The following is a 144,179-nucleotide window of genomic DNA, read 5'->3' as shown; positions in this document are numbered from 1 at the left end:
CATTCTTTTCGAAGTTTGAACAATGAGAACCAGTAAACAAAGGCCAGCATAATTTGAAGGCAAATGCAGATCAGAGGTGTTTGACTTAACTGTCATTTATAGTCAGGCTGAAAATAACTTAAATTTGTTTCCAGTACAGTTGTCTCTCTTACTTTGCCTTAACCCACTAAATTAACCAACCTTCGCTGATTTAACCATTCTGCACCGATTGTTTCATCCACTTTCTTACTGGTAAACTCTACTGATGACTATCACCTCTGATTTACTGTTAAAATCTTTGAATAGCATTGTGACGGTGATTTACTTGTGAATTCAAATAGACCTCAAGAATAACCCATTATTCTTAATTGATTTATAATTATTAATATATTGATCATTCAGCTTGTCATTTTGTGAAATGTTTTATACTTTATTACCCTTCGATTAAACTTACTCATTTTGTGGTCATTTTTCCTGTTTTGTTGTCGTCAGTGTCATGCCAGAACTTTGTATCGAAGCGATTTGCTGGAATATCATCCACACAGTTTCTTCCCTCAAGAAGGACTTTACAGAAGTTATCAATGCCTTCTTCTGGAATATAAAGAAAAAATTTTTACTTAATTACCATTTTGTAATTGATGAGCCAGGATATAATTGCTCATCCTTAGTTGCCTTTGAGGAGGTGGTGGTGAGCTACCTTCTTGAATCACCGCAGTTCTTCATGTGTGGGTAGACTCAAAATGAGTCATTGTTTGAATAGTGAGTGAGGGTGTGACATTGTACAGGGAAGGAGCCATTTGAAAACCACAAATTACATAATCATGAGTTATTGTTTGAAGTAGGAAGTGAGAGAGAGGCAGACTTCCTACGGGCAGAAGCCATTTGAAAACATCCAGTCTCATCAGGAGCGATTCTTGTCAGAGGCAATAAATTAAACAGAGGTATAAGCGGAGCGGGCATTGTTGGATCAGCCGTTGGGTGCATAGCCCAAAGTTAGGTTGACTCTACAGGCTTTGATGAGAAAGGGTGTAAACATAGAAACATAGAAAATAGGTGCAGGAGTAGTCCATTTGGCCCTTCGAGCCTGCACTGCCATTCAGTATGATCATGGCTGATCATCCAACTCAGAACCCTGTACCTGCTTTCTCTCCATACCCCCTGATCCCTTTAGCCACAAGGGCCATATCTAACTTCCTCTTAAATATAGCCAATGAACCGGCCTGTGGCAGAGAATTCCACAGATTCACCACTCTCTGTGTGAAGAAGTTTTTCCTCATTTCGGTCCTAAAAGGCTTCCTTAAACTGTGACCCCTCATTCTGGACTTCCCCGACATCGGAAACAATCTTCCTGCATTTACCCTGTCCAATTCTTTTAAAATTTTATACATTTCAATAAGATCCGCCCTCAATCTTCTAAATTCCAGTGAGTATAAGCCTAGTCGATCCAATCTTTCTTCATATGAAAGTACTGCCATCCCAGGAATCAATCTGGTGAATCTTCTCTGTACTCCCTCTATGGCAAGAATGTCTTTCCTCAGATTAGAGGACCAAAACTGCACACAATATTCTAGGTGCTGTAGAACTCCCGGCTCCTGTATTCAAATACTTCTACTATGAATGCCAACGTACCATTTGCCTTTTTCACCGCCTGCTGTACCTGCATGCCCACCTTCAATGACTGGCGTATAATGATGTCCAGGTCTCCTTGCATCTCCCCTTTTCCTAATCGGCCACTGTTCAGATAATAATCTGTTTTCCTATTCTTGCAACCAAAGTGGATAACCTCACATTTATCCACATTAAATTGCATCTGCCATGAATTTGGCCACTTACCTAACCTATCCAAGTCACCCTGCATCCTCTGAGCATCCTCCTCACAGCTAACACCGCTGCCCAGCTTCGTGTCATCCGCAAACTTGGAGATGCTGCATTTAAATCCCTCGTCTAAATTATTAATATATATTGTAAACAACTGGGGTCCCAGCACTGAGCCTTGTGGTACCCCACAAGTCACTGCCTGACATTCTGAAAAGGTCCCGTTTACTCCCACTCTTTGCTTCCTGCCTGCCAACCAATTCTCTGTCCACATCAATACCATACCCCCAATACCATGTGATTTAAGTTTGCACACTAATCTACTGTGTGGGACTTTGTCAAAAGCCTTTGAAAATCTAAATATACCACATCCACTGGCTCTCTCCTATCCACTCTACTAGTTACACCTTCAAAAAATTCTATAAGATTCGTCAGACATGATTTTCCTTTCACAATTCCATGCTGACTTTGTCCGATGATTTCACCTCTTCCCAAATGTGCTGTTATCACATCTTTGATAACTGACTTTAGCATTTTCCCCACCACCGATGTCAGACTAACCGGTCTATAATTCCCCTGTTTCTCTCTCCCTCCTTTTTTAAAAAGTGGGGTTACATTAGCCACCCTTCAATCCTCAGGAACTAATCCAGGATCTAAGGAGTTTTGAAAAATTATCACTAATGCATCCACTATTTCTTTGGCTACTTCCTTAAGCACTCTGGGATGCAGACCATCTGGCCTTGGGGATTTATCTGCCTTTCATCCCTTCAATTTACCTAACACCACTTCCCTACTAACATGTATTTCCCTCAGTTCTTCCATCTCACTCTCCCCTTGGTTCCTTACTATTTCCAGAAGATTATTTATGTCCTCCTTAGTGAAGACAGAACCAAAGTAGTTATTCAATTGGTCTACCATGTCTTTGTTCCCTATGATCAATTCACCTGTTTCTGACTGTAAAGGACCTACATTTGTCTTGACCAATCGTTTTCTTTTCATGTATCTATAAAAGCTTTTACAGTCAGTTTTTATGTTCTTGCCAGCTTTCTCTCATAATCTTTTTTCCCCTTTCCTAGTTAAGCCCCTTGTCCTCCTCCGCTGGTCTCTGAATTTCTCCCAGTCCTCAGGAGTGCCGCTTTTTTTGCTAATTTATATGTTTCTTCTGGACTTGATATCCCCAATTTCCCTTGTCAGCCATGGGTGCACTACCTTCCCTGGTTTATTCTTTTGCCAAACTGGGATGAACAATTGTTATAGTTCATCCATGTGATCTTTAAATGCTTGCTATTGCATATCCACTGTCAACCCTGTAAGTATCATTTGCCAGTCTATCTTAGCTAATTCACATCTCATACCTTCAAAGTTACCCTTCTTTAAGTTCAGAACCTTTGTTTCTGAATTAACTATGTCACTCTCCATCTTAATGAAGAATTCCACCATATTATGGTCACTCTTACCCAAGGGGCTTCGCACGAGAAGATTGCTAACTAAACCTTCCTCATTGCTCAATACCCAATCTAAAATGGCCTGCTCTTTAGTTGGTTCCTCGACATGTTGGTTCAGAAAACCATCCTGCATACATTCCAAGAAATCCTCTTCCTCAGCACCCTTACCAATTTGGTTCACCCAATCTATATGTAGATTGAAGTCACCCATTATAACTACTGTTCCTTTATTGCACACATTTCTAATTTCCTGTTTAATGCCATCCCCAACCTCACTGCTACTGTTAGGTGGCCTGTACACAACTCCCACCAGCGTTTTCTTATTGATATTGAGGAAAATAGTGTTACTGGACTTTTGAATAAAGAATATTTAAAGTCTGGATTGGTTTTAGAAGTAGTAACCATGCTGAAGGGTCAGTGGTCTGGTAACAAAATGCCTGTGAATCAGTTACAGTTTGCTTTAAATTTAAAGATAAACAACTTGGTGATGTTGTTCAAGTATGTGATTTGGAGAGGCAGAACTTGAAGTGTTGTTTTGACCAAGACGGTTCATCTGCAGGTATAAACTGGAAATTAAAGATCCCGAAGATAAAATTAATGACCAGCTTAAAATTAATGAGCGGTGTGGAAGTTCAGCACATGGGCTTAGTTTGGAAAACATTGGTGATACGCTAGCACCTGTGAAGGGGGTCTGTGAAGGCCTAATCTGGGCTTGTGAGCCAGCCAACCACGTGAGAGTTAAGTGGAAAAGCGGCAAGTGTTGACCAAATGCCACTTTGAATAACAGGATCTGGTTTTGCAGGAATTTGACTTTTTTTAGACAAAGTTTGTGAAAGATAAAGACAATATCATAGTAGATTGACTGCAGTATTTGCACAAACTTCTGTAACGTACTACATTATAATCACACATGTATTGGTTCACACTTCATAATATACACCTAAGCTAAGAATTAATTTCACTGTAGAAAAAGAATTACTGGCACTTATCCTGGCATTACAGCATTTTGAGGTGTGCATTTGTCCAGCACAGAAACCATTGATAGTTTATATTGATCACAACTCCTTGGTACTTTTGACTAACATGAAGAATAAAAATAAATGGTTATTAAGTTGGAGTCTGTTGTTATAAGAATTTGATATTAGAATGCAACATGTAAAGGGAACTGACAATGTAATTGCTGATTGTTTATCCAGGTGTTAATTTGAAAGTATATCTGTGTGACTCTGGTAGTTAATAACCACTTCTGTATTATATTAGTTTCACCTGGTGAAAATTCCTTGAATGGTGGGGGTGTTATGTGTGTGCTGAACAAACCAGATGGAAATGGGGTCCAGAGCTGACCCGACCTCCCCCCCCCCCCCCCCCCCGCCCGGGAACTATGCTGCTACTGAGAGAGAAAGAGAGATGAAGAACAGAGGTAGAGGCATCTGCTACGGATAAGAGAGAGAGAGAGAGACAAATGATTTATGTATTATGGCTTCTTCACTGATTATTTACTTTTTGCTACCTCTTTGCTCATTAATATTCTTGCTGAGACAGCAGGGAGTGGACTAGTTTGATGGACATATTGAGTTGATGGATGGCTGATACCCCGTCAGTGGGGATAAAAGACTGATCTGGGGAGACACCCTCAGACACACCAGTGTACACTGAAAGAGTGTTGTGCACCCACAGGAAGGTGGGGGCCTAGAGGATCGGTTCAGGAGAATCGGTCTGGAGCCCGATGGATGAAGGCAGACCGGTGGGGACTTGATTGTGTGTGTCCGCCCTTGCCTGGGTGACGAGTCCATCACTGAAGAACGGTCTAGCCTGGAATGGAGGGGTCATAACCAAATGACCACATCAGTACAATGGAACAAGAAATCTACAAAAGGTTTGCCTGCTGTAGCTGCTCACATCTTGCTCGCTCTCTCTCTCTCCAACCTTGCAACAAAACAACAGCTACCTCAGAACGAAGTGAACTGAACTCTATATCCTCTTATGACAATTCATTTACCCCTAGACTTTGATAGAGCTTGTTTTTTACTGCTGAGTATTATTCCTATACTTCTGTTTTTATTATTGCTAACCTGTTTTATATGTATATTGGCATTTTTGATACTGTATTGTTTAGTTTACTAAGAAACACCTTTAGATACAGTACCACCAGACTCCAACATATGCTTCCATTTCTGCTGGTCTGTTAACACAGTTACGGGGTACATAGCATTCAGCCCAGTCATTCCAATCTTTCAACGTATGACAGTCCTGCCATCTTGGGAATTAACCTCATGAACCTACGCTGCACTTCCTCAATACCAAGAATATCCTTCCTCAAATTTGGAGACCAAAACTGCACACAATTTAATTGTAGTACCTCAATGCACTGATGTGATGAAATGATCTGTATGGATGGTATGCTAAATGACGATTTCCTCTGTACCTCAGTACACAAGACAATAACGAACCAATTACATTACAGAAATTACTCAGTCACCACTACTCCTTGCAACTACGCACTGATTATGATGTATTTTAATATAATGTCCAATACAGAACTTAGCCATTGAGTGCATGTCACTTTTGGCCACTGTTTCTTTGCAAATTGACAAAATCATTGCATCAGTTCATAGGAGATCATGATATTATTCAAAGAGGAGGGAGAATTGGTCTTGATATCTCATACTTCTGAATCTTCCTACCTGGCACATTATAGCCATCAGAACTCAATATTGAATTAATCAATTTCAGATAACTGGCTATTTCAGTCTTGTATCAGCATTCACCCTTCCCTCTCTCCTCTCTATGATCTTTTAAATTTATTTGCCCCCTCTGATTTCCACTTCATTAAACAGACCTTTATGCATATTATACACAAATTACTCAGTCATCACTATTCTTATCCTTGTAATTGCACACTGAATTTGATGTATTTTAATATAATATCCCATAGGATGGTAGCTGTTTACAATATACATTAATGATTTAGATGATGGGATTAAAAGTAACATTAGCAAATTTGCTGATGACACAAAGCTGGGTGGCAGTGTGAAATGTCAGGAGGATGTTATGAGAATGCAGGGTGACTTGGACAGGTTGGGTGACTGGGCAGATGCATGGCAGATGCAGTTTCATCTGGATAAATGTGAGGTTATCCACTTTAGTGGTAAGAACAGGAAGGCAGATTACTATCTGAATGGTGTCAAGTTAGGAAAAGGGGAAGTACAACAAGATCTAGGTGTCCTTGTTCATCAGTCACTGAAAGTAAGCATGCAGGTACAGCAGGCAGTGAAGAAAGCTATTGGCACATTGGCCTTCATAACAAGGGGAGTTGAGTATAGGAGCAAAGAGGTCATTCTGCAGTTGTACAGGGCCCTGGTGAGACCACACATAGAGTATTGTGTTCAGTTTTGGTCTCCAAATTTGAGGAAAGACATCCTTGCTATTGAGGGAGTGCAGTGTAGGTTCACGAGATTGATTCCCAGGATGGCAGTACTGTCATATGTTGAAAGATTGGAGCAACTGGGCTTGTATAGACTGGAATTTAGAAAGATGAGAGGGGATCTGACTGAAACATATAAGATTATTAAGGGTTTGGACATGTTAGAGTCAGGAAATGTGTTCCCAATGTTGGGGGAGTCCAGAACCAGAGGCCACAGTTTAAGAATAAGGGGTAGGCCGTTTTGAATAGAGTTGAGGAAAAACGTTTTCACCCAGAGAGTTGTGGATCTATGGAATGCTGTGCCTCAGAAGGCAGTGGAAGCCAATTCTCTGGATGCTTTCAAGAAAGAGTTAGATAGTGCTCTTAAAGATAGTGGAGTCAAGGGATCTGGGGAGAAGGCAGGAACAGGGTTCTGATTGTGGATGATCAGCCATGATCACATTGAATGGCGGTGCTGGCTCAAAGTGCTGAATGGCCTACCCCTGCACCTATTGTCTATTGTAACGGAGGCCTCCTATTACAAGGGAATACCAATAACAGAATAGAGAAAATAGTGCTCTGTTGTTATTACTCCCATCGCAGAGAAGGTAGAAGAGCCTGAAGACACACATTCAACGATTCAGGAACAGCTTTTATCCCTTTGCCATTCAATTTCCAAATGGGCATTCAACACATATACACTATATCACTACTTTGGTTTTACTTTTACTTATACACAACTTATTTATTATAACTATTATATATCTATTTATTGCATTGTACTGCTGCCACGAAAACAACAGATTTCACAACCTATGCCGGTAATATTAGACTTGATTCTCATTCTGATTCTGAGTAGCAAAATCCAGGATTTAGACACAACCACAGTGAAGGAAATGTGATATCTTTGCATGTCAATAAGGCATGAACTAAGAGTAAATCATTTGGATGATGGTATTCCTCTTCACTTACTGCCCTTGGTGGTTGAGGATACTGATTTGGGAGGAGCTATTGGAGTTGACTGGGTGGGCAACTTTGTAGATGGTTCTTACTGCAGACACTCTGTGCCAGTGATACAGGGAGAGGATGGTGGGCTGATAGATGTTTCATCAGGGCTCCTAATGTAGCATGACAACATTTTTATAGTTCTAACATAACTTCCCAATTTTCATGTTCTATGCCACAACCAATTAAAGCAAAATGCCTTTCACTCTCTTTACTATCACACCTCCTGTGTTGTAAATTTCAGGGAAATAAGCACCCCAGGATTCATCAATGCTCCAAAAGGTTCTGCTCTTTACTGTATACTTTCCTCTTACATTTGACCTCACAAATCACAACACCTCATATTTGGCCGGATTAGCCTTTATCCACCATTTCTCAGCCCAAATATCCAATGGATCATGTATACGCTGCTCTATACTTTGAAAGCTCTTCTCACTCTCCACAGCTCTGCAGTTTTATTATAGTATTTCATTTATAATATTTAAGCACTTATTATAATGTTGTAGTAATAGATATATTCACTCTAGTGGACGTGATGGGAATAACTAGATGGAAACAGGTATCAGTTGGCAAGAAATAAGCATAAACTATCCAGTAACAAGCAGACTTGCCTTTACATGTATAATTTAGATTGTTCTATGTCCACTGGATTATATGGGAGCCCCCTGTGGGAGAGGGGACCACATCTGAATAGGTGCACGGAAACTGATGTTGAGGACTCCAACTTCAAAACCCAAGCAAATAGAGGTGGTGAACTTGTTAAGTCTGAATCAGGGCCTCTGGTGTCTGAATGGACCAGACATAGTAGCAAAGTTTGTAGTAAACTGTGTGCATGTTATTGTAAGATTTCCAAGTGAAGTGTGGAAACTAGAGTTTGTGGAAATTCAGGCACCAAGTTGTGACAATGTCAAATACAGGATCTTTTGGCACCTTGGCTAATTATTCACTTTCTTCCATTCACAAGCCAATCCCCTCATAGGACATTGATTTGGCATCTGAAGTGTTGGAGTCAGGATACACAACATGATTGTCACCTACAGTTGTTCACTGTAACCAGTCCGATGAATTAGACATGCTAAGATGCCAAGTGAAATACATTATAGGGGTTGTTCTCCACATCCCACACCTGCTGTGGAATAAGTCCTTTGCCCAATAGCAAGTGCATGATAATAGACGATAGAAACAGCGAGTATTGATAGTGCTTCGCAATATCCAAACCAAGCTCTAATATTCAGTGAAGAGCCAAGGGGTATTAAGACAAACAGATGTCATCAGGGAGGGCATCTCTGGGCCTGCTCAGAAGAGATAATAAATATGGTTGAACCTAGTTTAAGCATTCATGGGTTTAAGCATTCTAACAGGAGTAATCTTGCAAATTAAAGATTAGCACCAGGGTTGCAATTGTTCTATCACAGGGAAAATGCCACATTATCACATTGGTTAAATGGTGTCATAAGAATGGCCAGGAATGAAATAATTTGGGGCCTCAGGAGCCCTATCACCATGGGGTTCAAGGAATCAACAATACCAATGGCAGGAAATTTTACTGTACAGCAGAATGATTCAGGTAGGTCTTTGAGGAGATTTATCGGGACTGAGCTGTCACAAACTCCACACCTCCATGCAGGTTAGAGAGCACTGCAGAAGGAAGGTGGGAAGGTGGTCCTCGAATGCTTTGAGAACACAACAACAATTCATAAGCATGGCACTGAAGGAGATTATATTCTCAAAAAAAAAGAATTGATGAAAAAGGTGTGGATTTGGGGACTGAATGATCATGTGCATCTGTGGAATATTATTATTATTTTTTACGTTTTTAGAGACACAACATGGAACAGGCCCTTCCAGACCACTGAGACACACCACCCACCAACCCATCAATTAACCCTAGCCTAATCATAGGACAACTTACAATGACCAGTTAACCTAATTAACCTATTAACTGGTATGTCCTTGAGTTGTGGGAGGAAACCAGAGCATTCAAAGTACGTCACATGCATTAGGGAAGAACATGAAAACTTTCTTCTAGAGGACCCTAGGACTGAACTCTGAAATCCAATGTCCCGAGATATAATAGCTTTGCTTTAGTGTATCACATGCAGTAGTCACTGTGGAGTAAGCAAATATTCTTGTCTACATTTTTCCTATTTCAGTGGAATAGAAAACAATATAAAAAGCTGAAGTCCTTGATAATTGTCAGGCAGCTGGGAGGTAAGTAAAGCCATTGCTCCCAGGAGGAGCATTAGGTGGTGTTATTTAGTATTGCTCCCTCAGGTGGGACCAAGGGCCAATAGACAGAGACTGAAGAAGGAATCCCTAGAAATGATGAGAAAATGGCTGAGGTTTGTAATATAGTCAACATAATTACCTTCCTTACAGCAAAGGGAAAATGAGAAATTAAGCCAAGATAGTCATGAAAGTGGAGCGAAGTTTAGATGGCACTAAACAGCAACTCCTTTGCTTGCGCCTTTGGAAACAGCTCGATTACTATCTTTAATAAATTTATTTTCTCTTTCAGGGTTCTTTTGAAGTCCCTGACCGGGAGTTACATGCTGACTTCAGGTCTTTGCGGGAATGGGGCCCAGTCTTGGGGTTTCAAGACTGGCTGTTGTTTGGCATGCCAACGGTTCAGCCTGAAAGTCCGTCTCGGAATTGGAAGCCTAAGATCTCAGGGCACTGGAGACTGGCAGATCGAAGATTGGTGACACAACAGGAGACCCATGTGTTGTCGGAGGAGTCAGAAACTCTACTGCTGTGTACCCAAAGACCCAGGATCTTTGAGAACAGACCTTGGACAAAGTGATGTAATGGGCTTTTAACATTGTAAACCAGTAAGTTGTTATGTCCCCCTAGGGAGAGAGAGCACCTGTGGTATCTCAAATGCTATGTGAAATGCTAAGTCTTTGGGCTAACTGTAGGTCTGTGTCTTTGCTTTTGCTTTGCTCATGCTTGAGTGCTCTGTGGCGGTGCTGATGATTGCTTTTATTTTTGCCAGTGGGGGAGGGGGAATTGCTGCCCACTCCCACTTATGTGCGGGAGGGAGGGGAGCTGGGGGGGGCGGACTTCAGGGTTCTTACATTTAACTGTCGTTCATTCTTTGGGGCACTTCTCTATTTTTGTGGATGTTTCTGAAAAAAATGAATTTCAGGATGTAAATTGTATATGTGTCTCTGACATTAAATCGGCTGTTGGAACTTTTGAACCTTTGAACAATGTAACTTGAAGGCAACATTAGTATAATAATTAGACAAGCAAAGGGATGTGTGTTTAATGTTTCAGTAATATATGTTATATTGGAAACATATTGTTTGATTAAACATTCTTCGTTGTTTATTTTGGAATCAGTTCCTTTTGATCTCTTTTGATAAGGTCCTATTTGAATTAATGAAAGAAAAAATTGTCGTTTTTACTAACATTTTAAACTGGTATTTGTCACAATATGTAGTGTTTGACTCCAATTATTGGTGCCAATAAAGTATAACAGTTACAAAACAGTTTATCACCTTTTCATTTTCCATTGGCTAACTGTTCACAAATGACACATGTGCTATGACTGTGTATCTTTTAGTTGGCCCTTTGGTCATCTGAGGAATTTTCCTTACTCAATATAAAAGTGTCAGACTCTGCAAAAAATCACCATCTTGTCTTTGTCTTTTCCTGAGTATCAGTTTTATGTGCTCTGTATCTATTCCTTTGTTCAATCTTAAAATAAACAATCACAAACCAATAAGTTTTCACTTATTCTTGTACTCCTAAAAGAACCTGTTCATCAAAAAGATCCCACACTTACATAATGCATTGCTGGTTATCTGTGAAAGTACATAAATGGCATAAGTCATCAGACCACCATGTGATACATTCAGATCTTACTTAAAGTAAAAACAAGATTAGATTTGAATTCCCAGCTCTCTTGTTTTCTTTTCATTGGATTATATGATTTGGAGTTACAAAACATAACAATTGTGATGATGTATTTTTCAAATGAACTTGAGATGGTTACCTGCATGTTGAAGTGCAGCAACAGTTTAGAAATTAAAAGATACACAGCAAGAAATGCTCAAGTTTTTAAAAAGTGCAGCATGTGCTCTTCAGAAAAGGAGACAAGCATGGCTGAGGTTTAAAAAAAGGCAAGAAATGGAAGAATTCACTGGGTCATAAACAGTGATAATAATTATTTTAAAAAGAACAGAAATAGCTGGCTATATTCCTGCCATCTTCCTTTGATTACACACAGGTAACTGATATTATATATGGAGTGAATTGGACAGTATTTTAAAGTACCTGAAATAGCCAGTCAGAAAGGTGTCAATTTTGCCTAGTGCATTGGATTAAAGACATACAGTTTGCTTAGAAATTTGACTACTCCAACCAAACCAGATGAAATGAGCTTTGCTGTTATCATGAAAGTAATTTAGCAACATTTAGGACCAAATGCTTTAGGTTTCTTAAGTGGAATCAAAAGGAGGGAAGTCCATTTCAGCATATGTGGCTGAATTGATTGTCGCAGCATTGTCAGTTAAGTGATGGGCTTTATGAAACACTGAGAGATCATTCTGTTTTGTGGAATCCTACAAGAAAGCAATCAAAAATGGCTCCCAGCTAAAGCACAGCTTACACTTTAAAGAACAGTTGAAATTGCTGTATCAATGGAAACAGAAGACAAAAACACATTTGAGTTGTATTCAGGAATGAAAGTGAACATAAATAATATTAGAACATTGAAACAGAAATCTGCCTGGCTCAACAAATTTTATTAACATTGTCACAGTGGCTCACATACACAGACTAATGCAGGTTTAAAAGTGAAACTCTCAGAAAATGCAACAAAGTAGGTCACATACAAAGAGTATGTCAGGCAGACAAAAATAAATGGACTGCACAGAGAAAAGAAAAAGATAAAATGTCAAGTCACAGTATCAAAAAGAAACTGTATGTAGTTAATGAAAAATCTGATAATTCAAAGATTGAAAGTACTTTTATTATTTAAGTATGTATGCACTATACAGCTCTGAGATTTGTCTTGCCCACAGACAGTCATGAAACAAAGAACAACCATGGAGCCAACTCATTCAAAGAAAGACATTAAACATCAATCACCTCACACCACACATGCAAAAAAATGCACAAAATTCACTGAAAAGTGGTGACAAAAAGTGTGACTGGAAATAGAACTAGAAACTAGAACACATTATAAACCTGAATTCGAGTCCAACTACACAATCCCTGTTGATTATACCTTGATCTGGACTCAACTGCCGAGAGCATCGAGCAAAAGAGAGAGATCACTTGAAACTGAAGACCTACCCTAAGGATCAGTGAGTGAGTGAGAATGAGAGACACCCACGCCAGCATCAGTAAGCAACAGGTTGGTAGACGGTGCTGAATGTTTGCTAATGTTCCGCACCCACCTTGATGACTTCAGTCTTCCTCGGTACTTTAATTAGCAGGAGATGGAGTCAATCATGAGTCCATGCCCCGTCTCCACGCTTTCTGGCCTCCATACTGCATGCTTTGCTTTCAGCCTTGAGGAGCGCTCTCAGGGACAGCAAAACACCAGATCATCTGATCGGCCCCAAATCACATTGCCAGAATGTCGACAACAGGCTGTAACAGTAGCAGAACCATAACTGAAATAAAAAGATGTAAAAGAAGTGAAAGGAGTTCATGAACATGACACAAGACTGCGTAGCCTTGAGATTTACTATGTGTAAATTAGCAATAGACAAGAAATATGGCTTACACCAGAAGTGAATGTTAAATTAATTAAAATAAAATTGGACACTGGTTCAGCTGTTTCAGTCATTCTACAAAATGAGTTTGAATAGCATTTCAAAGTTATTACAAATGTTTGTAAATTGAAGTAGGCAGATGTCCAAATAAGATCTTATACTGGACAATAGGTAACTTCATAAGACCATAAGACCAGAGAGGAAGGAGCAGAATTCGGCCACTTAGCCTATAGGAAACATCCTCTCCACATCCACTCTAACAAGGCATTTCAGCATTCAAAAAAGATGAATGCAGGACTAAAGGTGTTATATTTGAATGTGCAGTGCATACAAAATAAGGTCAAAGAACTTGTAGCACAGTTACTGATTGGCAATTATGGTATTGTAGGCATCACTGAATCATGACTCAAAGAAGATAATAGCTGGGAGCTTAATATCCAAAGATACAGATTGCATCGAAAGGATAGACAGGAAGGCAGGGGTGGTGTCATGGCTTTGTTGGTAGAAAATGAAATTAAATCATTAGAAAGAGGAGACATTGAGTTAGAACGTGTTGTATCGTTGTGGATAGAGCTAAGGAACTGCAAGGGTAAAAAGACCCTGATAGAAGTTAAACAGATCCTTAAACAACAGTAAGGGTATGGTCTGCAATTTACAATTGGAGATTGAACATGCTTACCAAAGGGGCAATGTTACAATAGGCATCTGGGATTTCAATATACAGGTAGATTGGGAAAATCAGGTTGGTGTGGGATTCCAAGAGGGGGACCTTATAAACTTTTTCTGACATCTGTATCTGTCCTTGCAATTCTTTTCTGAGGATTTCACCATGTTCTTCATACATGCTTCTTATTCATTTCCATTATTTCATTTTGTTCCTTCTTTCTCAAACATCTTCAATCCTTCACTCTCTGGAGAAAAACAAAGGCTAATTTTTTGTTCCCATTTTTTTTATTCAGGGCATCTTATTGGTTAATAAGACAAATCCCATTGGCTAATACAAATAAGCCTAACTCACTAATCAACTGAAGAAAACGAAATACTTGATTATATAATGTAATTAAAGGAACACTTTATTTTCATACAAATTTGCACCAAGAAAATCTGCTATTTACCTACTTTTACAGATAACTTGCAATGCATTATGTAAACTGCAAAGAAAGCTTAATCAAACTATATACTGATTTATTTTTGGACAATTGTTTTATGTCTTTTGAGCAATTATCCAACAAATATAACGCCTAGCTTTCATTTTTTTAGATATTTACAGATTAGACATTTTTTAAGTTCTGTACTCCCTACGTTTCCAAATTTTGTGCCTTCAGATGTTTTGGAGAGTTTATTTGAATTAGACCCTTTTCAAAAAGGGCTTATTTCAAAACTTTATAATATAATTATGAAGATACATTCAGAACCCCTTTATAAGACCAAAAAGGATTGGGAAAGAGAGCTTAACCTTATTATTTCTAGTGAGAATTGGGATAGAATTCTTCAGTTAGTTAATACATCATTGATATGTGCCAAACATTCATTAATACAATTTAAGGTCGTACAGAGGGCCCATATGTCCAAGGATAAATTAGCTCATTTTTACTCTCATATTAGTCCTATTTGTGATAGATGTCAATCTGAAATTGCGTCTTTAACTCATATGTTTTGGTCTTGTCCATTTTTGGAAAAATATTGGAAAGATATTTTTGATATTATTTCTGCCATTTTGAATATTGATTTACAACCTCATCCTATTACCATAATTTTTGGTTTACCAATGTTAGACTCACTGCATTTATCTTTTTCTGCCCATCGAATGATTGCATTTCTAACTCTGATGGCTAGAAGATCTATATTGTTGAATTGGAAGGAAGTTAACCCTCCCAATGTATTTAATTGGTTCTCTCAAACTATGTTAGGTTTAAATTTAGAAAAAAATAGAAGTGGTGTTTTTGAGACTTCTATTAAATTTGAAAAGTTATGTAGACCATTTATTCAACATTTTCATACGATGTAATATGACCCTCATCCAAGTTCATTTGATTTCCCAGCTTTAAGCTTATGTATGTTGAGAGGACCAGAAGTGATGGCATTGATGAATATTTATTCTTGTGAGATATTATAAACAGCCCCCTTTTTTTCTCTCTTTTTTTTGTTTCTTTTTTCTTCTATATTAGTGATTAGTTATTAGATTAGTAGATTAGCTAGTTTTGCATTATTATTTTTTTTCTTTCTTTTTTCTGTTTTTTTTATATCATCTATTATGAAATATTTAGACTTACCATGTTCATACATATATTGTATTGCTTATGTCTTGGTAAACTCATTTATATTGTAACTATTGTTTATGTTTTTTTCATATGTAATGGAATTTGTATGTTTGCAATTTCTTTATCAATATATCATTTGTATTTTGTCCATATTACTAATAATAATAAAAAGATTTAGAAAGGAAACTATATACTTAAAATATTACTCAACTATTACTTAAACGACGCTCCTCTCTGCTTAGCCATAAAATCCAATTCAATATACTGTTGTAGTGTTCTTGCAGAGGTGTAAAAACTCTGAAATAAACACCAAGTATAAACCGGTCAATGAGGCGCGATCCCAGTAAGATTAACCATTTACTGTTCACTCTTCCACATTAACGTATGGTGAAAACTGTTGATAAAACAATACAAAATATGTACAGTCAAAACCTACTTACGCCATCGACTGGCTTTAAATACACTTCAACACAAACTATCCGCAACTCTTTAAATAACAACATAAACTATCAACCGTCATTACTTTTAACAGAATCAGTGTTAACATTTTTACTTCAACATATCAATTATCTTATGAACTTATGGCGTTGCTTTTCTGATGTTTCTAGTGCATAGAAAGAAAACTTTTCTCGCGTTGATCCTTCACAGACAACCCTCTCCTTCCCGTTTCTCCAAACCGGTATTTTCCCACAAGACGTGGCGAAACTGGGTGTGACATCATCGCATGCCGCGATATATCACAGACCACGAATTTACTTTCAACAAACTTAACTTTAACTAGAAAATGATTACAAATGAATTACTAAAGCGAAAATATAATAAACTAAATGAATGCCTTAAGGCAACACACTCCCCGCCTGACCTTCGTAAGGTCACTATGAACATAATACAAAACTTCAGTCTCTAAATCAGTTCTTAAGTAGAAGTAGAACGACTTCTGCAACTGGCCTTTGGTAAGTTTTCACAACACCTTGGTCAGAAGTTTTCAACTCAACCTTCCTGACATGTCCATCCCTACTAGGGAATGTGGCAGTGATTCTGGCCATGTGAATGAGGAACGCAAGTCTTCTCACTAAAGAATTCAAAGTGGAGAACCGCTGAAAGCGTTCATTAATACGTATTGATTCTTCGAGGTAGGTGACTCCTGTTTGTATTTGCGGCCGAATTTCCGAGTCTCTTTCGGGTTCGATCAGCTCAAATGTCTTGCTCACTTGAGTTTTTTCTGTTGGTGGCTGATGCAGAAAGGGGGGTCCGGTGAACCAGGATGTCTGAGCCAGGCGGGATGCAGGTAAGGATCTCGATGTGTGGTCTGCAGGGTTATCCTCGGTACGTACATAATGCCATTGTTCAAGCTTTGATGACAGGCAGATACGTTGAACTCTATTATGAAAGTACACATAGAAACGTTTTGATTCATTATAAATATAACCAAGCAATACTTTGCTATCTGTGTAGAACTTGATACCGTCCAGCTTTAGGTCTAGCTCATCCTGGATAAGATCCGCCATTTCCACAGCCAGGACAGCTGTGCACAGTTCAAGCCTTGGAGTTGTCGGCTCGGACTGAGGAGTGAGCTTTGCCTTACCGGTTACAAATCCTACTTCAACTTCACCATCCTTCCCAACTACTTTCAAGTAAGCCACAGCACCGATGGCCTTGGTAGACTCATCCGAAAAAACACACAATTCTGTGTGCACTGCCTCGGTGAGTGAGGTCACAGTGTACCTACGTGGGATATGAAGCTGTTTTAGATCTTGAAGTGAATCTCTCCAAGCCTCCCATTTGCTTAGCTTGTCTTCTGGTAGGGGAGTATCTCAGTTGGAGAGCCCAGAGGTAAGTTCTCTGAGAAGGACTCTTCCCTGGATCATAACTGGCGCCAGTAGACCCAAGGGATTGAAAACACTGTTGACAGTGGAGAGAACTCCACGGCGGATGAATGGCTTGATCATGGTCAGCACGGAGAACATGAATGTGTCAGTCATAATCTCCCAAAGTAGGCCAAAACTCCTTTGTGTAGGTATGGTTTCTCCATCTAGATCTAGATAATTGCTGGAGCACAGTCATCGTGTGGAAAGGCCTCCATTACCGCCTGACAGTTTGATGCGAACTTGTGCTGATGGAGCAAGTTTATTACCATGCTCAGTTTGAGCGAAGACTGACTGTCCCAGCATCTTGTCAGTTACTTTACATTTGTTAAAGCCTTGTCGTGCTTCCTTGATACACATGAAACTTGTGCAGGGTTGAAAAATTGAATGGCGGCTGCTCTCTAGCACATTGGTCTTGAATGTGTTAATTGTCGGTTTGTGTACATTGCCAAGGCACACCTCTCCTATCACCACCCAGCCCACATCCAGGCGTTGGGCAAAGGGGGCGTCCTGTGGTCCATTGACCTGCTGCCTAACATTGTGCACCTGGAGAATGTCTAGTAGCAGGAGTATTTCTGCTTTTGGATCCAGTTCTGGGATGTGCTTGGCGATGTGGTGGAGATGTGGCTGGTGTAGCACCGCACTTGGCGTTGGGATCTCGGTGTGGTTATTCAAAATTTAATTGCACTCCAAGAGTGGAGGGAGACAGATGACAACTTTACTATCCAGGGACTCGAGCTGGAAGCCTTCTGCCTTCCTTCCATAAGTTTCTACGCTGCCTGAGCAAGTTCTAAGGTAGTATGGGAACTGATTACTCTCAATGTTGAACAAGTCAAAGAACTCTGGTCTGACTAGTGAACAATTGCTCTGGTCATCCAGAATTACATAGGCTTTGATGGCCTTGTCTTTGGCTCCCTTTGGGTACACCTTAGTGAGGCAGATCTTTGAACAAGAATGGCTTGACTGACCTTGACCGCAAACTTCTGTGCAGCTCGAGCTGACAATGGTTGTCCTGGAGTGAGCCTCTCCCTCCCCGCCATCCTCTTGTGGGGGTGAGGGAGCGTTGTCGGTTTGCGGTAACAGGTCGGGATGCATGGCCCCATCGTGATTAGTGCTATTACATTCCGGGCATTTCACAGAGATCGTACATTCTCTAGCAAGGTGAGAGGTAGAGGAACAGCATTTAAAACAACAACACACACAAAATGCTGGTGGAACACAGCAGGCCAGGCAGCATCTATACGGAGAAACGCTGTCGACGTTTCGACCCTTCGGTCTCGGCCCGAAACGTCAACGTCAACGTCAACAGTCAACAGCCCAAATGGAAGATTGTCCACAATTGGTCTAATTCTATATGAAGTATCTAAATATGACAGGCCAGTTAAATAACCATCTTCTTTAGCACCTTCAATCTCCATGAGAAGATCTCCGAGCTCTCTTAGCTTAGTGTGGTCTTTGGCAGACCCCTTAGAAAATTTTTCCAGGCGTTGAAATAGTGCCGTTTCAATAATTTCAGGGGCCGCATAGCACTCCTGAAGTCTCTCCCATGCTTTGCGTAAGGCTGGTTTGGGGTTGTTACACTGAACGTATGTGTCTCACCTGTTCGCATGATTCTTTTCCCAGCCATTTTGTCATAAGATCCAACTCTTGGGTTGCTCCGAGCTGGACTCCGTGGATTGCGTTGGCGAATGAGGAGTACCATGCACGGTCATTTTCAGACTTATCATCAAACTGGTATAGTCCTGAAGTGACGAGATCTCGTTGTGCTAAATACTGTGCCATGGGTTCAACTGCAAGTGGCATGCTGGCTGGGGGAATATGTCGTCAGGTATATGACTGAGGGTGTACATTTGTTATGGGATTTGCTGTTCTGAATTCAGCCTTTGCCTCTTCTCTTGCCAAAGCTGTTAAGTTTGGTGTCGAGAAGTATTTGTCATCAGCCTTTTCATTCTTGAATTCATCACGGAGTTGCAAGGGTAAATTGTCTTCCTAGGATGGATGTGATGCAATTGGGCCTCTCATGAGGTGGGACAATAGCATAAAAGTATGGAGAGGAAGAACGGATCATCAAATCCATTTGAGATCAGATGTAGTTGCTAGTGCATTCCAATCTGGTCCTTTCTGAAGTAGATTTTACTTCTTCCAGAACATGCATTTCTTTGGCATTTTCTAATATCTCTGCTTCCACCCTGGCAGCTTCGGCTTCTCAGTGTAGTGTCAGCACTTCTAACTCTGACTCTATCCTTAACGTTTCCAACTGGTTTTTGGCTTCTCTGGCAGCCGCTTCCTTTTGGTTTTTGGCTTCTCTGGCAGCCGCTTCCATTTTCAATTATGCTCTCTGTTCAGCATATGATGCTCGGACCTTAGCGGCTTCTGCTTTAGCTCTTGCATGGGCAGTCTTACTTGTTGATGCCCTACTGCTCCTGGCGCTGGATGGCAATGACTTGATGGTGGATTGTGATGACATTGTGGCACTTGAAACACCTGGTAATGCCGCCTTTTCACTGTAGTGTTCTTGCACAGGTGTAAAATCTCTGAACTAAACACCAAGTATAAAGAGGTCAATGAGGCGCGATCCCAGTAAGATTAACCGTTTACTGTTCACTCTTCCACATTAACATATGGTGAAAATTGTTGATAAAACAATACAAAATATATATAGGCAGAACCTACTTATGCCATACTTTAAATACACTTCAACACAAACTATCCACAACTCTTTAAATAACAAAGAACATAAACTATCAACCGTCATTACTTTTAACACAAGCAGTATTAACATTTTTACTTCAACCTATCGATTACCTTATGAACTTACGGTATGGCTTCTCTGATGTTTCTAGTGTGTAGAAAGAAAACTTTTCTTGCGCTGATCCTTCACACACAACCCCCTCCTTCCCATTTCTCCAAACCGGTATTTTCCCACAAGACGCGGCGAAACCGGGTGTGACGTCATCGCATGCCGCAATATATCACAGACAATGAATTTACTTTCAACAACCTTAACTTTAACTAGAAAATGATTACAAACAAATTACTAAAGCGAAAATATAATAAACTAAATGAATGCCTTAAGGCAACACAACTGTAGAATGCATCATGCAGACACACACACACACACACACACACACACACACCAGTCTCATATCCTAGAGGTTAATTCTTACAAGATAAGCCACTGCAAGTATTTATTCAAATAATTGTCTCTGCTAAAAGCCAGCCATATGTGTAACAAACTTAGCTGCAAACTGGTTTCCATACTCAAAAGCCTGATATTAACCCTTTATCTATCAAAATCTTCAACTCTCAAATTTTTCCTCCACTATCTCCCCTTTAAACATAAATATCAGAATTCGCAAATGGGGGCCTCATAACCCGGGACAGGGGTCTCACTTTTAAACATTCTTCTTCATTACACTGTGGGTCATAATCATCGGGGTTAACCAGAGTGTACAAAGAAATTGGTTAAACGGGGTAGGGTTGCACATATGAGTTGAGTCGACAAAACACATACTATTATTGCATGGACAATAATTCCGTAATGTAAGAACATACCCCACCAACCATCAAAGATGTTCTGGGAGTGCTATAGTTATGGAATTCTTCTTTGGTCATATGCATCTTTTCTATGCTTCACTGGATATGTTCAGCCAGGTGGGTTACATTTTCAAATTCATCAGGAAAAGAGGTACAACATTCCTGTCCTGGAATGGTACACACTCCTCCTTTCTCAGCTATGATGAAATCTAAGGCTATTCTGTTTTGCAGAGCCACAGTTCATGCGGCTACTACTTCAGTGGTTAAGACTTTTATCTACCTCTAGAGATGAGGTAGTTCCATTAGCTAATTTCTCAATGGCTGAGACCATACTAATCAGATCCCATGTTGTTTCCCCTGTCCAATAATAAGGGAAGGCTATCATCCAGAACCTTCCCATACTCGTAATCACCCTTTTATTTTACAAGAGGGTAAGCGGGGCTAGGTCAGAAGAGTTACACACTTTAGGTATCACAAATCCAGGTTGACAACACCCGGAGCAGTTAAAAAGTAGCAGGGGTATGCTCAATCCCCACATATCCAGCCTGTGCCATTTAGTAAACATGGAGATCTTTCAGAAGTGCTATGAAAATTGAGATTGATAGGCTCCGTGCCAATGCTTTAGTTTCCCTGTGAAATTAGTTTCTCTATCACTATTACATTTACAGAAAATTTCAAATTAGCAAATAATTTTCCACATCGGTATTTAAACTACTCTCCTAGTATCACATTTAGGCTGTCATGGTCCATTCCACGAAGTCCGCATTCCAGTTCACAGTCCGGTCCACAATTCCTTATTCCAGGTTTTCTGGTTTTCCCTTGTTCTGTTGGGTGCTCTAATTGAGGCACCTGATTCTCATTTTGGGCTGGCTGCATAAATAGCTCCTGGGTTCAGCATCATTTGCTTGAAGTGGTAGAGTGGGGATGCAGATTTTCAGTAGAAAAAAAAACTCACTGTATTTTTCACTAGGAAAAGAATTGAGGTAGGGAAGAAGTTAAGGATGTATGGGATCAAATTAGAATGGGTTGGATCATTTAAATTTCTGGGAGTTATATTTGATTCATGATTAACATGGGCAGACCATATCAGGAAAGTTGAGGAGAAATGTAAAAAAGTAATAAATGTGGTGAGATGCTTGACTGGTAGGGAATGGGGAGCAAGTTCAGCATTGAAGAGAATGTATATGGTTTTAGTAAGATCTGAGTTGGATTATGGAAGTGTAGCATATGGATCAGCAGCTAGATCTCTTATCAGGAAACTGGATGTGATTCAGGCTTAGGTTTTGAGAGTGTACAGTGGGGCTTTTAAAACATCACCAGTATCAGCCCTGCAGGTAGAAATGGCAGTAATGCCTTTGAAATTAAGAAGGATGCAATTGATGGCAAAATACTGGGCTAATTTGCAGGGGCACAATGATTCTCAACCTACTAAAGGAGTCTTGCAGGTGTCCTGGGAAAATGAGAGGCTTCAGAGGGAAAACTTTAGTCGGGTAGGGAATGATATTGCTAGATCATGTGGAGTGTTTGATCTAAGGATATGCCCTTCAATAGTTTAGCTGGTTGTAGCTCCATGGAAGCTTGTATGGCCTGATGTAGACTGGCATTTGTTAGAGGTAAAAAGGAAAGGAAAATGTAAAACTGATTTGGTAAGTGCATTTAACTATCATGTGATGGAAAAGTATAGTGATTATTCTCAGGTCTATACAGATGATGCTAAAGAACCTGAAACAGGAGTGATAGGATTTGGGATGGCTATACCAGCAAAAACAATTGTAATCAGCAGAAGAACATCTGTTAAGTTAGCAGTGTATACAGTGGAGATGATGGCAGTGTTGGTTGTGTTGTGTTGGGTGGAGAAAGCTAGACTTGTCAAAGTGTTGATATGATCAGATTCATCTTCAATTCTAGCAAGTTTAAGGTCTTCTCACTCAAACAGCTGGCAAGATGTACTTCATGAAGTCCTTCAGTCAGTCACAAGAGTTCAGGGAGGTTAGGGAGGTCAGGTTAAATTTCTATGGGTTCCAGCTCATGTAGGGGTGAAGGGGAATGACAAGGTGGATGAGTTGGCAAAGAGGGTGTTAAAGAAAGAAAATATAGAAATGCACATTAGTATCAGTAAAGCAGAGGTTAAGTGTGTAATCTGGGAAAAAATCAACCAAATGTGGTAAGAAAGATGGGACAGGGAGGGGAAAGGGAGGCATTTATATCAAATACAAAAGTGTTGCAGGTACTAGGGTAGGTAGTAGATAGAGAAGAGAGGAAATTGTGTGGACTAGGTTAAAGTTGGGGCACTGTGCACTAAACCAAACACTGAAATTGACAGGGAAACACCAGACAGGACTGTGTGAGGAATTTCAGGAAGAGGAGTCAGTAGAACATGTAGTTCTGAGTTGCAGGAAGTATGGGATACAGAGAGAGATGATGAGAATTAATCTAAGGGAATTGGGGGTGCAGGAATTCACATTAAAAGGGTTGCTGGGCATGGGTGAGAGAGCACAGGTTAGGGTATTTTTAGCTTTCTTAAGAGGTACAGGGATTTTTATAGGATATGATGGATAAACAGGAATAGGGAACTAGGATGGCCAAAGATGGGAGGATAAAGTGTAGGTTAGGGTATGTGTGTGATTGGGTGAAGGGATTTTTATATGTAAGTCTATCACACACTCTGGAGCAGAAGGTGGTAGTAATGCACCATATAGCTGGGTGCCAACCGCAGAGAGACAGCTTCATTTGCTGGACTGTTCCCTCCCCACTGAACCCTTTGCCTGCAACCTTGCCTCTATTGCTGTCAAGTTCAACTGCTGGAGCAAGACTGGACCTTGCTGTGTCTAGATAAGGAACTGTCTATTGTTGTTTGGAATTGTCTTTGTGTCCTTGCCTTTGCTAGGTAGGTCTGGCTGTTTGCTGCTACCTTGTGTTAGGAACTGTCTCTCTGTTCTGTGTACGAGTCCTGGCCTTATGTCCTCCTCCCTAGGAGGGTTCCTGACTCTATGTAGAGCCCTATCCCCAAGTCCTGTTCCTCAGGAGCAAGGCATGTCCAGTGCTGTTGCCATGTCATGTCCTCGCCTAGTTCTGAGGTCTGAGCCCAAGTCAAGACCCAAGTTCTGGTTCCTTGTCCAGTCCGTGGCGTGGAGTCCAAGCCCAGGCTCCTCGTTCCCAGTTCCTTGCCCTGGTCCTGTTTTCCCAGCCAAAGTCCTAGCCCAAGTCTGTTCCTGTCCCAGCTTCTAGTCTGTATCCTGTCCCATCCCCAACTCTTGTCCAGTCCAGTTCCTAGTACTTCAGTGTCTGTGTCTTGTATTTGGGTCTACTCCCAGCGCCCACCTTATGACATAGGTGTATGAAATGCTTCTACCTATTTTGAAAACGTTTTCACAATAACTAACAGATACTGATACTACTAGTTATAACCCCCTCTTCTCCCCCCCCCCCACACACTTTTCCTCGTACATGCACAGAGTCTATTTGCAGATTCATAAATGGTGTCTCGTGGTGGGCAAATAGTCAAATTTGGCGGGAGACTTCCCTCGATTGTTTCTTTGGCAAATATCTTAAGTTCTAACCAACTTTTCTACTGGTACTGCTAGCCCTGGCGCAAACAACTGTTTGTGTTACCCTTCTTTTTCCTACATGTCCTTGGCTGTTGCGCTGTTCTACCAAGGGCATGTAAGAGGCTACAAGGACAGACGGGACGTCCGTCAGGGTGCAGCCGCAGCCCATTATTTTCACGGGTGCAGTTTTTATTTTTCCATATGTGTTGCTGCACTAGCCGCTTTTTGTGCTGTTAACAAAGATTCAAAGGCAGTAACTTTAGATAGTTTGTAGGAAGCACGTAGAAACCATCACTACTGTACTCCCGGGGAGCTGGCTGCTGTTTTGGCCGCTGCATCAGCGTCAGCGTTACCTTGTGCATTTGGGTCTGAGCTGTCTGAATGGGGCTTCACACTTCATCACAGCAGCCTGTTGGGGCAATGGAATGGTCTGCTGTAAATTCTTTATTAATTGGGCGTGCTGTAAAGGTCTCCCGGAAGAGGTCTCCCTCTATTGCCCCGGGGTACCGAAATCACAAAAGCATATCGTGAATCTGTATAGATATTCACAGTGTTGCCCTGTTCGCCTTGATGCTGTCAAGTGTCGTGTAGCCGCGGAATTGAGGAGTAGCATTATCGGGAGGAGTGAATACTGTGCAGGAATTGTTCAATATTACAGGCGTTGCCTTTTAACCATCACTGCCGTTGCCGCCACAGCTCTTAGGCAAACCACGCATTACCGAGTGGTGAAATATGCCACCGGACTCTTTGAGCCACCATGTTCCTGAGTCAGCAAATCCCTCCTTTTCATTAGAAGGTAACCGGAACGATTTAGAGTAGTCTGGAATGCCCAGGGCCTTCAGAGCATCTTGTGGCTGTTCCAATTCGGGTTTCAGTTGGATTTGAGATGGTGCATCCTGTAGTGTAACTGTCCATTAATACAGCATCAAAGGCTCTGTATTCCGGAGCCCAGTGTCAGTAATTTGTCATTCCAAGGAATGCAAACATCTACTTCTTATTTTCTGGTCCAGGAGACTGTGCGATTGCGGCCACGCGTTCAGGCCCAAGTCTTCTGGTGCTTTGTTGCACAATATAGACGAAATGGGTAACAGTTGCATGGCGAAACTATAGCTTGGTGTCCATAGGCTCGGTGTCCATCGGTTCACAGGTGGTTTGGCAGTGTCACAGTCTTTACGGCAATCTGCCAGTGTCTTGTAGGCCAGCAGTAGATCGTTAGCTTCAATGACACTAATGCCTGGCAACTATAATGTACTCAACTTGTCTCGTACGGCAGCTGCATAAACCAGTGGACTCTCGGTGTATACCCCTGAGGCAACCTCGTCCAGGTATATTGCTGTCAGTTATACGTAAAGGCGAACCCATATTGACTATCCCCGTACAGAAGGATCAAGAAGGCGGCGGAGCAGACGTCCATCACTGTGTACCATCGAGGTTCGGATGGTATTGAGGCTGAAATTTGTGCCCGGTGCAACAGGGGAAATGGGCTGTACTATCTGATTGACAGCCTTCGAATCCTGCACAAACCGCCATTCGGCCGGTCTGTTCGGTGTCGGGGATTGGCAATATGGGTTATTGCAAGGGATTTGCGCCGTGCGTAATACTCCTTGTTGTAAGAGTCTTGATAACTGGTTTAATAGCATTAACAGCGTCAGGAGATAAACGGTATTGACGAATGATGAGGATTCTCACATTTCTCTAGTGACTCGGCGGTGTGCCGTAAGGCAACTAAACCCATACGATTCTTACGCGATGTCCATGGGGACGGGTCTACGTCTCTTTAGTGGAAGATCATACTGGAGAGGAGGGAGTGTGTTATCACGTTTAAAAAAAACAGGGATCCTGTAACGGTTTACTACTGTCGCTCCAGAATCCGAACTAAGATAAATTATGCCTGTGGAAAGGAGTGCTGGGTTCCCTCCCTTAATCGTTTTACCATCGGACCCAGGTCTCTAGGTTTGACGTGAGTTTTATTCCCAAAGACACATGATGTGCGGAATACTCTCCTTCTATGAGAAAAAAACGGAGAAGGTTATAATCGTAGTTCAGGGTTAAAATATATTCGACCCATGGACAGTGTGCTTTGATAAACCCCTGAGAGAGTCGTGGCTTGTCGATATTCATTATGAAACCGAAAGACTACGATCCAGTAACAAGTCTTAAATTGCAATTAATCTCATCAAGAAGTTTCCTATCTAGTTTCAGTTACGATTAAGACTTACCGTGTCCCTTTCCGGGAAATTCCCCTCTAACTGCAACTACAAACATATAAGGGTGGACGATTCGTTTCGGGCTTCAGCTTGCTAAAGCATTGCGTGAAGCTGAATAACTTTGGTTTTAGGCTTCAGAGGTGCAGTGGGTCCTGGCATTTAAGTTGCACAAGGCTTTTCGACCTAACAACTTGACGGGTGAGTATTGAGCTACCGCAAATGACTATTTTACTGTGTGTTCTCCCAGTTCAACATTTACAGGTTCGGATAGGGCTCTATCATGGGGATTCCCGCTATCCCCACAGTCTTAACACTCTTCTCTCCTTCTATGGAAAAAAACGGAGAAGGTTATAATCGTAGTTCAGGGTTAAAAAAGATTCGACCCATGGACTGTATGCTTTGATAAACCCCTGCGAGAGTCGTGGCTTGTCGATATTTATTATGAAACCGAAAGACTACGATTCAATGTAATTTTAGTAACAATTCTTAAATTGCAAATAATCTCATCAAGAAGTTTCCTGTCCAGACGTCGAAACGTCGACGGCGCTTCTCTCTATAGATGCTGCCTGGACCTGCTGTGTTCCACCAGCATTTTGTGTGTGTTCATATTTCGGCTATTGAGTCTTCTCGGAGTGTATTAGAAAGGCTGATTATTGCTGCTTGAATTGCCCACTGCTGGTGGCCCCACTACTGCTGATTCTGAGAAAAGGGTACGTGAGGCTAACGGGGCCCCTCTCTCTCCTTCTGTCCTGTCTTCTTTGCAATCTCCCTGTCTTCAATCTCCTCCAATCGTGTACGACACTCGCATGCCCAGTATCCTTTTTTCCCCACAATGTCTACGTACATCCTGACTTTTACCCCTCTATTTTCCCTTCTACCTTCGTCGCCACCCTTTCAGTAGTTTCCCATATCAGCCCTTCCTCAATCCTGCTGCACACATCGTCCCTTTGCTTCTCCGCCCGAAACTTTGACAGCGCTTCTCCCTATAGATGCTGCCTGGCCTGCTGTGTTCCACCAGCATTTTGTGTGTGTTCATATTTCGGCTATTGGGTCTTCTAGGAGTGTATTAGAAAGGCTTCTCCAGTACTTTTCAACAATCCATAACGTTCCGTATTTACGAGGACAGCTATTATTTGATCCTATGTCCGATTCTGCCACTGCAGGTTAGCCAGTTTGAATGAATACGCCACCCCGGTCTCGGACAATTTAGAAACGTTTGCACAGCTGAACATCCATTTTGTTCCAGCGCTATCCAGCACAATTTACGCACGCATCTCTAAACCAGGAAATTAAATCTGTTCTGGGCTCACCCCTTTTCTGTTGGCACCTAGTGACCTCCCCAGAATCACTATGCTGTTTGGCTCCCGCTAAGATGATCTCTCTTGTCTGTTCTAACCATGTCGGCCTGCCAAAGCTGCCCGTTGCATGTTGGTCAGCGTGGATCTGTTGGGCGAAAAAGCCTTCTTCCATGCTGCTTGACTCTTCATATCTCATCTATCAGACAAACCTGCACTCAATATTCTGTAACCCGTATTCTTTCATTTAGGATTCTTAGCAGGCAGTATTTATGGTTGTTTACACACTACAAAAGGAATTTATCTCAGAAGTCTGGTCTTTGATGATTCATGTGTCAGAAAATTACTGTCTTCAACTAGAGTTTAACAAAGACATACCCCGGTAGTCCATTTAATTACTTTACGTGATCACAGAGAGCTGTTCCTTACAAGGTCTATGCCTCTGCCTAAGCAAGCATAAGCATTTTATACATAAGAGGACGTACAATTTAGCAGTTTGCAGAGGTCACAAGTTTCCGTTCAGCGTTGCTCGTTATCAGCCCCACATAAACACCCTACAACCACAAAAGCAAACGCCTAATCATGAGGCCTTCCAGGCAAAAATCAAAGGTTCATCATTAATCACAAGATCTGTTGTTTGTTAGCACAGGTAAAACAGACCCACTCTACTTCTTATCACACTATCCCAATGATTCTGTTAACCCTTAGACCTCGGGCTTAATTTTCTTCCCCGGTCCTCTTCTTCGGGGTGGGGGGGGGGGGGTGTATTTGATCTTTGCCTGATCTTTGCCGACTGTATCGTCCATCCTATTGGGTCTGTTACGTACCCCGTAACTGGGTGTCAGACCAGCAGAGAAAGAAGAATCTGTTGGAGTCTGGTGGTATCAAATTAAAGGTGTTTATTAATATAAATAAGCAAAATCATATCAATAATGTAAATATACATATAAAACAAGTTAGCAGTAATAAACCTAAAAGTGTAGGAATAATAATAATCAATAATAAACAATCTCTATTGATGCCTGGTGTAAATAAATTGTCATAGAAAAGTATAAAGCTCAGTTAAGTTCATGAGTGCAGAGGTAGTTATGGTTGTTGTATTGTAATCGTTGGAGAGAGAGAGAGAGTGAGCGAGTGAGATGTAACAGCTACAGCAGCCCAAACCTTCCTTTGCTGTCTTAATCCGTCGTATCGGGTGGTCATTCAGTTATGACCTCTCCGTCCTTCTGCTAGACCGTTCTTCTGTGGTGGACTCATCACTCTGGCATGAGTGGACATGCACACAAGCCCCCACCGGCCCTGCTTTCACACCAGTAGCCTTAATGACCGACCTCCTGGTTCGGTCTTCGAAGCCCTCACCTTTCTTGTGGGTTCCAACACTCAATCAGTGTCCACTGGCGTGTCTGGTGGGTATCTCTCTAGATCTGTCTTTTATCCCTACTCACGGGGTCTCAGCTATCCATCAATCCTGGATGACTGTGTCTATCAAATCAGGCCACTCCTTCAGTCCACTGAGGAATGTTATTGAGCAAACTATTGTCCTTGCAGCGAAACAGTAAATAATTCATAAAAGAGTCACAATACAGTTAATCAGCAATTTTCCCCTCTCTCTTATCTGTCGCAGATGTTCTTGCCTGTTTTCCGTCTCTCATTCTCATGGTCAACATAACAACAGTAATAGTTCGTGGTTCTCGGGAGGGGGGTTGGGAATGGTTAACCCTTCATCCCATTGTCCAACAGGTCTGTTCTTCACTCATAACAGGTCCCAAAGGGGTTTCACATAGTAAAAGGAGCCGACCCTCTGAAGGACTCACTATTTTTCATTCTGAGTCCTGAAGACATAGGAGCAGAATTAGGCCATTCAGCCCATCGACTCTGCTCTGCCAATCCATCATGGCTGATCCTGAATCACACTCAATCTCATACACTCCATACACTTGCCTTCTCACCATGTCCTTTGTTGCCCTGACACATCACAAAATGATTAAATATATGCAAGGACTTGACCCCCACTGTAGTCTATGGCAGGGCATTCCTCAGATCTACTCTCTGGCAAAAAAAATCCTCTTTACCTCTATTCTAAAGGGTTGCCCACAATTTTGAGGCTGTGCCCTCTAGTTCAGGATGCCCCCACCATAGGAAACATCCTATATAGTCCTTTCAACATTTGGATCCTTATACATTTTTCTGAATTCCAGTGAGTACAGAGCCAAAGCTGCCAAATGCTCATCGTATGTTAATGCCTTCATTCCAGGAATCATCCTTGTGAACTTCCTCTGGACTCTGTCCAATGACAACACATCTTTTCTGACAATACTCCAAGTATGGCCTGACTAGTGTCTTAAAAAGGCTCAGCATTATCTCCTTGCTTTTATATTCTATTCCCCTTGAAATAAATGTTAACATTGCATTTGCGTCCTTTACCGCAGTCTGTAAATTAACATTCTGGGAGCCTTGCATGAGGATTCTTAAGTCCCTTTGCATCACGGATGTTTGAACCTTCTCCCATTTAGATAATACTCTGCACTATTGTTCCTTTTACCAAAATGCATTATCATACTTTTCCCAACACTATTCCATCTGCAATGTTTTTGCCTATTCTAATTTCTCCAAGTCCTGCTGCAGTGGCATTGCTTCCTCAGCACCACCTACACCTCCCTCTATCATTCACAAACTGTGCCAGAAAGGCATCGATTCCATTATCTAAATCATTGACAAGCAATGTAAAAAGCAGTGGTCTCAATACTGATCCCTGAGGAACACCACTAGTCACTGGTAGCCAACCATAAAGGGCCCCCTTTTATTCCCACTCACTGCCTCCTGCCTGTCAGCTATTCCTTATCCATGTCAGTATACAGTGGCATGCAAAAGTTTTGGCACCCCAGTCAAAATTTCTCTCACAGTGAATAGCTAAGCGAGTACAAGATCACCTGATTTCCAAAAGGCATAAAGTTAAAGATGACACATTTCTTTAATATTTTAAGTAAGATTACCTTTTTTTTTATTTCCATCTTTTACAGTTTCAAAATAACAAAGGTAAAGGGCCCAAAGCAAAAGATTGGGCACCCTCCATGGTCAGTACTTATTAACACCCCCTTTGGCAAGAATCACAACTTTAAGAGTCTTTCAGTTCTTGTTTGGGGGATTTTTGCCCATTCTTCCTTGCAAAAGGCTTCTAGTTCTGTGAGATTCTTTGGCTGTCTTGCAGACACTGGTCTTTTGAGGTCTATCCACAGATTTTCAATGATGTTTAGGTCGGGGGATTAGGAAGGTCATGGCAAAACCTTCAGCTTGTGCCTCTTGAGGTAGTCCTCAAGGTTAGGATTGTGAGGTGTGTTTAGGATCATTATCCTGTTGTAGAAGTCATCCTCTTTTCATCTACAGCTTTTTTACAGATGGTGTGATGCTTGCTTCCAGAATTTGCAGGTATTTAATTGAATTCAATCTTCCCTCCACCAGTGAAATGTTCTCTGTGCCATTGGCTGCAACACAAGCCCAAAGAATTATCAATCCATCCCCGTGCTTAACAGTTGGAGAGGTGTTTATTTCATGAAATTCTGCACTCTCTTTTCTCCAAACATACTTTTGCTCATTGTGGCCATAAAATTCTATTTTGACTTTGTCAGTCCATAGGACTTGTTTCCAAAATGCATCAGACTTGTTTAAATGTTCCTTTGCAAACTTATGATGCTGAATTTTGTGGTGAGGATGTAGGAATGATGACTCTTCCATGAAGGTCATATTTGTGCAAGTGTTGCTGCACAGTAGAACAGTGCATCACCACTCCCGAGTCTGCTAAATCTTCCTGAAGATCTTTTGCAGTCAATGGGGGGGGGGGGGGGGCGGGTGTGTTGATTTGCCTTTCTAGCAATCCTACGAGCAGTTCTCTCGGAAACTTGCCTTGGTCTTCCAGACCTCAACTTGACCTCCACCACTCCTGTTAACTACAATTTCTTAATTACATTATGAACTGAGGAAACGACTATTTAAAAATGCTTTGCTATGTTCATGTAGCTTTCTGCTTTGTGGGCACCATTTATTTTAATTTTCAGAGTGCTAGGCTGCTGCTTAGAAGAGCCCATGGCTGCTGATTGTTGGGACAAGGTTTGAGGAGTTAGGGTATTTATAAAGCTTTAAAATTTGCATCACCTGGCCTTTCCTTTCTTTTCTAATATTTTTATTAGTTTCTACATAGAGTACAGAGTACAGGAAAGTGTATATAAGTCAAAAAGGATTTTTTAACTACTAATTACATTAAACCTGTTCATAATAACAATCTCATTGCCACGTATTCATGTAAGTAAATCAAAAGTTATATTGAAATATACTAATTTATTACAAAAAAATAATCTAACCCCTACCAAGACTGAAGTTGTTTATGAAGGAGAAAAGGTAAAATACCTTCTCATGTAATAAGAATTAATAATAGCCAACATTTGAGTTTAAACAATGAATTGAAGGTTTTGAAAATAATTCAGAAAACGTCCCCTCAATGTTTGGAAGTCTTGCCAAGATTCAGAAATTGAACAACAAATCTCTAAATCTAAATGTGACATAACGTTGCATGACCATTGAGCATGAGTAGCAGGAAAAGCATCCTTCCATTTAAATAAAAGCGCCCTCCTAGCTATAAGAGAGCTAAAGGCCAAAATATGTAAATCAGATGCCTTCAGCTTAATATCTTGTCCAGCAACAATACTGAATAGGGCCGTCAAAAGGTTAGGCTTAAAATTGACTTTAAAAAGTAAGGAAAAAGCTTGAAAAACTTACTTCCAATATTTTTCAAGATTCAGACAAGTCCAAAACATATGAATTAATGAAGCTTCTCCATTACTACATCTGTCACAGTAGGGAGATATATCCGAATAAAAATGAGATACTTATCCTTGGTCATATGAGCTCTATGTAACACCTTAAATTGTATGAGGGACTGCCAAGCGCATAGTGATGAAGTATTAACCAATTTAATAACTTCATTCCAAGCTTCCTCAGATATTGATGTCTGTAATTCTTGTTCCCAGAGATTCTTGTTTAAAGGAACATTTCTCATCTCCAGTAAAATAACATAAATATTAGATATAGAACCATTATGAAAAGCTGTCTAGTAAGTTCTTAACTGAGCTTATAGGAAATATGCATAATTGAGATCTTAAAGTCTCAGATTTGTAAATATCTAAAAAAAGTGAGTTTTGGTTAAGCTATATTTAGCTGAAAATTGCTCAAATGAAAAAAAAATTCCTCCAACAAAGATTCCAAAAACATTTAATGCCAGCCTGTCCCATTCGTTAAAAAATAAATCAGTCATGGAGGTTTTAAAAAAATTAGAATAAATGGGACTTGAAAGGGAAAATCTCAATAAACCAAAGTGTTTTCTAAATTGTATCCAGATCCTCAGAGTATGTTTAACTATTAAATTATCTGTTAGTTTACTTACAGATAAAGGAGGTGAGGATCCAAGAAGAGAAATAATAGAAAATTTATTGATGGAATTAGCTTCTAAAGAGCTATATAACTCTACAGAGAAACCATTTTATATATGCATACAGTTAATAATCTGAGACCCCTACATTCTCCCCCCACTGAATCAAGTCATGCCCTCATGACGTTCAGTTAATCCGCCAGCTCCTCCTGCAGAACACACAGCCCAATCCAAGTGAAGAAAGCAGTGGCATAACTCCCCAAAACAGTAGATATCACACCCTGTTCCCCAGGTGCCACATAGGCCAACCTATCTGGGGGTTGCCTACTTCTCTGAGACCTGCGCACTCCCTCTTCTGCTTCCTGCACCTCGGACAATACAGGAGACTCATGGGAAATAAGAGGTGAACCCTCCCGTGAGCAGTCGCCCAAACCTCTCTGCACCTCAGAACCCTCCATCTCTTGCTTGGGTCCCACATCCTCCTCCCCAATGCCCTGGGGTAACCCCAACTGCCCACCACTAGCCCTCCTTACCCCATCTAACCCAGAGGGAGAAGGGCCAGGAGCCACCTCCTCCGCCGTAACGGGGGCGTCAGCGAAAGGCAGCATGTACCAATCGTACGAGTCATCTTCCTCCAAGTCAGTATTCCTCACAGGGGTCTCCCAGTGTGGGCTCTTCATCCACCCTGCATGGACGCAGAGCCCTGGTAGTAGGTGCAGCCGGTATCTCAGGCTCCCGCTCTACCTGTGTATCTCACCCCGGGGGCAACAGGTGATTCTGATGGAGAATCTTGACAGGCCCCCTCCAATCCTCGGGCCTCACCAGGAAACTGGTAGATTTGTCATCTGACTCTCTACTACATAGGGCATGTCTGCCCAGTGTTCCGCCAGTCTGTGCTTCCCAGGTCGTCCCAAATTCCTTATAAGGACTTGATCTCCCGGCAGGAGTTGGGAGAACTTCACCTTCTGGTCATACCTCTTATTTCCCCGATTCTGCTTGGTGGCCACCTCCCTAGCCAGCTCATAAGCTCTTTGTAGTTCTTCCTTCATATCAGACATATACTTCAAGTAGGGCTTCAGCGATATTTCACCCACATTTGTCCCAAAACAGAGTTCAATGGGCAAACTTGCCTCACACCCAAACATCAAATAATAGGGCAAGTATCCAGTAGACTCATTTCGGGTACAGTTGTAATAGTGAACCAGATGCCCAATATGTTTACTCCAACAGCTCTTTTCGCTAATCTCTAGAGTTCCAAGCATGTCTAGCAGCATCCAATTGAACCTCTCCAGCTGGGCATCGCCCAGCGGATGATAGGGCGTAGTCCTCAATTTCTCAATTCCCAACATACCCAGTAGCTCATAGATGAGTTTACTCTCAAAGTCTCATCCTTAGTCACTATGTATCCACCAGGGAAAACCATAATGCACAAAATACTTCTCCCATAGCACTTTCACCACCGTAGTCACCCTTTTATCCTTGGGAGGAAATGCTTGAGCATTCCTGGTGCAGTGGTCTGTGATAAATAAGACATTTGCCATATTGCTTGCATTGGGTTCTATTGCCAAGAAATCCATACACACCAGGTCCAAAGGCCCCTCACTTTGCAAGTGTGACAACAGAGCAGCTTGCACAGGCAGTGTCTTACGGCGTATGCAGCGAATGCACGACTTGCAATACTCTTCCACCTCTGCCTTCATTCTGGGCCAGTAAAACCTGCCTTTGAGCAATCCATAGGTCTTCTCCACCCCCAAATGTCCAGAATCATCGTGCAGGGACTCCAACATAGTCTTCCGATACTTCTCAGGCAGTACCAGCTGCCAACACCGTGGTCGGTCCAGGGCGACGTCAGCCGATATAAGACTTGTTTCTTCAATTTCAACTGAGGCTATTCCCTCAATAACGGAGGCACTGAAGCATGTTTTGTTCCTCTCTGACCATGCCACATCCCCCTTCTCCACCATGCTCCAAACAGTGCCAATGCCTGGGTCATCTCGCTGAGCAGCTGCCACTTCCCCCGGACTTAGATCCGGCAACTGTTTATTCTTCAGCGCAGTCAGGTCACAGTAAACTGGTGGGGTAGGACATCATCAGAAGCCCCCAATGGGTCCCCTGCTCGCTCTGGCCTCCTCTTTTCTTAACCTTCATGGTGTTAGCAAACTGACACATGGCTTTCACCCCAGGGGCAGGAATCCTCTCCCACTCCTCGTCCTTCTCCTGTTCCCCATGCTCCCGACGTGACAAAGCATCCGCATCGACATTCTTACTTCCCGGCCGATACTTCAGGCTGAAATCATATACCGACAAAGCTGCCGACCACCGATGCCCTCTCCTGGCAGGCCCCCATGAGCCTCTGCACCACAAGGGTGTTGGTCCCAACCAGGACTAAAGCACCCCCTCCCCCCCCGGACTCAACTGGGTCCGGACAAACCAGCAGTAACGTCTCCAAAACTTCAGACACACCCACATCGGTTTCTGAAGATTCCAGTTTCACAGACAAATACCCGTCATATGGATAATCCCTAGCACTGAAGCCCCAAATCTCCAGTGCACAGAATGGGGTCAATGGCAAATGCTTAAGTACTGATTGTAAAACAAATGGTATAGTAGCGTGACCTGCGACCCGGTGTCAAGTATGGCTTTAGCAGAGATTCCCTCTATCCGTAGCGACACGCTACAACAGAGTCCCACTGATCCTTCCGGAATAGGGTCTTTTGTTTTTGGGGTTTCCTTGGTACATTGCTGGGAACTCGTTCCCTTAGAGACACCAGGCCATTCCCTCATTGGGTCTCCTCTATGTTTCCCGACACCTCTCCCTTCTTGGATACCCAGGCACTCACCCTCTTAGGAGCTTCCGGCCGCTCACATGACCGCTGAAAGTGGCTCTCCTCCCTGCAGTTATAATACACGCCCTGCCTCTCACAGTCTCTCCGGAAGTGTCCCTCTTTCCCACAGTTATAGCACACGCTACCAGCTGCCCTGCTTCTCGCAGACCTCCTGCCACTTGCAGCATCCTACGCTGTCTGTCCTCTGAGGGATGAAGCCCTCCCTACCAACCCCTCAGCCTTCAGCTCAGCCACCACCTCCTTTATCAGTTGCTGGGTGGAGCCAGCTCCTCTCCTGTCCCCACTGGGGGCTACAACTGAGGATCTCACCCTGCTGACAGAGTCCTCCCACAGTCTCAACGCGTGCTCATCCCCCCCCCCCACATCTCTGATCAGTTGAACGAACGCCAGAGGGGGGTGTGTTTTATAAGCGAACCTAACATAAGATATTGTATATTAAATGCCCAGTAATAAAACCTAAATTTAGGTAAGGCTAAACCTCTAGACTTTTTAGATTTTTGAATATGAACTGTCAGCCAAGGCCTTCTCATGGCTCCTTCTGGCTCTCCTAATTTCTTTCTTAAGCTCCTTCCTGCTAGCCTTATAATCTTCTAGGTCGCTATCATTACCTAGTTTTTTGAACAGTTCACAAGCTCTTCATTTTCTTCTTGACTAGATTTATAACAGCCTTTGTACACCATGGTTCCTGTACTCTCCCCAATAGCCTTAGCAAACTTCCCCACCAGGATATTGGTCCCTTTAGGATTCAAGTGCAACCCGTCCTTTTTGTACAGGTCACTCCTGCTCCAAAAGAGGTCCCAATGATCCAGAAATCTGAATCCCTGACCCCTGCTCCAATCCCTCAGCCATGCATTTACCTCCACCTCACTTTATCCTTACACTCACTGTCACCTGGCACAGGCAGCAATCCCAAGATGACTACCTTAGTGGTCCTGCTTCTCAACTTCCTTCCTGACTCCATGTAATCTGCTTTCAGGACTTCCTCCCTTTTCCTGCCTATGTCATTGGTACCAATAAGTACCACAACCTCTAGCTGTTCTCCTTCGCACTTCAGGATATCATGGACGCGATCAGAGACATCCTGGACCTGGCACCTTATTATCTAGAATTCCTCATTGGTTTGCCAACCAAATACCAAATACCGTGTTCACTATTTCATTCTCTATCGAGTCTTGTCCCCTCTTCCTAATACCTTCTTGTTCCTTACCCAAACTCAGGGACTGGTCACCGGACAGTCTGTGACGACTCCCTTTCTCTGATCCCTTTCTCTTGACTCCTTTCTTTAAAAGCAGCCTCACGGGTCAGCACCCTGGTCCCATCTTGACTTCTATCTTACGAACAAGTCTCAGGGATGGGTTTGCTGGAATCTCATAACATAGGAATCCAATACTCATCACCTAATTTGTCAGAGAAAACTACTGTTGCCAATTAAATGCAAACAAAGATTTAGACCCCGTTACTCAGTTTAATTATTTTATTATATGATCATGTAGAGACATTCCTTACAATGTTTTTTATACATCAGAGTACATTCAGTTTAGCAGTTTCCATTCAGCCCTGTTAGATGTCTGCAAATTTCCTGATGCAACCAAATTTTACACAGAATTAGACTTAAGGTCCTCACATACACACCCAGTTCCCCAGTTAACCACGGAAACAAGTCATTAATCATGTCTTCCAGGCAGAAGGTCAACAGTTCCTCATTAACCACAAGTTCCGTTGTTAATGTAACACCCTGGCTCAGATTTTTATTGCTATGCTGTAGGTATTTCATTTTAGCAGTTCTGTAAGAGCCAATCACAATGGTAGAATTGGGAGAAGATGCTAGAGAACGCTAGGCAGAGAGGTTTTGGTGACAACACTGTTGGGGATCAAGTTCTTTATGGCGAGAGCTGGGAGAAGTCAAGAGGGAAGATGGCTGAGGATGCCATCCCTGTTGCACAAGGTGCTTTGTGCAGATGAATAGCTACAAGGAGGAAGGACCAGTACTCCCATGGGGGAGCCTGTTTGTTCAAGATGAATTTTGAGTGACATTTGGAAGGTGGTGTGTGCTTTCATACAGTCTTTGGGTCCAGCGTATGAGTTAAAGACTACTTCAAGATGGGCACCAACTTATGTGCACCTTTGGACTGGCTTAACTGTAATGGGCCCCTTTTATTTTTTTTTCTTTACTTTTTCCTACTAACTGTTTGATAAAGCTGAAATTTGTAAATATATTTTCTTTATAATTGTATGCAGCGTACATTGGTATTTCTTGCTGATGTGTAATTGCAAGTGGGCAGCATTTATATTGGTGAGACCCGACGTAGATTGGGTAACAGCTTTACTGAGCACCTATTCTCCATCCACCAGGACAAACAGGATTTCCCAGTGGCCACCCATTTTAATTCCAATTCCCATTCCCAGTCCAATATGTCAATCCATGGCCTCCTCTATTGATGCAATGAGGCCACACTCAGGTTGGAGGAAAAACACCTTATATTCAGTCAGGGTAACCTCCAACCTGACATGAACATCTCTTTCTGGAACTTCTGGTAATGCCGTCCCCCCTTCACCATTCTCTCACCATATCTCCTTGCCTGCCCATCACTTCCCTCTGGTACTCCTCCCCCTTTTTCTTTCTTTCCATGGCCTTTTGTCCTCTCCTATCAGATTCATCAGATTTCCCCCTTCTCCAGCCCTGTATCTTTCACAAATTAACTTCCCAGCTCTTTACTTCATCCCTCCCCCTCCCAGTTTCACCTATCATTTAGGTTTCTATCTGCTCCCCCCCCCCCTTGAAATCTACTCCTCATTTTTTTTCTCCAGTCCTGCTGAAGGGTCTCGGCCTGAAACATCAACTATACTTCTTTTCATAGATGCTGCCTCAACCTGCTGAGTTCCTCCAGCATTTGGTGTGTATTGCTAGCATTTACACATATTTGTTCAGATTGGGATGGGAGTGGTCGAAACATCTGATCTCTCCCATTCTGTTGGGACCCAAGTCATATCAACCCTAGATGTACAGAGTTCGACAAACGTGATTTACCCACTGCTGAGTCCATTGGCTTATTAGTGAGGGGCTAACCAGCTTGGTTTCTGGAGTTGCCCAGCAAAAAGGGATTTCATTAGTGAATGTATGTAGGCATGTGTTAGTCTTTATAGACCATGGATTTGTGCCTTGGAAAGTTTCCAAGGCGTAAGCCTGGGCAAGGTTTTTTTTAATGGAAGACCGGCAGTTGCTCAAGCTGCAAATCTCCCCTCTTCATGCCACCAATGTTGTCCAAGGGAAGGGCATTAGGCTGATACAGCTTGGCATTGGTGTCAGCACAGAACAATGTGTGGTTAAGTGCCTTGCCACACATGCAGCCTCAGCCAAGCCTCGAACTAGCGACCTTCAGATCACTAAACGAACACCTTAACCACTTGGCCACACGCCATCATTAGTAAATACAAGTAAGACTACCCCACTTCACTGCTTATCCCACTGTCCCCATGATTGTGTTAACACTTAGACCTCAGGCTTAATTTTCTTTGAAAATATGTGATTAAATTCTATGATGCTGAAAGAGATTGTTGTTCAAAGTATAGACAAGGAAACATGATGATTATCACTGAATCTGTCTATTATTAAACTTCTACCAATCAGGATGAAAAAGAAACTTGCATGGATAGATCAGAAAACTCATACATAGACTGTGAGTTGTCAGAATTCTGGCTTTGAACACAGAAAAAGCTATAACATATAAAAGAGAAAAGCACATTAATGGAAATTTAACTAAATTATTTAAGTCTGTTCCTACTTTTCAACAGGACATTGAGTTCTAACAAGATAAAATGAACATTAGAGCATCAATGGTTTTCATTCAAATTGTGATTGCCAGTGATTCATTAGATTAAAAAAAATCATGTTGTTTGAATTCAGAAACATCCCTTCAGTGTGATATATCCAGTTAGAGGTGTAGTGGGCATTTTCAGCAATATTGGGTGTGCAGTAAGTTACATATTCAGAACACTGTTTTAAGGTCATGTTTCTTATCATATTTTTGGTGCTGTTCATGACATCACATTTATGCAGATATTTATGATTTTTTATCACATTTGTGGCATTCAAAATATTGATACTTGAAGTGAAGTTAAATAGGTTTTTCTGATCAGTCCATACCACAAATGGTTATTTTGCCCCCTCCAGCCAGTGCCTCCATTCTTTCAATGCTAGTTTGAACGCCAGGAGTTCCCAATTTCCCATGTCGTAATTCCACTCGGCGGGGGACAGTCAGTGATAATAGAAGGCGCAGGGGCGAAGCTTTTCATCTGAACTTGATCGTTAGGACAGGACTGCTCCTATCCTGGAGTCAGAGGTGTCCACCTCGACGATGAATTGACGGGCTGGGTTTGGATGGACCAGGATGGGAGGGGTGGTGAAATGCCTCTTCAGGTCGGTGAACGCCGAGTCAGCTTCGGAGTCCCAACAGAAGGGGGAAGTAAACGAGGTAAGCTGGGTGAGGGGGGGCTGCCACTCGACTGTGGTCTCTGATAAATCAGTGGTAGAAGGTTGCAAACCCCAGGAATCGTTGAAGTTGTTTGCAGGTCATGGGCCTAAGCTATTCTTCCACAGTCTGGATCTTCTCGGGGTCTGCTCTCACCTGCCCGCTCTCAATGATATAACCCAGGAAGCTGACCGAAGGCGCGTGGAACTCACATTTCTCTGCCACAAATAATTGGTTTTCTCACAGTCTCTGGAGGACTTGATGGACATGGTGAATGTGTTCTTGGGGGATGCTATAAAATATCAGGATATCATCAAGGTAAACGAATATGAACCAATTAATAAAGTCCCTCAGTACAGCATTAATGAGGGCTTGAAAAACGACAGGAACATTGGTGAGGCCAAACGGCATGATCAAATATTCAAACTGGCCCAGAGGTGTATTAAAGGCTGTCTTCCACTCGTCTAAAACTGCCAAGATCTATGCACATCCACCCAACTTTTCACGTTTCCCAGTTAAAGCCAGTTTCCGTCAGCCTCTGGTGTCCCCTGGCTGAAACTCCCCCACCTACCCGTATCATCGACGACCATCCGAAGACTACTGGATGTCCACTGTAGGGGCAGGGGTTTCCAATACCTGGTAGATTGGGAAGGGTACGGTCCGGAAGAGCATTCCTGGGTCCCACGCTCCTTCATCCTAGACCCCTCCCTCATCCAGGACTTTCATCGGGACCATCCAGACAGGCCTGGAGGATCACCTGGAGACTCCCGTTAAAGGACAGGTACTGTCATGATCCCTTCTGGCAATCCACCACCTTGCTATTTACCTCAGGAATTGGGCCTCAATCCCCTCTGTTTAGTTTCCAATCATTCCCAGGTTCCACTAACTACACACACCTGCTTTCCATCAGAAAATGCAGGATAAAGACCCTGTGATCACAACAAAGAGCTGCCAGTTTGTTGGTCGACCCCGGTGTGACTAACCTCATTTCATGGTTCTTAGGACTGCCAGTTCTAAGTCTAGCATCGCTCCTGGATACTGACTCCACACTCGCTACATCAGGAACGCCTCCCGACTCTACCTACACGCCCATGTTCTGCACTTGGGTTTGTCCGCTGCCTCGCTCATATAACACACTCAGTGAAAAATCAGTGATCTTTGTTGGACAACTAAGGAGCAAATACCAACCTGGTGAAGCTGATAAGTGACAAAAGGTACATGTGACAGATGAAGCTAATGTGTCTCATTACCAATGGATGTGATGAAATCTCTGTGGTCTGTCCACCTTAGTCATGAATGTTAGTGGAAGTTCAACAACTGATGGGATCAGGGTCCAAGAACATCCAGACCTTCATCAATGTTGAGTATGCGTATGTTAGTGAGAAGACAGAATTATTTACATTCATGTTTGGCCAGAAGTAGCAAGTGCATGGTTAATTTCATTTCTCCTAAGATTTCTATATGTGTACCCACACTTACGGTCTATCTTTCACATGGAGCCCAGTCATCCTCTTCAATCCAGCTTAGACTGCGATGTCACTCTCGGGAAAACTCACACAGCTGTAAGTTACAGTGTACACTGGGAAGCAGTTTTAGTAAAAAAAGCTTCAGTGACTCAAAATATTTCCAGTACTTTATAGTTTTTACTTTACTTTAGTTATTGATGGATTTTGAAGTCATCAGAGGGCTGTTTTCTCTGTGGTGTGCAATCATTAATGGTTGATTTTATACTTGAAGATAACAACTCTTCTCTGGCCTTCTAGATGTACACAATTTTACTTGGATCCGTACAATTTCACTTGATTTTCTGTTCATAATCATATATTCTAAATCCCCCTCAATGGCTATCTTAATACTGCCTTGTAGCCTGAGCACTTTGTGTATGTTTCGTACCTCCGAAACATAAAAACTAATTGAATGGAAAACAAGAGAGCTGGGAAGGTGAGTCTACCTTCATTTTATAAGTGAGGCATGCACATATCACATGGTAGAGCGATGATGTATGCTATTTGCATGCTTTTGCAGATAACCTGCAATTGATTATGTAAACAACAAAGAAAGCTTAATCAAACAACATATTGGTGTAACCCCCTGGTCACCTCAGTCTCGCTCAGCTTGTTCTCATCTAGGGGGAGCAGCCTTTGGCCCCGCCAAACTGGATAATCGGCTTGTGTGAATGCTGTGTGATGTTCCAAACTTGCCAAACATCAGACAGGACACCATATGCAATTAAATGATCACAATTTATAAAGATTACTATAACTAAGTAAATAACGTTACAGTATATATGAAGGAAAAGAAATTAAAGAAAAGGCGCCAAACTTATTAAAGTCCAAACCACTTCATGCACAGCCGTTGGAGCTCAATTACCAAAGTCTTCTGGCCACCAGATATCCCGATCTCCTCTGAACTCCTCGACCCGCAGCTCAGGACCACCCGAAGTGGTCAACCAAGCACATCTATCCTCATCTCCTCTCCTCGGGGTACCTCCTGGCCTCAAAACCCCGCTTGGGGTCTGTTCCTCGCCAGTTTACAGCATCGAGTCCTGTCTCTCTCCCCCCTTGCACCGATCTCCCCAAAAGCCTGCCAACAATAGCTTACAGACTCAGAAGCAAGAACAACATTAATCCCAACTGGTTAACAAAGGAATACAATCCTCGTTATCAGTAAATTTTAACCCAAACAAGCTTCCAGCACTCTCTCACAACAAAGAAGCATTCCTACTTTTAACAAAACAAAGAAGCCATTTTGATTAACATACGCAGTAACAAAGAAATAGAAGAAACCCCCTTTACCTTAGCAATATTATTCAAATATCACTTAAATATAAAATGCACGACATCTTTTTAAAAATTTTTTATTGAATTTTCAAATAAGTTACAGAAAGAAAAAAAAATGTCAACCCTTCCCCCCTCCCCTTAACCCCTCCCTCCAAACATATCCCTATAGGAAAAAAAGGAAAGAAAGAAAGAAAGAAAGAAAGAAAGAAAGAAAGAAAGAAAGAAAGAAAGAAAGAAAGAAAGAAAGAAAGAAAGAAAGAAAGAAAGAAAGAAAGAAAGAAAGAAAGAAAGAAAGAAAGAAAGAAAGAAAGAAAGAAAGAAAGAAAGAAAGAAAGAAAGAAAGAAAGAAAGAAAGAAAGAAAGAAAGAAAGAAAGAAAGAAAGAATGATTGAATGAATGAATGCCTGGATATTGGAAGATCCCCCACATGCTCCATAGAGTTCATAATAGCTTTAATATGTATATTTAATTATTTCCCCAGGTAACCAGTAATTTTATCTTCAGAGCACCTATATATTTAATCCTATCTTTTGTAAATAACGGTGCCAAATTTTCAGAAATATTTCATATCTATTTCTTAAATTATAAGTATTTTTTTAAGTGGAATGCAGCTATAAATTTCATTCTTCCAACGATCTATACTTAAATATGAATCCAATTTCCAAGTAACTGCAGTAGACTTTTTGGCTACTGCCAAAGCAATTTTTATGAATTCTTTCTGAAATTTATTCAATTTGGATTTCGATTTTATCCCTTCACTATCGCCTAGTAAAAATAATGTTGGATTATGTGGAAGTTGTCTTCCAATAATTTGTTCCAGTAAAACTCTCAAATTTGTCCAAAAAGGTTGAATTTTAAAACAAGACCAAGTAGAGTGTAAAAAAGTACCAACTTTTTGATTACATCGAAAACATTGATCAGATAAATTTGAGTTTAATCTATTTATTTTTTGTGGTGTAATATATATTTGATGTAAAAAGTTATATTGTACTAATCTTAGTTGAACATTTATTGTATTTGTCATACTGTCAAGACATAATCTTGACCAACTTGTTTCATCAATTTTAATATTCAAATCAGTTTCCCATTTTTGTCTTGAGTTATGAATTCCTTGTTTAATTGCCTGTTTTTGAATCAAATTATACATACCAGAAATATTTTTTTAAATTTTTCCTTTATGAATTAAAGTTTCTATTTCATTAGGTTTCGGCAATAACATTGTTTGACCCAGTTTATCTCTTAAATAAGCCCTTAATTGGAAATAACAGAAAAGAGTGTTATTTGATATTTTATATTTATTCTTTAATTGGTCAAATGACATTAATATACCTCCTTCAGAACAGTCTCATATATACCTAATATACCTTTGTGAAACCAGTTATATAAAAGTTGATTATCCATTGTAAAAAGGATAAGTTTATTTTGAATTAAAGGTCTCTTTGCTAATAAAGATTTCTTTATCTCATCATCAACATTTATCTTATTCCATAAATCAATCAAATGTTTTAGTATAGGAGATTCTTTCTTTTCCCGTATCCATTTAGATTCCCATTTATATATAAAATCTTCTGGCATATATTTTCTCCTATTTTATCTTCATCAAAAAAAGTTGCAATAAATCTAAGTTGATTTACTTTGTAATAATTCTTAAAATTTGGTAATTGTAACCCTCCTAGGTCAAATTTCCATGTCAATTTTTCCAACGATATTCTTGACATCTTACCTTTCCAAAGGAATTTCCTCACACATTTATTTAACTCTTGAAAAAACTTCTGCAGTAATTGTATTGGTAGTGTTTGGAATAAATATTGTAATCTAGGGAATATATTCATTTTACAGCATTGACTCTACCTATTAATGTTATTGGTAACATCATCCATTTATGAAGATCCTCTTGAATTTTTTTCAATAATGGCAAATAATTTAGTTTATATAAATTCTTTATACCATTATCAACTCTTATACCTAAATACTTTATACCATTTATTGGCCATCTAAATTGAGTTATTAATCGACATTGACTATAATCTCCTTTAGTAAGGGATAAAATTTCACTTTTATCCCAATTTATTTTGTACCCTGATATTTTCCCATATTCTTCCAATCTAGAAGATAATTTATATAACAAATGCAATGGGTTAGTTAGATAAATCAGAACATCATCAGCAAATAAGTTAATCTTATATTCCTCCTGATTAACTCTGAAACCCATATCTGAGTCAGTTCTAATTAATTCAGCTAATGGTTCTATCGCCAACACAAATAAAGCAGGTGATAATGGACAACCTTGTCTAGTTGACCTTGTTAACTGAAATGATGTTGAAATGTGGCCATTTGTCACCACTTTAGCTTTGGGGTTAGTATTTAAGGTTTTAATCCATTTTATAAAAGATACTCCTAATCCATATTTTTCCAATACCTTAAATAAGAAATCCCATTCCAATCTATCAGATGCTTTTTCTGCATCCAACGCAACTGCCATACTCATTTCCTCCCTCTTTTGTGCCAAATGAATTATGCTAAGTAACCTAGTTACATTATTTGCCCATTGTCTATTTTTAATAAATCCTGTTTGGTCCATGTGTATTAATTTTGGTAAGTATTTAGATAATCTATTAGATAAAATCTTTGCTATTATTTTATAGTCTGTATTCAACAAAGAAATAGGTCTATTTGATGTTGGCTTTAAAAGATCTCTGTCTTTTTTTGGCAATACTATTGAAATAGCTGTCGAAATAGATTCTGGAAGTTTATGCAGTTTTTCCACTTGGTGTATTAGCTCCATAAAAGGAGGAATTAATAAATCTTTAAACTTATTGTAAAATTCAGGCAGAAAACCATCTTCTCCTGGAGATTTATTACTCTGAAGTGATCCTAGAGCTTCATCGACCTCTTTTAATGTAAAAGGCACATCTAATCCCTTCTGTTCTTCCGAATTCAATTTTGGGAGAGTTATTTGTGATAAAAACCTTTCTATCTCAACAATATCATTTTGTGATTCTGATTGATACAGTTCAGAATAAAAAAATTTTAAAGTTTCATTGATTTCTAAAGGTTTATAAGTAATTTTATTTACACTTGTTCTAAATGCATTTATCGTTTTGGAAGCATGGTCTGTTTTTAACTGCCAAGCAAGAATCTTGTGTGATCTTTCACCTAGTTCATAATATCTCTGTTTTGTTCTCATAATTGCTTTTTCTGTTCGGTATGTCTGAAGTGTATTATATTGTAGCTTCTTATTAACAAGTTGTCTTTGTTTTTCTTCTGTCATATATCTTTGAGATTCTTTTTCTAATTTTGAAATCTCTTTTTCCAATTGACCTATTTCTACCATATATTCCTTCTTAATTTTAGAAGTATAACTTATTATCTGGCCTCTCAAATATGCCTTCATCGCTTCCCATAATATAAATTTATCATCAACTGAATGTGAGTTTGTATCTAAAAAGAACTGAATCTGTTTTTTCATAAAATCACAAAAATCTTGATGTTTTAATAATATTGAATTAAATCTCCACCTGTAAATCGATTCCTCCTTATCCATCATTATCAGTGTCATTATCAAGGGGGAATGATCTGACAATATTCTTGCTTTATATTCCATATTTTTCACTCTGTCTTGAATATTCGCTGATAGTAGGAAAAAATCTATCCATGAATAAGTTTTATGTCTATTTGAATAAAATGAATAATCTCTTTCTCTTCTCCATATATCAATCAAATTTAAATCTTTCATCAATGTTAAAGTTAATTTTGCTACTTTTGGTTTTGTAACAACCTTTGTTGACCTATCTAAAACTGGGTCTAGACAAAAGTTAAAGTCTCCACCTATTAATATTTTATCTTGTGCATCAGCCAAATTCAAAAAAGCCTCTTGTATAAGTTTTATATCGTTTTCATTTCGTGCATAAATATTCATAAGAGTCCACCGTTCTGAAAAGACATGACAATGTATAATTACATATCTTCCCGCGGAATCAATTAATACATTTTGTATTTTAATTGGTAAAGTTTTGTTCACCAAAATTGCAACTCCCCTCGCTTTTGAATTAAATGAAGCTGCTATAACATTTCCGATCCAGTCTCTCTTTAATTTCTGATGTTCTATGTGTTTCTTATATAAAATTGCTGGAGTTGATTCTGGGACTACAGCAAGTGGCTCTGACAGCTTTGACCATCTTTCTGCTTTAACAATTGCCTTTGCTCTCCTCAACTGATTGATGTGTCTTCTTCAGATGCTATCAGATGCAATCTCCACTGTGTAGGAGAGTGGTCCAGTTCTGTCCTTAAGCTTTCAGTGCACTGTAATCTCTCACCAGAACTGCTTGTCCAGGAGTGTAACATCGAACCTCCTTGCTTGAGAAGCCCTCAATTTGTCTCTGCTCTTTGTCCTACATACTCCTTCATTTCCATAGATGTTGCCTGACCTACTGAGTTTCTCCAGGTTTGTGTGTGTATTGCTTTTTAAAACCCTGGTTGAAGAACAGTCTTTATTTTATTTAATATAGTTATGCTGTTGGACATTTTATTTTCTGTAGATGCTCTCCAAGTGCAAACATGTATGAAAATTAAGTGTTCCATTAGTTACATTATACAATTGAGTATTTCATTTCTTTCAGTTGATTAGTGAATTAGGCTTACTTGAATTTGCCAATGGTATTTGTCTTATTATTAACATTTTGGCAAATAATATGCCCTGGAAAAAAAAAAGCAGGAACGAAGGGTTAGCTATCTTTTTTTCTACAGAGAGTGTGAGATTGAAGAAGTTTTGAAAAAGGAGAAAGATGAAAGAATGGAGACAGTTAACAAACATAAGGGAAGAACACAGAAACTGCTCAGAAAACAAATTAGAAGGACAGATACAGATGTCAGAAAATCTTCTTGCCAACTTGGTTTCACAAAGAATGAGCAGATAACTTTTGGTTAACTATTCAGCACATGACCTTGGAGAAAGTACAACACCTTTTGGTCTTGGACAGAGCAGGGATATTTATTTGCGATTTGCTTGGACTGGTTTCTCAGTCTAGAACTCTTTCAGTACTGTGAGTAAATGAAGTGAAACAAACTGGATTGATTATGTAACATACACTCCAACTATAATTGCGAGTTACAGACTAATATACATCTGATGGGCCCTTGTATTTTGTTTGTTATATTTTAAATTATCTTGTCAATACCAATTTCGAACTAAGTTCATACCGGTGTGCATTGATGGTGTGACCACAGTAAGTAATGCTTGGTTTAATGAATTCTCACTTGTTGCATTGTGCTCTCAGCCCATAATCTTTTAATTGTTTTTACACTTAAAATGATATTAGTGTTAATCGTTGAGATTTTGGAGAAGTTCCTCATCATCCTTATTGGTAACAATGATGCCATCCAGGGAGCACTGAATGCCTGGGCAGCCTTGCAGCATCTGGTCCATAGCTTTTTGTCAGAGTGTAGTTGCAAATGCTACTCCAAAAATAAGTTTATTATAGTGATAAAGCTCTTTGTGAGTGTTAATGGTAAGAAATAATTTGGACTATTCCACCTCCATCAGTAGGAAGGCCTTAGCTAAATCCATTTTGCTGAAGTGTTTTCACCCAGAAAGATTTGCAAAGATATCCTCTTGTTACGAATTCCCGTAACTGGATCTACCAGCAAAGATAGAGAGGTCCATTGAAGTCTAATGGTACTATTTTTAAAAGTATTTATTAATAAAGGGCAAAAAAAGAAGATTAATGCAAACATACAGATAATATACGTCGTCAATAGTAAATCTAAGCGCGGGTATAATGATAACCGATAATAAATAACTCTATCGTTGTCTAGGGGTTACTGTATTGTCCAACGGAAAGATAAGTCACTATCAGTTCGTTCAAGCTGCAGCATTGTTGGGTTTAAAAGTGATGCGGTTTAAACTTGCCCCAAGTCTTTTAAGATGACAATCCGTTGAGTCAGGGGAGCGGGCTTCCCCGTTGTTAGCTAAAAGCTGTTTTCCGTGGTTCCAGCCACCAACTCCAGCCACGGAATCGAACGCACGTGGCTTCCTTCAGATGACTTCCTGCTGTTACGTGGTCGCTTAACGTTTCTTCTGGTGCATCCGAGGGGTTGTTCCTACAGCCCCTCTTTTATTCTGACTCGCAGGGTCGTAGATGTCAATCAAGTTGGGGGTGATGCAATCTCTCCCTCAACCAACCCACTTTGCCCGAGGGCATTCACGTAGCAGAGCATCTCAATCCACAAATCTGTTGCCAAGAGACAATGGCCATGTCCCGTAGCTTTACATCGCCGGAGAAACGAGCCAGCCTGCACATCTCTTTTCCCAACCCAACAAGTGATCTTGCGATTCTCACAAAGGAGGGGGCTATGGACGTAACACTCTATCCTGGCAGAAGGAATTGATCAACTTTCAGTACTGAGTTGATTATGACCTTAAAATCAACACAAATCCTGACAGACTTATTCTTCACTACTGAGATCGCTGGCATTGCCTATGGGCTCCATTCAATCTTAGAAAGGATTCCTTCTGCCTTCATCCGTAGGATGGTAGACGGATGGGATTTGCAAAAATTGAGTGTGGCATTTTTCTTTAACAGTATATTACCCTGGAATTTGAGTTTTCCAATGCCATCTGTGAACACTGCTGTGACATCATCCAGTACCTTTCTTAACTCATTTTCAGTGACTTTTTTGTTGTTGTATTTCATTGTTACAAATATCATTCCCACAGGAGTCATGACAAAATAGGCTGTAGTCAGAATGGTTTCCTCAAGGGAAAATCTTGCCTGAAAAATCTATTGGAAATTTTTGAAGAAATGTCAAGCAGCATAGTCAAGGACAATTAGTGGTTGTTGTGTACTTGGGCTTTCAAAAGACTTTTGACAAGGTGCCTGTCACAACCAGGGATTTGGCAGCACAGTAGATATGGCAATTGCACTTGTGAATATGCATGTGTCAGCTAATTATTACTTCATTGTTATAGTATTTAACTCAATTCATTCCATCCAAACTTGAACACAGCAACAGCTGCCTGCTTGTATTCCACCTTGCCCGAGAAATTGGACTGTTGAGCCAACTGGCTCTGAAGAGTAACCGTATTTATTTCATTCTTGGTTGTTCTTTTCAGCTGTAGTGTAGGCTTTTCCATTTGAGGGTTTTAGTTAACGGCCCTGTTTGGCCTTGCATTTATTGTTTTCTTTTCTCTTTAACACTATTCACATTAAAGTCTGTGAACTATCGACCTGTGTCAGTGTCTCTCACTCCGCACTTAGGGCATATCAGAACCCATTGACAGCAAGTCTCGACCACACAAAGATGCACCCAGCAAAGAGAGGGTATCTGACTTTGGCCATGAGATTCATTGGTCAGAATGATTCGTCGAGGCAACAATGTTCTGTTGGAATTCCTATGTAGAAACTGTTTCTGTCTCCATCATGACAGAAGTATCTTGCCAACTAATGGACCCAGCAAAGTATGAACAGTGACGTTTTGACATTGGTGGCTTGAGGATAGGGTGCCTTTATTCTGAGTGCATGTCCTGACTCTGCATTCTGAGAGTCCCGATTCTACATACCGAGCTTCTCTAGTCTGCATGAGTTTCTCCAGTATCCATTCCAAGCTTTTCAACTCTCAAGTATCCAGGTTCCCAGCTTTGTGGTCCCAAGACTCAGGTCTGTAGCTTTATGGTCCCGAGACTCAGGTCTGTAGCTTTATGGTCCTGTGACTCAGGTCTGTAGCTTTATGGTCCCATGACTCAGGTCTGTAGCTTTATGGTCCTGTGACTCAGGTCTGCATACAAATGAACGCTTCAAGCAAGCTTATCCATTGATTCAACAAATCATCATTCAAGTCAATAGTGTAAATTCTGGAACAGCCCGACTCCAAAAGCTGATCCCTGGCTGGACTGTGTAAATGCACAAGTAAGGTAACCCTATCAAGAGTATTTTTAACCTCTTGATGAAAGTCATGGTATAGACAGGGAAAATCAAACTTTCATGTAGCAAATTGAACAAATCCACAGAGAACCAGCTAGCTTTGTGATGAAAGGAACCTGTCTATGCTGTCTTGATCTGTAAAATTGAGAGTGTATCCTATTTGCCTCTGGAAACATTGTGAAAGATAAAACATTGTGAGCAAGAATTGAAAAGGTTGCTTCTCTAGGTTTCAAGGTTCACATTTTCATTTCATTTTAAAATCTTTTTTATTAATTATTACTGAAGATTGACAAAAAAGATACATTAAGTCAATATGTCATTATGTGCAATAAGGAATTAAATGATCATATAACTGATTAACAAAGCTAAGGAATATATGAATAATAATAAAAAAGTAAAGTGTTAAGAATATTTTTAATAAGAAAAAGAAGGAATAAAAGAACCCCTACTAACTTAAAAAAAAACAAAAACCCATTGGGAGCACAACTGCGGAGCTATACATCATACATGCTTACATAAAAGAAACATCAATCCGCCAACTCAAATCCACTTAAAGAAAAATCAGAAGGAAACAATATTCAATAACACAAATCAGATGATAGTAGCGGGTGAATGAGCCCCACCTTTTCTCAAAATCGAATCGAAGATCAAAAATTCGACTTCTGATTTTCTCCAAACTAAGACATAACCTCACCTGGGAAAACCATTGTATCAAAGTAGGAACGGAAGTATATTTCCATTTCAACAAAATAGCCCTTCTGGCCAATAATGTAACAAATGCAATTACATTTTGGTCTGATGGAGAAATACCATGAATATATTGAAGGATTATACCAAATAAAACTGTTAATTTATTAGGTTGTAAATTAATTTTTAAAGCTTTAGAAATTGTGGAGAAAATAGACTTCCAAAAATATTTCAATACATTTTCAAGGTTTCCCAAAAACTTTTCTCTATGTTCCCAAAGTTTTTATTTTTCCCGATTGTTTCCAAGGCTTATTCGATGTGCTTAGGGTTTCTCAATGTCCACCACATCTCGAGGACTTCCAAGCCTCCCTCCCAGCCCTGCCTGAAGTTTCTTAATCTCAGTCTGTTGGGGTTTCCAGGTCTCTCAGGATTTCCCCAGTCCAGACATCCCACCTCCCCCAGAAGTTCTGGGATTCTCCCGCATATTGATAGTGGCTTCCTGACGCCCGCAAATTATATACAATATCCTGGAAAACTGGAAATCGATTGTGTGTGTGTGTGTGTGTGTGTGTGTGTGTGATATATATGATTGGTCTCTCTTTATGCTAAGTAGACCTATCAGTTTTCTCTGTGGGCAGGCTTTACAGTCAACCTCTCTCTTCCATTGTCTATCAGTTCAGTTTAGTGTCCTAGTGTCCTGCTGCGCCATGGCAGAGTGTTCCAAAAAAAGAAAATATAAAACGTACTTCACCCCAGACTACACTAAAGTGTACCCCTGCCTAATAGGGGTCAAAAATAATGTTAGTGTTGCTTGCTGCACTGTTTGCAACAGTGACTTTTGTATTGCCCATGGTGGGTTAAATGACTGTAAAAGACATGTTGAGGCGAGTTTAACAGGTGTCATTCATTCATTAGCATAGTTAATGTTATTTAAACTAGCTGGCTAGCTGCTAAAGAGCTACTCTATTGATGTCTTATGTGATGAGGCCAAACTCCCTGTAGACTTGCTTAAAGTTGTAATAGAATTTAAAAAATGACTCCATGATAATATACTATAAGTACATATTTTAATGTCACATTTTCTGCATAAGACAATATAATAAGGATACACCTTATGTTTTTTTTGTTTCTTTTAGGGCCCACAACATATTAGGGAGGCTAAGTGCAGGGAAGGCTGCTCAGATAATTCACAGTTCTTTTCAGCAGAAACCCAAAATCTGATAGAGAAGGTCACTAGAGCGGAGGTGTCTTTAATTGTTGAGCATAACCTGCCATTCCAGGTGTGTAAGCACACAGGGAAGCTATTCAGGAAAATGTTTCCTGATTCAGAAATAGCAAAAAGCTATGCCTGCTTATCAACCAAGACAGCAGTTATTGTGAACATAGCAGATGCAAAAGAACAGCTCCACTTGGAATTCTTGGATTATGTCTCAACTAACCTTGAAGGACTGGCGCCAAACTACAAAAATTTGTCAGTTTATGAGTTCTGGGGGAGGCTGTCCAAAGTAAAATCTGTGAGCACAGGGCAGTTGAGATTCAAAGAGCTCTGCCAGTTGATGAAGCTGCTTTTGGTGCTGCCAAATATATATATATAGTTTCAATATGTGATCAAGTAAATTGCTGTGTTCTTTCATAATCAAATGTCCTGTATACATGCACCATTGGAGGTCGACTGGGGGGAGGGGTAATATGTGGTTGCAGGGGGCAGGGATGGTGGTGAAATGAGTTTTTGCAGGGTGGGATGTCTTCCAGTCTCTCAGTCTGCTGGGGTTCCTCAGGTCTCTCAGTCTCTCTGGTTCCCTAAGTCTTCCTGCCTCTCAAGTTCCCCAGGTCTCTCGAGTCATCCCTGGATCTCACGTTTTTAGGTCTTCCTGGGCCATCAGGTGTCAGCTATAGGGAGGGGGGTGGTCATGTGGTGACTTCTTCAGGCCTGTGTAGGGCATCAGAGAGTTTTGGACTCTAACGTTTTTAAGATTAATCGTTGCTCTAACAGTTATTAGTGGTTAATCGTTGCTCTAACAGTTATTAGTGGTTTAAGAGTTCCCTGTGTTTTTCTCGGGCAACTCGCTCTTTGTAACTTGCTCTTGTCCTGACGAAGGGTCTCGGCCCGAAACGTCGACAGCACTTCTCCCTATAGATGCTGCCTGGTCTGCTGTGTTCCACCAGCATTTTGTGTGTGGTGTTCTTTGTAATGCGGTTTCCTGGTGCTTTCTGTTTGTTCGTTAAGTTTATTTTGGTAGGCTCAGGGATTCTGTGTTAGTTTTAACTTGAAGCAGATGCTGGATTAGCTCCAATCGGAGGGTCCTCAGTTTGAGAATGATTCATTTCACGGCGTCACTTGGTCGAGGTACCTCTGCATAAGCTCTTGTTTCTGTCTCTACATAGAAGTCTTTGACTCCGATATTGGCAGTGCACACCATGGCACTTATCTACCAGCATCACTGAAGGATATCTTGGCCAAGTCCCTCATTTGGGACTTCCAGCAGCCACAGGTCTGTGGTGGATCAAGGGCTGCGGCTAGAGAGGGGGGCCCTGTCACAACCATGGGTTCGACAGTGCAATAAATAAGGCAATTGTGCTTGTGAATATGCACGTGTCAGTTAATTATTATTTCATTGTGATCGTATTTAACTCCGTTCATTCCATTGTATTTGTTGCGACTTGGACACAGCAACCTGCGCTGCCTGTTTGTGTTCCGCCTTGACTGAGAAATTGGACTATTTGGTCAACTGACTCTGAAGACTAGCAGTATTCATTTTATTCTTTGTTGTTTTCAGTTGCAGGGTAGGCTTCATTTTCCATTTGAGTTATAGTTGACGGCCCTGTTGGCCTTCTGTTTATTGTTTTATTTTCTCTTTAACACTGTTCACATTAAAGTCTGTGAACTATCAACCTGCTTCTGTGTCTCTTACAACCTGCTTCTGTGACACTTGGGCCATATCTGAACCACGGTGACATTGCCACACATGAGGCAGTTTAACAAGTTACAAGTCCATGGTGTTATAAGAAAGATTCTAGCATGGATAAAGCAGCGGCCGATTGGCAGGAGGCAAAGAGTGGGAATAAAGGGAGCCTATTCTGATTGGCTGTTGGTGACTGGTGGTGTTCCACAGGTGTCTGTGTTGGGACCAATTCTTTCTATATTGTGTCAATGGTTTGGATGAATGAATTGATGGCTTTGTTGCAAAGTTTGCAGAAGGTATGAAGGTAGCTGGAGAGGCAGGTAGTTTTGAGAAAGCAGAGAGCTACAGGACTCAGATAGATTTGGAGAATGGCCAAAGAAATGGTAATTGGAATACAGTTGTACTGGGGGCTCACCCACGACATGAACAAAATTGGAGCTTATTGATTGATTGATTGATCATCAGTCTGATTGGTTACTTCTTTTTTGATTGACTTGTGTGTGGAAACCAGCAGCAATGGATATTAATGAATTTTTGACATCGTCAACCCCTAAGACATTAGCGAATGCCAAAAAGAATGATTTGGTGGCTATTGCTAAAAAGCTGGGATTTGTTTTGATAAAATCATCTATGAAAACGGTAAAGATTCAGAGGAAAATAGCTGAGCACTATATTTCTTTGGGGAAGTTTGACAATGAGGTGTTAAGGTTGTTTTCTGAAAGTAAACCCAGTGATCTTGAGCTCCGGTACAAGTTGGAAAAACTAAGGATGGAGGCTGAGGAAAGATGAAAACAGCTCGAGGTTGAGCTAAGACCAAAGCAGCTTGAAACTGAGGAGGCAGAAAAACAGAGGGAGGAAGCAGACAGACAAAGACAATTTGAAGCTGAAGAAGCAGACAAACGAAGACAGTTTGAACTAGAGAAGATAGAGAAACTGCAACAAGGGGGTCTAGCATTTGACTCTGGTGATAAGCTTGTTGCCAGTCGGGAAGTTAAATTGGTCCCTCCATTTGATGAAGCTGAGGTTGATAAATACTTTCAGCATTTTGAGAAAGTAGCTCAGAGCCTAAAGTGGCCAAAAGTTGACTGGCCTCTCTTATTACAGAATGTAATTAAGGGTAAGGCTTATTAAGGGTAAGGCTTATTCTGCCCTGTCAGTTGATGATGCAGCTGATTATGAGACAGTACAAAAGACTGTGCTTAAAGCCTATGAGCTGGTTCCAGAAGCCTATAGGCAAAGGTTTGGGAATTTGAAGAAATCTGTGAACCAGACTCATGTGGAAATTGCTTATGAGAAGTCTATGTGTTTTGAACGATGGTGCATATCTAAAAATGTGGATGGTGATTTTGACATACTGAAAGAGTTGGTTTTAATTGAAGAATTTAAAAGGTGTGTCTATAATGAAATAAAGATATACTTAGATGAAAAGGATGCTACCACTTTGCAAGAATCTGCTAAGCTTGCAGATGAGTTTGCTCTAACCCACAAGTTTAAGTTTACCCAAGTAAGACCTTCCAAAAGAGTAGTATGGATAGTCAGGGTAAACCAGAAATTAAATCTGGGACTGGTGACAGAGGTAAGGATGAAGCAAAGCAATTAAAGGAGAAGCAGTCTGGTCCTACTTGTCACTATTGTAGGAAACCTGGTCATGTTATGGCAAATTGCTTCCTCCTAAATCAGAAGAAGGAAAAGGAGGCAGTTCCAGATGCCTGTATTCAGCGCTTTGAAACACCTGTGAACCCATGGGGTTCCAGACATTCTGATGAAGTTCTGTCAAAGGTTAAGATGTCTGGCATGGTTAGAAAACAATTCCTTCTTTTTATGTCAGATAAGTTTCTGTCAGTGAATGAAGGATCAACCCGTGAACCAGTGAAAATTCTTTGAGATACTGGGACTTCTCATTCGCTTTTGTTAGACAATGTTCTAAAGTTTAGTGATGAGACTGCCACTGGTGAGGTAAACCTTGTTAAAGGCATTGAAGGCAACGTTGTTTCTGTGCCTCTGCATAAAGTGATTTCGAAGTCAGTTAGTTTCAAGACCGGTTAAAATAGGACTACAAATCAGTTTACTGGTGGAAGGTGTTTCTTTGTTGTTAGGGAATGGCCTAGCAGGTGGCAAAGCTTTTCCTGCAGTGCAGCTGATGATTAAGCCAATCACTGATGATCCAAAGACAGATTCTGACACATATCCATCCTGCGCAGTAAGTCGAGCTATGGCCAATGCAAATGGTTCTGCTACCTATGGTAGCCCAAATTGGGATTCAGATTTTGATGACTTGTCAGAGACTTTCCTGCCTTCACTGTTTGAGCAGGATTCTTGTAGTAGGGCTGACCATAAAGATTTGTCTCTGTCTTGGAAGGAGTTTATAGTAGAACAGAGCAGAGACCCTGGGATTGCAGTTTTGAGAGAAAAAGCTCTCCCAGGTGATGAGATTCAGAAAGTGCCAATAGGTTACTATTTCAGGGATGGAGTGTTAATGAGGAAGTGGAGACTACCTGATATTCCTGCAAGTGAGGAGTGGGCAATTTTTCACCAGGTAGTAATTCCTCGTGTCTATAGGAATGAGATTTTAACTTTGGCCTATAATATGCCCTTGGGTGGCCATCTAGGTGTGAATAAAAGTGTGAAAAAAGTTTTGAAAAAATTCTTCTGGCCTGGTTTGAGGAAAGATGTTACGACATTTTACCAGACTTGTCACACTTGTCAGGTTGTGGATAAACCTAATCAGGTCACCCCAATGGCCCCACTACAGCCTATTCCAGCATTTTATGAACCCTTTTCTAAAGTTATTGTGGATTGTATTGGCCTATCGCCAAAGACTAAAGCTGGCCATCAGTATTTGCTAACTATCATGTGTACAGCATCTAGATTTCCAGAAGCAATACCTCTCAGGAATATAAAAACTAAAACTGTGTTGAAGGTTCTCAAAGTTCTTCACTTTATTTGGTCTGCCTAAAGAAATCTAATCTGATCAAGGAAGTAATTTTATGTCAGGATTGTTCCAGCAGGTAGTTTACGAACTGGGAGCCAAACAAGTTACGTCATCTGCGTCCCATCCAGAATCCCAAGAGGCCTCAGAATGATTTCATTCTACCCTCAAAACCATGATTAAGACATTCTGTATTGAAAATGAGAAGGATTGGGATGAGGGAGTATACTTGCTTTAATTTGCAGTAAGGAAGTCAGTGCAAGAGTCCCTAAGCTTTAGACCCTTTGAACTTGTGTTTGAACACCAGGTCCAAGGACCTTTGGCATTGTTAAAAGAGCAGTGGATTAAGAATGATGTGCATATTAATCTGTTAGACTATGTTTTAAAATTCAAGGACAGATTGAAACCAGCTTGCAACTTAGCAAGGGAAATTTTTAAATCAGCCCAGGGAAGAATGAGGACTTGGTATGATAAACAAGCTAAAAATGAGGTTATTCCAGGTGGGAGATAAAGTGCTTGTTTTGTTTCCCATGCAAATGAACCCTTTGCAAGCAAAATTCTATGGTCCTTATGAGATTGTGTCTAGAGTCAATGATGTAGATTATGTAGTCAAAATATAAGATAGACATAGGCCAACATAGCTTCGTCACATAAACATGCTTAAACCATAATATGAAAAACAAATGGCAGCTGTGACCATTGTTGTCAATAACAATGAGTCTGACCTCGCTGGGAACATAGTAGCTGATCCATCTCAGATTCATTTTAAACGAAACATTATTTCAGCCAGATTGATAAATTAGATTATTTTGTAAAATCTTGATGAGAAATTGGCTCATTTACAGCCACAGCAGTGGCAGCAGGTGAAGCAGTTGATCGTGAAGTTTAGGGATTTGTATCCTGATGTCCCTAAAAGAACCACAATAGCCTCACATGCTGTAGATGTCAGCAATGGCAAACCTATAAAGCAACATCCATATTGCATGAATATTGAGAAATGTAGACTTGCTGAACAAGAAATTGAGTATATGTTGTAAAATGGTATTATTAAGCATTGTACTCAGATAGGAGTTCACCTTGTGCTATGGTACCTAAGCCAGATGGTAGTATCAGGGTTTGCACTGATTACAGAAACGTGAATGCTATAACAAAAACAGATGCTTATCCCATCCCCAGAGTGGATGACTGTGTAAGTAAGGTTGGAAGGGCTAAGTTTCTTATAAAGATTGATCTGTTGAAAGGGTATTGGTGTGTTCCAATAACGGATAGAGGTAGAGAAATTTCTGCATTTGTAACACCTTCTGGGTTGGATGAGTACAATGATCTGTCATTTGGAATGAAAAATGCTCCAGGAACATTCCAGAGAATGATTAATTCTGTAATTCAAGGGTTAGAAGACACAGATGCCTATATTGATGATTTGATCACAGGAAATGACACATGGGAAGCCCGTATCTCTGCAGTGGAAAAGCTGTTTGACAGGCTCTCAAAGACCAACCTTACAGTGAACTTAGCTAAGAGTGAATTTGGCCATGCCACTGTGACCTATCTTAGTTATGTTGTAGCTCAGGGCATGTTGGCTCCTGTTCAGGCAAAAGTTCAGGCAGTTTCTGAGGTTCCAATTCCAACTGGTAAAAAAGTCAAGGCAATTTTTTATTGTCATTTTAATCATAATTGCTGGTACAGTACACAGTAAAAAATGAGACAACGTTTTTCAGGACCATGGTGTTACATGAAACAGTACAAAAACTAGACTGAGCTACGTAAAAAAAAACACAGAAAAAAACTACACTAGACTACAGACCTACCCAGGACTGCATAAAGTGCACAAAACAGTGCAGGCATTACAATAAATAATAAACAAGACAATTGGGCAGTAAGGTGTCAGTCCAGGCACTGGGTATTGAGGAGTCTGATAGCTTGGGGGAAGAAACTGTTACATAGTCTGGTTGTGAGAGCTTGAATGCTTTGATGCCTTTTCCCAGATGGCAGGAGGGAGAAGTGTTTGTATGAGGGGTACATGGGATCCTTCATAATGCTGTTTGTTTTGCATATGAAGCATGTAGTATATATGTCTGTAATGGCGGAAAGAGAGACCCCGAGGATCTTCTCAGCTGACCTCACTATCTGCTGCAGGGTCTTGTGATCCAAGATGGTTGCAATTTCTGAACCAGGCAGTGATGTAGCTGCTCAGGATACTCTCAATACAACCTCTGTAGAATGCGATGAGGATGGGGGGTGGGAGATGGACTTTCCTCAGCCTTCGTAGAAAGTAAAGTCACTGCTGGGCTTTCTTTACTATGGAGCCGGTGTTGAGAGACCAGGTGAAATTCTCCGCCAGGAGAACACCAAGAAATCTGGTGCTCTTAACGATCTCTACCAAGGAGCCATTGATGTTCAGCGGGAAGTGGTCACTCCATGCCTTCCTGAAGTCAACAACCTTCTCTATTGTTTTGTTCACATTCAGAGACAGGTTGTTGGCTCTGCACCAGTCCGTTAGCCGCTACACCTTCTCTCTGTAAGCTGACTCGTTGTTCTTGCTGCTAAGACCCACCACGGTCGTGTCATCAGCGAAGTTGATGATGTGGTTCGAGCTGTGTGTTGCAGCACAGTCATGGGTCAGCAGAGTGAACAGCGGTGGACTGAGCACACAGCCCTGGGGGGGGCACCCGTGCTCAGTGTGATGGTGTTGGAGATGCTGCTTCCAATCCAGACTGACTGAGATCTCCCAGTCAGGAAGTCTAGTATCCAGTTGCAGAGGGAGGTGTTCAGGCCCAGTAGGCTCAGCTTTCCAATCAGTTTCTGAGGGATGATTGTGTTGAATGCTGAACTGAAGTCTATGAATAGCATTCGAACGTACATCTCTTTTTTGTCCAGGTGGGTTAGGGGCAGGTGGAGGGTGATGGCAATGGCGTTGTCTGTTGAGCTCTGAGAAGATTTCTGGGAATGGCTGTATATTATTCCAAATTCTGTAAGAATTTTGCTGATGTTGCTCTCCCGTTGATTACCTCTTGAAGAAGGGTGAAAAGTTTGATTGGACAGAGTCTTGTCAGGAGGCATTTGATAAATTGAAAGCTATCTTATGTCACCAAACTGTGCTCAGGTCACTTGACTTTGCAAAGCCATTTTCCATACTTATGGATGCCAGTGATGAAGCTGCAGGATCAGTGTTACTACAACAGGATGATTATGATATTATTGAACATCCTGTGGCTTAATTTTCAAAGAAATTTAATGAACATCAAAGAAATTATTCTACCATCAAGAACAAATTATTTTCACTTATTCTGGCTTTGTAACATTTTGATGTGTATGTTTGCCCAGCTCAGAAACCACTTGTGATTTATACAGATCATAATCCATTGGTGTTCTTGAGTAAAGGGAAAAACAAAAATAGAAAGTTGTTAAATTGGAGTTTGATTTTGCAGGAGTATGAGACTATGATAACTCACATTAAAGGCAAGGATAACATAATTTCTGATTGTCTTTCTAGATGTTAAGCCTGCAATGTATTAACAGTGGAGTGGAATTTATTATTTGTATGCCCTTCTGCAATATGTAGGTCTGTAGCATGCTATACATTAACCAGACATGTATTCTTTCACATTTTGTAGTTAAAATTTTGCCCTTCCAGATCAAAATTTTCCCTTTTTGGGGGGGGGGAGGGAGTTTTTACATGCCCACAGGTTTCATTTACTGTGAGAAATGCCTGGAGGAGGCAGGACAATAATATCAGTATAATAAGCTGCATCGGACTTCTGGGATTTTCAGTAATAGAGAGAGAGAAAGAGAGAGAGTTTATTTCATTTGATTTCTTATATTATGAGTAGCTACTAATAAAGATAATGGTTTAAACATCAAAACCTGACCCAATTTGTGATCTATTGCTGCTGGTATGTAACACAGTGTCAGGAAGAGTATGGTCAGACATTTTGTTGAAAGAAATTAAAGGGAGGACTATTTTCTAAATGAAGAGAATACAGGTTTTCCCCTGCTATCCAAAGGTAGAGTGTTTCTGTGAAATGGTTCATAAGCTGGAATGTCATAAAGCGAAGAAGGGATTACCATTTATATGGGAAAAATTTGTGAGCATTTGCAGACCCAAAAAATAACCTACCAAATCATGCCACATAACACATAAAACCTAAAATAACAGTGACATACAGTAAAAGCTGGAATGATATGATAAATACACAGCCTATATAAAGTAGAAATACTTTTCTGCAATCATTGCAGCACTGTCCACTGTAGCAAAAATCTCACTCAAGCGCTCTCAGCAGAAACACTCTGCACAAGTGCTCTCGGCAGAAACACCCTCTCCAGTAACCTTTAATCTATAAAGCTGCCAAATCATACCAAATAACAGATTGTAGCAAATAACACATAAAAATACACAGCCTATTTAAAGTAGAAATAATGTACATACAGTGTAGTTTCACTTACTGGTATCCAGAAGACAGCGAGCACACTGATGATGGTGTGTTAGGCAGAGTTGTCGGAGGTTGGGGTGGTGGGAGGTAGAGGAGACTGGGGTGTCATCTCATCGTTGTCTGTTTCCATCAAGGCAGGCAGGTCACCTTCTTCTATGTCTGCCTCCCTTGATGCCGAAGGTCGAGTTTCGTCATCTACTGTGGCTGATGTGGAAGGCTTGAAAAATGACTGTATGTATGACTGCTTAGCCTTGCGCATTTTTCTTTCATACAGCTCTTTGTAAGCACTCAAACCATCCTGCAAATATGCCCTAAACCTACATACCCTTTCAAAATTAAAGTCATACTTTTCTGCAATCATTGTAGCATTGTCAATTGCACCAAAAATCTCAGTTGCTTCACGTTCAGTTCCTGGACGATTTCACTTTTGGTCCGTTCGCTACTGTGTTCAGCTTCAATTGTTATCCTTTCCTCTTCCAATTGCATCAGCTCTTCATCTATCAGTTCTTCATCATGGGATGCCAAAACCTCTTCAACATCACTTTTGTCATTTTCCACAAGAAAAAACTCACTTTGTCCTTACTTCATTCACCATGATGGAAATGCTTAATTATGTCTAGTTTTACGCTAAGTGTAACACCCTTACGAGCTCTTCTAGGCTTTTCCAATACCTTAGAATTTATCTTGCTAACGGATGCACAAAATAAATCGACATAAAGCACAGATGATCACCGGCACGTGTTTAAGCAATGGTGGCTAGAATGCAGTACTGGGGGAGAAACTTGGCTGCTCGGGGAGCGCGCTGCCTTTTATCGTGCGCTACTTTTTTTCGTTATGGTTATAACACCTTCTGTTAGCAAAAACAGGTAGCTAATGTAGGTCTTTCATAACAGCGAGGTGTCGTAAAGCGAACGTTCAAAAAATGGAGAACACCTGTATACAGAAAACTGAGCCCAAAGTGACTTGGAAGTCCTTGTGCAGGATTCCTTATAGGATAGTTTTCAGGTTGTGGCTGTGGTGAAGAAGGCAAATGCAGTTTTAGCAACCATTTCTAGAGAACTAGAATATGAAACAAGGATGTAATGTTGAGAATTTATAAAGTGCTGGTAAGGCCTCACTTGTAATATTGTCAGCAGTTTTAAGCCCCTTGTCTGAGAAAGGATGTACTGAAAGTGGAAAGAGTTCAAAAAAGTGTTACAAAAATTATTCCAAGATTGAATGTTTTGCCATGTGAAGATTATTTGATGGCTCTGGGCCTGTGTTCTCTAGAATTCAAAAGAATGAGGGGTGACCTAACTGAAACCTGTCGAATCATGAAAGGCCTTGATAGAGTGGATATGGAGAGGATGTTCCCTATAGTAGGAGAGTCTAAGACCAGAGGATATAGCCTATTAATAGAGGAGGGTCATGTTAGAAAGGAGATGAGAAGGAACTTGTTTAGACAGAGTGTGGTGGATCTATAGAATTCGTTACAACAACCAGCTGTGGAGACCAAATTTTTATGTATATTTAAGGCAGTGGTTGATAATTCTTGATTGGTCAGGACAAGAAAGAATACAGAGAAAAGGCATGAGATTGGGGCTAAGAGGAAGAAGGGATCAGCCGTGATGAAATAGCGGAGAAGACACGATGGGTGAAATGAACTAATTCTGCTCCTACATTATGATCATATGAAGTTATCTTTTCTCTAGTGGAAGATCTTATTTGGATATCTGCCTGCTTCAATTTAATATCATTCAAACTCATATTGTAGAATGACTGAAATAGCCGAACCAGTGTCCAATTTCTTTTTAATTAATTTAACATTCACTTCTCACATAGTAAATCTCAAGGCTACACAGTCTTGTGTCACTCTCATTAATTCCTTTCACTTAATTTACATCTTTTTATTTCAGATACAGTTCTGCTACTGTTACAGCCTGTTATCGACATTCTGGCAGTGTGATTTTGGGCCGATCAGAAGATCTGATGCTTTCCCATCTCTGACAGTGATCCTCGAAGCTGTGACCAAACCATGCGGCATGGAAGCCAGGAAGCCTGGAGACGGGGCATGGGCCAATATTGACTCTATCTCCTGTCGATTAAAGTAACGAGGAAGACTGAAATCATTGAGTTGGGTGCAGAAGGTTAGTGAACATTCAACCCGGTCTACCAACCTCCTGTTGCTGATGCTGGAGTAGGTGTCTCTCATTCTCACTCATTTGCTGATCCCGAGGGTAGGTCTTTGGTTTCAAGTGATCTCTCTCTCTTGCTCGATGCTCTCAGCAGTTGGGGCCAGATCAAGGTAAAATCAACGAGGATTGTATATTTGGACTCGAATTCAGGTTTTTGATGTGTTCTAGCTTCTAGTTCCAGGGGCAGCCTGCAAATAATGAACACTGAGCTGAACTGCATTGACATATGCCTTTTGATTTTGTGTTTCATATTCTGAATTTTCACTCCTATTTTCTTGCCATTTGTGTGATTTTTTTTTGCATGCGCGTGTGAGAAGGGTTTGATTTTTTCTTTGATGATTTCATTGTTCTTTGTTTCATGATTGTCTGTGGGTAAAGCAAATCTCAGGATTATATACCACATACACACATTGATAATAAACGTACTTTGAATTACCATATTTTTCATTAACTAAATGCAGTTTTGATTTGAAACTGCAACTTGACTTACATTTTTCTCTTCTTTAACCTGCAACAGTTTGGTATATGTGAGCCCCTGCCACAATGGTAACACAATTTGTTCAGCCAGGCAGGTTTCTGTTTTGATGTTCTGATCTTGTTCATGCTCACTTTCATTCCTGAACACAACTCAGATCTGTCTTTTTCTGCTTGTCATCTGATACAGCATTTTCAACTGCTCTTTAAAGTGTACTTTGTGCTTCAGTTAGGAGCTGTTTTTGATTGCTTTCTTGTAGGATTCCACAAGCTGAATGATCTCTGAATGCATAATAAAGCACATCACTTAACTGACAATGCTCTGACAAACCCTTTCATTCAGCCAAGTATGCTGAAATGGACTCCGCTCCTTTTGATTCCATTTATGAAACCTAAAGCATTTCATTCTAAATGCTCCGGTATTACTTTCATGATATCAGCAAAGCTCATTCTGACTGATTTGGTGTTAGGGTCCAGTCCGGAGCCCGCCTTCTGGGTCTTGCTCCGGTCCGTGGACTCCGGACTCCGGGCCTTGCATCCAGCCCTCCTGTCACCTAAAGCCATTGGATCATTTTGGCTTAAGGAGATACACCTGTTGCCTATTAGGGGGCAGGTGTTTATAAGGGGCACAGGGACTGAGCCCAGTTAGGGTGTTGTCCTACTCTGCCTGGATTCTGACCAGTTTCATCTTGTTTTCCTGCTTCTCTTGTGTACATTGGTCCTGCTGTATTTGCCTTGCCTGTGCTGTCTGCTTGCTTCTCCCTATTTACTGCTGTAGCCCGATTGTCCTGCTGCTCGCCCTGGACCCAGCTCCCTTCCTGTCCCTTACCTCTGTTGGGTAAGCCAGGCTGTTGCTGTTACCCCTCAGGTGGTTCTGTCCCTTCCTGTCCCTTTCCTCTGCCAGGGAAGCCAGGCTGTCACTGTTGCCTGGTGGGGGGACTTGGTCCCCTTCCTACCCCTCACCTCAGATGAGTTGTGCCCTGCACCTGCCCAGGTGTCTGCGCCTTGCCCAGGCCTTTGTGTCTCTGCCTGGGAGGTGGTCCTGCCCAGGATGTGGCCTGCCCTGAGGACTCCTACCATTTCCTCCCCTCCTTTCTGATGGGTTGTGCCTGCACCTGCCCAGGTGTCTGTGCCTTGCCCAGGCCTTTGTGTCTCTGCCTGGGAGGTGGTCCTGCCCAGGATGTGGCCTGCCCTGAGGACTCCTACCATTTCCTCCCCTCCTTTCTGATGGGTTGTGCCTGAACCTGCCCAGGTGTCTGTGCCTTGCCCAGGTCTCTGTGTTTCTGCTTGGGAGGCGGCCCTGCCTGGGATCCATGTGGCCCGCCCTGAGGACTCCAACCCTTTCCACCCATTGTTCTCTACGGGTTTTGGCCGCATCTGCCCAGGTGTTCCGCATCTTGCCCAGGCCTGCGTGTTCTGGCCTGGGAGGTGGCCCTGCCCAGGAGTTATATGCCCACTCCAGGGGGCTGTCCTGCCCTGCCTGCACTTGGGGATCCAGCCCCATCTGCATTACCCCTTGCATGTCATGGCATCCCCATTCTGTCCTACCCCTAGTACTTCAGTGCCTGCGTCCTGCATTTGGGTCCATTCCATGTCTGCCCATAACATTTGGTTGGAGCAGTCAAATCTCTAAACAAATGGTATGCCTTTAAATCCAATGCATTCAGCAAAATTGGCACTCTTCTCATTAGCTATTTCAGTTGCTTTAAAATGCTGTTCAATTCACTCCACATATGACATCCAGTTACCTGTGTGTAATCAAAGGAAGATGGCTGGTATGCAGCCAGCCAACTCTGCTCTTTTTAAAAATAATTATAAATAAAATTATTATCACTGTTTATGATGCTGTGAATTCTTCCATTTTTCTGCCTTTTTTGACTCAACAATGTCTGTCTGAAGAGCACAGGCTGTACAGGTGATCATCTTGAGTTTATTTTAAAAAATTCATCACCACTGTTATGTTTTGTAAGTCCAAAACAAAAAACTAATATAAAGGAAAACAAGAGAGCTGGGAATAGAAGTCTAACTCTGTTTTTACTTTAAGTGAGATGTGCATGTATCACATGGTGGTGTGATGACATATGCCATTTACATACTTTTACAGATAACCAGCAATGCATTACATAAATGTGGGATCTGGTGACTTTTTGGTAAATGGGTTCTTTGAGGAGTGCAAGAATAAGTGAAAATGTGTTGGTTTGTGCTTGTTAATTTAAAGTTTCACCAAAGGAACAGATACAGATCATACAAAACTAGAGAAGAGAAACTCAGGAAAAGACAAAGACAAGATGGTAATTTTCTATTTTTGCAGAGAGTGACACTTTTGTACTGAGTAAGGCAAATTCCTCAGCAAAGGTTCAACTAAAAGCTACACAGTCATAGCATGTGTGTAACTTGTGAACATTTAGTCAATGGAAAATTAAAAGATGATAACCCATTCTGTAAATGGCACTAGTAGTTGGAGTCAAACACTACATATCGTGGACAAATACCAGTTTAAAATATTAATAAAAACTACAGTTTTTTCTTCATTAATCCAACTAGTACCTTATTAAAAGATAAGAAAAAGAACCAATTCCAAATAAGCAACAAAGAATGCTTAATCAAACAATGTTTCCAATATAACATATATTACTGAAATATTAAATACACCTCCCTTTGCTTCTCTAATTATTATACTAATGTTGCCTTCAAGCTACAACATTATCTTGGCTTAACTTCTCCTTATCCTTTTTCTGTAAGGAAGATGCTTATTTTGACCCTATTACAAGCCTCAGCCATTTTCTCATCATTTCTAGGGATTCCTTCTTCAGTCTCTGTCTATTGGCCCTTGGTCACACCTAGGGGAGCAATACTACATAACACCACCTAATGCTTCTCCTGGGAGCAATGGATTCACTTACCTCCTACCTGCCTGACAATTATCAAGGTCTTTAGCTTCTTGTACTATTTTCTATTCCACCAAAACAGGAATAAATAAACAAGTATTAAAAGGTTAATAGGCAGGAGAGGAGGCTAAGTTAATTAGATTAGTTGGTCATTGTAAGTTGTCCTGTGATTAGGCTAGGGTTAATCAGTAGGCTGCTGGGTGGTGTGTCTCAGTGGAAGGGCCTGTTCCACATTGTATCTCTAAAAAAAATAAAAATAAATAATCTTAATCCACAGATGCACATGATCATTCAGTCCCCAAATCCACACCCTTTTCACCAATTCTATCTTTTGAGAATATCATCTCCTTCAGTGCCATGCTTATGAATTGTTGTTGTGTTCTCAAAGCATTCAAGAACCACCTTTCCACCTTCCTTCTGCAGTGCTCTCTAATCTGCATGGAGGTGAGGAGTTTGTGACACCTCAGTCCTGATGAATCTCCTCAAAGACCTACCTGAATCATTCTGCTGTACAGTAAAATTTCCTGCCATTGGTATTGTCGATTCCTTGTACCCCACATGGAAGAAAGTGAATAATTAGCCAAGGTGCCAAAAGATCCTGTATTTGACATTGTCACATCTTGGTGCCTGAATTTCCACAAACTCTAGTTTCCACACTTCACTTGGAAATCTTACAATAATGTGCACACAGTTTACTACAGACTTTGCTACTATGTCTGGTCCATTCAGACACCAGAGTCCCTGATTCAGACTTAACAAGTTCACCACCTCTATTTGCTTGGGGTTTTGAAGTTGGAGTCCTCAACATCAGTTCCCGTGCACCTATTCAGATGTGGTCCCCTCACCCACAGGGTCTCCCATACATTCCAGTGGACATAGAACAATCAAAATTATACATGTAAAGGCAAATCTGGTTGTCACTGGATAGTGTATAATTATTTCTTGCCAACTGTTATCTGTTGCCATCTAGTTATTCCCTTCACATCCACTAGGTTGCAAACCAGTCACTCTTGCGAAACTAGCTTTCACTGATTTAGAAGATGGCGTGCAGTTTATCTCTGTAGCTTTACATAACTGTGCCAAATATAATCTAATTATGATATTGTCTCCAGTAGGCCCTCCTATGTCACCTTTTCCACCTACTCAGTGTATTTCCTTAAAAGTCAGACTAAAAAATTATTTTAACAGTATTTAATATTAATACTATTCCCCAACATACATTGGGGAACTGCTTTGTCAAGTACCTCAGCCCCATCAACAAAAAGGAGAATTTCCTGATGGGCAAACATTTGAATTCCTATTCCTTTTCCCGTTCTGATATGTTGGCCCATGCTCTCCTCTTCTGCCATGTTGGAGGAGCAACACCTCATATGCCAACGTTGTAGCCTCCAATCATGAACAGAAATTTCTCCAACCCGGTTATCCCTTTCCCTGCCCCTTCCCTCTTGTTTATTTCTTCACCTTGGCCTCTTACTACTTCTCCATAGCTACCTATCAATTCCCCCGGTGCCCTTCCTCCTCCCCTTTCTCCCATGATTTATTCTCCTCTCCTATCAGATTCCTTTTTTCTCCAGTCTTTTGCCTTTTCCACTTATTACCTTTCAGCTTCTTACCTAATGTTTCCTCTCCCACTCATCTAGCTCTACCTATCAGCTTCTTGCTTGTCCTCCACCTCCCCCACCTTCTTATTTTGGCATCTTCCCCTTTCTTTTTCTATCTTAATGAATGTGTTATTATATGTGTAGACAGTAAAGGATTTCAGTTCTCAGTGGGCATTGCAGATGGTTCACACCAGAACAGAAGTGAGCAGGTTGTACTCATGCTAGCTGAACAGTCCTGAGCTCGATGAGATCTGTTAATACAATGTGCCAGTGCTAAATCATGCCAGGTTTGTCATTATTAAGAACAAATATAACATTGTGCCAAAAGTCGGTGTGAAGTCTAAACACAGATAATAAACAAATAACATGTGCAGCTGAGAAGGGGATGCTAATTCTCATGGAGAGAAAAAGGACGGCCGCAATAGCAACAGGGGACATGGTCCTAAGTTCACTGGATTCACCAAGAAATTCAGGCGAAAGACCAAAAATTCCTATCATGGATAAGGTAAGTTCTTCTGCACTATGCAGTTTACCAGTGTTACGAACCCATAACTGGGTGTCTTACCAGCAAAGATAGAGGCGTCCGTTGGAGTCTGGTGATACTATTTTTAACAGTATTTATTAGTAAAAATACACAAAAATAAGATCAATGCAAATATACAGATAATATGCGTCATCAATTCTAAACCTAAAAGTGCGGGTTTAACAATAATCAATAAGAAATAAGCTCTATCGTTGTCTAGGGGATAATGAATTGTCCAATGGAATATAAAGTTTGTTTCAGTTCACACAGGCTCCAATGTTTGTTTGTCACTGTGTTCCAATTGTTGGAGAGAGAGAGAGAGAGAGAGATAGAAGAACGGGAACAGTTACCGCTATTGTTTTTGCCAACCTTCCTTTATGATTTTGATCCATCGGTGTCTCATTGTTGTGGCCGTTCAAGTATGGCCTCTCCTTTAGCTAAACCATTCTTCCGTGATGAGCCCACCACCCAGGCAAGGGAGGACGCACACGAGCTCTCACTGGCGTTCACTATAAAAAGCTGTCACTGGATTTCTAGTGTTTCTCCTGGTGCGTCTAAGGGGTTATTCCCCAGACCCTCTTTTATCCTCACTCACGGGGTCTCAGATGTCAATCAGGTTGGGATGATGCAATCCCTCAACCAGACCACTCTGGTTGTCCCCTGAGGGGTATCAATGTATAGTACAGTACACAATACACAATTCCTCCTCCAAGAGCCAATAGCAGTAATCCCTCTCTTTGTCAATAGGAGACATTCCACCTTGTTGTGTATTCTGCGTTGTCTCTCTCATCACTGATATGATGTGTATCTCTCTCATTTCCTGGGTATCAGACCCGAAATAATAGCGATTTTGCGATTCTCAAAAGGGGGGGGGCGACTTTGCTCCCTTCATTCGTAACACCAGCAATCTAATAGATAACTTGAAATGCTTCAAACAATGATTCAATATTTCTTTAGCACCTCACAGGATGGGAGAGACTAATGAAAAGTTGGAAGTGTCTATTTTTCTACATGTAATTGGGAGAAGATGATTTGGACATCTATAACAGCTTTCAAATTGTTGAGACAGCCTTTACATGGGACACTATGATAACAACATTTGGGGAGTGTTTTGTCCCCAGTAAACACATCACATTTAAGAGATACAATTTTTTTCCCTATGACCAAAAACAGGGTGTTAGCTTTGACCAATGCTTAGCTGAGCTTCACACACTAAGTAATTTGTATGAGTTTAGAGAATTGAGAGATTAATTTGTTAGAAGCAAAATAGTTTGTGGAATCCAAGATGGATTGCTCCATGAAAAAGATTAGATGCTGGACGATGCTGTGAATGTGTAGGGCAGGAGAGAACACATGATCTCAAGCTGAGGAGCTGCACTGAGCAGATTCAACAGTGCATACTTTGTAAACAGAGGGCCAGAGCACAACTTTCCCAAAGCAACAGCAAAGAAGTGATTTAGGCTGAAACAGCAAATGCAGGTACATTACAAAGATGTGTCCTGTTTATGTGAATCATGCAATAATTGAGGGAAAAATCATTTTTGCAAAGTGCTGCAAAGCTGGGCTACCAAGAGAAATGTGCACAATGCTGCTGAGGAATTGAAGGAAGTCTTCGTGGATTCTCTACAGACTGCTTGGTCTTTGTAGATTCTCTAGACTGCTGGTGCTGGTGTAACGAAATGGATCATTCCAGTGACTGTGGATGAGTCGGTAATTCCATTCAAGCTTGATACTGGAGCCCAGGTAAATCTGTTATCCATGGATGATTACAAGACTCTCAAAGTAAAGGGCAAGATTTACCCAGTGAAGTTAAAATGACATGCTGTACTGGAGAGAATGTTCCAGTAAAAGGAGGCTGTATCATGATCAAGCAAAAGGGGCAGCCCCAAGGCACAACTACTAAAAAAAGAAAAGCAAATACAACCAATATTAGGTCTGAGTGAAAGCCTCAGCCTGGTGAAAAGAGTTGTGTAGTGGCTTTACAGACAAAAGGTAGCCATAAAGCACTCATGGAAGAGCACACAGATGTCTTCAAGAGCTTGGGTGCTTACCTGATGTAACTTGAGAAATTTGTAACAGTATCCATGAGGGATCCAGAGATGTTATGCAAAAGAAGCTCGGGAATGCCACCTTCCATAGAAATCTGTCCCAGCTATACCAGCATGACAGTTAAGATGCCAGTGCTAAACAGAATGATTATGATGAAGGTTGCCAGTCTTGCGTCCGCATCATGTAACTTTGGTTCAAAATCTGCTTCTCGTCGACTGCCATTTAAAGACTAAAAAGACTTTAAACACACAGATAGGACATGAGAGGGATTGTGAGAAAGTATCATGGATGCTGTACACATAGTGTGTGAAAAGACTCTGCAAAAGGCAAAAATGCAGAAGAAACTGAAATGGATGAATAAAGAAACTGAAATTCACACTGGAAAGAAGAAACAGGGAAAAAGCTTAGCAGTTGCTGTTCCCAATCAACTTTTCCAACATTCCGTGAGGTGAGACAAAGAAAACTACTACAAAAAACAACTGAAGTAGAAATGGAAAATTAAAGAGAAAGGACAAGATCGATCTTAAAGCTATGAGATCTGAAGAGAAAATTCCAGCTTCAAATAGGAGTGCTGAAAGATGGACAAAGTGCCATCCTCAACGAATCTGAGAAGATCAAACAACAATGGAAGGAATACTGTGAGTCATTATACCAGAAAGATCGACTACATCAGAAGTCTCATCCTACATCTTACATTCAGGAGCTGATGCTAATGAAGAAAGAAGTTGAAGAAACATTAAAAGCCGGACCAAAGAACAAAGCACCTGGGTTGATGGAATTCCAGTTAAACAACAGAACAATCAGACATAGCTGTTGCAATACTGATAATGCTCTGTCAACTGATTTGCAAACCAATGTCATGGCCAAGAGAATGGAGGAAGTCACTCCTTTTACCAATATTGAAGAAAGGTTATCTGACGGAGTGTGGAAATTATAGGACAATCACCCTCATTCCTCATGCCAGCAAGATATTACTAAACATCATTCAGAAAAGACTTCAACCTTATTTAGAGTGTGAGATTCCTGAAGTGCAAGCAGGTTTCAGGAAAGGAAGGGGGACAAGAGACATCGTTGCAGATGTGACATGAATTCTCAAGAAGACAAAAGAATACCCGAAGCATATCTATATGTGCTTAATTGACTACAGCAAAGCCTTTAATCACAACAAACCATGGGTCACATTAAGACAAATGGCTATACTGGAGCATTTGATCGTCCTTATTTGCAATCTTTATATAAATCTAGAAGCATCAGTCTAAATGGAACAAGGAGAAACAGAATGGTTTAGCATCCATGAAAGGGTACGTCAAGGCTGTATTCTTTCCCCCTGCCTGTGTAATTTGCACAAATCCTCAGAAGCAGGAGTATACAAGGAGAATCGAAGGATGAGAATCGGTGACAGAATCACAAATAACCTTCATTATGCTGATGCCACGACTACACCAGCTGAAAAAGAAGACCTGACATCAGAAATCAAGGAACATAACCTCAAGATGGGTCTGCACCCTAACCTGAAGAAAGCTAACATTATGACTGCTGGAAGCACTTCAAATTTCAATCTTGATGGAGAGGAAAATGAAGTGATTGATAATTTCAGATTACTTGGATCAATGATTAACGCCCAATACAGTAAGCAGTCAAGAAATCCAACAAAGGATCCACTTGGCAGAGCAGCCATGAAGGATTCAGAGAAGGTCCTTGGGAACAGGAATCTACCTCCACATAACAAAGATTCAACTTGTGCAGTCAATTCTGTTCTCAATGACTTAGGTTAGAAAGCATATCGATGCCTTTGAACTGTGGTGCTGGAGACAACTACAGCACATTTCATGGACCTCTCACAGAACAGACAAATCGGTCCTCAACAAAATCAAACCAAGTCTCTCCTGGAGGCTCAAATGACAAGACCCCACTTATCGTTCTATGGGCACATTGTGCGAAGAAACAGCTTCCAGGAATAGGACATCATGCTCAACAAGATGAAAAGACAATGGAAGAGAGGAAGGCCAACAATCAGGTGGATGAACACAACAAGGACAGCTATGATCACAACATTTTCTACAAAGAGCTGTCTTGGTGAGGATCAAAACTTATTCAAGGCAACTATCCATAGGGTTGCCGTGAGTCAATGATGACTCATAGCATTTAACAACAACAAGTTGGAACTTGTGCAAAGACTCACTGGTCACATGGATGCAGTGCCAGGCTCCTTTATGGAGCACATGGAGCAAATTATGGGCACATAGCAAGAACAGAATCAGAATCAGGTTTATTATCACCAGCACATGTTGTGAAAATTTTTAACTCAGCAGAAGAAGTTCAATGCAATACCTAATATAGAAGAAAAATAATACTATAATAATAATAAGCAAATAAGTATATCAATTACACTATCTATATATTGAATAGATTAAAAATCATGCAAAAAACTGAAATAATATATATTTAAAAAGTGGGATAGTGTTCAATGTTTCATTGTCCATTTAGGAATCAGATGGCAGAGGAGAATGAGCTGTTCCTAAATCACTGAGTGTGTGCCTTCAGGCTTCTGTACCTCCTACCTGATGGTAACAGTGACAAAATGGCATGCCTTGGGTGCTAGAGGTCCTTAATAATGGACGCTGCCTTTCTGAGACACTGCTCCCTACAGATGTCCTGGGTACTTTGTAGGCTAGTACCCAATATGGAGCCGACTAAATTTACAACCCTCTGCAGTTTCTTTCGGTCCTGTGCAGTAGCCCCCCCCCCCCCCCCCATATCAGTCAGTGATGCAGCCTGTCAGAATGCTTTCCATGGTACATATCAGTATGATACAAGAACAGAGACAAACAAATAGGATCTTAGCAGAAGGATGTGAAAGAAAAGAACATATTGATCATAGTTCTCAGAAAGACACAAATATTAACAGAGCAAATCTGTTAATATCTGAGGAAACAAAAAGCAGACTGAAAAGGATAATCAAACCACATCAACGACTGATAGATAAGTGAAAAGTGAATAAAATATTTGGAAAGGATTATTGTTCCATGCAGGTTTTTGAGGACCTAATATTGTGTTTCTTCTTCTTTAAAGGAGGAAGATGTGTTATTATGTGTGTACATGATAAAGAACTTCAGTTCCTAGGGGGCAATGTGAGCAGTTCACCCTGGAACCAGAAGTGACCATGGTGTGCTGATGGCATGTATGCTGGTTGAACAATACGAAGCTACAGCCATTCTGTTAATGAGATGTGCTAGCATTTACCCACAACAGATTTGTCTTTATTAAGAACAAACATAACAATGAACAATCCACAATGTTGACTGCTACTCATTTCCATAAATGGTGCCTGGCCTGTTGAGTTCCTCCAGCAATTTTTGTGTATGTTCTAAATAATTACCTCACTACAAGATACATACAGTAGGTTGTTGGGGCTATAACTCAGGCATTAATCACTGAATATTCTCCACCCACAGTTTACAGAGCAAGCACTTGGGGGGGGGGGGGGCTCAGGCAGCTTCCCATATTGCCCGTCCCACAAGATATCATTTCTTGTTTCATGCCTCTAATCAAGATCTTTAGCCTAGCCTTCAAAATGTTTGAAGTAGCTTCCCCCATCCACACTCTGACCTTTAATTCCCATCTCACTCCTACTCTGAATGAGCTGTTTGTGCTTCATGTGCTCCTTAGGTCCAATATAAGCCTGAAAAAGCACACCTTTCAATGTCTAGTTTCAAATTGAATATTGAATTCTCCAACTTTAAGCAACTCAAACTTTATATCTGACTGTATCAGACTTGACCCTTTCTGCCTGTTACCATTTTGGCTGCTTTTCTTTATCAGTATTACCTAATTGTTTAGGCATGCCCTATAGTCTTACCAGTAACAACACATGAGGTAAATACAGGAGCATAATATCTAAGTCATTTGGTTTTGCCCTATTGGAGATATTGCCTCCAATTCTACCCATCCCTCCTCCATCTTCTCTGCCACTGAAAGGTAACTTGCTTTCTCTTTTTTTCCAATTCTGATAAACTGCCTGTTCCTCTTTCTACAGGTGTTGTCTGACCTGCTGGGTGCCCCAGCATTTTCTGGTTTAATGTTAAATATCCATCGTTTCAGTTTTTTCTTTGATTTTCATGTTTACTTTTAATCTTTGCCCATTCAGTGGTCTACAATTTTCAATGAGATTAGCCTCTTTAGCACTGATGCCTAGTAGTGCAGACAAGCATTTGCCTTCCGATGCCTGCACCTTATGAACAGCCAATGATTTTTGAGTTCTGTCAGCACACAGAAATTACAACAGTTTGTTGACATACAAACACATGCATGTCAATCTATTGTCATGGGTTACACACTGAGACAGGTTTATTGATGTTAAAATTATTCGAAGTGGCTATTTAACTGGCCTGTCATACCTAGATACTTCATACGGGATTAGACCAATCGTGAACAAACTTCCATTTGGGCTGCAGGAAATGTGGGTGTCTGTTGGCTCAGAGTACAAGAGAACGGTGGTCGATTTCCTCCCTTTGAGTATTTCACTAGGTTTGTGTGCAAGGAGGCGAAGAATCGAAATGACCCTAGTTTCATGAGTCAAGGTAGCAGTACAATTCCCACTAAGCCAGTTAAATCCACTTCGAATAATTTTAACATCAATAAACCTGTCTCAGTGCGTAAAACTGAAGTCTCTACAACTAACAATGACCCGAGCAAGAATTGTCCATTGCACAACAAACCCCACCCCCTCAAAAAATGCAGAACATTTAGGAAAAAAAACCCTTGAAGAGAGGGTGGCCCTTCTCAAGGAGAAAAAAATATGTTTTAGATGCTGTTCCTCTACCTCTCAACTTGCTAGAGAGTGTACGATCCCCGTGAAGTGCCCGGAATGTAATAGCACTAATCACGTTGGGGCCATGCATCGCAGCCCGTTACCACAAACCGACAAAGCTCCTTCACCCCCACAACAGGACGGCGGGGAGGGAGAGGCTCACTCCAGGACAACTGTTGTCAGCTCGAGCTGCACAGAAGTTTGCGGTCAAGCTCAGTCAAGCCGTTCTTGTTCAAAGATCTGCCTCACTAAGTTGTACCCAAAGGGAGCCAAACACAAGGCCATCAAACCTATGTAATTCTGGACGATCAGAGCAATCGCCCACTAGTCAGACCAGAGTTCTTTGACTTGTTCAACATTGAGAATAATCAGTTCCCATACTACCTTAGAACTTGCTCAGGCAGCGTGGAAACTTATGGAAGGAAGGCAGAAGGCTTCCAGCTCGAGTCCCTGGATGGTAAAGTTGTCATCTGTCTCCCTTCACTCTTAGAGTGCAATGAAATTTTGAATAACCGCACTGAGATCCTGACACCAAGTGCAGTGCTACACCAGCCGCATCTCCACCACATCGCCAAGTACATCCCAGAACTGGATCCAAAAGCAGAAATACTCCTGCTACTAGGAAGAGATGTTCTCCAGGTGCACAATGTTAAGCAGCAGGTCAATGGACCACACGACGCCCCCTTTGCCCAACGCCTGGATCTGGGCTGGGTGGAATAGGAGAGGTGTACCTTGGCAATGTACACAAACCGACAGTTAACACACTGAAGACCAATGTGCTAGAGAGTGGCCGCCATTCAATTTTTCAACCCTGCACAAGTTTCATGTGTATTAAGGAAGCACGACAAGTCTTTAACAAATGTAAAGTAACTGATAAGACGCTGGGACAGTCAGTCTTCGCTCAAACTGAGCATGATAATAAACTTGCTCCATCAGCACAAGACGCCATCTTCTTAAAAATAATGGACACCAAGGTCTTCAGAGACAAAGCAAATAATTGGGTTGCCCCACTACATTTCAGAGAACCACGCCAGCGACTGCCAAACAACAAAGAGCAGGCAGTCAAGAGGTTCATGTCCTTGCAAAAAACCCTGAAAAGGAAACCTGAGATGCAGCAACAATATGTAGCATTTATGGAGAAGATCTTCGCTAATGGACATGCTGAAGTAGCACCACCACTGAGGGAAGGTGAGGAGTGCTGGTACCTCCCAACGTTCGGGGTTTACCACCCACAAAAGCCCAATCAGATCAGGGCGGTCTTTGACTCCAGTGTTCAGTGCGCTGGTATCTCTCTTAATGACATGCTCCTTACAGGCCCCAACCTTAACAATACCCTTCTCGGGGTCCTGCTGCGCTTCTGGGAGGAGAAGGTCACAATCTTAGCGGACATCCAGCAGATGTTCCATTGCTTCTTAATACAGGAGGACTATCACAATTTCCTTTGTTTCTTATGGCACAAGGACATTAACAAGGAAATCATTGAGTACCAGATGAAAGTCCACGTTTTCGGCAATAGTCCATCACCAGCCGTGGCCATCTATGGGCTGTGAAGAGCCATCAGAGAGGGCACACAGGAGCACGGCGATGACACCATTAAGTTTGTAGAAAGGCTCTTCTATGTCGATGATGGCTTGATATCACTACAGAAAGAAGACGAAGCAATCGATCTGCTCCAATGAACACAAGCCTCACCCGCTGAGTCAAACCTCCACTTGCACAAGTTTGCATCAAACTGTCAGGCAGTAATGGAGGCCTTTCCACACGATGACTGTGCTCCAGCAATTAAAGACCTAGATCTAGATGGAGAAACCATACCCACACAAAGGAGTTTTGGCCTCCTTTGGGAGATTACGACTGACACATTCATGTTCTCCGTGCCGACCGTGATCAAGCCATTCACCCGCCGTGGAGTATTCTCCACTGTCAACAGTGTTTTCGATCCCTTGGGTCTACTGGCACTAGTTACGATCCAGGGAAGAGTCCTTCTCAGAGAACTTACCTCTGAGCTCTCTGACTGGGATACTCCCCTACCAGAAGACAAGCTAAACAAATGGGAGGCTTGGAGAGATTCACTTCAAGATCTAAAACAGCTTCATATCTGACATAGGTACACTGCGACCTCACCCACCGAGGCAGCGCACAGAGAATTGTGTGTTTTTTTGGTTGCGTCTACCAAGGCCATCGGTGCTGTGGCTTACTTGAAAGTGGTCGGGAAGGATGGTCGAGTTGAAGTAGGATTTGTAACTGGTAAGGCGAAGCTCACTCCTCAGTCCGAGCCGACAATTCCAAGGCTTGAACTGTGCGCAGCTGTCCTGGCTGTGGAAATGGCGGATCTTACCCAGGATGAGCTAGACCTAGAGCTGGATGCAAAGTAGTGCTTGGTTATATTTATAACGAATCAAAACATTTCTATGTGTACATTCATAATAGAGTTCAACGCATCAAAGCCCGAATAATGGCATTATGTATGTACTGAGGATAACCCTGCAGACCATGCATCAAGATCCTTACCTGCATCCCGCCTGGCTCAGACATCCTGGTTCACCGGACCCCCCTTTCTGTATCAGCCACCAACAGAAAAAACTCAAATGAGCAAGACATTTGAGCTGATCGAACCCGAAAGAGACTCGGAAATTCGGCCGCAAATACAAACAGGAGTCACCTACCTGGAAGAATCAATACGTACTAACGAACACTTTCAGCGGTTCTCCACTTTGAATTCTTTAGTGAGAGGACTTGCGTTCCTCATTCACATGGCCAGATCTCACAAACACTCATCCCGAAATAGTAAATGCAAGGGATGGTACAAATGTGACTTACCTCGCACTGTGGATGAATTGGCACCGGACAAAGGACGTCATCTTTAAAGCAACTCAAAGAGCGGCTTTTGCAAGGGAGCTTTCGGCTCTCCAAGCTAATAAACCAATACCAAAGGACAGCCCTTTGAGGAAATTCAACCCGATCCTGGAGAACGATATCATTTGCATTGGAGGCCGGTTAACACCCTCTCACCTTCCAGCTGCAGAAAAGAGCCCAGTTATCCTGCCCAAAGAGAGCCATGTGTCCTTACTGCTCACTCGCCATCACCATGAACAGGTAAGGCATCAGGGCCATCACCTGACGGAAGGAGCAATAAGGGCAGCGGGACTGTGGATCTTGGGAGGCAAAACACTGATCAATTCAGTACTCCACAAATGTGTAACCTGCAGGAAACTGTGAGGGAAGTTGGAAGCTCAACGTATGGCAGACCTCCCACCAGAACGCCTTGAAGCCTGCCCTCCTTTTATGTATGTGGGGCTCGATGTATTTGGTCCCTGGACTATCACCACTAGACGCACCAGAGGAGGACGAGCAGAGAGCAAGCAGTGGGCCATCATGTTCAGCTGCATGAGTTCAAGAGCGGTACACATTGAGGTCATCGAATCTTTGGATACATCCAGCTGTATTAACGCACTCTGGCGCTTCTTTGCGCTAAGAGGCCCTGCAGAACAGTTAAGGTCTAATTGTGGCACGAACTTTGTTGCAACATCCAAGGAGCTGGGGATGGACAAAATGGTGCAAAGGTACCTCAGTCAACAGGGATGCAACTAAGAGTTCAACACACCACACGCCTCTCACGTGGGAGGCTCATGGGAGCGGATGATTGGTATTGCCAGAAGGATCCTTGATTCAATGTTTCTGCAGCAACGCACCTGACTGACCCACGAAGTACTGTGCACACTAATGGCAGAGGTCACAGCCATTATAAATGTGCGACCACTCCTACCTGTGTCTTCTGACTGGGAAAACCCCTTCATACTCTCGCCATCAATGCTCCTTACGCAGAAGGCAGGAGCTCCCCCTCCACCTGGGGACTTCTCCGATAAGGATTTTTACACAAAGCAATGGAGACAGGTTCAGGCTCTGGCAAATCGGTTCTGGTCTCATTGGAGACATGAATATCTACCTTTGTTGCAACACAGACAAAAGTGGACAGAACCTCGCAGGAATCTTCAAGATTTAGTCCTGCTCAGGGACAAGCAGATCACCTGCAACTGCTGGCCAATGGCCAGAATCACTGCCAGTTCCCCTAGTAGGGATGGACATGTCAGGAAGGTTGAGTTCATAACTTCTGACCAAGGTGATGTGAAAACTTACCAAAGGCCAGTTACAGAAGTCATTCTACTTCTACCTAAGGACTGATTTAGAAACCGAACTTTTGTATTATGTTCATTGTGACCTTACAAAGGTCAGGTGGGGAGTGTGTTGCCTTTAAGGCATTTGTTTAGTTTATTATTTTCGCTTTAGTAATTCATTTGTAATTATTTTTTAGTTAATGTTAAGGTTGTTTAAAGTAAATTCATTGACTGTTATATATCGCGGCATGCGATGATGTCACACCCGGTTTCGCCGCGTTGCTACGTACCCCGTAACTGGGTGTCTTACCAGCAAAGATAGAAGTATCCGTTGGAGTCTGGTACTATTTTCAAAACAGTGTTCATTAGTAAAATATACAAATCAATATCAACAATGCAAATATACAGATAATACACATGAGCAATACTAAACCTAAAAGTGTGGGTATAATAATAATCAATAATAAACAAGCTCTGTAGTTGTCTAGGAGATAATGAATTATCATGTTAAAGTCTAAAGTTCAGTTCAGTTCATGTAGGCTGAGGTAGTTGTTGATTCTTTTGTTGTAACCGTTGGAGGGAGAGAGAGAGAGAGAGGGTGAGCAAACAGTGACAGCTACAGTCAGTCAAACCTTCCTTTACTTTCTTGATCCATCGATGTGTTGTTGTGGCCATTCAGGTATGACCCCTCTGTCCTTTAGCTAGACTGTTCTTCTATGGTGGACTCATCACCCAGGCAAGGGTGAACACACACACAAGCCCCCACTGGCCTCGCTATAAACACTGTGAGTTAAAATTGACTGATCGTTTGTTCGGTCTCCGATGCCCCCACACCTTCTCGTGGGTTCCAACACTTAAGCAGTGCTCACTGGTGTGTCTGAGGGTTGCCTCCCCAGACCTCACTTTTATCCCTACTCACGGGATCTCAGGTGTCAATCAGTTTTGAATGGCTTAGCCCATCAAACCAGCCCACTCCGGCTGTCCACTGAGGAATTTTAATGAACAGAATAGTACCAAGTAAACAGCCCTCTCCGGAGCCGTGAGTCTGACAGGAGTCATAATATGGTCTCTCTCCCCTGGTGTTATCTCACCCTTGTCTGAAGCAAATGTTCCAGTCCCAGTATGTTTTGTTCCAACTCTTTCTCTCTCATTAAGAGCCTGACAACTGTAACAGTTTGTAATTCTCCTAGGGGAGGGGGACATGGGCAACCTTGGACCCTTCTGCCCATCAGAGTTGTTCATCCTTCATAACACCCCCATCCTTCTAGGAATTTTCACCAAAGGGAAAAATTAACTAGTACAGCATTTTACGGGATTACAGAGTTCAGCCAAAAAAATACGGAAGTGTTCTTAACTGTACATCAATGCAGATATACCTTCTCTTAGCATCTAGATAAACAGTCAGTGATTACATTGTCACTTCCTTTAATATGTTGTATCTGAATATCAAATTCTTGTATCTTAATAAATTCCTGTAGCATCAGACTCCAATTTAATAACCACCTGTTTTTATTTTCCTTTTCATCAGCAAAAAAAAACTAAAGGGTTGTGATGTTAGCTTAAGTGTATATTACAAAATGTGAACCAATACAAGTGGGATTATACTGTGGTACATTACAGAAGTTTGTGCAAATACTAATCTTTATTTTAGTTTTAAACTTAACAGTCAATCTTCCATGGTGTTGTCTTTATTATTTACATGCTTTGTCAAATTCCCTCAAAACCAGATCCTATTATTCAAAGTGGCATTTTGTCAACCTTTTCCTCTTTTCCACTTAACTCTCACATGGTTAGCTTGCTCACCAGTGTGGAATAGGCTTTCACATACTCCTTTCATAGGAGTTATCTTATCACCAATGTTTTCCAAACTTAGCCCATTTTCTGAACTTCTACACAATTCTTTATTTTTGAGCAAGTCATTAATTTTATCTTCAGGACCCTTCATTCTATTAGTTTTCAGTTTAACATCTGCAAGTGATCCCTCTTTGTCAAAACAACATTTTTGTTTCTGTCCCTCCAAATCACCTCCTTGAATAACATCAGCGAGTTGTTTACCTTCAAATTCCAAAACAAACTGTAATTGATTCACAGGCACCTTGTTAACAAGACATTGTTCCTTCAGCCTGGTTACTGCTTATAAAACCAATTCAGACTTTAAATTTTCTTTATTCAATTTAGGAACAACACCTTTCCCTTCTCCTTCAATAATATTCACATCACCAGCTTTCATTTCATCATTAACTTTTAACACACCTTCTCACACAAACAACTGAGAATTCTCACTTTCCACTGGTACCAAGGTTAACCCTTTCTTCACTGAACCAAGTCCATCTGACCCAAAAGGACTGCATTCCTTTTCAACTAAATCAGATACCTCAGACTTTTCCTGAGTTTCAATACTAGGTTCAGTACCCTGTGACTCCACACCCTTCACACCCTAAACACACTCAAACGGGACATCTTCCTCTTCCAGGCTTTCCATACCAGTCCCTTTTTCAAATTCTAAGTTCCCCTGATCCTCCCAGTTACTCTCTGGGCAACTCCCTTCCGGAGTAAACTCAACCCTGTGGGTTAAAACTATTTCATCTACTAACCCAGCAGACTCCATCAAGGTAATGGCATCCTTTTCATCTAGGACTGCCCTTATATCATTATCGGGAACACATTTAAATTTTTCAACTTCAAACTGCTCTGTCAAGCCAGACAGATCATCCGTGTCCAACCCTGGACCTTCTAACTGCCTTATCTGTTTCTCATCTTTACTCTGTGCCTCCATACATTCTCTCTTGGCTAGGGGTAGGTCTACCTCCTCTCCTTTACTCTCTTTCACCTCCCTATTCTCCGTTTTACCATCCCCTAACCCCTCTTGGTACAGGGTCAGTAAAAACATCTCAGCCAAATTGACACTGGACTGATTTAAACTGGTCTCTTTCTTAGCTGCCTTTCTCGACATGCTGTGAGTGATTGCGCATGCGGGATAGATCTTAGAATCCAGGGACATGTCCTCAGCACTCACAGGCTTGCTCGTTAATTTCACTGCTGCACACACGTCACCACCTGCTAAATCATTACCAAGAAGGACGTCCACGCCATCTCTCGGTAATTCTGACCGCACCCCTACTTCAACTAGTCCAGATACCAGGTCACATTTTAAAATGATCCCATGCAAAGGCACAGCTTCTGTCCCTTTTTCTATACCTTTTAAAACTACCTCTCCAGTCTCAGGACCAAAATCTAGCACCTTACTTCGGATCAATGACTGATCAGCCCCAGTATCTCTCTAGATTCTCACTGGAACTGGGGTCTCTCCTTCTTTCACAGACACCGTCCCTTCCGAAATAAATTTCTCATGCCCCTGTTGTACTCTATCTGCCTTTGCCTTCCTCGTCGATTTGCTGATCGACTCAATACACCCTGTCAGGACTGCCGTTTTCCCTTTTCCTGTCTCCTTCTTCAGAGCAAAGCACTTAGATGCAATATGATCAACCTTTCCACAATTATAACAGGTCAAGCCAGGAACTTTCCTGCCAGCCTGCTTTTCCTCCTCCTCACCTTTTCTACTAGCTCCCAGCTTATCCTTGACCTTAGCCAGTTGACTTTCTCTAACTTCCCTACTGCCTTTCTGATAACTCTTATTCGAGGAAAACCTTGACTTGTGGGTTAGGGCATATTCATCTGCGAACCTGGCAAATTCCAATATAGGCTTATTCGTCTTCTCGTTCAGATACATCCTGATATTATCCGAAACACAACCTTTAAATTCCTCAATCAGAATTAACTCTCTGAAACGATGGAAATCCTCCTCCACCCTTTCTGCAGCACACCAACGATCCAAGAGCACACCCTTTTCACAGGCAAACTCTGCATACGTCTGATTTCACTGTTTCTTTAAATCTCTGAACTTTTGTCTATATGCCTCAGGTACCAACTCATTGGCCTGAAGGATAGCCTCTTTTACTTCCTCATAATCCTCAGACTCCCCCTCAGACAACACCACATATGCCCGTTGAGCCTTTCCTTTTAATACACTTTGTAACAATGCCACCCACTGATCTCTGGGCCACTTCTGATTCACTGCCACCTTTTCAAAATGCAAGAAGTAACCATCAACATCTGTCTCCTCCAATGGTGGTACTAACCTAAACTCCCTACTAACATTAAACATCTCCTCTCAGTCTGCCGCCCGGTGTCTTCCCTGCTGTACCTTTAACCTCTCCATGTCCAGTGCATGCTGCCTATCTCTCGCCCTTTCCCTTTCCTCCATCTCCCTTTTGGCTTTCTCCTTCTCCCTTTGTGCCTCCCAGGCAGCTCCTTCCTGCTCCCTTTTCGCCTCTAACTCCTTTAGCTGGAGCTCATACTCCCTTTTCTTCTGTTCCGCGTCCAACCTTAATTTTTCCAACTCTAACTGAACCACCCCAACAACTGGTTTCTTTTCAGGGATAAGTTCCAATACCCCAGGCATGAACACATCCTTGGAGATATAATACTGGGCTATGGCCCTCTGTATCTCCCACTTTTTCATTGACGACTCCACCTCTGTGAGATTTAAACCTTTCGCAATATTCACCAAGTCCGTCTTTTTGGCACTCTCTAGCGCCTTCAAAGTTGGGTTTTCTATAAATTCATCTACATCCATCTTTGCTGGTTTCTCGTCTGGTTACCCACGCAACCAGAACAAATAATGGACTTATAGCCCGATTCACTGGCCCCCCAATTTGGTATCAAATCTCGAGACGAGACCCTTCCCGTTTCTCCAAACCAGTATTTTCCCACAGGACGCTGTTACGCAGGATGAACAGCTCTGATGGGCAGAAGGGTGCAAGGTTGCCCATGTCCCCCTCCCCTGGGAGAATTACAAACTGTTACTGTTGCCAGGCTGCTAATGAGAGAGAGACACAGATAAGAGGAAAACAAGTTGGAACATCTGCTGCTGATAACGCCGGGGGGGGGGGGGGGGGGGGGAGAGAGACCATATTGTGACTCTTGTAAGACTTATGGCTCCGGAGAGGGCTGTTTACTTGGTGCTATTCTGTTCATTAAAATTCCTCAGTGGACAGTCGGAGTGGGCTGGTTTGATGGGCTAAGCCATTCAAAACTGATTGACACCTGAGACCCCGTGAGTAGGGATAAAAGTGAGGTCTGGGGAGGCACCCCTCAGACACACCAGGAGACACACTAGTGAGCACTGCTTAAGTGTTGGAACCCACGAGAAGGTGTGTTCAGCGCGAGAAAAGTTTTTTTTCTACGCACTAGAAACATCAGAGAAGCAATGCCTTTTCACTGTAATGTTAATGCTGATTCTGTTAAAAGTAATGACGGTTGATAAAGTTTATGTTCTTTGTTATTTGAAGAGTTGCAGATAGTTTGTGTTGATGTATTTAAAGCCAGTCGATGGCGTAGGTAGATTCTGACTCTATGTTGCACTGTAATGTAATATAGTTGTTGTAGTTTTACTTTTGCAAGTATTTATGATGTAAATGTGATGCCAAGAAGGAAACAAATACTGTATATATTTTGTATTGTTTTATCAACAGTTTTCACCATACGTTAATGTGGAAGAGTGAATAGTAAATGGTTAATCTTACTGGGACCACGCCCCATTGACTCAGTGTATATTGCATGTTTAGTTCAGAGTTTTTTTACACCTGTGCAAGAACATTACATATATAATGTGATCATTAGCAATCAGTGAGGTGTAAGTCCAGATGCTTAGGATCATGGAGCAGGAAGAGTGTATGTGTGAAATGGCTGGTTATTGACTGATCAAATCTGGAGGAGTGGCTTCTTGATTGAAAAGGTATCTGAATTTGTAAGAGGTTAAATGAACAAGTACAGCAGGTGTTAAAAGTTTCAATTGGAATTTTTATGACATCATCTGTATTCAAAATAATCTTAGTAATTTTTGATATTACTGCTATATTGGCACCTCTCTATATTCCATTTACATTCTCAATCCTAATACTATCTTCTCTCTATACTTTCAGTCCAGATGCAGGGTCTTAACCTGAAACACTGACCGTTCCTTTTGCCTTGACAGATGCAATCTGAGCCACTCAGTTCAGCCACATGGTTTAGTTTGTGCTCCAGATTCCAGCATTTGGAGTCTCTTGTGTCTCCTGTGTCTCCACTTCCCTATTGAGTCTGCTATTGTTGTATATCATGCAACCATGTTACCTAAATGATTAAGTTAATTGAAATATTGTGGAATATTGGTTAATCTTCCACAAAGAAATTATTGTGACTTGTAAACTCAATGAGGTTAGGAAAGGAGAAATGTGCCAGGTGATTTCTTAGAATGAGTTAGGGAGTGCTCAGTGTCACTGGTTATTTTTTACTTTAGATTTGGAAAGGAAATGGATTTTTGAAAACAAAGACAGTGGAGAGGCTACGATTCAAAAAGGGAGCAGAGCCATGGGCCTCAATCTGTTGAGATGAAAAGTATTAATTCAAAACATTGACCACCCAATTATCTTCGCAGATGCTGCCTGATCTATGACTTCGTCCAGAAGCTTGGTTTTTGGTCTTGATTTCACCATCTGTGGTCTCATGTGTCTCTTGGTTTCTATCATTTGAGTTATTGTGGTCTACAATGATTACTCCACATAATTTCAAAGTATATCTACTGCATCTAACAATGTTTTGATTAAACAAGGTGAAGAAGCTTATTCTGCAGGGGAAAATGGTGCTCCTCTCACCTTTGGACCAGCTCATAGTCTACTTGATAAATCCCCAAAGCTCTGAAAGAAAAAGAGAACTACTGTTACCACAGTTTGAAAGTGGGTGAGAGGAATGTGATTCATTCTTTTTATACATTCATTAAAGTGATGTGGCCTTTGGAGGCAGAGCAGCATTTAATTGCCCCTAGTTGCCCTTGAGAGGAGGATAATGAGCAATCTTTTTGAAATGCTGAGCTCCTTGAGATGTGGTCAGAGCCAAAATGTTGTTATGGAAGGGTTTCCAAGATGTTAATAGTGAAAGAATGATTATACATTTCTGAGTTAGGATGATGTCTGACTTGGAGAGCAACTTCCAGTGTTGGTGTTCCCATGCTTTTGCTGCCCTTGTCCTTCTAGCTGGAAGGGGTCATGGGTCTAGAAGGAGTAAATGGTACAAACTGATACAAATGTATGTTTCATTGCTAGAATATCTGTACTTGCTTCCACCAGACTGGCAGTTGTGGAGGCAGAGACCTGAATTGCTGTGTTTCTGGAGTATGACTTTAGACAGCTGGAAGACCCAAGCCCTTGAACACTTTATCACCAAGTTTGAAGACCTGAAAGAGTTGAGTTTCTACTCTGGAATGACAACACACCTGAAATAAAGAGTTGAGAGGAATGATCAATATAACCAAAATATTGGGATTGACTGTTGTAAAGCTCTAATGATGCAATCCCTCAAACATTTGGTGATTCTAGAGTGGCAGACTGATTTATTTGATACTGTACAAATATCCCAAACCCCTTTTAATGCAATTTTAATATGCTGTACAATTCTAATTCAGATAAATATTATACACAAGCACGTTGAAGTTTCCTGAAGATCCAGTAAATTTAGAGGGAGTTTGTATTTAAATGAAGTTGAAGAAATGGGGCCAGTGTGTGTTTAAAAGGAACATGGGAAATGGAATCCTGGTGACTTTAGAGGGAGAACAGGAAACAAGGTGTCAGTGAGATGGAAGGGTGCATGGAAATGGGCACTGATGATTTTAAAACGGCTTGTGGGAATGTTGTGTTGTTGAATGAGCCACTCAGAAACCAGAGTTGTCAATGTAAAAGGTTATTACTCAGCACAAGCAGACACACTGTGGAGACATGGTGGAAGAACCTTCTGATGGAATCTCCCCAAACTCAAAGTGTATTGAGCTTTGAATCTCTTTAAATCATAAACATAACAACATATGGTTCAATGTATTTTCAATGTATATAAGTTCCTGGTTTACTTCAATATTTTGGGTGTGGAAAATTGGTTCCATGGAATTCGATATTTACAACAAGAAGTCATTTCTACTGATCAGAAAAACTCTGCATAATTCAGATGTCCGAAACAACCTTCTTTTTCCACTTTGATGGATAGCTTTTTTGATACACAGCCACCACAAATTATGATCATGTTTGATGTGCTAAGTGGCAAAAAACCCATTCTGGAAACTTCTTTGACTAGCAATCTTCTTTGTTACAAGGATACAATATATCGAAAAAACCCATTTCCTCTTCTTCCTTTAAATGCACGTAAACACTTGATTTGATGCAGGCCAATTAAGATAGTTCTATGTTTGTATGTTTGGCATACAAGAATTTCACATGATTATGCTAGTTTCTAAAACATATCTATAAAGTGGTTTCCCAGTGTTGTGCTTGTTATACAGCTGACCTTGTAATTACAAAACTGAATACTGTTTGTAGCTTATATTTGAGGACAATTTGAAATCTGGTCCTTGTTTGTAATAAGTGGTAGCTGTGTCTACATATTTTCTGACTATGGTGCTTGTCCTTAACTGGGAGCCACAGAAAATTAAAAGGAGAAGCAAGGAAAGACTGAAAAAGAAATAGGCACTTGTGAATTTAGATGGATGAAAAGAAATTGGGTTTGGTGAATGTAAAGGAACTGTGGGGAGCATGGCCCCAATGTGTTTAAAAGTAACATGGAGTCAGGACAGATAGAGCTTCCAAAATTAGAAGTGAATGTAAGACAAAGCCTTCAGTTAAGTTAGCGGGGGCAACAGAAAGAGGTGAACCGCTTGCCAAATGGCAAAAATTTCTGAACAATGTGATAGAAGATTATGAGAGTTTTATGAGAATTTTATTGCAATTGGAAATGATATTTCTTCAATAAAACTGGAAGATAATTTGACAATAATTCAATCAATATGATAAAAGTCTGACCTATTTGTGAGAAATACTGTCAACATAATTTTATTTATTTATTGAGATACATTGGCCCTTTGAGCTATGCCGCCCAGCAAACCTTCCATTTATTCTCAGTCTAATCATGGGACAATTTTACAATGACCAATTAACCTACCAACCGGTATATCTTTGGACCCAGAGGAAACACTCACAGTCACAGGAAGAATGTATGAACTTTTTACAGGCAGCGATAGGAATTGAACACCTGTCACTTGTACTATAAAGTGTCATGCTAATCTCTAGGCTATCATGCCACCCTAAATAATCACCTGGGTTGACTTCCAAATGAGCTCAAAATTCAACACAAAGCCTGACAGCAAGGTCACTATGTGAACCTCGCTGGACAAAAGTGGGAAAAGTCTCATCAATGCTGTTTAATTCTAACGGCAACCTTCTTCTCAGTAAGTCAGAGTCATGGAGTCATAGTCACACAGCACAGAATTAGACCTTTCAGCACAATTGATCCATGCCGACTAAAATGCACAAATTCCGAACAAACTTGCTCTGACCACATAAATCAAGTAGATGCAAATTAGTTTGGTAAGTTGAATTGCACTTTCAGGTCTGGTATGAATATTTAGTCCAGAATCCTGAAATATGTTCAAATGGAATCTAAGATGTTCTATCTTCTTCTATCTTCCATTGGGACTTTTTGTAACAGTGCAGGAGGTCACAGACCCATAGGACAGAGAAGAAGAAAGATGGAGAATTAAAGTGCGAGACAATAGGATGCTAGGGGTCACTTAGTGGACTGAACACAAGTGATCCACAAACCAGTCATCAAGTCTGTGTTTAAATTCTCTACTATATTGGAGACAACTGAATGCAGTACACTAGCTTGGAAAAAGTGCAAGTGGATTGCAGCTTCTCCTGGAAAGCAGACTTGCAATGCTAGATGGTGGGAAGGGAAGAAAGCAAATGTTGCAACACCCATAGTTTCAGGTGAAAGGACCTTAAGAAGTGGGGTGGAATTGCGAGTATGAAAGTTGACTTGGCATCAGAAAGGGAACAGTTCCTGCAAAACTTGAAAGCGGAGGAACGAGGCAAATACGTCTAGTGGTAGAATCTCCTTGAGGGTGGCAGAAATTGCAATGAGTGTTGAATGTTGATTCTGCTAGGGTGAAAAAGAAGGTCAAAGGAACTCAGTGAAATTGTTGATTTTTGCAGGAATCCAGGAGGCAGCTCCAATGCTTTCATTGCTGATGTACCAGAATCAGAGATGAGGGCTGAAATAAAGCAGATGGGACTGAAATAAAAATTGTTCACATGAAATTCACCCCTTCACTAGCCATTCTGCAGTCACAGGGGATCCTGCAGAGGTATACTGGAAAAAATATCTGAGGAAGACTAGCACCAATATCATACACAATGATTATGATGTGATTTTTTTTTTCTCTTTTATCAGGGCTCGATACATGTATGCTCTATGTTTTATATATCTCCTGCTCCAACCTGGAGAGATGTTGAGTGTAAAAAAGGGATGTTCTCTCAGCACATTACAGCTACATCCACCATTGTTCTTTTTTTTTTGCACTATGGTGATCTCTATGCCCACATCATGTGTCAGGAGCTCTCAAAATACACAAAGATTCCTTAGACATCGATCCCCACAGAGGTGCATGTGGAAGAATAGATTTCTGAATGATTTTGGATGCACTTTCCTAATGCAATCTTTTATCTGCTTTCTCCTTTGCCTGGCAGATTTCCTTGTATATCAGTTCCACATTCTCTTGTTCGCTCTGCACTCTAGAAAAATAGCAACAAAGCCTCCATGTTGGGAACCTTGGGGTTCTACTAAAGAGTTAAGTCAAAGCATGTGATTCTATAATAGAACCACTTGTACCTCTTGACACTGGGTTTAGAAAACATTAACTTCAAACTACATTCCAAAAATACAAAAATCCTGCAAGCATGTGTTTATCCTTGAATGTTGCTACATTCGTGGCTTTATGAGGGTCTTTATCACAGTGAGTAGTAGGTTTTTTTTTACATGAAATCCATTTTTGAGTAGTAGCCAGTCAGCAATCCAAAATCTGAGAAGACATAGTTTACTTAGGTTCGTCAATGTAGTATACAAGACATGGGTTCACTGTCAAGTACAAACTAAAATAAGGCTGGGGACAAATGGGATGGCCATTGTTGGAGTAGACAGAGTTAGAGTAAGGATTCTGAGGCTTTAGCTGTTCAAGGCTTCAGTAAGAGAAGGGAAAAGCTGTAGGTAGATTTTTCCCCCAGTTTATTTATTGTTTTCCTTCTTTACATTTGCACTGTTAGAACAATATGGATGCCAGACTTGGATAGTTGCAGGAGAAGTTGCACATACTGTTGCAAGAAAAGCTGTTGTAGTAGGTGATTTATAACTTTTCAAGTATTGACTGGGGTACCCATACTGTAAAAGGACGAGATGGGTTGGAGTTTATTAAATGTTTTCAGGAAAGTTTCCTTAATCAGTACCTAGAAGACCCAATGAGAAAGTGTCTGATACTTGATCTATTAGGGAATAAGACAGATTATGTGACAGAAGTTTGTGTAGCAGAACACTTGACAGATATCAGTAATGTCGCCATGATCTTTTCAGCCACATCTTTCAGAATTCTGGGATATACGCCATCTTGTCCAGGTGACCTATCTACCTTCAGACCTTTCAGTTTCCCGAGAACCTTCTCTCTAGTTATGGTAACTTCACACATTTCATGCCTCCTGCCACCATGAATTTCCATCTTACTACTTGAAGTCTGATGCAAGATAGATATTCAGTTCATCCACTATTTTGTTTTCTCCCATTACTACCTCTCCCACATCATTTTCCAGTGCTCCGATATCCACTCTTGCCTCTTTTTTACACTTTATGTACCTGAAGAAACTTTTGGTATCCTCTTTAATATTATTGGTTTGCTTACTTTTGTATTCCAACTTTATTTTCTTAATGACTTTGGTAGTTGCCTTCTATTGGTTTTTACAAGTTTCCCAATCCTCTAACTTCCCACTAATCTTTGATCTATTATATGCCTTCTCTTAGGCTTTATGTTGGCTTTGACTTCTATTGTTAGCCATGGTTGTATCATCTTCCCTTTAGAATACTTCTTAATCTTTGGGATGTGTATATCCAGTGCTTTGCAAATTGCTTCCAGAAATTCCTGCCATTATTGGTCTGTTAATGGGAGAACTTCAAAAAATAAAATTTTGAGAGTACAGAGTTCATCTGTTCCTGTCAATAAAAGGCCTGGATAACAGGGATAGAGAGCCATGGTTTTCAAGAAATTTTGAGGCTCTGGTTAAGAAACAAAAAAAGGAGGTACGTAAGTCCATAAGAGATAGGAGCAGAATTAGGCCATTTGGGCCACTGAGTCTGCTCCGCCATTCCATTGTGGCTGATCCCAGATGCCACCCAATCCCATACACTTGCCTTCCTGCCATATCCTTTGATGCCCTGGCCACTCAGGAAACAATCAACATCCGCTTTTAATATGCCCATAAACTTGGCCTCCACCACAGTCTGTGGCAGAGCATTCCACAGACTCACTACTCCCTGGCTGAAAAAATACCTCCTTACCTCTGTCCTAAAAGGTTGCCTCTCAATTCTGCGTCTGTGTCCTCTAGTTCTGGATACCCCACCATAGGAAGCATCATCTGCACATCCACACTATCCAGACCTTTCAACGTTTGGTAGGTTTCACTGAATAGCAGGTATTGGCAGGCAGCAACAAATTACATACTTATGGAGTATAAGAAATGCAAGTGAACACTTTAAAAAGAAATCAGGACAGCAAAAAGAAGTTAAGAAGCTGCCCTAACAGACAAGGTGAAAGAGAATTCTAAGAGATTCTACCGATATGTTAAAGACAAGATTCCAAGGGACGAAATTGGTCCTCTGCACCTCAGCTTTAAGGCTGTGCCTGCTAGACCCCTACCATAGATAACATCCTCTCCACTCGCACCTTATCTAGTCCTTCCAGTATTCAGTAGGTATCAATCAAATGCCCCAGTATTTTTCTAAATTCCAGTGAGTACAGGCTCAAAGCTACCAAACACTCCTCATGTGTTAACCCCTTCATTTTTGGAATCATCCTTGTGAACCTCCTCTAGACTCTCTCCATTGACAACTGATCTTTTCTGAGTTATGGGGCCCAAAACTGTTGACAATTCTCCAATTGTGGCCAGATTGGTGTCTTATAAAACTTTAGCATTATCACCTTGTTTTTATATTTTATTCCCCTTGAAATAAATGCCAACAGTGCATTTGTCTTCTTTACCATAGACTCAACCTGTAAATCAACCTTCTGGTAGTCTTGTACAAGGATTCCTAAGTCCCTCTGTACCCCTGATGTCTGAAACTTCTCACCATTTAGATAATAGTCCACACTATTATTCCTTATACCAAAATGCATTTTCATACATTTCCCAACAATGTATTTTATCTGCCACTTTTTTGCCCATTCTTCCAATTTGTCTAAGTCCTGCTGCAATCATATTACTTCCTCAGCACTACCTATTGCCCCACCTATCTTTGCATTATCCACAAACTTTGCTACAAAACCATCAATTCTTCTATCTAAATCATTGACAAACAATGTGAAAAGTAGCAGTCCCAATACTGAACCCTGAGGAACACCACTAGTCATTGGCAGCCAACCAGAAAAGTTGCCTTTTATTCCCACTCGCTGCCTCCTGCCTGTCAGCCATTCCTACATCCATGCCAGTATATTTCCTGCAACATCATCGGATTTAACTTGTTAAGCAGCCTCACGTGAAGCACCTTATCAAATCTAAGTAAATGACATTCACTACCTTTCCTTTGTTTACTTTGTTACTTCCTTGAAGAACTCTAACAGATTTGTTAGGCATGATTTCCCTTTACAGAAACCATGCTGACTTTGTATTTTTTTTATCATTATTCTCCAAGTAGCCAAAACCTCATCCTTAGTAATAGACTCCAAAACTTTCCCAACCACTGAGGTTACACTAGCAGGCCTACAATTTCCATTTCTTTTGAATTCCTTGCTTCTTGAAAAGTGGCACAACATTTGCAATCTTCCAGTCCTCCGAGACCATGCCAAAATCAAGTGATTCCTGAAAGATCAAGAACAATGCATCTGTTATCTCCTTAGCAACCTCTTCAAAGTCTTTGGGACGTAGTCCATCAGGTCCAGGTGACTTATCCAACCTAAGACATTTGAATTTGTTGAAAACTTTTCCTTTGTAATAGCAATGGCACTCACTCCTGCTCCCTGAATCTCATGGACACCTGGCATACAGTTAGTGTTTTCCACAGTGACAATAGCAGCAAAGTACCTCATCTGCCATTTCTTTGTCCCCCATTACTAACTCTCAGCTCCCTTTAACTCTTTATATAACTGAAAAAAAACTTTTAATATCTAGCTTTATTTTTTTGGCTAGTTTACCATCATATTTCATCTTTCCCCTTTTTTAGTTCCCTTTTGTTGGATTTTTAAAACTTCCCAATCATCAAATTTCCCACTCACTTTTGCAACCCTATATGCACTTTCTTTGGCTTTTATGCAGTCCTTTGTCAGCCAGGGTTGCCTACCTCTGCCATTTGAGAACATCTTCCTCTGATGGACATGTCTCTGGCCTGTGAACTATTTCCAGAAACTTCAGCCATCTCTGCTCTGCCATCATCCCCACCAGTATCCCTCTCCAATCCACCTGGGCAAGCTCCTCTCTCATCCCTCTGTAATTCCCATTATTCCATTGCCATGTTGATACATGTGACTCATGTTTCTCCCTTTCAAGTTGCAGTATGAATTCAATCATATTATGATCACTGCCTCCTAAGGGTTCTATTACATTAAGCTCCCTAATAAGATCTGGGTTATTGCATAACACTCAATTTAAGATAGCCTTTCCCTGAGTAGGCTCAAGTACAACTGCTCTAAAAAACCATGTCATAGGCATTCAATAAATTCCCTCTCTTGCGATCTGACAACTTGATTTGCCCAATCCTTTACTTATTGAAATCTCCCATTACAATTGTGTCATTACCCATATTACATGCCTTTTCCAGCTCCCTTTGCAATCTCAATCCCACATCTTGTTTACTATTTGGAGCCCTATATATGATTCCCATAATGTTTTTTTCACACTTGCAATTTCTTAACTCCACCCACAAAGATTCAACTGTTTCTGACCCTATGTCACTTCTTTCTAAAGATGTAATTCCTTCTCTTACCAACAGAGCCTCACCACCATCTATGCTTTCCTGCCTGTCCTTTCGATTCAAAGTATTGCCCAGTGAGTGAGTGGGCCAGTGAAGGAGTGGAGATTTGAGGCTTTGACGAGAAGAGGCTGAGGACGAGCTTCACTCCAAGTGAGGTAAGGCCAGGTAAGATCCTTTCAATGGAGAAAGTTTCAAAAGTTGAGGCAAGTATTGGGTAGGTCATGGCAGCTGAGATCGGCCCCGTGGTTTGCTCATCCTGCAGCATGTGGGAAATCAGGGATACTTCCAGTTATCCCTGACGACTACGTGTGCAGGAAGTGTGTCAAGCTGCAGCTTCTGGCAGACCACATTGAGCGTCTGGAGCTGCAATTGGATTCATTCTGGAGCATCTGCGATGCTGAGAAAGTTGTGAATAGCACGTTCAGTGAGTTGGCCACTCCACAGGTAAAGGTTACATGTACAGGCAGAAAGGGAAGGGGTGGCCACTAGATGGCAAAGCAGTAGGCAGGTTCTGCAGGAGACCCCTGAGGTCATCTCCCTCCTAAACAGATATACTGTTGGGGGAGATGGCTCATCAGGGGAAGGCAGCAGCAGCCGAGTTCATTGCACCATGGGTGGCTTTGCGGCAAGGAGGGAAGGAAAAGGAGTGGGAGAGTTATACTGATAGGGGATTCGATTGTAAGGGGAATAGATGGGCGTTTCTGTGGCTGCAAACGAGACTCCAGAATGGTATGTTGCCTCCCTGGTGCAAGGCTCAAGGATATCTCTGAGCAGCTTCAGGACATTCTGGAATGGGAGGGTGAACAGCCAGTGGCTGTGGTGCAGATAGGTACCAACGATATAGGTAAAAAATGGGATGAGGTCCTACAAGGTGAATTTAGGGGATTAGGAGATAAACTAAAAAGTAGGACCTCAAAGGTAATAATCTCTGGATTACTACCAGTACCATATGCTAGTCAGAGTAGAAATAGGAGGATATTTCAGATGAATACGTGGCTTGAAAAATGGTGCAAGGGGGAGGGATTCAAATTTCTGGGGCATTGGAACTAGTTCTGAGGGAGGTGGGACTGGTATAAACAGGACGGTCTGCACCTGGGCTGGACTGGAACCAATGTCCTAGGGGGAGCATTTGCTACTGCTGTTCAGGAGGCTTTAAACTAATGTGGCAGGGGTTTGGGAACAAGTGCAGAGAGACAGAGGGGTGTAAAATGAAGGTAGAAGCAAAAAGTAGTAAGGTGAAAAGTAGAAGTGGCAGGCAGGCAAATCCAGGGCAAAAAGCAAAAAGAGCCACTTTTCAACATAATTGTATAAGGGCTAAGAGTGTTGTAAAAACAAACCTGAAGGCTTTGTGTGTCAATGCGAGGAGCATTCGTAACAAGGTGGATGAATTGAATGTGCAGATAGTTATTAATGAATATGATATGTTTGGGATCACAGAGACATGGCTCCAGGGTGACCAAGGATGGGAGCTCAACATCCAGGAATATTCAATAGTCAGGAGGAATAGACAGGACAGAAAAGGAGGCGGGGTAGCATTGCTGGTTAGAGAGGAGATTAACGCAATAGAAAGGAAGGACATTAGCCTGGAGGATGTGGAATCGATATGGGTAGAGCTGCATAATACTAAGGGGCAGAAAACGCTGGTGGGAGTTGTGTACAGGCCACCTAACAGTAGTAGTGAGGTTGGGGATGGCATTAAACAGGAAATTAGAAATGCGTGCAATAAAGGAACAGTAGTTATTATGGGTGACTTCAATCTACATATAGATTGGGTGAAAATTGATAAGGGTGCTGAGGAAGAGGATTTCTTGGAACGTATGTGGGATGATGGTTTCCTGAACCAACATGTCGAGGAACCAACTAGAGAGCAGGCCAATCTAGATTGGGTATTGAGCAATGAGGAAGGGTTAGTTAGCAATCTTGTTGTCCGAGGCCCCTTGGGTAAGAGTGACCATAATATGCTGGAATTCTTCATTAAGATGGAGTGACATCGTTAATTCAGAAGCAAAGGTTCTGAACTTAAAGAAGGGTAACTTTGAAGGTATGAGACATGAATTAGCTAAGATAGACTGGCAAATGATACTTCAAGGGTTGACGGTGGATATACAATGGCAAGCATTTAAAGATCGCATGGATGAACTACAACAATTGTTCATCCCTGTTTGGCAAAAGAATAAACCAGGGAAGGTAGTGCACCCATGGCTGACAAGGGAAATTAGGGATAGTATCAAGACCAAAGAAGAAGCATATAAATTAGCCAGAAAAGGTAGCACACCTGAGGACTGGGAGAAATTCAGAGACCAGCAGAGGAGGACAAAGGGCTTAATTAGGAAAGGGAAAAAAGATTATGCGATAAAGTTGGCAGGGAACATAAAAACTGACTGTAAAAGCTTTTATAGATATGTGAAAAGAAAAAGATTAGTCAAGACAAATGTAGGTCCTGTACAGTCAGAAACAGGTGAATTGATCACAGGAACAAAGACATGGCAGACCAATTGAATAACTACTTTGGTTCTGTCTTCACTAAGGAGGACATAAATAATCTTCCGGAAATAGTAAGTGACCGAGGGTCTAGTGAGATGTAGGAACTAAGGGAAATACATGTTAGTAGGGAAGTGGTGTTAGGTAAATTGAAGGGATTAAAGGCAGATAAATCCCCAGGGCCAGATGGTCTGCATCCCAGTGTGCTTTAGGAAGTAGCCCGAGAAATAGTGGATGCATTAGTGATAATTTTTCAAAACTCCTTAGATTCTGGATTAGTTTTGAGGATTGGAGGGTGGCTAATGTAACCCCACTTTTTAAAAAAGGAGGGAGAGAGAAACCAGGGAATTATAGACCGGTTAGTCTGACATCGGTGGTGGGGAAAATGCTAGAGTCAGTTATCAAAGATGTGATAACAGCACATTTGGAAAGAGGTGAAATCATTGGACAAAGTCAGCATGGATTTGTGAAAGGAAAATCATGTCTGATGAATCTTCTAGAATTTTTTGAAGATGTAACTAGTAGAGTGGATAGGGGAGAGCCAGTGGATGTGGTATATTTAGATTTTCAAAGGCTTTTGACAAAGTCCCACACAGGAGATTAGTGTGCAAACTTAAAGCATACGGTATTGGGGGTATGGTATTAATGTGGATAGAGAATTGGTTGGCAGACAGGAAGCAAAGCGTGGGAATAAACGGGACCTTTTCAGAATGGCAGGCAGTGACTAGTGGGGTACCGCAAGGCTCAGTGCTGGGACCTCAGTTGATTACAATATATATTAATGATTTAGACGAGGGAATTAATTGCAGCATCTCCGAGTTTGTGGATGACACGAAGCTGGGCGGTGGTGTTAGCTGTGAGGAGAATGCTAAGAGGATGCAGGGTGACTTGGATAGGTTAGGTAAGTGGGCAAATTCATGGCAGATGCAATTTAATGTGGATAAATGTGAGGTTATCCACTTTGGTTGCAAGAACAGGAAAACAGATTACTATCTGAACAGTGGCTGATTAGGAAAAGGGGCGATGCAACGAGACCTGGGTGTCATTGTACACCAGTCATTGAAGGAGAGCATGCAGGTACAGCAGGCGGTGAAAAAGGCAAATGGTGTGTTGGCATTCATAGCAAAAGGATTTGAGTACAGGAGTAGGGAGGTTCTACTACAGTTATACAAGGCCTTGGTGAGATCGCTCCTGGAATATTGTGTGCAGTTTTGGTCCCCTAATCTGAAGAAAGACATTCTTGCCATAGAGGGAGTACAAAGAAGGTTCACCAGATTGATTCCTGGGATGGCAGGACTTTCATATGAAGAAAGACTGGATCGACTAGGCTTATACTCATTGGAATTTAGAAGATTGAGGGGGGATCTTATTGAAACGTATCAAATTCTAAAGGGATTGGACAGGCTAGATGCAGGAAGATTGTTTCCAATGTTGGGTAAGTCCAAAACGAGGGGTCACAGTTTAAGGATAAAGGGGATGCTTTTTAGGACCGAGATGAGGAAAAACTTCTTCACACAGAGAGTGGTGAAGCTGAGGAATTCTCTGCCACAAGAAACAGTTGACGCCGGTTCATTGGCTATATTTAAGAGCAAGTTAGATATGTCCCTTGTGGCTGAAGGGATCGGGGGTATGGAGAGAAAGCTGGTACAGGGTTATGAGTTGGATGATCAGCCATGATCATACTGAATGGTGGTGCAGGCTCGAAGGGCTGAAGGGCCTACTTCAGCACCTATTTTCTATGTTTCTTTTGTTTCTATTTGATGTTAAACTCCCAACTATGGCTTTCTTTCAGCCACGACTCAGTGATGCTCACAACATCATACTGACCAATCTCTAATTGCACCACAAGTTCATCAATCTTATTCCAAATGCTATCCACATTTAAATACAGCACCTTCTGTCCTGCATTCTTCTGCATTTTGAATTTTGCCTCTGTGGTACAATTTAACTCTTTGCTCTGTCTGCAACCCAATCATTAGCTTGTCCTTCCTTACATTCATGTTGCATCCATCATCCACTTGTAAACCTGTTGGCTCATCCTCAATTTTATCATACTGGTTACCATCCCCCTGCCATTTTAGTTTAAACCACTCCCGACAGCTTTAGTAAACCTGCCCGCAGGAATATTGGCCTATCTTGGAGTCAAGTGCAATCTTCCCCCCTTTTGTATAGGTCTCACCTGCCCCAGAAGAGGTCACAATTATCCAGAAATCTGAATCCCTGTCCCCTACTCCAATTCTTCAGCCAAACATTTAAATGCCATCGCATTCTGTTCCTATCCTCACTGTCAAGTGGCACAGACAGCAATCCCGAGATTACTGCCTTTGAGATCCTGCTTCTTACCTTCCTTCCTAACTTCCTGTATTCCTTTTTCAGATCTCCTCTATTTTTCTTCCTATGTCATTGGTACCAATATGTAGCACGACTTCTGGCTGCTCACCTTCCCTTTTTAGGATATTGTGGATGCGTCCAGAAAAGTTGTAGACCCTGGCACCTGGGAGGCAAACTACCAACCGTTTTTCCTTTTTGGGTCTACAAAATCCCCTATCTGTCCCTCTGACTATAGTGTCCATGTTACTGCTCCCTACCCTTCTGAGCCACAGGGCCAGACTCAGTGCCAGAAACAAGGCTGCTGTTGCTTCCCCCAGGTTGTTCATCCCACACAATGGTACTCAAAATGGAGTAATTATTGTTGAGGGGGACGGCCACAGGAGTGCTCTCCATTATCTGACATTTTCCCTCCCATCTCTTGACAATCACCAGTTTATCTGTCTCCTGTAGCCTTGGAGTATCTATGTGCCTGTAGCTCCTGTCTTTCACCACTTCACTATCCCTATCAAGCTGAAAGTCATCCAGCTGCAGCTCCACTTCCCTAACACAGTCTCTAAGGAACTGCACCTCGAAGCACCAGGTGCAGATGTGGCCATTGGGGAGGCTGGCAGTCTCCTGGAAATCCCACATCTGACACCCAGAACAGAACAATGGCTCAGTAGACATACCGTTATTATCTCAGGATTTAAATAAACGATAAGGAACGAACTTACCTACTTGCCTTGCCTCTGCCTGTACTTGCCAAAGCCTTGTTGAGTCAAAGCCTTACTATCTGCCTCAGACTATTCCAACAACGACCGCTCCCACGTTGACTCCACTTGGGGGAACCTCTCTTTTATAGAGAAGGGGTTTTAAAAGCTCTTTGCTCGACCTACATGGGAATGCTTCTGATATGTCTGCGTGCTGCTCCAATCAACGACTCCCATTGAAAAACTTCCTGCTTTAGAAGTCTTCACCGGACCTGTGCTTGAGCAGTTCTCCTGCATGTGCACCGTACTTCTTTCAATTCATGACAGTTTTAATTTTGTTATTTTCAATAAAAATTATAACTTACATTTATGCTTTCTTGTGACTGCTGCATATCTAACATTGTACACCTCTGATGTTGCTGTAGGTAAAGATTTCCTTGCATCTGTACATATACACATTTTTGCTTATGACAATAAATATGATTTTGATTTTGACTTTAAACCCAGATGTTAATCCTCCCACAGAGTCAGATCAATTCAGACATATTTACACCAATCTGATAAGTTTATTGTGACTGTGGGCTGTAAGCAACCTTGCAATATTTTGTAGCAGCTTTAATAATTAATCCAAATAATGAGTCAAGTCATTCCATTGTTCCCTGTTGATAACGGGTACAAAGAGATTTAATTCAGAGTAAAATGATTTACTTTCTCTTGCTAAATTGACTAATTTCTAACTTTATGAGGGAAATCCCAAAATTTTCTCAAAACAAATGAGAGAAACAAGAGATAGAAATAAGTAACAATTTTCACTTAAAAGTAAACCATTTCTTATCTTCCTATTTGAAAGTATTTTCACCAAAAGTTTCTGTAAAGATTAGCTCAACAATTTTATATTAAATCACTTTTGAAAGAACTTGTTTGCGGTTTTTGGTGACTGAATGATTGAATTTTCCGCTTTGTCAGATGAGCCTGAGCGGTTTGCCCAGGGGTCTTTCTCATAAGTGCAGCATAAATAAAATCTCTTCATTTTCGTAACTTCAAATGGAAATTGTATTAATTTTAATGATTTTATATCCAACAAATAATGATGGTTTGTACCTGAGATGATGAATCACCAATTGAGACAATTCCATAAATTCCAGTGCATTTACATGAACCTGCTTAGGCTGTTATGACTTTTGGCTCTAACCAGCTTGCACTATTTTATAGCTGACAAGGTATAAATTACAGTGAATCTTTTACTGGCAGTGTGAGTTGTTTTGTACATTGAGCTACATGATGAATCGAACCATTGTTGATCAGGTTCAGTTGTCACAGATCCTGTTGAACAGTGGCTTCTGGATTCTATAAATCAGTTGGCTTCTACAAGTTACTCCTTCAGATTATCATCAAGTGAAGAAAACAAAAAAATATTACATATCTTATTCAGCATACCTTAGTCTCACCAAGTGGCTTTATATAAAGGGTGTGTTTTGCTTTCTAAAATGACCAATAAAAACCAGTGTTTATTCTAGGTAATTTTTAACTTATAAATTGTTTCCATTTTCTTGTAAGCAACACAATTTTGAAGCTAATGCCTAAATTGCTTTAATTAACTAATTGCAAACACTTCACATGTACTTAACAGAGAATGCACTAATTTTGCTTTTTTCCCACAAGAACAGAAATTAAGAATTTATTAATTTTTAATTTATTTCAGTCTTTCCAATACTTTCCATTTTAGATGACTGTTGATCATTCAAATAATGATTTTTATGACACAAATATAAAAAGGTTAAATGTTTAATTTCCAGTGACTAATAAACTGGCAGGGATTTTTATCTGAATTCATTACAAAAGGATAACAGCTTTTTTTACTCTTATCATTAATGAAGCACACAACATATTTTTGACACAACCAAGTAGTGTATAAACAACCATTTATTTTTATAATTCTGCTGTTGGTTAATGAGTGATTCAAAAAAAGGATATGTTGTCTTTCTGACAATGCTATTTGTTTCCAAAAATCTACAAGTGATCACGGAATATGATAAAGAGATATATTTTGTTTCATTCTCATTTTAATAACAGGCTTGAATGCTAAAAATGGGAAACAACGATGAAGATATAGCTATTGTTGGAATAGGATGTAATTTTCCTGGAGGTAAGACCAATAAAGATTGAAAACTAAACTTTCAGGAAACTGTCTGTATAAGACTGACAAATAAGGGTAACTTTTCCCTTTATCATGTTTGAACATAAAAGATCTGCCCATTCATGGAAAACAGAAAAGAAAAATCAACTGTGAATTATATATCTACAATGGGACATCTGTTTACTATCGCTTTAATTTATCACTTCACCTATCACCCCAGCTATATCCAAGCCTGGGCCTCTTTATATGCTGAAAATAGGATAGGCACCACAATTTTCCAATATATCCTATCATATAAGAAGGTCATTTGGCCCATCAAACTCATGTTGGCTCATACAGCAGATACATTCTGTCTGCCCTATGAGAGGGAATTTGTTGAACGCCTATGGGATGGCTTTTTAGAGAGAAATGTGCTTACACCTACTTAGGGAATGGCTATCTGAGATTGGGTGTTGAGTATTAACCTAGATCTAATCAGTCAGCTTAATGTAAAGGAACCCTAGGAGGCAATGATCATAATATGATTGAATTCGTACTGCAGTTTGAGAGGGAGTAGCATGAGTCATATGTATCAGCGTCAGAATGGAATATAGGGCATGGGTGAGGAGTTTGCCCAGGTGGATACTGGTGGGGATGACAGCAGAACAGAGATGGCTGAAGATCACAAAGTACAGGATAAATATCTGCCACAGGAGAAGTTCTCAATCGGCAGGGCTACACAACCATAGCTGACAATGTATGTTAAGGACAAGATAAAAGCCAAGGGAAGGGCATATAAGGTAGTAAAGTGAGAGGGAAGTTGGATAATTGGAAAGTTTTTAAAATCCAACAAAAGGCAATAAATAAGCTATAAGAAAGGAAAAGAAGAAATATGAGAGCAAACTAGCCAAAAAAAAGCAGGATACTAAAAGTTTTTTTTTCAGATATATGAAGAGTAAAAGGAAGATGATTGTTGATATTGGACCACTGGAAAATTATGCTGGTGAGGTAGTAATGGGGGACAAAGAAATGGCCAATGAACTTAATAAGTACTTTGCTTCAGTCTTTACTGTGGCAGACATGTAGTTGTATGCCAGAGGTCCCTGAGTGTCAGGAAACAGGAGTGAGTGCCATTGCTCTTACAAAGGGAATAGTGCTGGGCAAACTCAAAATTCTTAAGGTGAATAAGTCACCTGGGTGAGATGGTCTACATGCCAGAATCATGACAGAGGATGCTGAAGAGATAACTGATGCATTGGTCATAATCAAGTATCACTTGATTCTGGCATGGTCCTGGAGGACAAGAATATTGCCAATGTCACTCCGCCCTTTAAGAAGGGAGGAAGACAAAGGAGAGGAAGTTATAAGCCAGTTATACAAATCTCAGTGGTTGGGAAAGTGGTGGAGTCCATTATTAAGGGTGAGGTTTTGGAGTACTTGGAGACTAATGATCAAATAAGTCAAAGTCATCATGGTTTCTGTAATACTTCGAGGAAGTAACAAGCAGGATGGACAAAGGAGAGGCAGTTGATGTCATTTACTTAGATTCTCAGAAGGCATTTGATAAGGTGGCTCACATGAGGCTGGTCAACAAGATAAAATCCTATAGTGTTGCAGGAAATATACTGGCATTGATAGAGGAATGGCTGACAGGCAGGAGGCAGTGAGTGGGAATAAAAGGCAACTTTTCTGGTTGACTAATGGTGTTCTTCAGGAGATAGTATTGGGACCGCCACTTTTCACATTGTCTTACAATGATTTAGGTAGTGGAATTGATGGCTTTTTGGCAAAGTCTGTGCAAGATACGAAGATAGGTGGGGCAGTAGGTAGTGCTGAGGAAGCATATGATTGCAGCAGGACTTAGACAAATTGGAATGTAACCCCCTGGGTCGCCTCAGGCTCGCTCAGCTCGTTTCCATCTGGGGGCCCCGCCAAACTGGGTAATCAGCTGGTGTGGATGTTGTGTGATGTCCCCGCCTCACCCAAAAACAGACAGTACACCTTATGCGATTAAATGAGTACAATTTATAAAGGTTACTATAACTAAGTGATTAATAACGATACAGTATATACGAAGAAAAAAAAATAAAGAAAAGGCGCCAAACTTATCAAAGTCCAAACCACTTTGTGCACAACCGTTGGAGCTCAATTACTGAAGTCTTCTGGCCACCATTCGATCCCCTCCGAACTCCTCGACTCGCAGTTTAGGACCATCTGAAATGGTCAACCAAGCACATCTAGCTTTATCTCCTCTCCTCGGGGTACCTCCTGACCTTGGACCCCCGCTTGGGGTCCATTCCTCGCCCAGTTTACAGCATCACGTCCTCTCTCTCTCACCCCCTCGCGCCGATCTCCCCAAAAGCCCGCCAATAATAGCTTACAGACTCAGAAGAAAGAACAACATTAATCCCAATTGGTTTACAAAGGAATACAATTCTCGTTATCAGTAAATTTTAACCCAAACAAGCTTCCAGCACTCTCTCGCAACAAAGAAGCATTCCTACTTTTAACAAAACAAAGAAGCCATTTTCGATTACATACACAGTAACAAAGAAAAAGAAGAAATCCTGTTTATACTCTTCCCCCCACCAAATAAAAGTCATGTCCTCATGACTATTAAATAACTCGCCACCTTTCCTGCCAACACACTGTAACCCAAGCACAAACAGTGACATCTCCTCCCCACACAGTAAACCTCACGCCCTGTTCCTCAGGCACTACATAGGCCAACTATCTGAGAGTTCCCTAATCCTTCTGAGACCTCTGTACCCCCTCACCTAAACCGTTCAGGGTAGGACACAACTGGGGATACCTTGGGCCCACTACCAACTCCTCTCTCAACCTCTCACTCATGCCCCACACTGCACACAGCTAACCCTCCCCGCTACACCTGACTCAGTGGGAGAAGGGCCAAAGATCTCTTCCTCAATCAAGGGAAAGTCAGCAAAAGGCAGCATGTACCACACATCCAGCACATTATCCATCAAATCTGTATTCTTCCTCATTTCTGCGATTGGTAGCTGCTGTTTGATCTTCTCCAAATGGAAACACATGGCCTGCACTGCTCCTGCAGTCTCTTCAGCCTCCTGTTCAGTATTCACGGCACTTCTCTCCAGCTTTTTCTTCCTCATGACGTCTTCCAGATCAACTTCCTCCAGTCTCTCCGTCTTCATTTCAAACTTGATTCCGTAGAGACAGTCACTCACGAGCTGCGACTTTCACCAGCCCTGGCTCGTGTCCAGAAAGCACTTTAACTCTGTAGTTCTCAGCCGCTCCCGCAACGATCTCACTTCATATTCTCCCGAGGCAAATCCAAATACCAAGAGATCATCCACATACACCAAAACTCCAAACGCCTCCACATGCCCCATGGTCTTCCACATGCCCCGCAGGAAAGTTGCAAGGGCTCCAGATATGCCCTGTGGCATCTTTTTGGACCGGAAGACTCCTAGGGAATTTATAACGGCCGTCTTCTCCTTGTCGGCCCCACTCATCGGGATCTGGAAACATCCACTCCTCAGATCCAGCACCTTAAACCACTTCACACCACTCAGATAGGCCATCGCCTCTTCGACCCTCAGGGCCATATTCTGGTCACTGACAGTGCGCCTCTTCAGCGCAATATAATCCACACACACGCTGCCTACATCTTCCATGGCTTCAGGGGCCAGTCACCGCAACCTCTCTCCCTCCGAGGTGTCTTCAGCAGTCAACTCCCCTCCCTCGTGGTATTTCGCAGTGTCCACTAAGAGGGTCTCACCCTCAGATACTTCCCCCAGGCCGTTCCACAACCGGCTCTTGTTTGAATTTGGTATCAGCCCAATGATGCTACACATGTCCGCACAAGCAGCTCGAAACTCTGGGTGCATCGACAATGCCTCCAAACAGCTTTCACCCGCCTCCTCTGGGCAGGCCCCTAAGCGCACCAGCAGGATATTGGTTCTCTCTAGAACAGAAACTCTGCCCGTCTCAACAGTGTCCAGACACATCAGCATTAACGATTCATGAACCTCAGTCACCTTTACTTTTGCCTCCAAGAACTCCATTTTCACTGACCAACAACCGTCGACTGGATAATCACCGGCACTGGTACCCCAAATCTCCAGTGCCCTCAATGTCGTCAAGGGTAAATGCTTCCAATAACAGTTATAAAACAAACTGTACAGCAACTTAACCGGCGCCCCGGTGCCGAGGATGGCTTTAACTTGACTTCCATCCATCGGTAACAATACCTGTGAGCTTGATCCCTCTAAGCCTTCAGGAATAGGGTCTGTTCCTTTCGGGAGTTCCTTGGTACATTGCTGGGAATGTGCTCCCCCAGAGACCCCAAGCCGTTCCCCCACTGGGCCTCCTCTAAGTTTCCTTACACCACTCGGATCAACAGAACAACTGATCCCCTTGACAGATCCCCTTGGCACCGCAAGTAATTTATCTGCCCCTCTAGCCAAAAGGGATATCCTAACAACTTTCCACCAATCTCCTGCCACGGATATGATAAGCCCCCCAGCCACGGCATTTGACTTCCAGTCAAACCACACGCATTTTCCCACACTTTCCCAGAACTGGCAGCTGTCACTTCAACGTAATTGCGCCCGACAGTTCTAACAACGTCACCAGCCCGCCTACTCAAACTTTCAACCAGTCCCTGTCGCTTTCCCTCAGCCAAACACTGCCACTCACCCAACAACTGAGGGGTCTGCTCCGCCCACGCCTCCGCCCCTTTAGAGCTGGACATTATTCCAACAACCGGGCGAAGCCTACCACTGCTGAAACATCCCAACCTGTCACTCCTCACTCTCCAAACAGTACGGACAGCCCATGGTCCCACCACCATTTCATCAGCGCTAGTCGGAACTCGAACAACGCCCTCTGGGCTACCAACAGCCTCACTCAACACACATGCAGAGATAACCAGCAATCGCACACCCGCAAATGCACACCAGCTCTTTGCTGCAGACATAATTTAAAGAGGGTGATCACACAGCTTCCACAGAAATCAATCCCGGACGAGCACCCCACAATGTAACCCCCTGGGTCGCCTCAGGCTCGATCAGCTCGTTCTCATCTCAGCCTTCGACCCCGCCAAACTGGGTAATCAGCTGGTGTGGATGCTGTGTGATGTCCCTGCCTCGCCCAAAAACAGACAGTACACCATATGCGATTAAATGAGTAAAATTTATAAAGGTTACTATAACTAAGTGATTAATAACGATACAGTATATACGAAGGAAAAAAAATAAAGAAAAGGCGCCAAACTTATCAAAGTCCAAACCACTTTGTGCACAACCATTGGAGCTCAATTACTGAAGTCTTCTGGCCACCATTCGATCCCCTCCGAACTCCTTGACTCGCAGCTTAGGACCATCTGAAGTGGTCAACCAAGCACATCTAGCTTCATCTCCTCTCCTCGGAGTACCTCCTGGCCTTGGACCCCCGCTTGGGGTCCGTTCCTTGCCCAGTTTACAGCATCGCATCCTCTCTCTCTCACCCCCTCGCGCCGATCTCCCCAAAAGCCCGCCAACAATAGCTCACAGACTCAGAAGAAAGAACAACATTAATCCCAATTGGTTTACAAAGGAATACAATTCTCGTTATCAGTAAATTTTAACCCAAACAAGCTTCCAGCACTCTCTCGCAACAAAGAAGCATTCCTACTTTTAACAAAACAAAGAAGCCATTTTCGATTACATATACAGTTACAAAGAAAAAGAAGAAATCCCCTTTACAGGAAGAATGGGCAAAAAAGTGGCAGATGAAATACAGTGTTGAGAAATGTATGATGATGCAATTCGGTAAAAGGAATAGTAGTGCAGAATATTATCTAAATGGGGAGATAATTCAAACATCAGTGGTACAAAGCGACTTGGGAGTTCTCATACAAGACTAACAGAAGGTTAATTCATAGGTTGATTCTGCGGTAAAATAATACAAATGCAATGTTGGCATTTATTTCAAGGGGAATAGAATATAAAAGCAAGGAGATAATACTGAAGCTTTATAAGGCATCAGTCAGGCCGCACTTAGAGTATTGTCAACAATTTTGGGCCCCGTATCTCAGTAAGGAGATATTGTCATTGGAGAGAGTCCAGAGGAGGTTCACAAGAATGATTCCCAGAATGAAGGGTTAACATATGAGGATGGTTGGGCATTTTTGGGCCTGTACTCACTGGAATTTAGAAGAATGTGTGGCGATCTCACTGAAACCTACGGAATGTTGAAAGGAATAGGTGGATATGGAGAGGATGCTCCTTCTAGCAGAGGCATCTAGAATTAGAGGGCACAATCTCAAAATTGAGGGGTGACCTTTTAGAACAGAAGTAAGGAGGAATTTTTCTAACCAAAGAGTGGTGAATCTATGGAATGTTCTGCCATAGACTGCAGTGGAGTCCAAGTTTGTGGGTATATTTAAAGCAGAAATTGATAGATTCTTGATTGGTCCAGGGATCAAGCAATATGGTGAGAAGGCAGATGTATGGGATTGAGTGGGATCCAGGATCAGCCATGATGTGATGGAATGGCGGAGCAGACTGAATGGGCTAAACGGCCTAAATATGTTCCTATGTCTCATGCTCTTATGGTCTATTCCTCTGTCAATTTTCCATGTAATCTGTTCTCTCCCACTTACTCTGGGGGTTATTTGTAATAACTAATGGGCTTACAACCCCACACACATCCTGTGGTCCTGATTAGTCCTAATAAGGGGTTGGCCTGAAATGTCCACCATACCCTTTTCCATAGATACTGCTTGGCCTGCGGAGTTCCTCCAGCATTTGTGTGTGTTATCTCACATGTTTTGGACAGAAACTGAAGCCTGTCAATAAAGCCCACACAATCACAGGGAGAATGTGCACATGAGTTAGAAAAGCAACAACAGAATGCAGAATAAAGTGTTACAGTCACAGATAATGTGCATTGCAAGAAGCCAATAAGGTGCAGGGCAAATGATGGCGTAGATTGTGAGGTCAATTTCATCCAAAGGTCCGTTCAATAATCATACAATGGTGGTATAGAAAGTGTCCTTCAGCCTGGTGGTATATATTTTCAAACTTTTATATCTTTTGCCTGATGGAAGGGGAGAAGAGAGAATGTCTGAGGTGGGAAGGATCGTTTATTCTGTTGGCTTCCGTAGGGTAGTGAACAGGTTTAGACAGCATCCATGGAGGGGAGATTGTTTTTCATGATCTGCGGAGCTGATCCACAACTCTCTTGTGTCCTTTGGCAGAGCAGTTACCATATCAATCCCTGTTTTCATCAGAAAACTCTTGATGAGCTATTATTAATAAAGCTGGTGGTTTGCCATTTTCACATGAACATATGTTGAAGCAATTTTCATTCTTTTATTTATGAGGTCATAGACAGTTGGGTTTTAAATCATAATGCATTGTGGCAAGTAGCAGCACCTCCATATTCACATGCAAGATCCATATTTTGTCATACATAATGTATATTCAGGAGCTCAAGAAATTCTGTAGATGCTGGAAATCCAAAGTAACACCCACAAAATGATGGAGAAACTCAGCCGGTCTGGTAGCATCTGCATGACATTTTGTGGCTGATTGAGAGAGCAAATAGGGCCTAAGTTTAACATCATATCCCAAAACAATATTTCCTGTGACATTTCCTGAAAATGTTAGCTGAGCCTTTTGTGCTCAGTTATCAGGTGTGAAACCAGAACCTGAAATCTGCAGGCAAAGACCAGTCCACTATCAATGAACTCCCTGCTTATGTTCCAAAGTAAATATATTATTAAAGTATGTACATTTTACCATGTATTACATTGAGATTCATTTCATTGCACACATTAATAAGGGAAAAACAAGGACTAACAAAGAATGAATGTGCAAAAGAAGACAAACTGTGCACATAAAAAAATAATACTGTGAACTTGAGTTGTAAAGAGTTTTGAAAATGAGACTGCAGGTTCAGAGTGGTGGTGATTGAAGTTATCTGTGCCAGTTCTTGAGCCTGGTGCTTGTCGGGTAATAGATGTTGATTTGGGCCTTAAGGCTTCTGTATATCCAGCATAACGGTAGCAGTGAAAAGAGGGCATGGACTGGATGGTGGGGTGTTCGATAATCTTCACTGCTTTCTTAGATGGCACTCTTTGTAAATGTATTCAATTCTAGGGTGGGCTTTGTCTGTGATGGACCGAGCTGTGACAGCCACTTTCTGCTGTCTTTTCTGTTCCATACCAGGCCATGATGCAACCAGTCAAGATACCCTCCTCTTTGTACCTATAGAAGTTTTCAAATTTTTAGATGACATGCTGAAACCGCACAAATGTCTAAGGCAGAAGAGGTGATGCCATGCCTTCTTTGTGATAACACTCCTGATGAATGGTCTCTGCCCGGAACAATGACTGTTTACTCTTGTCCAAAGATGCTGCCTGACATGAGTTCCTCCAGCATTTTGTGTAGGTTGCTTTGGATCTCCAGTGTCTGCAGATTTTCTCGTGTTTGTCATATGTTAACCATTGTATTCCAGGATTCATTCTCATGAACCTCCTCTGACTCCCTCCAATTCCAGCACGTCTTTTCTCAGATAAAGGGCCAAAAGCTGCTCACAATACTCCAAGTCTGGTCTGACCAATGCCTTCTAAAATCTGAGCATTACATCCTTACACTTACATTCTAGTTCTCGCAAAATGAATGCTAATAATTTATTTGCCTTCCTCATCACTGACTCAACCTTCAGGTTAATCTTTAGGGAATCCTGCAGAAGGACTCTGAGGTCCCTTATCACCTCTGATTTTATTCCTTACACCAACAGGAATAACTTCCATACACTATATTCCATCTGGCACTTCTTTGGCCATTCTCCCAGTCTGTATAAGTCCTCCGCAGAGACCCTGCTTCCTCAACACTATCTGTCCCTACTTCTATCTTTGTATCATCTGCAAAGTTAGCCAGAAAGCCATTATCCAAATCACCAACATAGAACATGAAAAAAATAATCCATATACAGACTCCACCGGCAGCCAGTCAGGAAAGGCCTCTTTTATTCCTACCTTTTGCATCCTGGCAGTTAGTCAATATTCTACCCATGCCAGTAACTTTCATGCAATACCATGGGCTCTTATCTTTTGAAACACCTTACATGTGGCACCTTGTCAAAGGTCTTCTAAAAATTGAAGTAAACAACATCCACTTACTTTGTCTATCCTGATTTTTTGTTTCCTCAAAGATTTCCAACAGATTTGTCAGGCAATATTTCCCTTTAAAGAAACCATGCTGACTTTGGGTTATTTTATCACGTGCATCCAAGTATACTGAAACCTCATCCTGAATAATGGACTCCAACATCTTCCCAACCACTGAGGTCAGGCTAACTGGCCTATACTTTCATTTTTTTTGCCTCCCTCCCTTCTTCGAGGAGTGACAATTGCAATTTTTCAGTTCTCCAGAACCATTCTAGAATCTAGTGATTCTTGAATGATCATTACTATTGCCTCCACAATCTCTATACCTACCTCTGTCAGAATCCTGTGATGTTGTTCACCTAATCCAGGTGAGTTATCTACCTTCAGACCTTTCAGCTTCCCAAACACCTTCTCTCTAGTAATAGCAACTACACTCACTTCTGCCCCCTGACACTGTCTGACATACTGCTAATGTCTTCCACAGTGAAGACTGTTGCAAAATACTTATTACATTCATCCACCACTTCTCTGTCTCCCATCACTAACTCTGCAGTATCAATTTCCAATGGTCCACTTTTGTCAGTCTTTTACTCTTTATGTATCTGAAAATACTTTTGGTATCCTCGTTTATATTGTTGGCTAACTTACCTTCATATTTTATCTTTTCTCACCTTGTGGCTTCTTTTAGTTCCCTTCTGTTGGCTTTAAAAGCTTATGAATCCTCTGATTTCCAACTATTTTTTGCTATATTGTATGCCCTCTCTTTTGTTTTCATACTGTCTTTGACTTCCCTTGTCAGCCATGGTTGCCTCATCCTCCCTTTAGAGTACTTCTTCATCATTGTGATATAACCATCGTGCACCTTCCAATTTTTCCCAGAAACTCCAACCATTGCTTGTCATGGTCCCGTCTGGCAACTCTCCATCTTGCTATTATCTCATTGATTGTGCCTTAATTCCTGTCGGTTGATTCCCAATGATTGCTAGTTCCATTAATTACCGCGTACCTGTTTCCCATTAGTGAACAGAGGATAAAACTCGGGCATCACAGCCACGCTTTGCCAGTTCGTTGGTCAACTCTAGTGTGATTAAACATCATTTCCTGATTCCTCAGGACTGTCAGTTCTAAGCTCTGTATTATTTCCTGGTTACTCTACTTAAAACTTGTCTCCGTGTAAAAACTCTCCTGGGTACCGGTTCCCCGTTTACAATGGTGCTAATACCTCATGACTCTGCCTCCATGACTGTGTCCTGCACTTGGGTTCATCGTCACCCTTGTCCTGGCAACATTGCTGTTCTGTGTGCGTCCCTGATAGTCCCCTTCCAATCAAATTTGCCCAGTTCCTTTCTCATGTCTCTGTAATTCCCTTTACTCCACTGTAGTACTAATATGTCTGACTTTATCTCCTCCCTCTCAAACAGTGGGGTAAATTCCAATATATTACAATCACCAGTTCCTGAGGGTTCCTGTACCTTAAGCTCCCCCAATCAAATCTGGGTCATTACACAACACCAAATCCAGAATGATCTTTTCCCAAATGTTTTTCCCGACCACAAGCTGCTCTAAAAAAACCACCTCATCAGCATTCTACTGCCACTGGCCTGGCTGGTGCTGCTGTGCCATGATAGGTCACCCCCGACCCCAGCAGTATCCAAAGGGGTATAATTATTGCTGAGGGGACTGGCCACAGGAAAACCCTGCTCTGTCTGCTTACATCACCTGGTGATCACCATCTACTATCTAAAGCCTGAACCCTGGGTGTGATCACCACAATAAAAGTCTCTTCTATGAGATTTTCACCCTCCCAAATGGTCCCGAGAACATCCAGCTCTAGCTCAATTTCCTTGATCTTATCAATCAAGAGCTGAAGTTGGGAGCACTTCCTACAGATGTAGTCATCAGGGAGACCATTAGGTAATTAGGTAATCATACAGGAGCATTCCACAGGCTTAACAATCGTCTTGCCTATACTTGTTACACCTTTGGCTCTAACTCCTTAAGCTTATGTTCTACAACCAACTAAATGACTCCAAATGACTCAGCACTTCGAGTCTATGCCCTTTCTTATCAAAGCCTGTAGAGCCGAAGCCAGACCACCCTAACAATGGCTGCCCTGACAATGCCCACTCCACTTATGTCCCTTCTACTTATTGGCTCAAATAAGAATCACTCCTGATGAGACTTGATGCTTTCAAATGTCTTCTGCCCTGTAAGATGTCTCTCTCTCTCTCTTTCACTTCCTACTTCAAACAATGACTCACTCCTGACAAAAGTTGTTTTCAAATGGCTCCTTCCCTGTGCAATGTCACGGTCTCACTCACTATTCAAACAATGACTCATTTTGAGTATACCCACACATGAAGAACTGCAGTGATTCAAGAAGGCAGCTCACCACCACCTCCTCAAAGGCAACTAAGGATGAGCAACTATATCCTGGCTCATCAATTACAAAATGGTTATTATCTAAAAGTTTTTTCTTTATATTCCAGGAGAAGGCATTGATAATTTCTGGAAAGTCCTTCTTGAGGGAAGAAATTGTGTGGATGATATTCCAGCAAATCGTTTTGATACAAAGTTCTGGCATGACACTGACGACAACAAAACAGGAAAAATGATCACAAAACGAGCAAGTTTAATTGAAGGGTAATGAAGTATGAAGCATTTCACAAAATGACAAACTGAATGATCAAAATATTAATAATTATAAATCAATTTTGAGTGATGGAATATTCTTGAGGTCTATTTGAATTCACAAGTAAATCACCATTGCAATGCTATACAAAGATTTTAACCATGAATCAGAGGTGTAAGTCATCAGTAGAATCTACCAGTAAGAAAGTGGATGGAACAATCAGTGCAAAATGGTTGAATCAGCGAAGGTTGGTTAAAGTAGTGAGCTAAAGCAAAGTTAGGTACTGGAAACAAATATAAGTCATTTTCAGCCTGACTATAAATGACATTTAAGTGAAATACCGCTGATCTGACATTTGCCTTCAAATTATGCTGGCCTTACTTTATTGCTTCTCATTGATCAAACTTTTAAAATAAGGCATAACTTTACATTTCTCTATTAAAATAATTTTCAAGCAGATTAATTGCAGATGAATTTCACTGAAACTTTTCCAGAATGTAAAAAATCGGTAGAAGAACCAGCTGTAGTAAACTTCTGTTTAGGTGACCTTCTGTTTTCTTCAAAAATCATCAGATGGAGTTACAGTATATGAACAGCTGGGCACTGCAGAATATCACCAGCCGGCAGTTAACATGGACTTTCTGTTTAACTAACAGGTTTAATGAATTTGATCACAAGCTCTTTAACATAAGTCAAACTGAGGCCAATAGTATGGACCCACAGCAGAAACTTCTGTTGGAGTGCACGTACAAAGTGTTTGAGAATGCAGGGATGCCTATGGAAAACATCAGTGGGAGTAAAACAGGTGTTTTTATTGGTGAGTAGACATTGCCAGACAATGTAAACCAGAGTGAGTTGTTTAAACCCTCAAACTTGCTTCATTATTTGTATTTCAGCTACAATAAGAGTAAACTGTATATAAAAATATAAATAGTGCAAAAATTGTGAAGTTGATGGTTCATGGACTCTTCAGAAATCTGATGGTGGAAGGGATGAGGCTGTTCCTAAAATATTGAGTGTGTGTTTTCAGGCTCCTGAATCTCCTCATTGATAACAGCAATGAGAAGAGGGCGTGTCTTGGTTGATGCAAGTCATTCATGATGAATAATGCCTTCTTGAGGTTGCCTTTTGGAGGTGTCCTTGATTGTGGGGAGGTGATTATCCATATTGGAACTGACTGAGTTTGCAACCCAATGCAGCTTTTTCTCATCCTATGCATTGGTGCCTCCATAGCAGATGATGATGGGACTAGTCAGAATGCTCTCCATTTGCACAAATTTGTTAGAAGCTTCAGTGACATACCAAGTCTCCTCAATTTCCTCATGAAATATATCCGCTGGCATGTCTTCTGACCCAGTATAGATCTTCAGAGATGTTGTTGATGTTCCTTTTGGCACGTTGTGGCACAAGGGGTGGCAACTTGCCATTTCCTTAGCAATTGTCTGTATTTTATGAGGCTGATGGAAAGTGTGCAAGTGAGGGTCAGAATTGAAATGGAGATCTGTCTCTGGTGGACAGAGACACAACGCAGATTGGGAGACCATTTCGCTGAACACCTACACTCTGTCTGCCAGAGAAAGCAGGATCTCCCAGTGGCCACACATTTTAATTGCATGTCTCATTCCCATTCTGATATGTCTATCCATGGCCTCCTCTACTGTCAAGATGAAGCCACACTTAGGTTGGAGGAACAACATTTTATATTCCATCTGGGTAGCCTCCAACTTGATGGCATGAACATTGATTTCTCTAACTTCTGTTAGTGCACCTACTCCCCTTCTTACCCCATTCCTTATTTATTTATTTATTCCCCCCCTCCTATTTTTTTTCTCTCTCTCTCTCTCTGCCCCTGTCACACTCACTTTTTGCCTGTTCTCCATCTCCCTCTGGTGCTCCCCTCCCGCTTTCTTTCTCCCTAGGCCTCCCATCCCATGATCCTTTCCCTTCTCCAGCTCTGTGTCCCTTTTGCCTATTACCTTTCCAGCTCTTAGCTTCACCCCACCCCATCCTGTCTTCTCCTAAAATTATGGATCTCCCCCTCCCCCTCATACTTTCAAATCTCTTAATATCTTTTCTTTCAGTTAGTCCTGACAAAGGGTCCCGGCCCGAAAAATCAACTGTACTTCTTCCTATAGATGCTGCCTGGCCTACTGCATTCCACAAGCATTTTGTGTGTGTTGCTTTATTATGGAAGTAATTTTATTAGTGATTCCCAATGAGTGTTGGAATTTCTACACAGTGTGACACATTGCATAACCTGTGCAAACGTATATGCAATTCTCATTTGACACTTTATCATTGTCTTCTCTTTAGGTCTCATGAATCGTGATTTTGAGGGGATTTCAAACAGTGCCGCTAACAAAATCACCCATTATAACGGGACAGGGTCAGCAATGAGTATTGCGGCAAATAGGATTTCTTTTGTTTTCAACCTTACTGGACCATCACTGGCTATTGATACAGCGTGCTCCTCATCGCTTGTTGCTTTACATTATGCTGCTCAGGCCATTAAGCAAGGTACAAGGATTTTTTTTTTGTTCTGTTGCTTTTACTCTTGTTACTATAATGGATGAAATAAATTTAATTGTTCATACTGTAGTTTCACTTAGCTCCATCTGAAGAAAGTTGAATGGAGTCTTACAAAAATGCTTCAGTCAATTGACACCAAGCCATTGTTTCCCACACCATCACTGATCTTATTAGCTCTGGGGATCTCCCATCCACTGCCACCAACCTCAAGTCACTTTGCACCTTAACTTTTATGTATTTTCTCTCCATTTAGAGATTGAAAGGGACTTAGGAGTCCTTGTACAGAATTCCCTGAAGGTTAGTTTGCAGGTTGAGTCTGTGGTGAGGAAGGCAAATGCAATGTTAGCATTCATTTCAAGATGACTAGAATATAAAAGCATGGATGTAATGTTGATCTTTACTGGTGGGGCCTTCCTTACAATATTGTGAGCAGGTCTGGGCTCCTTATCTTAGAAAGGATGTACTATAACTGGAGATAGTTCAAAGGAGTTTCATGAAAAGATTCCAGGATGGAATGGCTTGTCATACGAAGAGTGCTTGATGGCTCTGGTCCTGCATTCACTAGAATTCAGAGGATTGTGGGGTTACCTCATTGAAATCTATTGAATGGTGTAAGGTCTTGATAGAATGGCTGTGGAGAGGATGTTTCCTTTGGTGAGAGAGTCTAAGATCCGAAGGCACAGCCTCAGAATACAGGGGTGTCCTTTTGGAACAGAGATGAGGAGGAATTTCTTTAGTCAGAGAGTGGTGAATCTGTGGAATTCTTTGCCACAGGCTGCTCTGGAAGCCAAATCTTTATGTATATTTAAAGCTGAGGTTGATAGATTCCTGATTGGTCAGGGCATGAAGGGATATGGAGAGTAGGCAGGAGGTTGGGGCTGAGATGAAAATTGGATCAGCCATGCTGAAATGGCGGAACCAACTTGTTGGGCTAAATCGCCTAATTCTGCTCCAAATCATATGGTCTTATGGTCAATCCAGAATAGCTAATTCCCCAGTGGGCTCAACCATGAGCTGCTCTAAAAAGCCATTTCATAGCCACTCTAGAAATTACCCCTCATGAAATCTAGCACCAACCTGATTTTCCCAATCTACCTGCATATTGAAGTCTCCAATGATTATTGTAACATTGCCCTTTTGGCATGCATTTTCTAACACCAGTTGTAATTTGTAGCCAACATCCTTTCTACTGTTTGGGGGTCTGTATACCACTCCCATCAGGATCTTTTTACCCTTGCAGTTCCTTAGCTCTACCCATGATGATTCAACAGTTACATTGCAATTCATCCTGTTGATGGCAAATTTGCCCTATCAACAGCCTCTCCTTGCTACACATTGCCTCTATAAACCAGTTACCTCATCTGTAGCACAATTATCCACCTTTCCTATGATACTTCTTGCATTGAAATATAGGCAGCTCAGGACACTAGTCACACCATGCTCAACTCTTTGAATCCTAACTTGGTCTGAAGTCTTCCTAACATCTTCCTCCTCAATCTCTCCACTAACTGGTTCTGGTTCCCATCTCCCTGCAACTCTTGTTTAAACCCCAATTTGCAGCATTAACAAACCTTCCCATTAGGTTATTAGTCCCCCTCCAGTACAGGCGCAAACCATCCCTTCCCTGGAAGAGAACTGAATGATCCAAAAATCTTCTGTACTCCCTCCTACACTGTTTAGACATGTATTAAGCTGCATAATCTTCCTAGTTCTGGCCTCACTATCACGCGGAATGGGTAGCAATTGTCAGATCACAACCCTAGAGGTCCTGCCCTTTAACTTAGCACCAAAATCCCTGAACTCCCTATGCAGAACATTGGTACCTACATGGATAATTACCTCTGTCTGTTCACCCTCCAGTTTAAAGAATGCTGAGGACTTGGTCCAAGATATCCCGGACCCTGGCACGCAGGAAGCAAAATACCATCTGGGAATCTCATTCTCACTCACAGTCCTCCTGTCTGTTCCCCTAACTAACAAATCCCCTATCACCAGAGTGTGCCTTTGCTCCCCACTTTCCGTCTGAGTCACAGAGACAGACCCTGTGTTAGAGACCTGACCACTGTGATTTTCCTCTATGAGGTCAACACCACCAACAGTATCCAAAGTGATATACTTGCTGCTGAGGGGGTTGGCCTCAGTGGGTCCTTAACCACTTTCCCCTTCCTGACTGTAAGCCAGTCTCATACATCCTGTACCTTGGCTGTAACTACCTCTCTATATATCGTATCTATCACCCCTTCAGTCTCCCGAATGATCTGGAGTTCATCCAGTTCCAGCTCCAACTCCTTAACATGGTTTGTTAGAAGCTGCAGCTGGATGCACTTCACACAGTTATAATGATTAGGGACTCTGTTTTCCCACAAGCCGTAAGAGGAACAATCCACTATCCTGCCTGGCGTTTCTATTGTCAAAACTCCTTTTCACTGCAGCAACCAGAGTTCTATAAAGTTGCTATATACATCTTGACTTTTGAACTCAGTGCCACAACTATTAAAGTCAGTATTACATAAGACTTCTCAACCTCCGGATTGAACTGTGAAGCCACTTTCAAGGAGGTACGAACTTGGACCTCATGATCACTCTGCTCAGCAACACTGTTCAGGGTCTGAACTGTTCTTCGACAATTTTTTATGACAAATTATTTTATTCAAACCTTCCCTTGTACATTTGGATTCACATGGACTCTGTTCAAATTCCCATTTGTGTCTCAGGTGATTGTGAGATGGCAGTTTGTGGGGGTGTGAGCTGTATTATTGAGCCGAGAATCAATGTAGCACTCAGCAAAGCAAAAATGATATCTCCAGATGGAATGAGCAAACCATTTTCCAACGAAGCCAATGGGTACGGAAGAGGCGAAGGTTGTGGCATTTTGCTGTTAAAGCCGCTCGCAAAGGTAACACATTTAATCAGATTCTTTTTATGTCTACAAAGTGTATTTAAATATTGGTGTTTATTGGAAAACTATTTCTTTAATATTGACATACTCGTTAATCCTATCAACAGGCTCAGAAGGACCACGACTATATTTGGGGTGTAATAGTCCGTAGTGCAATCAACCAGGATGGCAGAGCAGTCACACCTATCACCAGACCCTCCCAAAAGCAGCAAGAAGAGTTACTGAGGGGTATTTACCCCAGAAGTGTTGACCCTTCACAGATTCAGTACGTGGAGGCTCATGGAACCGGAACACCAGCTGGTGATCCGACTGAAGCAGCCAGCATATCAAGTGTTATTGCACAATCCAGACACTCAGATTTCCCTCCACTTACAATGGGGTCAGTCAAAGGAAACATTGGTCACACAGAATCAGCCGCAGGAGCTGCAGGTTTAATTAAAGTTCTCCTCATGATGCATCATGGAAAGATTGTACCATCACTCCACTACTCCAAGGAGAACTCGAGCATCAATACAAAAGATCTGAACCTACATATTCCAACTAGTGTGGTGAACTGGGAAGGAAACGGGGAGAAAGGGAAGATGGCAGGGATCAACTCATTTGGATTTGGAGGGACAAATGCTCATGTAGTTGTAAGGCATTTCAAGCAAGATTCTGGTCGAAACTCTGTACAAAAACCATTTGAAATATTGGTGCTTTCCGCTGTCTCCCAGAATTCAGTGAGAATGATGATAAAGGATACAAGTAACCAAATAATGGAAAGTGACGATGTAATTCTTCACAACTTGGCGTACACATCTGCATGTAGAAGAAGCCATAAGAATTACAGATACAGGAAAGCATTTATTGCTTCTTCCCTTGGGCATCTCCAACAGCACCTTAGGTCAGCTGTAGATAGTGAAGTGGCTCAGAGCAAAGCTGATGTTAAATTGATATTTGTGTTTTGTGGCAACGGTGTTTTATATCAAGGTATGTGCAAACAGCTTCTACAAATAGAACCGAGGTTCAGGGCACAGATCAATGAGATAGACAGGATGCTCCAACAATACACAGACATTAACTTAATGGAGTTAATAGAGAATGACTGTGATGACTTGACAAAACCAGACGTAGCACAGCCAATACTCTTTGGCATCCAAGTAGCAATAGTGACTCTTCTGAAGTTCTGGGGAATTGAGCCTGACATTGTCATTGGACACTCAGTTGGAGAAGTAGCTGCAGTATATTGTGCTGGAATACTTTCATTACAAGATGCTGTAAAGGTGCTTTACCACAGAAGTGCTTTACAATCAATGGTAACAGGAGGGAAAATGTTGGTGGTTAGTAATTTGCCTGTGAAAAAAGTGTCAGATAAGCTTGATTCCTATTCAGGGAGACTCTGCATTGCTGCATTCAATAGTCCCTCGTCATGCACAGTGTCAGGAGATGCCGATGCAATAGACAGATTGCATGCAGATTTACACAGTTCATTTGGTGACAAAAATGTATTCCTTCGCTTTCTGGATGTCCCTGCAGCATATCACAGTCATTTGATGGAACCAATTTTAAACCAAGTGGAAGAGAGTATCACTAACTTAGAGAAACACGAAACAAAGATTAAAGTAATTTCCACTGTTACTGGGAAGTTGGTTGCAGGAGATGACTGTGTGACAGGGAAGTATTGGTCCAGAAACATAGAAGTACCTGTTCTTTTTGAACAAGCCATTAGAGCTGCTGTTGAGGAGGTAAAAGATGCTGTGTTTATTGAAATAGGACCTCGAAGGGCCTTACAGAGATACATCAAAGACATTGTGGGAAATGGGGCTCAGGTTTTCCCTGCAGTGCAGCCACAAAGAGATTATGAAACCCTGCTTTCAGTTTTGTCAGGGCTTTTCCAAATGGGATACAATCCTAATTGGCAAAATATCTTTGAGAAATGTGAGATTGTTCCAACATTGTATCCATGTTATAAGTTTGATCGCACTAAGCCTAACATTAATTTTGAAGATTTTAGGTATGGTGACAAAGAAGTGTCATCTATAACACATCCTCTTCTCAGTAGTTCAAGCAGAGATAGAAAGGAGTATGAGTACAACCTCACATTAACAAAAGCACCATACCTGTTGGAGCACAAGAACAATGGAGTGCCAATATTACCTGGCTCCATGCACGTTGAGCTTGCATTAGCATCTACATTGGCAAGTATTAAACCAAAGATACCCCTCAGGTTGTGCCAATTGAGTATTTCTTTCTTGAATCCCTGTATTGTGCAGCCAAACTCAACAGAGCTCAAGGTCCATCTTAACAGGAAAGACAAAGTGACTGAATTTACTGTTATGGCATCAACTGTCTCTTACGCAAAAGGAGAAGTTCACCAAAGCATGGAATGCATGGTTGAAGAAAATATTCTTTCAATTGACCATATTTTGCAAAGAGCTAATGTAAGGATAAAGGCAGAAAATATCTATGTAACTATCTCCGCTTTAGGCTTTCAGTATAGTTCAGTCTTCAGAAACCTTGGAGATGTGTTCTGCTCAGATGAACTACAGGAAGCTATAACATATGTTACAGTACCTGATGAACTCATCCCACAGATGCATGAATATTGCATTCATCCAGTTATCTCAGATTACTACATGCAAATGGTTGCTATTCTGGCAATGAAAACGTCAGGCTTGAGAGTGGGGTTCCCAACTTCCATTGGGAGTTTGGTGGTATGTCAACCAATGCAACAGGAAATGATAATATACATGAGAACCTATAAAAACACTGCAGAATTTTATGAAGTTTCTGGGGCATTTACAGATAGAAAGGGCACAGTAATTGCTGAATTAAAAAATGTCAGAATTACGTTCCTTGGGCAAGGCAATTCCACAGGATTTAATGACATTTCCTATGAAAATACTTGGGAGGAGATTGATCAGCTTGCAAAAGAAGTAGACCGTCGTTCTACACCAAAATCATTAGTATTTGCTGATAACATTGGGATTGCTAAAGGTCTGCAAAAGCACCTGCATAAGCAGTCCTTTTATGTTCCTTACCAGGATCCAGAGACTTTGATGGATAGAGAAGTCACACAGATTTTGCAACAGTACTATGTGACTGATTTGAACAGCTTTGATGAAGTGTTGTTCTTGTGGGGCATGAAAAACATAACTAACCAGAACAGTAAAGCAGTAGTGGACCATGTCAGCAGCTGCTGTGAGGTCTATCGGCAAATACTTCTACTGGTCCAAGGGAAAAAATCCTCAAAGTCTGTTAGAACCATCACCTACAGGACATCTGAAAATGCAGTGGATCAAATCACTGCAGGTTTTGCCTTATGGGGAATGACCAGAACATGCCTTGTAGAACTTCAAGAGATTTCTTTTCAGCTGATAGACATTGGCTCTGCTAATGAGGCAGATATTGCCGTTCTAGCTGATGTAATCAGCCTGCCTCATAATTACCCTGAAGTAATGATTCGACTAGGTAAGGTACATGTTTCATGTGTCAAACGAGCAGCTACTATAAATTCCAACAATATTTTCAGCTTTGTACCGTATTCTGGTTATGAAAACGTAGCTTTCCACACAATGAATCCTTACAAAATTGTAGATCTTCATGCAAAGCCACAAAAATGGAAAGTGACAGAGCCTGTAAAACAAACAGTTTATGTCAAAATTGATGCAATGTGCATTCATTCTTCAGATTATTTCCCAGTCAGTGTCTCTGCTGTGAACTTTGGACAGACATTGTACTGGAACACAACTGTAACTAAAGGACATGAGCTAATTGCTCTGGACTTCAGTGGTACAGTCACAGCAGTCAGCAAAGATGTGAAGTCCTGCAAAGTAGGAGATCATGTTGTTACGTGCTACCCCGTTGCTACATTTTCAACAGTGAGTCTTCCTGCATCCGTTTGTTTCCGAAGCAGCAACATTCCATTTCTGAAGCAGACACCCTGTGTCTCATACTTCATAATTGCCTGGGAAATACTCCATAACATTTTACCTTCTGCTAAGCATCCCAAGTGCTTGTCAATTCTCTCCTCCAGCCCAGAATCTTGTCTCAGTAAAGTGCTGTCTCTGACAGCTGAGTCACTGGGCTGGAAAGTACAGGTTCAAACAGAACCTAGTGACTTTTCACAAACATATCCTCATTCCGATGCATTGCTTTTCCTGCCACCTGTTAAAGCAGCTCTAGTCACAAGGGTTGTTAACAACTCTTCTGCTGGCTATGTTGTTGTTCTCATTGACAACAACCAAGCATTTGAAACTTGTGAGAACATTCTTGGTTATGAAAAGGAAAATGTCCAAATTCATTTCTTGAAGGTAGCTAACATACTGAAAAAGTGTTATCTGAAAAAATCTGCTGATGATGTTTATAAGTGGATGAGATCGTTGCGGTTACAGAGGAAATGGCTTGATTTTCCAAGGATTAGTTTTCACTCAGTGACCTGTGCTGTAGGTGAACGTGGGGAAGACTCCTACTTCACCTGCAAAGCTGTCTCAGTTGTGGATCTGAATACAAATGATAAGATTTCAGAGATACCTGTGTACCACAGTCACAAACAACTTTTTCATAGAGATGCAGCATATATCGTGACAGGGGGACTTTCAGGACTTGGCTTTGAGACAGTAAATTTTATTGCCAAACATGGGGGAGGATATGTCATTATTTTGTCACGAAGCGATCCAACTGCTGAGAAGCAAGAAGAATTTAATAAACTCAGGGAACAGTTTGGAACAATTGTAACTAGCAGTGCATGTGATATCTCAAACTTGTCAAATGTTGAGTTAGCTATCAGTCATTTTCGTCATTCCTTCCCAAAGATCCCAATTAAAGGAGTGTTTCACAGTGCTGTTGTATTACATGATGCCCTCATGCCAGCTCTAAATAAATCATTGTTCGCTAAAGTTTTGGATCCAAAGATTGCAGGAGTTCTGAATCTCCACAGTACAACAAAATCCTTCCCACTGGATTACTTTGTCTGCTACTCATCAGTTGCATCATTCATTGGGAATTCTGCCCAGGCAAACTATTCTGCAGCTAACTCTTTTCTTGACATTTTTGTGCATTACAGGAGAAATCAGGGACTGGTAGGGCAGGCTATCAACTGGGGTGCACTGAACCTTGGCCTATTACTCAATAAGGATAGCATCCAAAGATTTCTGGAATCAAAGGGGATAATGATTTTGGAAATTTCAGAAATAAACCAGTGCCTTGAACAGTCCCTCGTACAAAACAATCCACAGCTTGCTCTCTGTAAATTTAATTTCTCCAGTTTGTATACTAATGTTGTTTCTCAGAATCCAGCAGTCAAAGCACGATTTTATACCCTTATGAAGGATGAAATCAGTAAATCACAAATCAATCCAATGGCAGAATTACCCAATAATTCACAAAAGACTCTCGAGGAGTATGTTATTGAATTGTTGAGTGAAGTCAGCAATGCTGATCCTGCAGAGTTCACTAAAGAAACTTACCTTTCCCGCTTTGGTCTTGATTCCATGCTGAGTATGACAGTGCAAAATCGTATTTATGAGGAAAAAAATATTAATTTGCCATTAGTGACATTTCTTGATCCAAAAACAACAGTAGGTACTGTCGTGACTCTGCTTGAAAAGCACAGTTTTGGCTAGACTCAGTGTGTAGAAACAAATCTGATATGCATAAGCCTTGAAGTGTTAAGCCCGATGAAATCACCATGTATTAAGACAATTATAAATGTTTACACTGACGACTGTAATGATAAATTTCTACTTGAGCCTAAAATAGTATGCATTTTTGGCATTACCACTGATTATGTTTTCTATGATGCCCAGATAAACTTTAAGTGTTTCTAATGTTACAACAGTTTTGTGATTCTGTAAATTTTAAGTTTATGTTTAAGTTTATTAATGGCAAGTCTCTCAGAATATAATAGTAATGGTAAGAGTCTGACAGTGTGGAGGATCTGAGAGATCTTGAGGTCCATGTCCATAGGACACTCAAAGCTGCTGCGCAGGTTGATCATGTTGTTAAGAAGGCATATGATGTGTTGGCCTTCATCAATCGTGAGATTGAGTTCAAAAGCTGTGAGGTAATGTTACAGCTATATAACACCTTGGCCAGACCTCAGTCAGAGTACTGTGTTAATTTCTGGTCATCTCACTACAGGAAGGAGGTGGATACTATAGAGTGAGTGCAGAGGAAATTTACAAAGATGTTGCCTGGATTGGAGGGTAAATTTATGAGAATAGGTTGAATGAACTTGGCCTTTTCTCTTTGGAGTGACAGAGGATGAGAGGTGACCTGACAGAGGTGTATAAGAAGCTGAGGGGCATTGATCGTCTTGATAGCCAGAGGCTTTTTCCCACGGCTGAAATGGCCAACATGAAGAACATAGTTTTAAGTTACTTGGAAACAGGTACCGAGGGGATGTCAGGAGTAAGTTTTTCACACAGAGAGTGGTGGATGAGTGGAATGCACTGCCAGTGACAGTGGTGGAAGTGGATACAATAGGGTCTTTTAAGAGCCTCTTAGATAGGTACATGGAGCTTAGAAAAATAGAGGAAATTTTTTTCTTCTAGGGAAATTCTAGGCAGTTTCTAAAGTAGGTCGCATGGTTGGCACAACAGTGTAGGCATAAGGGCCTGCAATGTGCTGTAGAATTCTATGTTCTATTTAATAGTGGAAAATAATAAATATGTTGTTCTTGATTAACTTTAAACATTGTCAATTCTTGTGGCATCCATTTTACGAAATGAATTGCACTTTAAGAACCAAGTAAGCTATTCTGAATATTAGCTATTGAAATGGTACATCAAGAGTGTTAATTCTCTGAGCCATTGAGCATGAGTGGGTGGGGCAGCATCTCTCCACCAAAGAAGTCTGACCAAAAGAGAGGCAAAAGACACTGCACGACGTTTAATTGGACGTTTAATTGGACGCCTCCCGAGGTGCCGGAAAGAGCAATCAGAGGACTAAGTTCCAAATAGTAATTAAGTATATGGGATAAAGTTAGAAAGACATCTCTCCAGTATTTCTCCAAGCCAGGGAAAATCCAATTCATATGAATAAGGGAAGCCTCGCCCCCTTTACACTTGTCGCAACAGGGGCTAATGTCTGGACAGTTACTCGATAATTTAGGTTTAGACATATGAGCCCTGTGTATGGCCTTAAACTGTAACAAGCAATGCTGAGTACAATGGCTCAGAGATATTATGTTCAGATCTTGAAAAGATTCATTATTCACTCCTTAATTCAGACATAAAGTTCCAAAGGCTGTGGGGACCTTTTCTTAAATATTTTCATAATTCCAGCTTAGATTAAAGGTCCATCCCTTCTTTTTCTCCTTTGCATATAAATCCCGTACTTCCAGCTTCTTTCAGTTAAGATTTACAGCTTTTGATGTGTAAACATATTATAGTCCAGGTAGTAGGTAATATACCTTCTTTTTATAAATACAGCTCTGTGGAGATAAAAGTTCTGTTTAACTTTTCTATATATTGTAAGGTTGGCTTGGAGTCAGGCTATGGGGGGGTGGGGTAGTAACTAACTATATATGATTCTACCATGGATGCTTTTATTTTTAACCATTTTGAACTGCATTTGATACCTTTGTTTTGCACTGTACAAACTTCTTCTTTATTGGGTTCTTTTTTCATTGTAATGTTATGCCTGCAGCCCCCTCCTTTGTGAGAATCGCAAGATCACTATTGAGTTGAGTCAGGAGACCCAGGAAATGAGAGAGAGATGTGCGGAATGTCTCGTTCCCCCGGCAATATAAAGCTACAGGACATGGCAATTGTCTCTGGAAGACGAACTTGTGGATTGAAAATACTGTGCTACGTGGAAGCCCTCAGGCAAAGTGGACTGGTTGAGGGAGGGATTGCATCACCCCCAACCTGATTGACATCTGCGACCCTGTGAGTCAGGATAAAAGAGGGTCTGTGGAAACAGCCCCTCAGACGCACCAGAAGAAACGCTAGCAATCCCGTAATAGCGGGAGCCATTGGAAGGAGGCCACATGCGTTCAGTTCCGTTGCCTGGGACTGGTGGCTTGTACCACGGAAAACGGCTTTTAGCTAACAATGGGTAAACCAACTCCCCCCGACTCAAAGGAATGGCATCATAAAAGACCTGGGCAAGTTTAACCCGTCTCTCTCTTAAACCCAAAACGCTGCAGCTTGAATGAACTTGAGTGACTTTTATATTTCCATCGGACAATACATTATCCCCTAGACAACGATAGAGCTATTTCTTATTGGTTATTATTATACCCGCGCTTTTAGATTTAGTATTGATGATGTATATTATCTGTATGTTTGCATTAATCTTACTTTTGTGCCCCTTTTTCAATAAATACTTTTAAAAATAGTACCATCAGACTTCAAAGGACCTCTCTATCTTTGCTGGTAAGTGACCCAGTTACGGGGTTATGTAACAGTAAAAACTAATTAAATCTTTTTTTAAGAAGAGTGTAAATTTTAGAAAATCATCGTCCGATAATAAAGTTGGGTTAAAATGCCAATATTTATTCCTCTGAGGGAGACCTGGAAAATTTAGAGACAAAATAATTGGAGCATGGTCAGAAATCAGTATACTCTGATAGTCACAAGAATGGACAAATGAAATAAATTGATTATCAATTAAAAAAGTCAATTCTAGTAAAGGTATGGTGAACATGTGAAAAAAAGGAATAATCTCTCTCAGTAGGATGAAGTAAATGCCATATATCAGAAATACCATAATTAGAAAGAAAAGAGTGAATAGCTAAAGCAGATTTAGTAGGCGATCTCGTAACGGGACGATTGATCCAAATTGGGATCTAACCAGCAATTAAAGTCGCCACCCAGTATAAGAGAATATGAATTTAAATCTGGTAGTTAGGAGAAAAAACATTCAAAAAATTAACAGTGTCAAAATTAGGAGCATACAGGTTTGCTAGTACAACTTTAGTATTATATAATTTACCAGAAACGATAATAAAACGGCCATTTGTGTCTGACAAATCTGACATTTGTGTCAGATATCTTATTATGGAGTTCAAAAGGAATATTTGAATGAATAAGGATGGAAACCCCCCTAGCTTTGGCCGGGAAGGATGAATGAAAATGCTGACCCACCCACTTTGACAAAAGCCGAGAATTATCAAAACTACGAATATGAGTTTCTTGAAGGAAAGCAATGTCAGCTTTGAGTTACTTAATATGGGAGAAGACCTTCCTTCTTTTAACAGGATGATTCAATCCCTTTACATCCCAGCTCACAAATTTAAGTGTATGAACCATTATCAGTTGTTAGTACATAAAAGGTAGTAGGCATATATAAAATCAAACATTGCAATAACAGTCTGGGAGCAAAAATATAAACATAAATCAGTAAAATCAGGGCAGAAACATGTCCTGAATAACAAGGGAAAACAGAAAAAACAGTAAATAGTGTTGGAACTAGAGAACCCACCCCACCCTCGCAACCCAAAACTAGATGGCTACCCAAAAAAGCAAGTAGCTCTAAAAAAAAATGTCACCCCAAAAATACCTTCCAGTTCCGTATCATTTACATAGGCTCTGTATAGATAATATAGCAAATACTAGCTAATTTATGCACTAGAGAGCAAAATCACAAATAGGAACAACTTTGTCAAAAAAGGTATAAAACTTAATACAAAAAAAATCCAAGAAAAAACTAACCTACCCGCGAGAAACTACGAAAAATTGAAAGAAAAAATAAAAGGGGGAGGAAGGGGAAAATTATAAATTTAAAGAGAATACATATCAGCCGTTTTTAAAAAAAGCAAATCTTATACCATAAATCAACAGGGAGGCCTTCAATAAGAAACTCCAAGCCTCCAAAACAAATTAAGACCAATTGTAGTTTAACAATAGTTAAAGCTATTCAGAAGTAGAATAAATTACACAAGTAAAATTTAAAGTCCGCAGGGAAACATTAAATTTAAATCATCTATTTAAAAAAATCGCACCAAGTCCAGGGAGAGACTAACTAGAACCCTTAGAATCTCAATAGTTAATGTCTGAATTATTCAAGTAGAGTCTGAGTTCGCAAAAAAAACTTTAATTCAAGAAGTACTTATCAGCCATTTTAGAAAATCAAACCAGTTCCGAAGAAGCCAAGATGGCTGGAAGATTTCCAACAAACAACTCAGTCTCCTTCACTGATTTAAGCCACTTATATTCTTCAGAAGTAAGCGTAATTCGAAGATCGGTTGGATTACGAAGAGAAGGTTTGAATCCAAGATCAAAAAGCACTTTCATTACGTCTTTGAACTCAGCACGCATCTTCAGAACCTGGGGGGCATAATCTTCCACGAAACGAATAGTTGTATTTTGAAAAGTCAAAGTACCTCTGCGGCGTGCCTCCATATACAAATAGTTTTTCACGTGATATTGATGAAAACATAAAATAATTGGCCGTGGTCTAGAACCCAAAATGGCACGAGGAACATAAATTCTGTGAGCCCTTTCTAGCTCAGGTGGAGTCAGGAGAAATTCTTTCCTGAAAATCTCACAGAGAAAAGAAGAGAAAAATTCAACAGAAGAGCCCTTTACGGTGGCCTCCGGCAAACCGAGAATTTGCAGATTGCAGCATCTGCTCCGATTCTCAAGATCCACCATTTTGGGGGACGTCACGTGATGACGTAGGATCAAGATGCTGGAACCCAGCTCTCCCGTAAAAAATCAATAAATCAATGTTTCAGTGAAGAAAAGTTAGTTAATACTTTCTAAAAGTTACTTATAAACTACTCCGGATTGTTTTAAGCTATGCCTCAAAAACAGAAGATGAAGAGAAATATTACCAGGAAGACAACACAAGCTGGACCAGATTCTAGGCCTACTTCTACCAAAGAACCGCGGACTCAGGTATATCATACCACCGGTGATACGGAACAGGAAACTGCGGCAACATCGGCCATTCTTAAAGGAAAGGAACAACGAGAATTACGTAAATTTGAAGGAAGGAGCATGCGCAAATGGGAGCAACCAGAACTACAAAGCCCAGTTAGGACTGCAACTGAAACTGAAAGTGAATCTGATGGAGAGTCAGATTCTTTGGAAAGATCAGACGAAGAAGGAGATAAAAGTTCTTCTGGAAATATAGAAAAGACATTGAGGCATATAATGTGTAAATTAGGCGTATTAAAAGTAATTAAAAGTGATCAAAAAGTAATTAAAAATGATCAAAAAGAAATCAAAGACAAAATGATAAATATGGAGAATATGTTTGATAAAATGACAAAGAAACACAAAGAAATAGAAAAAAGAATTATAGACTTGGAAAGTACAACAGAAGATATGGTTGAAAGAATGCAGAAAATGGATGATAACAATACTGCTTGGACATCAGAAAGAAGACAATTTATGGAAAAAATTGATAAGCTTGAAAATTTTAGTAGACGAAACAATATCAAAATTGTTGGACTTAAAGAAGATATCGAAGGAAAAGATCCAATAATTTTTTTTCAAAAATGGATCCCTGAAAAATTGGAAATGGGCGAAGATACTCTAATTGAGATTGAAAAAGTGCACAGAGCCTTAAGATCAAGACCTCAACCTGATCAAAATCCGCGATCAATTTTGATAAGATGCTTAAGATATCAAGATAAAGAAAAGATTCTGAGGGCGGCTGTCCAAGGTACTAAAAGAAGAAATCAACCATTGATGATAGCAGGGAAACCAGTTAGTTTTTATCCTGATATAAGTTATAACCTTTTGAAGAGAAAGGAAGAATTTAATTCAGCAAAAAACGTCTTATGGGAAAAAGGTTATAAATTTATAATGCGTCACCCAGCAACATTGATCATTTTTTCGGAGGAGGGAAAATTTTTTTTTTCCTATTATCGAGACGCGGAGGTGTTCGCGCAAAAAACTTCCATCTATTCGCTAATTAAATGTAGAGACTTCTTAAATGTAATGGTTAAAGACGAAGATTGAGATAACGAATGGAACTGATGGACATTTAAGGGAGAAAAGTAAAATTTTAGAAATATTAATTGAGAATAGTTTTTTTTCTTTTCTTATATATATACTTTTTTATGTTGCGGGGGGGCTGGGGAGCTTTGAATCGGTTACTACGGGATTCACGTGTGTAATCATGGCGATTGCCGTGACCCGTACATTAGAGGGGGGTAATGTTGTGTTCTTTTTTTCTCACAACATTAGTAGGGGGGTATTTTGTTTTTTTCTTTATATTCTATTTTTCTTTTATTCTTTTGCCTGGATGATTGGTGGGGACACACATAGCAACATGGAGATTTTTGAAAATATTTCCCAGGATACCACCAAAGTTGAAAGATTAGGTATTGTTATAGATTGGAGTAACATAATTAAAAAGAATGACTAATTTATTGAATTTTTTAAGTTTTAATGTCAATGGGCTTAATGGACCGGTAAAAAGAAAAAGAATTTTAACATACATTAAAAAAAATGAAAACAGATATAGCTTTTTTACAAGAAACTCATTTAACAGACATAGAACATCAGAAATTAAAAAGAGACTGGGTAGGAAATGTTATTGCAGCTTCATTTAACTCAAAGGCGAGAGGAGTTGCAATTTTGGTTAATAAAAATTTACCAATTAAAATACAAAATGTATTAATTGATTCGGCAGGAAGATATTTAATTATACATTGTCAATTTTTTTCAGAACTATAGACTCATGAATATTTATGCACCAAATGAAAATGATGTAAAATTTATATAGGAGGTCTTTTTGAATTTGGCTAATGCACATGATAAAATATTAATAGGTGGAGATATTAATTTTTGTCTAGATCCAGTTTTAGATAGATCAACAAAGGTTGTTACAAAATCAAAAGTAGTAAAATTAATTCTATCATTGATGAAAGACTTAAATTTGATTGATATATGGAGAAGAATTAATCCAAAAGAAAGAGCTTATTCATTTTATTCAAATAGACATAAAACATATTCAAGGATAGCTTTTTTCTTATTATCAACGAATATTCAAAATAGAGTGAAAAATGTGGAATATAAAGCAAGAATATTTTCTGATCACTCTCCTTTAATAATGACAATGATAATGATAGATAAAGAGGAATCAATTTATAGATGGAGATTTAATTCAATACTACTAAAACGTCAAGATTTTTGTGATTTTATGAAAAAGCAGATTCAGTTCTTTTTAGATACAAATCTACATTCAGTTGATGATAAATTTATATTATGGGAAGCAATGAAGGCATATTTGAGAGGTCAGATAATAAGTTATACTTCTAAAATTAAGAAGGAATATATGTTAGAAATAGATCAATTGGAAAAAGAGATTATAAAATTAGAAAAAGAGTCTCAAAGAAATATGACAGAAGAAAAACGAAGACAACTTATTAATAAGAAGTTAAAATATAATACACTCCAGACATATTGAACAGAAAAAGCAATTATGAGAACTAAACAGAGATATTATGAACTAGGTGAAAGATCACATAAGGTCCTTGCATGGCAGTTAAAAACAGACCAGACTTCTAAAACAATAAATGCAATTTGAACAAGAGTAAATAAAATTACTTATAAACCTTTAGAAATTAATGAAGCTTTTAAGAATTTTTATTCTGAGTTGTATAAATCAGAATCAAAAAATGATGACATCAAGATAGAAAGATTTTTATCACAAATAATTCTTCCAAAATTAAATACGGAAGAACAGAAGGGATTAGATATGCCTTTTACATTGAAAGAGGTTGAAGAAGCTCTGGGATCACTTCAAAGTAATAAATCTCCAGGAGAAGATGGTTTTCCGCCTGAATTTTATAAAAAGTTTAAAGACTTATTAATTCCTCCTCTTATGGAGGTAATACATCAAGCGGAAAGAACGCTTCCAGAATCTTTTTCAACAGCTATTTTAATAGTATTGCCGAAAAAAGATAGAGACCTTTTAAAACCAGCATCATATAAACCTATTTCTTTATTAAACACTGATTATAAAATAATAGCAAAAATGTTATCTAATAGATTATCTAAATGCTTACCAAAATTAGTACATATGGATCAAACAGGATTTATTAAAAATAGACAATCGGCAGATAATGTAACTCGGTTATTTAGTATAATCTATTTAGCGCAAAAGAGGGAGGAAACGAGTGTGGCGGTTGCTTTAGATGCAGAAAAAGCATTTGATAGATTAGAATGGGATTTTTTATTTAAAGTATTAGAAAAATATGGATTAGGAACATCATTTATAAAATAGATTAAAACCTTAAATACTAATCCCAAAGCTAAAGTAGTGACAAATGGTCAAATTTCAACACCATTTCAGTTAACAAGGTCAACTAGGCAAGGTTGTCCATTATCAACTGCTTTATTTGTGTTGGCGATAGAGGCATTAGCTGAATTAATTCGAATGGACCCAGATATTAAGGGTTTCAGAGTTAATCAGGAAGAATACAAGATTAACTTATTTGCTGATGATGTTCTACTTTATTTAACAGATCCATTGCATTCGTTACGCAAATTATCCTATAGATTAGAAGAAGATGGGAAAATATCAGGTTATAAAATAAATGGGGATAAAAGTGAAATTTTACCCATTACTAATGGAGATTATAGTCGATGTAGATTAATAACTCAATTTAGATGGCCGGCAAATGGTATAAAATATTTAGGTATAAGAGTTGATAATGACATAAAAAACTTATGTAAATTAAATTATTTACCACTTTTGAAAAAAATTCAGGAAGATCTTGATAAATGGATTGCATTACCAATAACATTAATAGGTAGAGTAAATACTATAAAAATGAATATATTCCCTAGACTACAATATTTATTTCAATCATTACCAATACAATTACCCCAGAAGTTTTTTCAAGAGTTAAACAAATATGTGAGGAAGTTTCTCTGGAAAGGTAAGATGTCAAGAATATCGTTGGAAAAATTGACATGGAAATTTGATCTAGGAGGGTTACAACTTCCAAATTCTAAGAATTATTATAAAGCAAATCAACTTAGATTTATTGCATCTTTTTTCGAGAAAGATAAACCGGCATGGATTAGAATAGAACCAGGTAAAATAGGAGAAAAAGTACCAGAAGATTTTATATATAAATGGGAATCTAAATGGATGCAGGAAAAGAAAGAATCTCCTATATTAAAACATTTGATTGACTTATGGAATAAGATAAATGTTGACGATGAGACAAAGAAATCCTTATTAGCAAAGAGATCTTTAATTCAAAATAGACTTATTCATTTTACAATGGATAATCAACTTTTATATAATTGGTTTCAAAAAGGGATTAGATATATAGGAGATTGTTTTGAAGGAGGTATATTAATGTCATTTGATCAATTAAAGAATAAATATAAAGTATCAAGTAACACTCTCTTTTGTTACTTTCAATTAAGGGCTTATTTAAGAGAAAAATTAGGTCAAACAATGCTATTGCCGAAACCTAATGAAATAGAAACTTTAATTCAAAAAGGAAAGATTAAAAAATTCATTTCTTGTATGTATAACTTGATTCAAAAACAGACAATTAAACAAGTCCATAAGTCAAGACAAAAATGGGAAAGTGACTTGAATATTAAAATTGAAGAAAAAAATTGATCAAGACTATGTCTTGAAAGTATGACAAATACAACTAATGTTCACTTAAGATTAGTGCAATATAACTTTCTACATCAATTATATATTACACCACAAAAAATAAATAAATAAAACCCAAATTTATCTGATCAATGTTTTCGATGTAACCAAGAAATTGGTACTTTTTTACATTCTACTTGGTCTTGTTCTAAAATTCAATTTTTTGGACAAATCTAAGACTTTTATTGGAACAAATTATTGGAATACAACTTCCACATAATCCAATATTACATTTATTAGGTGATATTGAAGGGATGAAACCGATACTTAAATTGAATAAATATCAGAAAGATTTTATAAAAATTGCATTGGCAGTAGCCAAAAAAGGCTATTGCAGTTACTTGGAAATCGGATACATATTTAATTATAGATCGTTGGAAGAAAGAAATTTATGGCTGTATTCCACTTGAAAAAATTACTTATAATTTAAGAGATAAATATGAAACATTTTTGAAAATTTGGCACCCTTATTTACAAAAGACAGTATTAAATATATAAGTGCTCCAAAGGTGAAATAATTGGCTATTTGGGGAAAGAAATAAATATATATACTAAAGTTACTATGAACTCCATGGAGCATGTGGGGATCTTCCAATATCCAGGCACTTTTTCTTTCTTTCTTTCTTTCTTTCTTTCTTTCTTTCTTTCTGGAATGTTAGGGGAGGAGGGGTTAAGGGGAGGGGGATGGGCAATATATATTATTTTTTCTCTATTTTCTTTATTCTGTAATCACTTGAAATACAATAAAAAAGTTTTTTTTTTAAAATCCACCATTTTGGAAGTAAGTTTACTGTTTTTTTCTGTTAGTTTGGAGCAGAGAGTTTCTAGATGTTGAACACGGCATTCTAAACCTTCAAAGTTTAGGTCGATGCGAGATAGATGTTCAGCATTTTCATCCACTCTGGCATTAATCTGATCCAATTTTGACTCCAGCTGACTGATAGAAGCTCTAAATTCAGTCTTGATATCCGTTAGAGTATTTTGTCGATGCTGTTCCAGGATAGAGAGAATCTCAGCTGACAGAGCCGTGGAAGTTTCTTTTTTCCTGAGTTTAGTACTTTTTGTAGTCATTATAAGATAGACATATTCGCAGACAGATAAAAGAAAGCAAATAAAATAACGAACTAAGGTTTAAAAAGGGAGACACATAGTGCAAAAATAGGAAGTATAACAGAGCAAAAGTTTGAAGCGACTAAACAATCGCCATCTTACCGGATGATTTTCTAAAATTTATTAGGGATCAGATAACTTCTTATTTAAACACTAATACGTCATCTGAAATGTCATCCCAGATTGTCTGGGATGCCATGAAAGCATATTTGAGGGGTCAAATCATCTCATATACAGCAAATCTTAATAGAAAGTCCTGTATAATTAATCAGATTAAAGAATTAGATCAATTGTATGCTCAAACGAATAACCCTGAATTATATAAGAAGCATGTAGAACTTCGAACTAAATTTGACCTTCATTCTACTCAACCTGTTGAATGTCAACTTCTTGAAAGTAAGAGTCGCTTTTATATTCACGGTGACAAATCTGGTAAATTTCTAGTTAATCAGTTGAGACATTCTAAAGCTAAACAACATATCACAAAGATCCGGAAGGAGAATGGGGATATTACATCGGATCACTCAGAAATCAATGAAGTATTTAAAAATTTTTACTGTCGGCTTTATTCCTCTGAATCTCTGAATGAGAATATTTCTGTTGATCTTTTCTTGAATACTCTGAATATTCCTTCACTTTCATCTGATTTTAAAGCAAAACTTAATGAGCCTATATCATCAGAAGAAATATCTTTTGCAATTTCTGCATTGTCTTCAGGCATATCTCCTGGACCTGATGGGTTCCCCGTAGAATTTTATAAATCATTCTCTTCACTCCTTTCTCCTCAGTTACTCTCAGTACTATCTGACTCATTTAACTATGGTAAATTGCCACCCTCATTTAATGAGGCTTGTATTATTCTTCTATTAAAAAAGGTTAAAGACTCAACAGAGTGTTCCTCATACAGGCCGATCTCTTTGCTTAATGTTGATGTTAAAATCTTGGCCAAAGTCTTGGCTCATTGATTAGAAACTGTTATACCCTCTATTATTTCTGATGATCAAACTGGTTTTATTAAAAACCATCTTCCTTTTTTTAACATACGGCATTTATTTAATATTTTATATTCACCTTCAACTGGGATTCCTGAATGCGTTATTTCTCTTGATGCGGAGAAAGCATTTGATCATATAGAGTGGAACTAACTCTTTGCAGTTTTAGAAAAATTTGACTTTGGTCAAAGTTTTATCTCTTGGATCAAATTGCTGTATCTATGTCCTACCGCCTCTGTTTTAACTAACTCTCAGCAATCCCAGTTATTTAACCTCAAATGTGGCGCCCGTCAAGGATGCCCTTTAAGTCCCTTTCTTTTTGATTTGGCTGTAGAACCTCTGGCGATAGCATTCCAAAGCTGTACTGAATTGACCGGGATTTGGAGGGGGGGTGTTGAGCATAAAGTTTCTCTTTATGCTGATGATCTATTACTTTTTCTTTCAAATCCATCCGCATCCTTACCTCCAATGTTTTCACTTCTTGAACAATTTAGCCAGTTTTCTGGCTATAAACTTAATTTACATAAGAGTGAACTTTTCCCAATTAATAAAGAAGCACAAGTATTAGCATTCTGTGACCTCCCCTTTAAAGTAGTTCATAATCAATTTACTTACCTTGGGATTACAGTTACAAGGAAGTTTAAAGATCTTTTTCGTGAAAATCTTGCCAATCTTTTATACACTACAAAACAGAGTCTGTCACAATGGTCACCTCTATCTATGTCCTTGGTAGGTCATATTAATGTTGTTAAAATGTACATTCTCCCTAAATTTTTATACTTATTTCAATCTATCCCAATTTTTATTTCTAAAACCTTTTTTGATTCCTTAGACTCTATTATTTTGTCCAATCTGTGGAAGAATAAGCATTCTAGAATTAATAAAGTTTATCTTCAAAAATCTAAAAAAGAGGGTGGCATAGCCTTACCTAATTTTCGTTTATACTACTGGGCAGCTAACATTCATTGCACTATCTTTTGGTCTTTTTTTCATAGCCAGTCTGAGTGCCCTAATTGGGTAGCAATGGAGCTGAATTCCACTAAAGATCTATCTATTTTTGCACTTCTTGGTTCTGCACTCCCCAGTAGTTTGTCTAGACTAATTGTTAATCCTCTTGTTAGACATACTTTGCAAATATAGGCCCAGTTTAGGAAATTTTATGGTTTTTATACTTTTTCCCTTTCTAGTCCTATCTTAAATAATCATCTTTTTTTACCTACTACGTATGATTCAACATTCTATGATTGGTATAGGAAGGGCATTAGACATTTTGAAGATCTTTTTATCGATAATCGCTTCGCATCCTTTCAACAGCTCTCTGCTAAGTTCAATCTTCCTAATGCCCATTTCTTTAAATATCTCCAAATCAGACACTTTATCAATCCTTTAATTCCCAGCTTCCCTGAAATGCCCAAGAAAAATGCAATGGATTTCTTTCTTTCTATTAATCCACTGGGTAAAGGCTTAATATCCTTTATCCATGATAAATTAGTATCCTTATGGCGTGCCCCTGTGGATAAAATTAGAATGGCTTGGGAGAATGACTTAAAGATCCCTTTATCCGATGAGATTTGGGACCCGATTCTCAAATCGATTACTTCAACCTCTCTTTGTGCTCGCCACTGCCTTTTACAGTTTAAGATTATTCATAGAGCCCATAGGTCCAAATCTAAATTAACTCAATTTTACCCTAATTTTAGTCCTCTTTGTGATAAATGCAAAAGGGGCGAGGCTTTTCTTGTTTATATGTACTGGACCTGTCATAGCTTAGAGAAATTTTGGAAAGATGCTTTTATAACTTTATCCTGTGTTCTGAATCACCACTTAGAACCAAACCCTTTAATTGCTCTGTTTGGTTTCTTGGGTGAGACAGATATACGCTTGAGTTTGAATGTCGAATGTCGAATATTATCTTTTGCTTCTCTCTTGGCTAGACGTCTAATCCTCCTTAGATGGAGAAATGTTGCCCCGCCCACGCATGCTCAATGGCTTAACGATATCATGTCCTGTTTAGACCTTGAAAAAACCCATTATTCAATTCTTAATTTGGATATAAAGTTTCATAAGGTCTGGGGTCCTTTTATTGAGGATTTTCATAATTTTCCTCAAGTTTTTTTTTCAGTCCCTTGCTTTCAGCTTTTTTTTAGTAGTAGGCATTATTATCTTCTGTTTTCATGTGTGTTTACAGTTTTGTGGGTTTGAATGTTCTGATTTATCTTTTCTACATTTTGTTTTGGTTGGTCTGGAGTTTTTTGTTGTGGGGCTTGGGGAGGATACAAACTTTACATGACTTCAAATTGGGTGCTTTCTCAATGATCTTATTTTGTATTATATTACTTTTGTATGTTTATCTTGCATTGTACTAATTTTCTACTTTGTTTTGGGGTTTTTTTAATTGTAGTGTTGTAGAAAATGCATTTAAAAAATCAATTAAAAAAGTGTTAATTCTCTAGCATTGAATGCTTTTCCATTTCTATCTATCTATAGTACAGACATTTTAAAATCATGCAGTGCCACTTGAATTATGAATGGGTTTCTTGTACGTGTAATTTGCAAGGTAGTCACAATTTACTTCCCGTGGTTCCAGTGTGGCCTCCTCTATATCAATGAGACCAAAGGTAGATTGAGGAAAAACTTCATCAAGCACATCGTTCCATCCACAATAGGGATGATTTCCTGGTGGCCAACTATTTCAATTCCACTGCCCATTCCCATTCTGATATGTCAGTCCATGGCAACCTTTACTGCCACATGAAGCCACTGTCAAGTTGGAGGAGTGACACTATCCAGTTTCTGATTCAACTGTAATGTCCTAACTGTCCCTGCACATCTGTTAAATGGTTATTCCTGCTCTTATTGTTCTGGTGATAGTCTGTTTATATGTTGGTTTTTATTTAAATTTGATATATTGACCTTTGCACTAATTGTTGATTATGTTGTCTGTTATGGTATTGTCCTGTGTTTTATGCTTGGCACTGAACCTCAATCAATTCATTATGTTTCACATACTGGCAATGAAGTGATTCTGTCTGAGTAGCCTCCTACCTGACCAATAAATATCAATTTCTCTGACTTTTGGTAATTTCTCCTCTCTCCCTTTCTCTCATTTTCCATTCCCTATTCTGGCTCCTCTTTTAACCCTTCTCATCAGCATCACATCATTGCCCTCTGATGTTCCTTCTCGTTCCCTTTTTCCATGGTCCATTCCCTATAATTCATAGGAGCAGAATTAGGCCATCTGGCCCATCAAGTCTGCTCCACCATTCAATCATGGCTGATCCCTTTTTTTAATCTCCTCCTCAACCCCAGTTCCCGGCCTTCTCCCTGTAACCTTTGAGGCCATGTCCAATCAAGAACCTATCAATCTCTACTTTAAATACACCCAACGCCTGGCCTCCACAGCTGCCCGTGGCAACAAATGCCACAGATTCACAACCCTTTGGCTAAAGAAATTTCTGCTCACATCTGTTTTGAAAGGGCACCTCTCTATCCTGTAGCTGAACCTTCTTGTCCCAAACTCTCCCACCATGGGAAACATCCTTTCCACATCTACTCTGTCTAGGCCTTTCAACATTCAAAAGGTTTCAGTCAGATCCCCCCTCAACCTTCTGAATTCCAGTGAGTACGGACCCAAAGCCATCAAAAGTTCCTTGTATAATAACCCTTTCATTCCTGGAATTATCCTAGTGAACCTCATCTGGAACCTCTCAAATGCCAGCAGATCTTTACTAAGATGACGGCTGAAAACTGCTCACAATATTCAAAGTGAGGCCTCACCAGTGCCTTGTTAAGCCTCAGCAGCACCTCCTTGCTCTTGTATTCTAGACCTCCTGAAGAGAATGCTAACATTGCATTTGCCTTTCCCACCATCGCCTCAACCTGCGAGTTAACATTCAGGGTGTTCTGAACAAGGACTCCCAAGGCCCTCTGCATCTCAGACCCTGGATTTTCTCCCCATTTAGAAAATAGCCCATACATTTATTTCTACCACCAAAGTGCATAACCATGCATTTTCCAACATTGCATTTCACTTGCCACTTTCTTGCCCATTCTTCTAATCTGTCTGTGTCCTCCCCCCTTTTCACTTCATCCCCCCTCCCCATTTACCTGACTTCCCCTTCATGTGGCTTCACTTTTCACCTTCCAGCTCATACTCCTTCCCCTCTCCACACCTTCTTATTCTAGCTTCTTCCCCCTTCCTTTCCAGCCCTGATAAAGGGTATCAGTCTGAAATGTCGACTCTTTATTCCTCTCCATAGATGCTACCTGACTTGCTTAGTTCCTCAATTTTGTGTGTGTTGCTCTGGATTTCGAGAATCTGCAGAATTTTTATGCTGGTAATATTCTTTCTTATATACAAGCATGATCACATGATGAGATGTTATTCAGATATTTCTGTCATTACCATCCATACTGTAAATAACACAATATTACAAAATGCTTTAAATAGTACTCATCACCTAATACTTTACCAAATGTCACACATTGGTTGAAACATTGCTCTGAAATTATTGTTAAACATTTTACAGAAGTAGTTTTCTTGACTACAAAGTAAACCCAATATGTTTAAATATATACATGAGGAAATCTGCAGAGGCTGGAAATACAAACAACACACACAAAATGCTGGTGGAACACAGCAGGCCAGGCAGCATCTATAAGGAGAAGCACTGACGACATTTCAAGCCGAGACCCTTCATCAGGACTAACTGAAAGGAAAGATAATAAGAGATTTGAAAGTAGTGGTGGGAGGGGGAAATGCGAAAAGATAGAAGACCGGAGGGGGTGGGATGAAGCTAAGAGCTGGAAAGGTGATTGGCGAAAGTGATACAGAGCTGGAGAAGGGAAAGGATCATGGGACAGGAGGCCTCAGGAGAAAGGGAGAAAAGTGGGGGGGAGCACCAGAGGGAGATGGAGAACAGGCAGAGTGATGGGCAGAGAGAGAAAAAAAAACAACTAAATATGTCAGGGATAGGGTAAGAAGGGGAGGTGGGGCATTAATGGAAATTAGAGAAGTCAATGTTCATGCCATTAGGTTGGAGGCTACCCAGCCAGTATATAAGGTGTTGTTCCTCCAACCTGAGTGTGGATTCATTTTGACAGTAGAGGAGGCCATGGATAGACATATCAGAATGGGAATGGGATGTGGAATTAAAATGTGTGGCCACTGGGAGATCCTGCTTTCTCTGGCGGACCGAGTGTAGGTGTTCAGCGAAACGGTCTCCCAGTCTGCGTCGGGTCTCACCAATATATAAAAGGTCACACCAGGAGCACCAGACACAGTATACCACACCAGCCAACTCACAGGTGAAGTGTCGCCTCACCTGGAAGGACTGTCTGGAGCCCTCAATGGTGGTGAGCGAGGAAGTGTAAGGGCAGGTGTAGCACTTGTTCCGCTTACAAGGATAAGTGCCAGGAGGGAGATCGGTGGGAAGGGATGGGGGGGGGGGGACACAAGTGGACAAGGGAGTCGCGTAGGGAGCGATCCCTGCAGAAAGCAGAAAG

General features: G+C 40.7%; 1 protein-coding gene across 1 annotated transcript; it reads left to right on the top strand.

Annotated features, from left to right (window-relative positions):
• Positions 1-26,864: 26,864 nt before the first annotated feature.
• Positions 26,865-129,295, top strand: LOC132395140 (uncharacterized). Its single transcript, XM_059971440.1, has 9 exons — positions 26,865-26,992; positions 64,367-64,597; positions 96,208-96,344; positions 103,764-103,836; positions 115,435-115,588; positions 116,234-116,394; positions 117,891-118,094; positions 120,821-121,002; positions 121,113-129,295. The coding sequence occupies exons 4-9, from the start codon at positions 103,770-103,772 to the stop codon at positions 126,606-126,608; spliced, it is 6,264 nt and encodes a 2,087-aa protein (XP_059827423.1). The 5' UTR covers positions 26,865-26,992; positions 64,367-64,597; positions 96,208-96,344; positions 103,764-103,769; the 3' UTR covers positions 126,609-129,295.
• The last annotated feature ends 14,884 nt before the right edge of the window (positions 129,296-144,179 follow it).

Source organism: Hypanus sabinus, chromosome 6, assembly GCF_030144855.1.
Source record: "Hypanus sabinus isolate sHypSab1 chromosome 6, sHypSab1.hap1, whole genome shotgun sequence".
Taxonomy (NCBI): Eukaryota; Metazoa; Chordata; class Chondrichthyes; order Myliobatiformes; family Dasyatidae; genus Hypanus; species Hypanus sabinus.
This window is presented reverse-complemented; position numbering and strand designations above follow the sequence as displayed.

Bases quoted from the DNA above. Each gene is read 5' to 3' on its own strand.
- LOC132395140 (XM_059971440.1), top strand. From the start codon at position 103,770: ATGCTAAAAATGGGAAACAACGATGAAGATATAGCTATTGTTGGAATA. The intron at 103,837-115,434 runs GTAAGACCAATA...TTTATATTCCAG, and splicing joins AGGATGTAATTTTCCTGGAG to GAGAAGGCATTGATAATTTC. The intron at 118,095-120,820 runs GTACAAGGATTT...TTTGTGTCTCAG, and splicing joins TGCTCAGGCCATTAAGCAAG to GTGATTGTGAGATGGCAGTT.